The sequence below is a fragment of the Lichenostomus cassidix genome, chromosome 2, assembly GCF_008360975.1.
Source record: "Lichenostomus cassidix isolate B80296 chromosome 2, HeHo_3.0, whole genome shotgun sequence".
Lineage (NCBI taxonomy): Eukaryota > Metazoa > Chordata > Aves > Passeriformes > Meliphagidae > Lichenostomus > Lichenostomus cassidix.
The window spans coordinates 22,040,828-22,183,956 of NC_139482.1; the positions used below are offsets into that span (position 1 = coordinate 22,040,828).

Genomic DNA, 143,129 nt, shown 5'->3' on the forward strand with positions numbered 1-143,129 from the left:
TGTGGTCGTGCTGTGAACAACTCTTCTCTATGTCTATCATCTGTTATAATAATTGTGTTCCCTATAGAGTTGTTGTTTGTTTCAGGCTTCATTTATATACTTATTTAATTTACACCTGTTGAATATGCAATTAGGCAATTATTACTATATTCTAGATGCTGGATTCTTCGTTGGCTGTTATTATACTTTGTCAGTTACACTGTGGAGAGCTGGAAATGCATCTCTTTTGCTGAACATTTATTTGCTTCATCCTCCTAATCTAAAATAAAAGTTACCCCAATTGCAGGAAACTAAGATACAATATGAATATGGCTATGTATTACACAGATACTTTGAAATGTGCTAAACACAGAACATTTTCTGAATAGGGTGAACATAAATTCACATCCAGTATCTGTTTTAAAGGGAAATGTGATCCAATTTTCTGTAGCCACCTATCCGGCTCAGGTGTGTGAGCCTTGGGAACAGTTTCTGTTTCTGAACAGCTGTTTCAGAGAGAGACCTAACACAGGAGAAAATCTCATCTGTAGCTCCTTCTCTAGTGTTTTCTACCAGCTGTCTTCAACAACTCCCACACGTGCTGTGTTATAAACCCAAGGGATGTGACAGCCCTCATTTCCTATCGAAGCAAATTAAGGACCTTAAGAGGCTCTTGAATTCCATTCCAGCATCTGACTTTGCAGCTTGGAAGCACTGGATGTCACAACTCTCATCTCCCTGCATGTGAGTGTATTTATTGAATACTAATGGGAGCTGGCTTGAAACTGAGAGCTGAAGGGAGGTAGGCAACCCATCGAATTGACATTAGAATTACCTCCACCTACCTTTGTGTTTTTAGCAACAGAGTAGCACAAGATGCATCTATCTCAATCCACTTGAATTATGAGGATTTAATTTTAAAAGATAAGATGAAAAACAGCACTTGTTTTGATCTCACAGGAGCACACTTCAATCCAAGGACATTTTCTTCTAAACTGTTTAATGAGTGAACAGAACTTGATGATCTTCTGAACATACCACACAATTCATGTGCTTAAATTAACTTTCACCCTTAATCTTTTCACACACAAAACACCATAAGCAAAGGCAACAGGGATTTCTGACCATGTACAGAAATCAAGTTATTTGTCGCATGGACTAAAAAAGGTTATTTGACACCAGGCAGAATCTTAAAAAATAGAGCTCCATGTGTTTGTTATTCATGTACTTACAAAGGTATTGCCTTGCTCAGTATTCTAAGGATGCTCCATTTATAAAAGTCTCACAGACTGGCAAACCTTGATTTTGTACGAAAGCAGTGCTATTTTGGTACACCCACAGTAAGATCAAAGTGCACTATAGATTATCACTGTCCAGGCTTCATAACTCCTCCTTCTGCCATAACGGAGCATATTTGTGAATCTTCTTTATTGTTTCAATTTAAATTTTCTCAACCAATTTCAATGCAATAATCCTTTATCTTTTAAAAACCCTATAACTTGTTTTCTAGCATTAATTTCATGAACAAAAGTTGAAGGATATAAAATGCAAAAACAATTCTATGCTATTATTGGCTATGATTTTATTGGTCCTACAGGTTCTCTACAATTTTCTTCTTTCTTACAGTCCATACATTCTGCAGACCACTTAGTCCAAGATATTGGAAAATTTTCCCAAATAATGCAAATTTTTCCTGATGTAATGAAACTGTTTTACTCTTTTCTCTGACCAATAAAATTCAAATTTACATATATCTCTGTGAACAGATCATGACACATTCCCTTTATGACCTCTAATTTCGTTCATAGCTCTTAGAAGCAGCCTAGTTTTATTCAACCATAATTAAACTCTCATCCTCTTTTCAGACATCCTTTGGCATCCTACTTATAATTAACTACCTCTTGAGTTATTCTCTTCTCTGACTTTCTTTCCTTAGTACTTCTCCCCTTCTGTTCTCCCTGTTCACCATTTGTTTATGTCTTTCTAATCACTTAGTATCATTAGAAGTATATTCATCATTTATTTTTTGAACCTTTTTCAAGATTCAATTTCATCTATCAGTTTCTATCTGTCACATGAAAATTGAAAGCCTTGTTAAAGGCATCAAGTTTATTATTTTATATAACATATCTTTTATTTATCCACGAATTAAATTAGAAGTTTGACTCCTGTTTAATGAGAAACTTTTAAACATCCTGCCACCAAAGAGCTACAAGGTGTTTGACAGTTTTATGAAGCTGATTTCTAATGGCATTAAGGCTGAGATCTTGAACGCTCCTGCTGTTAACTTCTAAAGGCTACATACCTGAGATGGCCACCACAGAAATCTGTTCAACAACTGTTTTTCTTGCCATGGCAGGCAGATTTCTTTATTTTCCCAGCAGAGTGGGGACCTTTGAACCTGCACAGTCAGACACAGAAACTAGGTAAGACTTGGAAGCCAAATGTAGGAGCACAGCCCAGATTTAGAGCACAGAGATGACTACCACGGTACAACTGAGCTCAGTAAGGTTTGAAACAGTACATGAGTAAATTGCATCTCCAGTCAGGGGAGAAAATACCTTTGATCTATGATCATGTCAAAGACAGGATGTTGCACTGCAGGAGGAAAAATAAAACGAAAAGAATATTTTTAACTGTGGGAAGCAAGAAGTCCAGTGCATCAGAGTTTCCACACTGTGGTCAGTTTTTCCATTGCGCTAATTGTCTGTGAATGTCCCACTATTATTAAATTAACTCCTCAGAGAGAAGCACAGCACACAGGAAAGCTGAATGCCATGGGCCTACTTCTGTTCTAGTAAGGGTCTAGTAATGGGCACTATTACTGTGCCCGTGGGGTTCCACATACCTGAATAAGAGAAGGCCCCATTGGCCATAAAACCAAGGTTTTATTCCAGTTCTGTTCCCAGTAATGTACAGAGACAGCAAAACAACATGCAGCAGGTGGTTGGGGTATGCATAGCTGAAGTATATCCACAAGAGCCATGGTACTGAATCTTGTGTTTTCCATGCAGTATCTGTTACAACACCCATCTCCAAGAACAGATTATATACAATGGAACAAACTCTGCATGTTTCTGGAAAGGTCTGAATTCCTGTTTGTCCAGCAGTCCAATGAGACAAAACCAGTGAGCAATTGTATTCATGGAAGATTGAGAGCATGTGAAAGGGCAAGCAGCAGTTACCATAACACTGTAATTTGGGATACTGGATCATTTCTTGATCTTGAAGCGGGTAAAGAAGCTTAAAAGCAAATACATTGAGAAGAGAAGACCTGAAATGGAAACTGGGAACTAAAGATCTCAGCAGACAGCAGATGGCATGAGAGAGACTGAAAGTTACTAACTGACAAATGAGAAGGAAATGTTTTCATAACAATATTTAATTGAAAGTCTGTTCAAATAGAATACAGAAAGCTCCCAAAGTCATTATCATGATTTCTCTTGCATATCTACAATCTACTAAGTAAATTTTTGCGTATCAGCACTCCAAAAACTAGTATCCAAATAGTAAAGAGAGCCTCAGAATCCTTTCTTTTCTGGTCCCATTTAACTCCTTAAAAAAAAAAAAAAGAAAACACAAAAAAAAATCCCTCACCTCTGAAACCTACAACAATGCAACATCGGTCATAAATTTAATGCAAAAAATAAAGTAGTGAATCCTAAGGCAGGTTAGTGTGACCTTGATTTTAGACAAAATACTGAGAGCAAGGAGCACGGGATCCAAGCTGTATGATCTCCATGGACCACACTGGGATGAAGACCAGATAATCCTCTAGATAAACAATAATGCCAACCATACAGAAATCAAGGTGTTTTAAAGGTCCAAAATGAGAGAGCTCCAATACATATTTACCATATTCCTTTGCTAAAATAAAAAATTGAATGGGAAGAATTCACAAAACCCTCTCCATTTGAAACAGTGGATCTAGAGTGGAGACAACCAGTGGATGGACTCAAAGAGAAAAAAGGAATAGGAATAAAGGAATGTAGCTGACAGAACAATCTGTAGCCAGAGGATAAGATCTTGTAGGAGGAATTTTGCATTAATATTCACTTTATCAACAGAAAGAAAAGGCATTCCTGGATACCCAGCAGGGCGGGACAATGGCAATTGCATAATGTGTATATTTTAAAGGATGTTGTGAAATCTAAGGCAAAGACTGAAGAGGCTGCTTAATAAATCAAAATGGGACTGTTCCATACAGCTGCATAATAGCAAATATAAAACATCTAAATATAGGCAAGAAAAATCAACAACTCAATAGTATTAATGGCCTTGTAACCTTAAAAATTAATACCTGAAGCTAAATAAAAAATGATATAAAAATCCTGCATGAATTTACTAAAGGTAAATCGTGCCCGATCCCTTCTTCAATAAGATAACTGATTTTTAAGACTAAAAAGATATGGACCAACTTGTTTCCAACAAATTTTTCTGTGTTCACCCTATGAGAAATCATCAGTTTAAATGAAGACTGGGACTACAAGAATTGAAGATAGGTAAAAACCTGACTGAAAATAAAATAGTGAGTTGTTGTGAAAAGAACTGTTGCCATTGTAGTGGAGTTTCTCAATCAACAGTCATCATTAATGACCACAACACAGTGACATTTTCTAACTGTAGAATACTATTTAAAATTTTATGTTTGGATGACTGGAAACTTGCACAGGAAAAAATTACGCTCTAGAAAACAATTAGAATTTACATAGGAAAAGGTGGAAAGACCCATAGTCAGGGCATAACAAGTATTTCTGCCACGATCTGGGAGCTCATTGGTAGGGAAATGCTAACAAGGAACAAAAAGAACAAGGGAGTCTTGAACTGTTGGTTAGTTTTATGCATTATTTGCTTTCTGCTGCAATGCCTTCATGGAAAGCACAGAAACGATCCTAGGTTATATCAGATGGAGTCTGCACTCCTGTGGGAATAAGGAAAATTACTGCTGTATTAGCAGATGTCACTGAGAACTTATCTAGCTGGACATCTTTCTTTTTAAAAAATATTAACTTAAACTGGAAGGGTGCTGAGATGATTTGGAGGTTAGAGAAACAAGTACTACAGTGAACACTATAAGGATTTGGCCTGTTTATCTTTGCAAAATGAATGTGAGGAGTGAAAAAGATGGCTCTCTACATTAGAAGGATAAACACCAGAGAAAAGAATAATCAGTGTGGACAAAATGCAACAAATACTCTGGAATAATGAGATAAAGAGTGGTTATGAACACATTTAATTAGGAAATTAGAACAGGTTTTTGCCTACAGAGGAGATGGTTAAATTCAGAATTCAAAACATATCCTTCTAATCAAATTCTGGTTAACAATATAAGGATACAATGACTTGTCTTTGGATTGTTGCTGCCTACTTCATGTAAACTTGAGGAATATACTGCACCCATCTTATCTAAGAGCCACTGAGTCCGCAAATAGGAATTCTATCTCCACAAGGACAACTGATTAAGCTCTTAATATATAACAAGGAAGTATTTACATTTGAGAGAGAATAAGACTTACACACATGGGGTATCAGGAAACTCATATTTTTAAAAATTCTGACACATCAGACTCCTCTAATTCTTCAACTGAGTTAGCACTCACCAGCAAGTGCTCTGCTTTGTTAGCATTTTTTCCTAAAAAAGACTACTCTACTATGACAGGAAAACTACTTGAAAACTTTGTGGGAATAAGATTCAATTCCTATTCAATTAACAGAGCACTTTGTGAATCTGTCACCCAAAAAAATACTTTTAGCATGCTTTGGGTGTTAACCAAACCCTTTTTTTTCTAAGTGTAATGGATAAAGTGTTTGTGGCATATTTCAAATACCATTGTGTTCACGTCCTGCTAGGGTTGTATTTTCATTTAATATTCTTTATGTATTTCCTTCTCTGAGTGTCAAAGGGTTGTCAATGTACCCCCTTATTATTTATTAAATATTTTTAGCTTTCCTCTGTTTTCATCTTTGCTTTTTTAATCAAACCAAACAAATTGCGTCAACTCAAGAAAAGAAGCATTAAACATGAGAACAGATGAAAACATTCTCTCCGTGATTGGATGCCTGTATATTGACCACAGAACACAGTAGCTCCTCTGCACTAATACAGCACACACTAAACCAAAAAAAGCAGGGCAAATAAAGTCAGAGAGGAAAATGCGCAAAGTGAAGAAGAGGCAAAAAGGATACAGAAAAAAATATACGGATTTAACTCCAGCAGTTTGTCTAAGTCTCCAACTACAAAATCCATTTAAGAAATTCAAGGGGACTAAGACTCCTTTGCGAGTGCTGTTCATTCAGTATTCTTTTTCACATCTCACAACCACCAAAAATTTGGTAAACTGCCTGCTCTATGCTATATAGAGACACCATTTATTAAGGTCAACTACGTGTATTAGAATCACAGTGGTATCAGAACTGAACTTTGGAAGATACAGCTTGAACACAAGCCTACCTGATATTTCTTTCCCTACACCTTCAACATCAGTCAGTTGGTTCAACTTCTACTTCTTAAGGCCCTTGAAGTGGCCAAGGCATTAAAAGATTATTTCTGTTAAAATAGAATGAGATATACACGATGGTCAAATAATGCTCTATCTCCTATGTTGCTCCTTTTCATTCTCAGTGAGCAAAGTGTTTCCCCACAATTCTTATTACAACTTATAACTTTATGTGTGTCTCTGTATACTGGTGCATGTGTGCACGTGTGTGTAAAAATAATCCATATATATATATATAATTTTGTAATACATAAAATTAGTTCTGTGTCCATGTAAGTATATTTTTATAATTTTATACTAGTTGTCTGTGTGAACTTTGGTGTGTCAGTGGAAGCTAACACTGCATAGCTGGCAGTCTGTATAAATAGTATCATTTTCAGGAAGAGGATTTGGGTATTTCAGTGACATAAATATTTTGGGACTTCATTCTGATGTGATATATCTAAACATATCGCCTTATTTAAGAACATGCTAGACTTCTTGGCAGCTCAAGATAGGTGGAATCCAGGCCTCAGTTACTAACAGATATTTTTGGAGGTGTATATATACATGTGAGGCAGCCAGACTTTTCTGAACCTTTTCCTTCAAATTTTAGCTTCAAACCTTTTCCATACGGGATGAAGCTTAAACTGATATTGATACACTAATCTGGCCTTTATCTGAGAGGTCTGATGAATACTGCAGATTAATTAAAATTCAAAGTCCAGTATCATAAGTAATGAAACTAGAGCACAATGGCATTACATTTGTGATAGAAAGTGGGCATTGTATGGCCTGGTTTATTGCAAATATGATACCATTACAGCTTTAGAAGCCAAATACTATCAGGGCAAGGGTAAGAAGGTGCTTCTCATTTTTAAGAGTGTACCCAATTTTCTGAAATTACTACACAGGTTGTAATCCCCTTGATCCTTACTTAATCTTGGTAGAAATAATAATTTCCATCTTTCTTTTCTCAAAGAGTCTGAGAGGAAATACCTTCATTTAACCAGTTCTCAGTGCTTGGTGCAACAATGGCATTAATTTTGTGCGCTGGTTTTGCTGGGGTAGAGTTAATTTTCTTCACAGTAGCTAGCATGGAGCTACTTTCAGCACAGCATTTTGGATTTGTGCAGAAAACAGGGTTGCTATTGCAGAGGTACTTCAGTTATTGCTGAGCAGTGCTCAGACCCCTCCTTCCTTGTCTTCCCCCAAATTTATATGCTGAGAATGACACTTTATGGTCTGGGATGTCCATTGGGTCACTGGGGTCAGTTGTCCTGTCTGTGCTCCCTCCCAACTCCTTGTGCACCCCCAGCACACTCAAAGGTGGGGTGGGGAGCAGAAAAGGCCTTGACACTGTGTAAAGCACTGCTCAGTAATAACAAAAACATCTCTGTATTATCAGCACTGTTCTTAGCACAAACCCAAAATAGAACCAGCTACTGTGGAGAAAAATAACTCTACCTCAGCCGAAACCAACATATTCAGTTATTTGCACTTTCTATCATTAATATCCTAGATATTTCAATGTCATTTGCCAAACCTGAAAACTGCATTTCATCTATCCTAGAGCAAACCATTTTCTGCAACATTTGCACACATATTATGTACACAGTTCTCAATACATTCCCATAATTTCAAAGCAAGTCTCCATGGGTTTTAGAACAAGACATCATCTGCAAAATATTTTTTAATTTGTTGCATTCATGATATAACTTAGAGAACGCAACAGAATACAGAAGACTAGCAAAGATTTTTCCTCTTTAGTGGAAAAGATTCTGAAATCTAATTATCTTTTATTTGCCCTAACAAGGGATTAATATACAACAGTTTAATCTCATGCTTAAAAGGAGCACTGAATCCTTTTCCTTGAAGGGTTAGGAAAAAAAATCCCAAGCAACCCTATCTTTTTTTAGTGCCCAGCAGCAATGCTACAAAGCATTCTTTCAAATTCCTACACAGCACAATTACAATTATATTTATGAGTTGTCCATCTCTTGCCAAAATAGAATAAATCTGACCTGATTTATGTGTCTAATTAGAGTAATAAGAGGTTTGGGGGTTTTTTCAGCTGATGAGCCAAGGGCCCTGGCAAGAATCTTTGTGTCATAATGCATCAAATAAATTGAGCAGTAATTTGTGCCATTCACAGGTACCTTCCAAACTTCTGTAACGAAGGTTCTTCAACTTCCTTAATTGTTACAACTGTGTTGTAAATTCTGGTTTTGCTTGCCAGAATTTGTGGAGAGCTGGGAGGTACAATGGCTAATTCTAGCCAGCAGGTTGACTGTACTGGCACCCACTACCCATTGCCATTTTAACCAATATCACTCTCCCTTGATTTAATCTAAACATTTTTGTCTTTAAAAAATGCCACGTTGACAAGACAAGACTCACAAATTCTATGCCTATCTATGCATAAAATAATGCTAGATTTTTGGAATCCATGATGACCTCCACAAATCATATGAAGACTTCACTAAGTTTGTGTTCTGTAGTTGCAAAGAGACTGAATTAAAGGCTTTGGGGGAGGGAGGGGTAGAGTTACAAAACAAAAGTTGAAAGCTACTGTGAAACTGAGCTCTCTGACTTAGGCATGGCTTCAGGCCAAACCCTCAAACAATCTCATTTGAGGATAAGAGGCAGGTTAGCTGCCATAATTTGACTCTGCTCCAATCCCATTGATCCTAAGGCCAAGTAGACCAGATGAAAAAGTCTTGCAGGAATTTGCTTCATTCCACATTCCACACATTTTTTGTTAAGATATCTCCATGGTCTGCTGCCTTTAGGATGGTTGTTCACTGGACTAATTTCTGTATTTAATACACTGCATCCCAACTCCTGTGGCTTACCAGAGAAGCATACGTGTTCCTTAAAGACATTATTTTGTGTGTAGATTGTCCCAAGGAAACTGCTTCATATATATTCTTTTAACATTCAAAGAGATTATAAATCCCCAAATTCTCAGCTTCACCCCAACTTCCCCTATAATACTACATGAGTATGAAAGCTTAAAGAACAATAAAAGCTAGTTTATGAAGACAAAGTTTGCACAATTCATTACAAACCTGTAAACTGGATTGCAAATAGTAAATAAACTTAATAATGCACACTTAAGTTTTAAAAGCAAAATAGTTTCTTCATCGGTGCTCAAGAAACTAAGATCAAGAAATTAATAATCACCAAAAAAACCTCTGGTTGCAGAAGCCAAGGGTGCAGACTTCATCAAGTTACTCCATCTGCTGGCTGATTTCCTCCAATCCTGGATGATTTCTCTTAGCTGTGTATTCTTGTCCCTTTTTAATGCAAATGAAACATTCAAAGCTTGATCAGTGTCCTTTCAAAGCAAATGAAATATTCAGGGTTGCCTTTGATATTCAAAGCACTTCCTGGAATCATGACTCCCTCTTCTCTCTCTCCATTTCCAGTTTAAGAAGACCTTTATATTGCAATTTTAACATATTCTTTTTTCTACAGGAGGCACAAGACAAATGTTTTAACACTTTAGTGACTTTACCAGCCTTTCTATGTTGCACATCATAAAAAGTACAAATTATCTGACAAATTGACTAATCTTGCAATATTTTCTTATTATGTGTTTCTGTTGTTCCAGGGAAAACATTCATGACATGTTAGAAATACGGATGTTCTACTGTATAACAGAGTACTCAGAAATTTTGCATGTTTCCCATCCTTCCTACATTGTAACCTTCTTACTGAATAGTCTTCCCTGGACCCTAAACGGAACTCTTCATAGCAATTCTACTTCTTCATAAGTCAGTGTCTTCCTGTATCTTGTACTCAGCCATGCTCATCCAGGATTCATTTACAGCAGCTTCATGCACCCCCTTTTCAGAATTTGTCTGCAGGTACACAGTTTTCTGCACAGCCTTTTCTCCATCATGCTTTACATATCCTTTTCTGAATATCACCTCTGCCACCCAGACGGGCAGTGAATTTTTTTTGCACTGGGACTATCCTTTATAACATATCAGTATCTCTGTATTTAACCTGATTGCTCTTCTGGTTTATTCATGGTGATGAAAGAGTGTACAAGTAAATAAAAGTACACCTGTAAAGAACCAAATGTGAAGACTGGAAAGTATAATTTTCTATACTAAATTATCACAATCCACTTTATCTGAAGGTTTTGAGCGAGATGTAGCTGTAAGATCCAGGCTTTTGTGGTCCCCAATATGCTTCCTTGGAATTTCAGTTCCTGCAAGTCTTTCAGTTTTGCTACTCTGAAGTAGCAAAATGAAATAGGGAAAAATATTTACAGTCTTGAATCAGGATTAGGCAAAGCGACAACCACAGTTTCCATTCCAGATGTTCCAACTGATCAAGGCAAAAACTGCTAAGTGCAGACACACAAGCAAGCTGCTGGAAGTTATCTGCTTCACTATAAAATAACAGCGTATTAAATTAAATACTCTTGCGCTTGAAACTGTCTGAGTGAATGCCTAGGTTTCTTTGATAGATGAGCTACACAAATTACTTTAGTGTTTACTCATAATAACCCCCAGACTTAACAGCCACCAACCATGGAATGAGGCACCCTGTCTTGCTTGGTCTCAGTTCAGCTAAGCCAGGGAACAGGCCTCTCCTGACCTTCCTATGCTGCTTTTCCAAGAAAATGTGGAAAATGCTCCCCTTACAGGCCATGCTCCCTATGCCTAGGCTAGAGATGAGCCAAGATAAGAGTCACCACATTTTTCTGTGGGTTTCATCAGAGGGCCCAGATTCAAAACACCACAAAGACAAATGATTCAGCACACAGGTAACAGCTTCACAAATATTTTTATCAGTTTATGTCCTGACAAGGTTGACACCAACACTCACAATGGAAGACTGGGTCAATGTTTCTCTACAAAGAGACTTGTGTAACCCAAGCTGCGGATCATGTTACCTCAGGGAGGAAAGAAATGCAGAGCACAGACAGGAAACTGAGTCAATATCCTTCCAGAGCAAATTATAGCTGCCCTCCCATTTTGGAAGCCACAGAGAACAGTGAGACAGAAACATATATATTGCCTTGAAATGAATCCCCTTAGCACATAGCTGGAGAAGCACAATAAAATGTAATTTATGTCTGTTAGCAAAAACTTGAGTTAGCACAGCTCAAAAAGTTCCAGACAGGAACTTCTGGGCGAGAGAGCACTTTTGTTCAGATAAAGCCACTCCTACATTTCTGTGCACTAAAGAAGGGATGGAAGAAACTTATTGTTGGAAAAGAAATATGGGGAAATTAATACAAAAAAGGCACAAGGCAGATCCAGTGATGGCATTTATACAAGAACTTGGTACGTTGCCTTCCACACATCAATAGGAGTAGCACCTATTTCATGGTGATACTTCTTTTATTTACAGTAACAAGACTATTACATTTCAGGCACATATCAACAACTTGCTGAATTCTGACTGTAAGACTCAACATTCTGTGTAGTTCACCAAGCCAAATTGTGCAGAAATAATCTGTCTGTAAGAAAAGGATCTACCAGAGCAAAGACAGCATATCCAGTTCACATAACAATACCTTTCGCTTCTCTTTGCAGCTCCTCTTATGGGCTGCAGTGCATGAAATAATATTTTAAATGGGTTTAGATACAAAAGATATGTTAAATATAAAGCTAATACCATGTGAATTTTATGTTGAAGTCACTATTATAATAATATCTAAGAAAAAGTTCTTGGCAGACTAGTTGAAGGAGAAGATACTGAACTGAATTGAACTGAACTGAAATGCCTTTCCAGTGATTTTATTTTCATTTTGTGTCAGGAAATTTGCACAGTTAATTAAAAGCACCATCAATGAGACAAATTAAAATAATGCCTTTTTTTTTTTTTTTTTTTTTTTTTTGCCACGGAGATGAGTGTATTCTCTGTTTAGTTTGGGTGAAACAAAAACCTCTCTTTAACACATACTGCTTCCCATGCTTGGGAAATGTAAAGGGCACATCCTCTAAATGCTTCATACTTGCATGTGCACAGATATGCCTGTATTTATGTAGTGCCCAAGTTTCTTATACATACATAACTATTTCTGTGTCAAACCAACCAATGCTTTGACTGAAAGGATTCATTTCAGCCTTTTCACATCATCATATTTTCTTTTCTCAAAAGATCAAGTAGATTACATGCGAGTGAGACATTTTCTATTCCTGGAAAGGTCAGTATCTCTGACATTGCGAGGGTTTCATCTTATGAGTATTGGACACTGATACACCTGTCCATCACCAGTCCATCTGTCCATGACTACAGGCAAGGATTCAAGCAGTTCAGCCTAAATATAAGAGTCTTACTGTATCAGTGTGAAGTCACCAGCTAATATAGTCAAGCCAAGCCAGATTAAGTAATTGCAAAGCAGATCATTGGAGATCTTCAGACAGAGCATAGCTATGGAGGATTAACTAAGGAGCTTACATACCTAATACTTAGCCCATTTTCACACCTTCATCTGACATGAAGCAAAGGCATCTCACATCCACCTAGAAGCAAAGTAAAAGAAGCAAAGGGTGAAAAGGAGAGTCAGCATCAGATAAAACAGGTGTGAAAGAATGTAGGCTCAGGTTGTTCTAGTTTGTACAAGGTGGAGTAGCCTAGTTGGCAGTGCTATGTCTAACCTTGCTTGCCTGCTTTCAGGATGTCATAAAGGGTGCTCTTTATACCAACTGCATTTGCTCTCCTGGCAAAAAATGCACTTGTACTTCACTTGGAAAAAATATTTTTGCAGCTAAATAACATGTGAGTGCATCACATAAGATTCCCCAAGCATCACTGTTCAGTTGTCCTGTGTGTACTTCTGCTGTCATTCATGCATACTGTATGGTCCCCAAATGCTGTCTTATCACCAGCACATCAATCATACCAACTCCAGAATAATGTAACTAAACTTCTGAAAGTGAATTATCATGTTCTGCAAAAAGCCCATCTTCAGGTACCAAGGTGTATTGCAGAAATAAAAGCTCTTCAAATCTGCTGCATGATAAAGCACTACAATTCTAGTATAGTTTTCCAATTTCCTTTTAGTTAGAGCCTTTAAGTTACACCTTTCCCTAGTGCAGTCCTTTAATTCAAAATTGATTTTCTCATCAAAAAAGTGGCCTAATTGCATAAGAGGCTCCACAGCTCAACGAACAATTAGTAGTATTCAGCGCGTTTCAGTCTCAAAGCAGCAGATGTCAACAGCCTTGCAGATTTCAGATATACAGATCAATGACACCATCTGAAAACTAGAAAGAGCTTGGTTTATTTTAGTCTAACGACTAGCAACAATTTAGTAGATATTTTGAGCAAAATGCATGTGAAAAGAACACATAACTTCCCACTTAGAAGTTGTGTGTTCTTTTCATTCCAGTCTTTACCTTCATCTCCCCAGGCATAAGAAGCAAAAAGTTTTCAACAGGAAGAAAGGTGAAGCCTACTCTAGGCTCTCAATGTGAAGTCTTATACCCAGGCTATAAGAAGAAACATGAGAAATTTTACAAAAGGGCTTAGTAATTGTTTAAACCAGAATTAAAAATGTTCAAAAAAACAAAATTAGATGCTCCTGTTGGCAAGGAGGGATCCAGCTAAGATAAGCTCTGCAAAAAACATACCTTGCTATCATTAAATATTCATAAGTGATAGCTCTAAATTGTTCTTTCTTTATCCCTCCTATATGCTGCTTTCCTGGTTACAATATTATTGGCTGCTAATTTTATTTTTGTCCTGTGATAATGTATAAAAGTTACTGTGAAACTAATGTGACCACACTGTGAGTTTAATGTGCACCTCTTGCTGTTATTAGATGGGGCTGCAGGGCAGGCCTGCTTGAGTTTACTGCATGGGAATTCCATTATGTAACAAACACAGCTAAAGCCGATAACAGCTTTAGATAAATATCTAATTGAAGATATTTTTCTGTCTGCAGGGGAAAGTAAAAAGCATTCACTACATACCTTGAGAGGGAAATAAACAGTATGAACTAAGGAGGATAACCTGAAAGGAGCTGTGTTTTGTACACAACAGGACAAGCTAAGTCATCAGCCCTCTGTGTAACAAAAGTTGTAGACAAAGATTACAATAGGACAATGATAATAAAAGGAGTTATTATTCAAAGATTTATTCAAATCTACCGTTACCCAGAGATTCTCTATGCCCCACTTTGAAGTTACAACAGACACTGATAAGGGTTGCTACCCCCTGACTGGGCTCCAGCTATTTCATAAAAGCTGCATTTACTTTGCAAATCCCCTGTCCTTTCAAGTTCCCAGTCCGAGGTACAATTTACAGCATAGTCGAGCTCCTTATCAGGGTTAGATCCAGGCATGCCTCTAGTCAGCCCTCAGCACTGCAGCTTTCACAGCAGGAAACCCAAGCACAATGGCCAAATGGATGCTATCAGCCAAGCATAGCAGCAGCCAGTGCTGATTCTTGGCATTACTGATGCTGATATTGTGTGTGTGGCAGTAAGGAAAATTTGTCTTCAGCACAAGTTTTATGTATTCCGAGGAAAGCTGTATCTGAAATAATAACCAAACTCTCAGTTTAAAGTGCAGTAGTACTGTAATATTAATGGGACCTTTTATATTCAGTAACATGCAGGACTTAAGAGAGCCATGCTTTAGATTTTTCATCTTTATGTTTGGAACTAAAACGGGTGCACCTAATGAGTAAGATTAAGAACAATATGTAGTTGACTACACTCTTCCCAAAGAAATTCACTAAAATTCAAGGACCACTGTCTTTTTGACATTTCAGCTTATATATATAAATTGTGTTTGAAGCAGCTCTAAAAATATCACAGTTTCTTTTCTGAAACTGTCTACATGAATTTTCCTGGTTTAATCTATTTTTTTCACTACAAGAAAGTCCTTTCCACTCAAATATGAAAAATTTATCTGTTTTCATCCACATAAATCTCTTTTCAAATGACTGGATTCTTTTATCCACCATCTAAAAGAAGATTTTCAGATTTCAGTGACCTCATCCAAAAGCTTTAAATTTTGGAGTTACTTCAAGTTTATATGGAATAGTAACAATGTAACCAATACTTCTCCATCTTTTTTTTAACTGAAGGATTGCTTAAGATTTCTGACGAAAATCCCCAGAAACTACACCCACTATTTTTTGGCAGCTGGGAAGTAGGTGGTTGTTTTGTTGTTTACAAATCATTATGTTACTTTCATAACTATAAAGGAAAAGAAATACTGTTTGTCACCTGCAGTCTGTCTTCCAGAAGGCAGCAGGTTTCTACACAACTAATTGCAACACACAAGACAGACATTTTAAATATATACTTCTTAAACTCAAGTCAAATTTCAGAATATGACATTTTGTGTCTCATCCAAAGCACAGTATTTTGTCTTTCTTTTTTTGTAGTTCCCAGCACAGAGCTATATTTTCCAATGTTTACCAAAGCCCTCTATAGATGCTTTAAGTAGATTACACTTGCTCTCCTCTAACTACGAGCACCATTTGCTGCAAAGGTGCCGTCAGGAGCATGGTGGCATTTCCTTAATTCCACGAAGGAATCTAAGCTCATTTCAACACTGACTTTCCTCCTGATGGGGAGAACCAACCCCTTTGTCACTTTCCAGCCTCAACTGGACATGCACACAGCACATCCTTCCTCCATCTTAGGGCTCTATACATACAGCAGTGATAACAGCAGTACAGGGGAGAGACTGAAATCAATGCCATTGAGAGGGGCATAGATTCCCTTGGAGCCAAATCTGACTAGAGAGCTCTGCAATTGCAGGAGAGCCACAATAAAAAGTCTCATCTCAGGGGAGCCAAATCAACAGTGATGCAATTTTTTCTATACCACACAGCACAGAGGGAGCACCACATTTGCACACACAGAGCTAATGCATGAGGTTACAGCCATCTCACATGTAAGTCCACCTTCAGGCATTTCCAGCACCCATTCCAGTGGGAAAGCAGCTTACTGACTACAAAGCAGATGTGAGTTTGTCAGTGGCCACCCCAATACTCCCAGGTAGCTACTTAAAACTTTTATATGGCACCTTTACTCTGATTGATTAGCACACACACACACACAAAAAAAAAAAAAAAAAAAAAAAGTATGTAGCTCAAAAGATCTCAAAAGATGCCTCACAGCATGAACTTAACAAAAATAGCAATCTCCATGTGTAGGTCTCTGCAAGTATTTAACTATATGTTTATGATGTCTCTATCGCCTTGATTTAATTTCATCTGTTCAGGGTTCATCAACAGTTTGCAAAGAATTTAATTAGGACAAGTTAACTAAGTATTTGCAATTGCCATCAAAACTGCACAGGCATTCCAAACTGAGCTAATCTAAGAAATCTACAGCTGTGAGTCCTTGGAAGAGCAAGAAATTCAAACAACAGAAGCTCTGTGGCATCTTCATTTAATAAATTCAGAAAATTTATTATTCAGAAAGAGATGTGGTTCAAGTAAACACATTTAATGTATCTCACCTCTGTGGCTTCCCCTGGTTGTCTTGAATTGTATTGAGAAGAAAAAAATTCTTAAATACATATACCAAAAGCTGGGAAGGCAGGAAAAGCATTTTCCCATTCCTGGTGTGAAATTAAAGGATTGCTCTCAGTAAAGTAAGGATTGATTTTCTCATCCTCAATGTCAAGCTAATTTGTTTCTAATTTTAATGGGATTAACCCACACAAATTATCCATTGGCGTTTAAGAATACAGCATCTTAAAACACTGCACCATTTGTAGGTTTATCTTCCAGCTTATTACAGGCTTAAAAAATAGTGAGACCTGATGAACATCATGTGATGCCAAGTAAATCTGGGCTGCATGGCATGAAAATTCCTTTGCAAAGAAATTTATCACACAGTGATGTGGCTTCCCAGAGGACAGGCTGTCAGTTTTTTAAGCTGTCTGGATCATACATTCAGTAGGATACTGGCTAACACCATTATTTAACCTCTTTTCACAAGGAGGACCACTTACAGCTTTGAAAAGGTGTTCACAATGCATTCTAATTTCCGGACAAATAAAAATCAGGCTAAATCTTGAATATTTATTTTTTAATTCACATTTCCCACTATTTTATTTGCTTACTTCTTTATTTATATGCTAAAGACTTAGTAACTTGTTTTAAATTATTTTTTCCCAAGATAAGTTTTTGATGTCTTATAGATCAAGTGATCCATGGATTAAAAGTTGTGAAAAGCAGCCATACAAATAAATGAAGCAATCTTTCATTATCTACATTGGCCCTACTTTCCATAATACATGTGAGTAATGTTCAGGAGAAAATGCATTGGAAAATACACAGAACTTACAAAAGACATTTACAAGAATTCGACCTTGCCAATAGGCTAAACCCAGAAACAAAATCTGAGTATTTCAGCAATGACATTAATATACACGCATGTGTTCTTCAAATTTTATGGTTCTGGGCAAATGAGGAACAATTTGAGAACATAAAAGGAAACTAAGCCCTAGGGTAACTCTACTTGAGGAATAAGATATCCGTTTAATTATTATTTTCTATAGAGCACAACTACATTATTTAGCTACAGTCATAACTAGTAAGTATAATAAAGGATTTAATTTTTAAAGACAAAATCTGTTTCTGGGGCAAAAGAGTGCAATGTCACGTGTTACTTGACTGGATAAACATTTGGCAAGCACAGCAGAGGCAAGGCCATGGATGATGTGCCCCAAAGACACCAGAGAACCAAACAGCCCCAGGGGCTGCAGCCAGCAGCACAGCATGCAGAGATTTCACCACGGGCCAAAGAGGGCAAGTGTTGGCTTCTCCTTTGCTCTCAAACAGAGCCAGGATGGGGAGAGCAAAGGAAAGGCTGTTTAGACATGTAGATTGTGCACTGGGAATGATGGATGGGCAGTGCCTTGGGTGTTTCCATTTCAATCCGAGCCACCCGAGCCCTCTGTCATCTATTCTCTGAGCATTAGACAATGCCAAGGCAAGGCCATTCTTTTCCTGTCTTGCACACAGTGCACACAAGTCAATAGCAGACCTTTATCAAGCAGTAAGTTACTTCAATAAGTCAAACTTCTTTTGGAGTTTTAGGGTACATTAACATGCAGCCTAACTGGCAACCTTTTTAAAAATAATGTTCTTAAAGCTTAGGTGAATTAGATTTTTCTTTTAAACTGTTTTCTAGCCAAATGTAGGATTGTGTTTTTTGCGTGTCTTCACTGCCACCCTGTGGTCAAACTTTTTATTTATGGCTTTTTAAAATTATTTTTATATTTTTACTTTTTAAAAACAATACACAAATAGCAATGTAACAAACAATCAAACCCTCCAAACAAAAAAACAAAGCATATCCAGTATGTTCAAAAGTATATCGAGATCAGAATGTGCAAGATGATACAAATAGAAACTTTTCAGTCTCAACATTTTCAAAGCCTAAACCAAGAAAAAAGAAAAAAAAGAAAAGAAAAAAACAACATAAAGACCAAGGAAAAGGTCAGACAAGAAAAAACCTCAAGTTTATTTTATTCTGAAGTCAGGTACAGAAAGGTTCATTGCTGTTGATTCACAGCCCTCCTGGGGTACTCTGATTGAGCACAAATTTATAAAGTGTCTCTGGATATGCTGAGCTAGTGTCTGCTTGTTTTCTCTCCATAGATCAATATCTCTCACTATATACTTGTTTCTTCTGATATTTAGCTACTCTTTCACCATTATTAGAATTCACATTTGTTAATGTACAGCAGAATCCTATTTCACAATGAAGGCTGCATGGTGTCATAGAAAGGCATACATAACTTTTAATAAATTATTGTTTAAAATATGTTAATGTAAAGTTTAAACTGCAACAGCACTTAAAATGCAACTGGATAAGACTTCACTGTATAAAGATGTATATTAAAGGGTTTATTCATGACCAAAGTAGTTATAATTCCAAAGAAAATGCACAATATTACTTTGTTTATTGATTCCTCAAGCAATCTGTAATAATCTTCAGCATTGTGGAGCCTCAAAAATCATGGAACTGGCTGCAACCTCTCTCCACTTCCTGTAGTCTCAGAAGAGAAAGACAAAGAAAGGCCAAGAGGATGAATGGCTATCACCATCCACCCTATTATTTCCCTGCACTGAATGGTTCTTATGAGACCAGCTCTGACTGGTAATACTCAAAATAATTGTAAGGCTGTTCTAACATGTGCTGTGCAGTGGCAGAGCACCAGACATTCCTAATCCCTAACAGCCTTTCCTCACAGACACCACCCAAGTTATCCACTATTCCTTGGAGATATAACCCAAAATCTGCTTCCAAGTGAAACCATTTTACATTCCAATGAATCACAAAAAAAGTCCATGCAAGAGAGATGAACATTATTTTAACCTGTACCTCCACAAAAGAGAGTCAAATATCTACCATATGGTGAGACCAACCGGCTTTAGGACATAGAGTACACCTGCTCATTTTTTAAGGGCTTAACTCTTCATTCATTAACAAAATGTTAGACAGTCAGGAAGCCACATGGCTACTGTCTGGCTGCCACAATGTGCATGAATTAATTGAAACCATTAAGAACCCAGAACACCCTGAGCACAGATACACCTTGTCTATTCAACTGGGTAAGAATAAGGAACATGAGGGAGAGAGGTGTGTAAACCTGTCAGAAGAGTGTATACAAGTAACAGAAGCATTTGTACTTTGGTGCTTCAGACTTAGCAAAGTCTCAGGCTTACAACTTAGCACATCCCAAGACTGGTAAGTCTCTGCTGTATTATTTATCCTCAGTGACCTCAAAATATTTTCATAGATACCAGGATGAAAATCCTTATGTTATAGAGGGTAAACAGAGACACAAAGCAGTTACCTTTTCCAAAGTCAGCCAATAAGCTGCCGAAAGTGGCCAAGAAGGAATTCATCAGAGTCCTACTCCAGGATGCTTTCCTCCAGTTTGCCTTGCCTCTCCCACCAACCACACAACAACCCCTCTAAAAATGCTCCCTCAGGACACTACCCGCAGGCAGTGTGCTGGCTCAGGGGACAGACATTTGGTTGAGAAAATGGATATTCTGAAATAGCTGGGAAGCATTGCTGTGTTGAGGTTTATACTTCTGCATATTTTGTCCAGATAAAATACGAGCATCACAGAAGATATCATTCTGAAATCTCCCTCCAGCATTAATAATCACTTTCATGCTCTGGGATTTGTCAGGAGTTTTGATGAGCAGTATATGCTGGCTCATGTGTTGGCATCTTCCTTTTCAGCACCCTTGATAACTTGGTGAGTTTCCGTTCATAGTGGATTTATGAAGTAAACATCTCTCGTAGAAACAATCAACGAATGAAAAAAAATAAATAACATCAGTGAAAATATTAATTTGCTTTACTTCCTATGTCACCTTGCTCTCTCTTTCACAATAAGTTTAGGCCTCCCTTATGAAGTATTTAATTACAGAGATTTCATTGCTTAATTCTAAGTGTTTATTACTTCAGGAAGGCTGTTTCATGTCATCCTGTTAGTTTAGGAAATAGATGCTTTCACTGCGTTTTTATTCTTGTTGGACATGACTTAACCCATTTCAGTAATTAAAACAGATTTACTCCTGCTATAAAAACTATAATTGATACAACATTTTAATTCCCATTTGTTGCCGGGAGTGGTAGTTGTATTCATGCTCAGACTTTGCGCCTTGTAACAATTTGACAGCAGTTTAACAAGTTATTGAACACCAACTGAGTTATGGTAACTTTATATGTTCCTGTTCTTAGTGCACAGCAGACATGAGATATTGCAGCAAAACTTAAACTAAAAAATACCCAGGGAGCAAAAAAAAATACCCACCCTTTTATCTCAGGTGCCTCTGTTGAGTGTCAGCAAGGCCCTGTGCATGCTCACCATGGAAATCACAGCTACTTTCTTATCTATGGTTCTGCTTCAGCAGGAAGCAAGCACTGAATCTGACACCCAGCTGCATTTTGGAGCTCTTGGTGTAAGAGCTTCTTACAAAGGACCAGATACAAAGTCTGGTGAAGTCAGTGTCAAAATATCTGCCCTAGACCTCAATGGCCTTTCAGTCAGGCTTTCACCCCTACAAAAACTATATGCTAGCTTAAATCACTAGTGGAAAGCTTGGCTGATGCAAGCTGGAAGTTCTTAGGACTGTATCAGGATATGAGCATGTTCTGGCATTGTAGCTAATTTAGTAATAATACTGGGGGTGAACAAAACAGAACTCCTCAGAGAACCCAAAACAAAGTAAGACCCAACACTGGGTATTTGTTTGTTTCTTCTCAGCCAGAGCCTTTCTTTGTCATCTTCGAGGATTTTGTGCAGTTTTTTCTCAAAATAAAGTCACCCACACCTACGTTTCGTGTTTCTCCCAGATAGAACACTTGAATTGGGACAATGGAAATTACTTCTTCAGTTTATTTTTGGTCCTAAACGAGAAAAAATAAGAAAAGCAAACAAAACAAACAAACCCACACTGATACTGAAGTTTTACTCTTCAGGCCACAGAACATAGCCAAGAATGGAGAGGGGGAGAGTAGAAGCTGTTTTCCAGAAACAGAGTAATTCACATTTTCCAAAGTATGTTCTTCTGAAGAGGTAAGGCTGTCTCAGGGAAACAGCTGGCCATGTGGGGAAAAGTCAACAGCTGGGATAAGGAGAGGGAATATACAGGAAGCTGTTGTTTCTTCCCTTGAGCCAAAATACAATTTACGTGTTTCAGAGAGATAGCTAGATGAATTTGTGGATGAAAGTAGAGGTGGTTGGCATGGCAGTAAGGGGAGAAGCTATTCAATGAGAGAGCTTTGTCATTTCCCATGCCATCAAAACACAAAAGCCTTTCTAGCAGAAAAACGGTTTCATAGCATATCGATTAACTTTGCTCCTGTGTATTACAGTATAAAGCACTGCTATTCAAGGGTAAAAGTAAAACGAAGAGCATTTTTATACAAATTTAAAGGACCACAACCTCCTTCAGTATGGAATATTCTGCTATCCAACACATGAATTAAATTGTCCCATAATTTACTGAGGAATTTCCACAGAGGACATTCCATAGGGTTAAGCCATGTTCTTTTGTGATGCAGAATAAGGAACAATTCCACCAACAATAGCACAACACTAGTGTCAAGCAGACGTGATGCTGAATCAACTCCACAATAGTAGAATTAGACATCACAACCAATCCTTTTCAAATTACTGGTTTAATTTTAAATACAAGCCAGCTTCTTTCTCTGCTGCAATGCAGTCCCATTTATTCCAACTCACATGCACTACTCTACACCAACCAACTTCAGTGTTTCATTCAGTACTTCTGACTACAATATACACACATATAACCACAATATATCTATATCTACAATATAACCACATTTTGGAGTAGGAAGAAAGACTTGTGTGGGGAAAGAGTATTCCTTTTCTTTCATGTAATTCCTAGCCCTTTTCTTAATTACAATTGTAGGTATATACAGCTAGCACTGATACCATATTTAACTCATTTATGAAAATTCTTGCAACATCTGAATTTTCTGTGTGAATTTGAATTTGAGATTAATGTATTACCAAAAGAACTTATTTCATCACCATTTTATTTTGCTCTGCTGATCTGTTAAATGTGTTACACCTCTCTTCTGTTCAAAGGCATTATAGAAAAGACTGACCTGTCATTTTTTTCTAGGGTTACTAACAACTGTGTATGCTTTATACAAATTATCTGTACAAAAAACATACCAAGACAGAATTTGGGTTTTTTCTTCAGCAGTAATAATAGGGCAGAACTCAGTAAGAATGTAACCCAAATTGGACAAAATTATATAATTTATTTTTATGACTTTAACAGCACCATTATTGAAATGTAATGAATCCTTTCAACTATTTTTATACCAGTGACTTTTAGAAAACATAGAAACACATAATTTGAGTTACTTTTAAACAAGATAGCCAGGATAAGTAATGAAAATCAGGATTTTCAATTTCTGTCAACATAAAACAGCACTTGTGAGGCCAAAATTAAGTAACACTCTAGACTATAAAACACAAAGAATACTAAATTACATCTATTCAGAGTACTTTATTCTAACTTTCCCCTCTAAGCTGTGTTTTGGGAATTGATATTAGGATGATTTTTGTTTTGCTGAAAGCTCTACATTTACAAGAAGTAACAGTTGGGAACGATTTAGTCATGAGTCAATCAAAAGGAATATCTTCTCACAGAAAAAGATAAAAGGTTTATACTTTACCACACCAGTTTATTAGAGAACATTCATTAAATACCACTACAGCAGTTGTTTAGGCAAGTTCCTTAAAGACACTAAGGCATCTTTAAGCATACCAGCCTATTTCAGTTTCTTAGGCGTGCAAAGCACCACAAAACCCAAAGGTTGGAGAGCTGCCTTGCAGAATGGAATTCACAAAGCTCCAGACAGTTGTTTTAGGCAAGAGGAAGAAAGTGCGTGTAATCATAGGGGATCTCTTAAGTGAGAGTAAAGGGTAACTAGCAACACTCAACCCCTTGCAGATCACCTGAATATTTAGGAGCCTAGTTCCTGTCTTTGAAGTCTCTATTTTTCTCATTAACTGTTGACTAAGTAAGTCAAGACACTGTTGTCAGCTGATGCAGATTAGGAAGGAAAAAAAAAATCATGTTGTAGTTTATGCCAAAGCCAGGATTGTTGAAGATCCATACTGATAATCAGGGAACCATAATAATAAATCATTTTAAGAAAACTTTGTTTCCTTAGCTTTGCTGCTCTTTATGAATGCTCATTCTGGGTTTCTCAACACTGTTTCATCTTCTAACACTGTTTTTGAAATTAGATATGAGACAAGACATATGCAATTTTTCTCCTAAGTAGTTTAAAGACCTTCTGGCTTGACTCTCATCTCTTTGTGAAGCAGTTGCCAAGCTTAAATTTGTCAGCCTGCAATGATTAAATCCATGTCAGTGTCTGTCTTTGCTTTCACTGCACTCTCCCTGCCTCCATTTTCATTGAGATCTCAAGTAGAATTGTCAGAGACAGAATTTTCAGAGGACCATTAATGGTAAGTCACCTTAGGACAACAACTCCAGTAAAACAATTGTGCCAAAATAAGTAGCAAAATAGCAGAACACCAGACTTCTACTCTAAACTTCAAGTACAGGCAATAACCAGAAACAAAAAGGCCCGAAAGGAGATTTCTGAGTACACTTCCTCTGATATGGGTTTAAAGTTCTCTTCAAGTTCTTGTGTCATCACTCAACCTCTATATTCAAGTTAGTGCACTGTCAAGTCCTGTTCCTGAAACCATCCATAGTAATTAGGGTGGAGTTTGATTTCAGTCTTTTCACAATCGATGCAATCTCAACCACAGCCCACCAGGAATATTTCTTTTAAGTTTAAATGGAATTTCCTGTATTTCAATTTTTACCCATTGCCTCTTGTTCTGCCACTGAGAAATGGCTGTCTCTTCTTTACTCCCTGGTATTTACACATAAATAAAATATCCCCATGCCTTCATTCCTCCAAGCTATGGAGTCCATCGCTGCTTATGTCAGATGTTCCAATCCTTTAATTGACTTTGTCAGCCTTCACTGGACTCATTCAAACATGGAGAGCCCAGACCTGTACACAGCATTCTAGATGTGGACTGACAGATGAGGAGAAGGATAACTTTTTCCCTCAACCCACTGGCAATTCTCTGCATGCTGCTGCTCAGGAGATTGATGGCCTTCTTTGTTCCAGGGGTGCTCATGTTCATTTGGTGTCCCCAAGACCTCCAAGGCCTTTTCTGCCAAGCTTCTTTCTAGCTGGTTAGCCACCATCCTGTTCTGGTGTATGGGTTTATTTCTTCCCAGTGCAGGACTTAGCTGAGCTTCACACTGGCCCATTTATCCAGCCAGCAGAAGCAACCCTGAACGATAGCACAACCATCTGGTACATTTACCACTCTGCCCAGTTTCTGCGTCTCCTGCAAAGCTCATTTCTGACAGGATGGCTGTTTTTCTCTGGAACCTGCAGCATGATAGAGCCTGCTGTTCTTGCTCAGCTTGAGTTCCCTGTCTGTTACAGCCCTGCCTCATTTCCTGCTCCAGTTATTTTTTGAGTCCCTGCTCTGCTTCTAGAGTAGACCAGTGCCCCAGGCAGTGGGAATAAGTCCAAAAAATATCTCATTTTAGATATAATCTCTCGGATTATTTCTGACAATTAACTTCAGCTATCTAGTGTTGGTTTTAGTGTGAAGTTAGTCATATAGAACAGGGCTTCTGGATGACAGGAACATTTTAATTTTGAGCATGGAAAGTATTCTTGAACAGTCAGAATCTTAAACTAGAAATCCAGTATTAAGTTTTGGATAAAAGGTCTTTTCCTTTGTGCATAAGAAAACTGCTCAGATTTAAAAATACTCTTGTTCTAAGAATTTATACTTGATATAAAATATCAATATTAGCACTTAAATTGTTGAAAAATAATTCCAAATCTAGCAAAATATCCAATTTAACAAATTCTAATTAGCACAATTATTTCCATATTGAAGACATATTTGTAATTGTGTTGTCAGTCTTTGCATGTGAGCAACAATTCCCTTACCAGTCAACCAAAATAAATGTATTCATGCAGTAGCTCCACATAAAAAGTATTTTCCCAAAATTGGATGGTAGACAACTCTGCTCTATTTAAATTAATTATGGTATTACTTGATTAAAGTATTTAAGTAATTTCAAAAGTACCAGCAGGTTCTGTTCCACATTTGTTTAGATCGTATCAAATTGGAACAGCTGTGTGACAAACAGGGCTTTTTAAGTACCTCAGTACTTGTAACGCAGTCTTTTAAGAATTTCTCCCACCTGCTCACTTCACAAAGACATCTTAGTAAACAAGAAATTACTTATAAATTCTGACAAAGCCAATTCCTTGTCTTTTTTCAAATCCCTCTTTAAAATTAGGGAGTTGTTGCTATTGGCATGCAGCAGTTATCACCACAGCCTGACATCCAAGCTATCATTCTCTCACCACATTCCTAAATCCGTGTTCAGTTTAGCTTCCTCCCATTGTGCTTGCATCACCTCTCTCCTACTGTTTTGAATGTGAAACCTACATCATGGCCTGCAGAGGTGGCAGTGCCTGTGGTTTGTGTTTGTATCACATCTAACACCAGGGACTGTGGTTTGTAGACAATATGGTGATAGACAAAAAAGCTGTAGGTTTTTGTAGTAGGTGTAGTGCCAAAAAATCCTTAGAAATTGTGAGGATTTCAAAATATGGTATTGGAACAAGATTTTCTGAGAAATTTCTGAGAGAGAAGGCCTGGGAAAGAATATGGTTGTGGGAGGGATCCTACAATATTTTGACAATTTTGTGGTCTCACCACATGCCTTTGTAACTCCTCCTGGGAAGTATAATGACGTTACAATGCCATTCCTAAACCACCATGATGTTTTGCCTGGGGTAGAGTTCATTTTCTTCACAATGGCTGGCATGGGGCTGTGTTTTGGATTTGCACTGCAATCAGCGTTGATAACAGAGAGATGTTTTTGTTATTGCTGAGCGGGGCTTGCACAGAGCCAAAGCCTTTCCTGCTCTTCACACCAACCCACCCGTGAGTGTCTGAGGATGCACAGGAAGGTGAGAGGGGACATAGCCAGGACAGCCCATCCCAATTCACCCAAGCAATATTCCAGACCATGAGACATCGTGCTCAGCATATAAAGCTGGGGGGGAAAGGAGGAAGGGTGGATGTTTGGACTGATGGTGTTCATCTTCCCAAGTCACTGCTACATTTCATGTAGCCCTGTTTTTCTGGAGATGGTTGAGCACCTGCCTGCCCATGGGAAGTGGCTTTGCTTTGCTTGTGAACATAGATGTTTTTCTTACTTATTAAAATACGTTTATCTCAGCCCATGAGTTTTCTTACATCTATCATCCCAATTAACTTCCCCATTCCACTGGGGGGTGAGTGAGAGAGCTGCCTGGAGCTTGCTTGCTGGCTGGGGTTAAACAATGACAACTACAAAATCCATCAAAGAGCCGTAGCTACAAGCAATAAGCCACACTTTTTCACAATATATGTTCCAAAGCATCTTAATTTCAAAGGATTCTTGTATAAATACTGTAAAACATTATCTTTTTAAACAATTAGAGATAATGAATACTCATATATACCACAGCAGAAAATATATAATTGCTGTTTGCTATTGCATTATCAGATTTTGGCAAAAATGTTTCCTGTAAAAAAATCCAAGCATGCCCAATATTCTGTCTTTGTTCAGTAACCCATTTCCTGTGAGTCCATTCCTCCCCCTGTATCCTTTACATTTTAAAGCCTTGAAGTGCTTCAGGGCTTTTGTGGCTTTGTTGTTGTTGTTAATCTGTATGTAAATTACCGTTATTTTTATTATCACTGGTTTCATTATTATAAGTATTTTAAGGCAGCCAGCTCTATACTCCAGTGACATGTGTGTGGTAAAGTCCTGAAATCAACAAAACATCACAGAGAAGTACCACAGCTGCCTCAAGGGATAACAGTACAATTTTAGATGTTATGTAAGCAAAAGTGACAAACACACTGGGAAGGGCAAGCATTACTTTAAGAATATATGATTATACCCAAAGAATATTGCTATGTCTGATTCAATAAATTTTTTTTCTTAAATATAAAACAAATTCTTCTGTGTTGCTTCCAAGAAACAACATGCATTATCAGAAAGGAATGCTGTGAAATGTGTTTGTTCAACAAATTAAGAATGGAAGAGCTTTCTGTATTTGTCCATAAATTATATACTTGAAATCCAGAATGCAATTTTTTACAGGGAATGAAAAAGTAAAAGACTGCTATTCTCCTCTACTTTGAGTTGTTTTTCAACTCATTTCATTGAACTTTAACTGTAGCAGTCATGTGGTCTTTACTTGTACTTTCAACAATGTCTAAAAGTATCACTGTTAAAATAATTATTTGAGTGTCATGTGGCTTTCTTGATTTCTCATAATTCCAGAGAAGTAATACATAATTTTGTTTCTTACACACGTTGGATGAGATTGAAAAGCCCTCTCAAATAATCTTGAGCCTCTCTGATTTTTCTCTGTATTTATTTCCCTCAGCTTTCTGTTACTTGGCACCAATGACTTAAATCCTCCAGAGGAATTCAACTATTTCAAGTAGCTTGAGTGTCACTTCTTTGAATCAGAATTATTGTGAGAAATCCAGGCCAAGTAAGAAATTTGTTTGACTTTAACAATGTTACTCACTAAGAACAGCTGGTCCTTTACTACATATTCATTCAGCAGGGAATATAGCAGTTGTCTACTTATCTGATCTCTTTCTGACATATTCCCTTGGATAAAGGAGCTTATTAAATGGCAGTACGAAAAATATGTTGTCTGATGTCTCTGTTCTCAAATGGCCTTAGTCCACAAGGGACAAGCATTCTCTACCAGCTGCAACTGCAACTCCTACTCACAACATGAACACAGGGCACTTGCCAGCTCCATTCCCAACTCCTGTTTAGGAGTCAACACTGCAGTTTCTTAGGCTGTAATTTTCAAAATCAGGTTAGATTTCATAGCATTTCAAAATGAATTTTCAAATTCTTTCATAATTTTCCAAGTTTATACAAGGTTCTTTGCAGCACATATGCTGTTTCTTTTCACAGACTGCTGAGTTTGGAGAGTCTGAGCAGGGGTCTTCTTGTCATCTCATGTATTTTCATGGACAAAAAACATGAATGCAGTTAAATTTTGTGTTCCTTGTCCCATCAAAAAGGAAGACCCCTGCCAAAACCAGGTCAAGTCCTAAGCTGCATTAGGAAGAACACTGCCAGCTGGTCAAGGGTCCTTCGACTTTCCTCAGCCCCTCTGAGACCCACCTGCATTGCTGGGTTCAGTTCTGGACTCCTCAGTACAAGCAAGACACAGATGTACTGAAATTGGCTCAGTGCAGGTTGTCATGAAGAGGATTAAAGGACTGAAGCATTTTTCCTACAATGAGAGGCTGAGAGAGCCAGAACTCCTCAGCCTGGAGATCAGAAGGCTCATAGGAGCTCTAAACATTGCATATGAATACCTGAGGGAGGAAGAGAATAAAGAAGATGGAGCCACACTCTTCCCAGTGGAGTTTAAAGGAAAGACAAGAAGCAATGGACACAAGGAGGATTTTCAGTGTCTTCTCTGTGAATAACTTTTCCCCTAGTATGCAACGCGAACCTCCAAACTGCCATTTGTGATCCTTGACTGTTTTTGCACTCTCTGGCACTACCAACAAGAGTTGGGCTTCCTCTCCTTTGTACCTTCCCTTCAAGTACTGAGCGTCGCTATTATGTCATCCCTTAGTCTGCTCTTCACCCAACTAAACAAGCTCAGTTCCCCGACATGTCTCCCCAGGGAGCATGTGCTGTAAGCCCTTCACCACCTTTGTAAGGCTCTGGTGAGCCCCTTCAAGTCCCATCCTGGCCATTCAGTCACTATTTAAGCATTTCAACCCAGCTGAACCAAGCCCATTTGCACTTGGTTTAAATTACAGGGAATGGTTTCCACCCTTCCACACCAGTTGCCCCTTTGTAGCATCATTTCTGAGTCACCCAAGGGCATGCTGTAGTCATCTTGCTGACACTAATAGTTACACTTAGCTTACTCAACAAGTACAGAGCAAGACTGTTAGTATGATTATATGTAGGTCTGTGTGTTACTGGAATACTGAACCACTTTTCCAGCCATTTGGCAAGTTGTTCTCAGAACTCCTAGTCTAAAGAGCAGTTGCAGAAGCAGATGAATTGTCCTGACCACAGACTTCTCCATGTACAAACTCTGATGAAACTGTTATCAAGATTAAAGAACTGTCAGGCAATCTTGTCAATGATGCAATATTTTTTATCTCCTGAAAAATGTAATCAAGCATTCCCTCATGTTCTTTGTCAACATCACACACAGACTTTGATCAGAATATAGAAGGAATAAAACACAGACGAGCTAAGACAGTGTCACCAGAGTATTTTTGTTCTCTGGAAAAAACCCTGACACACTTCAGCAACCACAAAAGTATTATTCTTTCTTTCTCAACTCCTACAAGAGATAAAGCATACTGACACTCTTCTAAATCCCTGGAGACAGCCAAACCTGCACAACTTTAAATTCCTGTCAGTGACATCATGCCCATTCTGCAAGTGCCAAGAGAAATTATCTCATTTTGAATCAACTCCTGATTCCTGTGGTGTTTCCTACCTTCAGCCTCAGACTTCTTGCAAAGCACATCTCATAAACACCAGTTCAAAGCTGTGAGCTTGCAGTGGTATCACCTGGGTGTAATGCTCTGCAGCAGAGCCCTGCAGTTGGCTTTCCAGAAACCATTCTAATACAATTGGTACTTTGGGTGACATGGAAGTCATGCCTTAGGGTAACCATGAAAGGAAAGATTTCACTAGCATTTGAATCTATTTCCACTTTGTCAGCACCCACATAAAATGAGCTTTCCATCTTTATTCACAGACAGGCACCTAAAAGTACTCGGGATGCAGACTAGAAAGGGGATTGATTGTCCAGAGATACCTAGAAGCAGAACACCTTACCAGGTACTTATTTAATAGACAGGTTCACGCTGTGGCTGGCTTTTCATCTCATCCTCTGAGAATGCATATGCAGGAGATTAGCTCTTGTGTGTTTTATAGAAAGGCTAAGGATACCTTAAGGTTATTCTATCCTCAAGATAGTATAGTCTATTCCTAAAACAGGATATGCAGATGCTGCGATCTCTCAGCATCTTGAGCTATCTTTAGGTCTGCAAATGTAGTTCCCATAACACTAGCTTACACCAGGACTTCAGAGAAGTGCTCTGCCACGGAGCTCAGTAGGAACATGCTTTTAGCCCTTTGGACTGCAAATTCCCCTTGGCCGGGGCGTAGGAAGGGCCCGGCACACCCCGCCGCAGGCAGCCTCCTCCCCTGCGCTCCCACCGCCAGGCGTCACCCTGCCGATGGGAACGGCGAAAATCCCAAACCCACCGTGCAAAAACAGCGGTAGGGAAGGAAATCAAACGGCACTTGGGCAAAGTGAGAGCATATCCAAATTAGCATCCTTTGCAAAAAAAGTAACAAATGGAAATGGAATGGAAAAATGGAAAAATGGAAAACACGTAGAAAATAGCCTTTATGCAAAGCACAGAAAAACATGCTAATTAAGGTAACTTTTAAAAAAAAAAGAAAAGCTGATGTTTTAACACATTATTCTGTCTTCTATTCCTTCTAAGGAAACCTCCTCTTTTCTTCCAGATGTAGGATTCAGCTAGAGTCTATGTCCATTTAACATCTACTGAAAAGGAGAAAAAAAATCTGTTCCCAATATGCAAAGACATGGAGCTTGGCATCATTTCTGCGAAGACATCCTGAGGAGGATACAATGAGCTCTGCATGAAAACACTTCTGAGATGGACTGGCCATGTGTTCTTCAACGTCAGTAAGTCACTAGATGACTAGATGTCAAAACATTCACTAAAACAGAGATTTCACAAGATAATGATGGTTCACACTATCGTGTGACTACAATATCAGGAGACAGCTGCCTTTTAAAAATCGCCAGCACAGTGGGGGAAAAAAAAAAAAAAAAGTATTTTAGGGTGGAAGAAATTTAAAGTGAGGACCACTCGTATGAGAAATAGGGATTAATATGGCATTTAGTCAGGCTAGGAAAGTGACACGTTTGGAGGAGGCGGCAGGGGAGGACGGATTGAGAGGAGAAGGGTTGCCGGGATCCGAAGGGCCGCGGGTCGGAGTGCCCCGTAACCCCACACTGAGCCCCGGCAGGGGCGGCGGGGCTGCCGGCAGCAGTCCGGCTGGAGGAGGCGAGCGGTGCCGGGGAGAGGGAGCTCACCTCGCCGCCTCCTCCTCCTCCCAGCGGCGGGGCGGCAGCAGGTGAATGCGCCCTTTGTCCGGCCGAGGGCCAGCAGAGCCAGGGCCGGGCGCTCTCTGGGCCGGCCGGTGTCGGAGGGGAGACCCCGAGGCCCAGCAATCCCGCCGCCCTGCGCCGCTCGGGACGGAGCACGGCACTGCTGCTCGCACCCGCGGGGCGGAGGGGAGCGGGATGGGCGCGGAAGGCGGGGCCGGGCGGGGAGGTGGAGGCTGCGGCCGGGCCCCCTGCCTCTCATCTCCTCAGAGTCCGGCGGGCGCTCCGGTGCTGACCCGGGTCTGCCTGCTCCTCCGAGCCGCGCCGCCGAGCGCTGCCCCCCGCGGACGGAGCCGAGCCCGGGCCGCCGCTGCCGCCGCCCCCAGCGGGGGGACTTGCGGCGGGAAGGAAAGGCCGGGCTGCCGGGCCGAGGTGAGTGAGCCCGCGGGGCGGACAGGGGCCGGCCGTGCCCGGGGCCGCCGGGGAGGTGTCCGAGTGTGCTCGCCCGGCCGGGCTGCGGCGGGTTCCGAGTCGGGCCCCGCCCGCCACGCGGCCGGGCCGGGCCGGGAACCGCGGCGGACTCGGGCTCCCTGAGGGAGAGTGCCCCGGGCTCCTTCTGGCCGAGCAGAAACGCCGAGCGACGCTCTCCCGACTCCCTCTCTCCAGCTCCCACCCTCCGGGCTTTCTGTCTGTTTTGCACCGTGCTCAGCAGAATTTTTGAGGAACGGGGAAAGTTTTGAGCTCGCGTGCCGAGCGCTTACAGTGCCGCGCGATGCAGCGGGCGCTTGGAAAGCGAGACACTTAGGCTCAGCGCTTCCATCCTGTCATTTTCCGGTAGTGCCGAGAGAGAGGGAGGTGCAGGCACTACCCCGTGCCTCTTCCATCACCTCCTCGTTGCTATCGTAAACTGTTTATTTTACCCATTTTCTTCTTTCGTGGAGCCAGCCCTGAAACCCGTCATGCAGGAAAACCTCTCATTGACTTGAGATGATGTTTTCTCGGGGTGATGTCTGCACTGTGTGGATCCCTGATGGTTCAGTGTTACAGTGAGCATGCTTTCGGTACAAAATTCAGTGCCGTACTCACAGCGCTGGAAACTTGGCTTTCTGCAGCAGGACGTCCTCCAGCCTCTGACAGCTGCCTCCCAGAGCAGAAAGGGTGTGCACTGAGGATGGGCATTAACATAACTGTTTTCTTTCATAACAGTTGTGAGTTACATGACTAACTCTGTTTCTCACAGGACTTCTAATTTTTCTTCAGATGTGTTCCAGAAAGACAAATACTTTAGATGACTTCTTCCTAGTAATTTATAATGAACCAACTGGTGAATTTTAAGTGCTCTTTATTTAGGGTTTTCAAAGGCTATCACTGTGCTTTGTTACTGGGAAATAATTCTGTGTTAATTTTGTGGTATCAGAAGGTGAGCAGAATATTACGTTAATACACTTGAGTTTCCTTGCATGCAGTCACATGGCTGAAACCCATAGTTCCCTAGATGAACATATGCATTCATTCACACACACTTTTCTTTCTGAATTGTCTTTTGCTGCATAAAACTTTAATGCTGTATTTAACATTTTTTTAAATATTGCATCCCAAAAGAGCCAATAAATCAGCTTTTAGGATCAGCAGCTAGTATTCTAGCTCATGGATTTTTTTTCACATCATGATATAATTTATTACATCCTCGTCAATATGAACCTTCAACTAGAAGCTAATACTGGACTCTTTGTTTTGAAATTTTCTTAATGAAGAGTGATAGCAGCTTGAGAACTGGGTGAGTCAGGCTTTTCCATACAGAGCTTCCCAATCTAAATTATGCTTTTGGACCTCTAAGTCCTCTAAGTGTGGTAGCCAGAAGGTAGGCCTCAAAAACAGTGACTGCCATTCATATTATGACTTCCTTAAAAATAGATGTGGAGTTCACTATATTTGTTACTGGGTTTTTTCCAGCTAAGTTGACCATACTAAGTTCTGTTTGTAAACTATTCTTTGCCATTGTAACAGTTAGAAATTATGTATATTGAAACATGTTGAAGTAAAAATTCTAAAATATGAGGTTTTATGAAGATACGTGTTTCCCCAAAACTTGTGATAAAATCACTGGGACAAGCCCTAGGAATAGGGGGAAAAACCAGAAATGTGCCTTCATCAGTCCATGCATTCTTGTGTGCAGGATATACAAAGGATAACCTTTACCTACACCATTAGCTGGTGTAGGAAAGGGTTAACAGCCTGACCTTCAGACAGAACTCTTATTGACCCTACTCTGCAACACTCATCTGAAAGGTTATGCCCAAAGGGAGAGCTTGCTACCAGGAGGGAAAAATCCAAAGAGGAATACTAAGGAAAAGAATACTTAAAAAAAGAATACTTCAGCTTCAGGTGCCTGGTGGCCTGGCAGAGAGCAAACCCTCACAGCAGACAGGAAAAGACTGTAAGACTCACCCACTGAAGGTACCAGACATAGTAAAAGAAGGAAAATTGTCAAAGTCTGATTGGTCCATAGAATTTCCCAAAGGTTTGTGGACATAAAAGAATCAGTAGTTAGAAAAACAGTTTAATATCTAGTAATCCAGCTGTTCGGTAGGAAAGTACATGGAAGAGTCATGTAGTAATTTTCTTAAAGGTAATCACAGAAAGTCACCCTGTGGTACGGCACTCTGAGCTTCCAGTGGTGTGGTGCCAGTGCCTCTCCTCCTGCTGTGTGATGGACACCTTGGAAGTCCTTGTTGCAGGGTCCTTGCAGTACATGTAGTTATTTTACACTCTTCAAGCTACTCTTTCCTTCTATCATAGGATTTTCATAAACATCTCTTTCTGTTTATCCATTCTCTTCTTTTTTTCTTTTCTGGCATCTGATTCCTTATTGTCCTTAATAGCTTAGAACCATTTCTGCTGGTACTTGTGGTGATGAGTATTGCCAAAATACCTTGGAGCAGCATGAGTGAAGCTCCAGTTTCTTGAGAATCTTGAAGGCTAAAGCCACAGAATGACTGTCAGGTAGACCAATCCTGAACCCTGAAATATGTTAGAAACAACACATTTCCATGGGCTTCTTGCATCAAGAAGTCTTATGAACTTAATATAATCCGTCTTCATAACATTCTACATGTTATTTCTGTAAGCTGTTTCAACCTAATTTGTTGTAATTTGAAAGCTTTCTTCTTGACTTAATTAATTTATTCCACTGTTGACAGGGATATTAGGCTTAAATATTGTTTTTCATCAATGATTTTGTTCTGTTGATTCATGTTGTCTCTTATGCTCTGCTTTACTAAGAAAACCAGCTGAGCTTTTCTGTTCTCAGAGGACAGACTTTCCTTTCCCTATTTGACTGTACTTTCTCCAGCAAATGTGTGGAGGATAGGGACAAAAACAATTTGAGGGAAAATAGGCCTCAAAGTTCCAGTATGGCATTTCAAAACCTGTTTTACATCCTGTGTTTTTTTTGCAGGGAGTTTCCACAATGGAGAAGAGGGAAGGTGGCAACTGTGCCATTGATCAGAATGCAGGTCAGAACATCATGCCGAGAAGAAATACAGGAAACTTTAACTACTTGGTAATGTTTCTGTGAAAAAGCAGCTCATATGTCACGTAGAATATTGCAGTCTTTGATTCCTTTTTTTCCAGAGACAGTGTTACCATCACACTGGCATATCATGAATATTTCTGAAGTGTTGTCACAATATTGACTTGAAGAGATAAAAAGATAAAGAACATCTCATTCAATTTAATCACAGTCCGTGCTAAAAAATACACAAAGTTTGGGGCAGCTAAAAACTACATAAGGGTAGCTGCTAATTGTATCTTACTAGATGAGCAAAAATCCATATAAATAATTTGGGATTTTTACACAGGAATATAAAATTTATCTTTGGAGTAATCTTCATGATAGCAACACTGCACTCAGGAAGTTTTCCACATCACACAAAAAAAGGTCCAGATAAAAATCCTTTCTTGCACATATTATTTGGGCTACATCATTAAGTCTATAGCTGAAATTTGACATTTAAAATCCATAACTGATATTGTAAGCTGAAATGATGCTTCACATAATGTAATCCTTCTTTCCTTGTAGTGTAGTTATCTTTCTGGAATTAAAATCTATTTTAAAGTCACTGCAGATAATGAAGAAAGGAAAATCTATGCTACAAGTGCCTTGCTGAAGTGCTGACTATGCTGTTTGAAATGTTATGTTTCCAAGTTACCTTGTCTTTAATAGTACATGTGTTTTGTGTGTGGTTTCACTGCAGTACATTGTAAAAGTCATGATGGCAAATACTGTCATTACTGACATTTTTAATCTTCTCTTGAACTCATTTTGTATTTCCTTTCTGTCCCTTCCAGAATGTGGATATGCAGGTCGCCAATACATCGGAAGCAGCTGCACTTTTTGATTTACATCAAGCACACCATTTTGGTGAGTTTGAATACTCTTCAGAACAGCACTGCAAGCAGGATCTCTTCCCCAAGTGGCACTTGCCAATGAAGATAGCATCTGTGATCTCATTATTAACATTTATTTACACTTCTGTGAGAGACGTCATATATCCTTTTATAACCAGAAAGGAGAATGTTTTCTATAAAATTCCAATCCTTGTCATAAACAAAGTTTTACCAGTGACTTCAATTACCCTTTTAGCACTAGTGTATTTACCAGGAATATTAGCTGCTGGTTTCCAGCTGTACTTTGGCACCAAGTATAAAAGGTTTCCCCAGTGGCTGGATAGATGGATGTTATCAAGGAAACAATTTGGACTTCTCAGTTTCTTCTTCGCTACATTGCACGCCTGCTATAGCCTGTGCTATCCAATGAGAAGATCTTACAGATACAAGCTGCTCAACTGGGCATTCCAGCAGGTATGATGGGCACACAAACACCAACCCTTCTGTACTCAGGAAATCCTTGTTTTGGTCACTCAAGCAAATCTGGATGGGGGAAAGCCATTTTCATTGCTTTTGTCTGATTTTGAAGTAAATTCCCAGAGAGCACTGTTAAGGGACAGAGCAGGACCTAGTTGCCAAAGCATGTAATAGAGATTCCAGTCATCACAGCTGTGCCAGTGTATATTAAATAAGTCATTTTCTTCACTTGGGATTTTTTTCTCTCTGTAAAATGCACAAAATTGTATCTCACAGGAACATTTAAGTCATTGGCACATTATTAGTTTAGTGTAGATTAATCTTCTCTGCAATGAAATCTATCAACAAAAACTGAGCACTGAACACAACATTTTTAGACATCTTTGCAAAGTGAATCAGCCAGCAGTCAATGAGTGCTGAACTACATGACAGTAATCTGTATTTGCACCAACTAAATTTGTGAATACTGATGGCTCACAATTGGACTGATGCACACTACCTTGTTTAAAGATAGAATTTCAGTGATGCTTCCAAGTCATGAGCAATAGTTGGCTTGCAAAGCTTTCCAACGTCCTTTGTGATTAGAGTTCCTAACGGTCACCTACCACCTTGAGTGCTATAAGTATTGCAGCATGAGGAATATTCTAATATAAGGTATAGACTGCAAATGGATGTTTTTATTACCCCCGAACTCTAATCTAGAGTTTTATTAAAAGCACAATATGATGATGTCAGCAGATGCTTAAGATTTCTGTGAACAGTCAAACTACCTGTTGAAAACTCCAAAATCAGCCATACTGGTAATCTGATTTGAATGGATTACTATAAATTGCCTTGAGATTCCAGTCTTCAAGATGCAGAAATGATCATATTTGGGGCATATTATGCCATGGTGATCACTAGCAGAATCAAAGTGTTGTTGCAAGTAGTTGTAAATAGAAGAAGCTTTGACATCAGTTTATTAAAATCATTAATGTAGCAAGTTGTGTTTTTTCAAAAAACCAGAGCTAAACAACTACCCTGGCAGGATACTTTTATTAAGAATTCCTGCTGAACTACTTCCCTGAAGGAGTGCTTTTAATATATCACCTGTTGTTATAATCTCCCTGATACGGTATTTAGCCATGGGTGGATTTTTTTTCTTGTCAAAACCAAGATTTATCCTGCTGTGAAAGCAGGTTAACAGGCCTCAGAATCACGCTCTCCTGGGTCAATACACTGATGAAGTCTAAATTCTTCTCTCTAAAACCTCACCTTTGCTCTGCAGCTACTAGTGAAGTCTTTGTCATTAGAAGTAAATAGTTACATTCCAACAAACTAAAATACTGTGTTTCTTTGCTTATTTCTTTAATATTATGGTGTAAATAGTGAAATTACATTTCACACAAACAGCCAAGTGGGCCGGTTTGTAATTTTTAATATGGTGTTCTTTTGGCAGGTCAAACAAAAGAAAGAAAATGCCTGGATTGAACATGATGTTTGGAGAATGGAGATTTATGTGTCTCTAGGAATTCTGGGACTTGCATTGCTGGCCCTGTTGGCAATAACATCAATTCCATCTGTCAGTCACTCTTTGACCTGGAGAGAATTCCACTACATTCAGGTGCGCATGAATGTCATTACTGCACATCATTAGTCCCATTTGTAGAACTGTGTGTTACCAGCTAAGACTTTTAGGAGTTAGAAATACCAAACACAGAGGAGTTAGTGAAACCAGTCTGAAAGTTTGTTCTGTACTCCTTGTTAATTGGTTTGTGAGAAATGTTCTTTTCATTCACTCTTTTGTCAGGAGAACAGGCTGTTGTGTTCAGTGTATAAAATGGGAAGAAAGGACAACTTTAAACCACTTCTTTTCCTCCTCGTGACTTTGTGACCAGCAGCAGTTGTCCCTTCAAGACCTTTTTGTAGCTCTGGTGCTGAAGACATTTCAGTTATCTTCTAGGCATCTTATCTTTCTGGAATGCTCTGTGTCCTGCTGAGCTGGGAGTAGGTGGCATTGAACCAGTCAATGCTGTTCCCATGCAACACAGTGTGTTCTGAAAGAGACATCTTGTAACAGATGCATAATCAACTACAGCTAGTCTTGAGTTTGCTCCAGCTGTGCTTGTTTCCTTCACCCAAGCATCTGGTTTGCTCTCTCAATTCTCTTACATCATATGCAATAGTAATCAGGGGTGGTCACACCAGACTTAATCAAGTGTTGGATCAGGCTCTCAACCACCAAAATCTTAAAATTCAGTAATCTATTAAGTACCTGGCATTTGAAAATTTGATTTGTATTTTAAAAGCAGTTCTGTAGTGTATCACCAATTAGTGATTTGATATTCTGTACACTCTATGAAGTCCATCATTTGCAAGAGAAGTTTTCAGGGGTACAGAGAATATGGACAGAACAGGAGGAAGTCTCCAAATGCATGACTGCTTCCAGTATTGAAAGACTATGGTGAAGAAACCCAGAAGAGTAATGCTTCTGTGTTGGACTTGTTTTATGAACAAATAACCTTATTACTCAAAAATCAGGTTCTATACATTCAGCAGTTGGAAAGGCAGTGTTCAACTTGACTGATGAGTACAAGATTGTTACGTGACAAGAAACTCAAAGTTACTAGTACAAGAAACTCAAAATTACTCCTGAATTCTGTGAACAACCTAAGCCAAATTTGTTACTTTAGGTAAAATGAAATACTTGAGTTTCCTGTAGTCATGCAATTGCTTTTGCCATAGTACTGGACTTAACTATAGTTTGTGATTTATTTTAGCTTAAAATTTGCTTTGCAATTAATCTGTTAATCCCTTAATATATCTGCTTTTGGACTCATAATAATTTATCAAAGAATTAAAGTAATTTAGTATACAGATGGCATCTGTAAATTGAGATATTGAGGACTGAGCATATTTCAGGAATAACCCATGCATGATCTCTTCTGTTTTTTAGCTAAGTATCATAGCAATACTTGAAAACATGTGCCTCATCCATTTTCTTTTACAGTGGCATAAAGGGGTACAGTTGGAGTCTTGAATTATAGTTCTTACATTCTAGTTCAAAGCCAATGGTCTCTTTTCTTTGACTTGAGCATGTTGGTCAAGGCCCTTCCAGATTTCCAGATTTCCGTAAGAAAGTACTTTTTTTGCCAAGTTGGGAAAAATAAATAGCTATCTATTTTCTTTCTCTTTTCAGAGCAAGATGGGATATTTAGCCCTGCTGCTATGCACTGTCCATGCACTGGTGTTTGCTTGGAATAAGTGGGTTGATGTTAACCAATTCATCTGGTATATGCCACCTTCATTTATGATTGCAGTTTTTCTTCCCATTGTAGTTCTGCTTTGTAAATGCATACTGCTCCTCCCATGTTTTAGGAAGAGGATAAGAAAGATCAGAAGTGGTTGGGAAGCTAACACACAAGCCAATCAAACCAGCATAACTTCCAGACTGTAAATCAAATATGAACATTTCCTGTCTATGTATGTAAATATGCTCAAGGCTATGAAATTTTCACTAATGAGCTCTGTTTTCACATTTGCTACAGATGTTTCTTTTTACTTTTCATTTTGACTTCAAGAGTATGAGATACTTGATGCAATTTTGATACTTTCTAAGACAGAAGATGAAAACATTTATTTTACAAGTTAATCTATGTAGTGTTTCAGTATTTGATCATTTCTTACTCACTGCCTTTAAAATCCAAGTGTTTCGTTGTCTCAATCCCAATTCTTTTGTAGGCAAAAGCAATCATAAATCATTTCTCCAGATGACCACAAAAAGTAAAAAAATTATTACACCACAGAGCCCAGGAATGCTTTCTGCTTTGCCCAGCCATGTGTGTGCCTTCATTAAATCTCAGAATTATAATGGGACAAAAACTGGATTCCCTCTTAGCACCTGCAGCCTCTGTTCCACTCTGTAGAATGGGGACCTTGGCATATGAGACAGACAGAAACTGTGTATTTGCACCAGGTCTTGAACTTACGCAAGTGCGCAAGCAGAACTACAAGGAACTTTACAAGGTAAATATCTCCTGAGGCTTGGGCTCAGTCTAAAAAAAGAGTTTATAGAGTCAGATCTCCATCTTATCCAGGACTAGGTGTGTCTCTGTTTACTTGAAACGATAAAACATTTCCCATTTTTTATTCCATGGACACGTTCTTTTGTTTCTGATGCTGGAAATTTTCCATGCTTTTGACCTAAGCCTGCAGCCCTTGACACGTGCTAAACTTTATTCACACAAATTATTCCAGTGGGATAACTTCCCATCAGGTAAATGTGTTTTATTGTTTACTCCAGGGCCAGCACAATTGTGTGACTGGAAGAAAAACATTAAAAATAGACATTTGAATCTTGCCATTGATTTGGTGAGATTTTAATGTAAAATGTTTTCCAAATGCGTTTGCTTTTACAGAAATTTTCATAATAATTTAATTATCTCATTAAATCCTACTTTCCCTATGTTGCATAGGTGTGGCCTAATGTTTTAAATGATTAATACATTTGTTAGTATCTGTTTTGAAATATGTTATTCAGTAGTTAATGTTTTCATCAGGAACATTTCTGCCAGTCTGCCTGCTTGGGTTGGCTAGGATGTGGACTGCTGATGCCACCTATTGCTGAAATCATCTGAATGAGAATTGTAATTGCTAATGGCTCTGGTATTAAAACAAACAGGAAAACAACATATGCCTAAAAGAAATATGTAATACATGGTGCTAAAGAATTTGTTGTACCTTTGTGAACTTACACACTGAGCATAAATAACGGACAAGTAGCTATAGGGATATTACATTTTGTATTTTCCTGGTTAGTACCATTCAGTTATTGCAACTTAAAAGTTGGCCCTTTTATTTGCTCGTAATGTAGCACTGTGAAAGTAACTGGGGACATGGTGGTCTGTATAATATGGACTGAAATCTGTGGCATTGTGTATCAAACCAGTAATGCATGGCAGAGGCAAAAACCCTACAATACAGAAAGCTGGACTGCAGTGTTAATCTAAGAAGTTTCTAACAGAGCAGGAAAAGTATGGTTCTCAATGTATTTGCATTTACATTTCTGTGAATGAAATAAATATTTTATAAATCATAAGCTCTTTGCACTTGTTATGGGAGATTGTGCAAGATAGCATAACTTCATTCATTTCAACCAGTTAATATGAGTAGAATTTCTAACATAAATTACAGGGGCAAACCAATTTCAAGATCATCACATACTATCCAAACTGACCTTTTATGCTTATCATTCAGCTGGGGACATTAAGCACACTTCAGACTTTTAAACTCTCTGGTATTATCCAGAGGCAAACCCAGAAGTGTCTCCTACAGTCTACCAAAGCTATTAAAAAAATCACACATGACATCCAAACATTCAAGCATGTCTTCCCCTACTGATTGTTTCAAGTAGCCAGGTTTTCCATGTCAGATTTAGTCATTTCTTTAGAAGCTACCATTGAATACTTACAGACAGATTTTGAGACTTCATATCAAGTCTGTTCCCTGCTTTGAAGTCTTTAGTAAACTGCATCTTAGTAACTCACTTCTCAGTCTGCAGGCTGCCCAGGAAAGTGGTTGACTCACTGTCCTTGGAGGTGTTTAAAAGACATGTAGATGTGGTGCTTAGGGACATGTTTTAGTGGTAGGCTTGGTAGTGTTAGATTTATGGTTGGACTCAAAGATGCAACATAAATAATTCTATGATTCACTTTTAAGGCATTCAGATACAACAGTGAGGGAGGTGGTCCGTGTAACGTCTATAAAAGGCTAAGTAGAAAACACCATTGACAGTATTTAATTTCTGCCTTTGTAGCAGACATGATTTAATTCAATGCTAATTAAGCTAACTTCATAATGTACCTTTTATGTTTCTGTACCTATTTCAAAATTCAGTGTATTAACAGGCCTATATACACTATTATGTTAATTGAATATGTGTGCACATTTTAGGCACTTTTTGTGTAGCACTCATTACTTTTATAAAACTGCATCATTAAATGCTTCAACGTATGCTTTATCTGCCATTGTGTCATCTACATCCAGGGTAAAATGGTAAAAAGGCACAGTAGACTCTAGAAGAGCTGCTGACATGAACAGTCAAGTCAAGGGGAACCATTCTCTCCTTGCTGGTGAAGGAAGGGCCTGGAGCTTCCAAAGGAAAGAAGACAAAGATGGGAAAAGCAAAATGTACACTATCATAGTGTGATGAAACACTTTCCCTGACAAATCCTTTAACTGACTGCCTGTATATTGTAGCATTCAGAGGCGATTTTGTGAGAAGGAAGAGAAGGCTTTCAAGGGAGACGCAAGAGCCCTGGAAATACTGATCAAAGACCAAGAAAATCTCAAGAATATGAAGGGCATTAAGGAAAGGCATGTATGGGCATACTTTTGGGTAAGAATCCATCATTTTAGTGGCAGTGGAGGCTTACAGAGGCTTTAAAATGCCTCCATAAGGCCTGCAGGGTATTTTTTTCAGTTGTTACATGTCTCCAATGTGTTTGAGAGACACAGAATTGAAACTCGAGATATAAATTCTTAAAGGTGCTTGGGGAATTTTATGCTAAGTTCATCTGGAGAGGTCATATCCAGGATACTCTTCCCAAGAAGTGATAGCAAGAATCATTGCTCAGGAAGCTAGAGCTAGGGCTGTGTTGCTATTGTGTAATGCAAATTCCTGTTGACAGCAGCATTTACTGTAAGCAGTCCCTCCCTTTGGCCACTCTTCCCTGTTCTCTCAGTTCTGCAAGTCTTTAAAGATGTGAAGTTCATCAGAGAAGGGCATTGGATCCAGCTGAAAAGTAATGCAGAGAAAAGAACGTTCAGCCAGATCCATCTGTGGGTCTGATTCACCTGACAACCATGCACATACGTCAGTAGGAAGGATGGGAAGAGGAATGGTGTAAACAGGCAGCTTGACTTTAACCAGCCCTAAATGCAAGGTTCCAAGTGCTCCTGAAAGTTAAACCTTGTATTATTTCATCCTATTTCAGTAGCAAGAATATTTTCTTGCTTCACTTGTCATTTTCTTAGTTTTCCATGAATAAGTAGGCAAAAATGTGTTCTAGAAGTGGTCATCAAAACCCATATAAAACTAACTGACATCTACGTGACTGTGGGCTGTGTGGTTTCATTTGAAGAGATGATGATCTCACATCTCCTCTCTCCTCCTACATCCATAGTTTCCAGTACTGTCCCTTGACAACACAGAATGTTAACTATTCCTGAAATTCAAACTACTTTCTTTTAAGCTGATTTTCTTTAAATGGCATTACAGGATTAATTCAAAAGAACAAAACAAAAGACCAGTTTTAGAAAACACACTGAATCCTCCCCTGAAGAACCTCCCCTGCTGTAGCTGCCGTGTCTGGCAATGGCTGGTCATTGCCACTGATATTTTTTTCAGTAGTGCCAGGATTTCTTGATCCCATGAGTATATTCTGTTGCTGATGGCAAAATTATTATTTCTTTTCTTAAAACAAGCCTCATTGAATTCAGTTGCATCAGGGTTCAATGTTTGCATCCTTGTTTGAACTTTTCCGTAGATTGAATTTAACATTTGAATGGGTGTAGTGAGGTTAATTTATTAAGTAGGCAGAATAAGTTTTCAGAGATTTTCAACCAAAAATATGTGAAACCAATCCATGAACCAAACTCTATAAACATAAAAAAGACCACAGCTGCTTTCAATAAAGATGATACAACAGAAGATAGAGTTGTTTTGTGTTTTTTTGTTTATGTATATTTCATCTTCATAGCATGAAAGTGTACTGCTAAGATAAATATGCTATGTCTTTGACTTTGTTTAAAATGTGTAGTCTCTGTGGGACTTGTAGAGTATTACCACTGCTACTCATAGAAGTATTTGATCCTTAAATTTCATCTTTTTGGCCTCACTGTTAAAAAAGAAGTGAGGCAAATGTAGGGTTTTTTGAACTGGATGGTCAAATTTGTAGTTTGTAGTCATGTGCAGTTTATATACATGCTTACATTTTTTTGTTGAATATTCTCTACTGAAAAAGCATTTTCCACATTAATATCTCCATTGCTTGGAATGTTGAGAAGTATCTTACTGCTGGACTTAAAGAAATGGCATGTTGAGAAGTATCTTATTGCTGGACTTAAAGAAATGGCCATATAACCCAACTCTAATTATTTATTTGGGGGTTTTTTTTCAGTCCTGTGACTCATATATAAAACTGAATAGCACTTTTCTCTTGCCTGTACCCATGCATGTACCAGAATAACTTCTAAACAGTGCATCTCATTCATTCAAACATACTCTAGGTATCTAACAGGAAATCCCTTAAAAGAAAATAAACAAGAAGCTGGAATTGGGAAAAAAACAGGCCACTTTCAGAGCTCTTCAAGTATCTCTGCAACTTTTAGTTTAGCAATCTAACAATTGTTTGATGTCACCCATAATTAATATAATTACTATTTTCCCTTGTGCCTTCTAATTTGCAATAGACTTTGTACATTCACAAGGATATGAACAACTTAAATTATTTATTCCCTGATAATTAATGACAGGCAAAAGGGTATTCTGGGACTGTGAAGCTACACAAAGAGGCATCAACATGGAATCAGAAGGAAAAAGACAATTGGAGATCTGTGAAAAAGAGGAAAGGAGGCATTGCAAACACTCAGATTTTCTTATAAGAGGAAAGAGTAAAGGAGCCAAATGGATGCTAAAGGGTAAAAATAAGTAGGTGGAGGATACTGGATGAGATCAATGAACATCATCAAGTTAGTAGGGAACAGAAACCCTTAGTCAGAAAGTCAGAAACCCTTACCCTAGTCTTACTTAGAGATGGGTAAAATGGAGGACAATGGAATGACTGGTGGGAGAGTCTGAAAAAACTGAAGTGAATTCTTGAAATAGAGGGGAAATGGGAGGGTTGGGTATCTACATGGAGCTGGGGAAAGGAATTACTAAATACAAGGAGCCCAGGTGTGTGTAGAGTTTGACCTGCAGAACCTATTAAGCTGCAACCATTTCTCCAACCCTGAAATACCATTTGAGGCATTTCTGGAGAAATCTGTTCAAAATCCACTGATACGGATGAACATCAGCAAGGTTATAAGTGGTTCAATCACATACCATTTCTGAAGCTTGAGGAACAAGTCATAGATATTGCTCCACTTCTCGTAACGATCTATATATAAACTGAGTTATTTTCAAATAACAGCAGACGTTGCTGTTTTATTTCCTGGCAAAGTGTACATCATGTACTAAACGAAGAAAAACTTTTACGTAAGACACAATGAAACCAAACCATTCTTAAATGTTACTTATGCAAAATAAGGAACCAACTGAAACCAGATTTAGATGGTGCATTACACTATATTCAGAAAATTCCTAACACTTTAGAACTTTATCCTTGTGCTGCTATCACTAATCTACTTCAAATATTTAATCATCTCCTTTTAGTTCTTGCAGAGGCAAAATTCCAGATGAAACCAATGGAACTTTAACTTAACTATTCAGAGCAAGATTTGTCCCCTTTTGTCACAGAAATATTTCACGTCTTGACTCTCTTTGATGCAATTACCAATAAATTGTTCACTTTCTCCAGTGTTTAGGATGGACTCTATCCTGTCATGTACCTTCCATCAAGGCAGCCTTGAAGGGAATAGCAATAAAATTTGTTACCATTCTTTATTATCAGCCTGGCCTGAAGCTCTCCATACGACAACACAGCAGCTGAGCCACGCAATCGCACAAAGTTTTAGTCATCCCTGTTTAACATCCTTGCTCAGTTACTCCTCAGCACCTCTGTCCTGGTTACAGAGAAGGGGCAGGGCTTAGCCCCTAGTGGCTAAGCTTACCAAGCTGTTTATTCTGTATCACAAACATCATTGCTGAAAGCTGCTTTCAGCAGGAGAGGCTGGGGCACTGGCACCTGGCTCACTCCAGCAGAGGGGCTGACACCATTAACCCTGCAGACCTGTCCCTCTGCCACCCACCAGACCCCTTCCTGTTTTCTCCGGAGCATGACTGCAGAGCTGCAGTGCTGACTGAACAGCTCTGAGGTGCAGCTGAGCCAGGGGGCCAAGCAGCATGGAGTCAGAACTATGGGAAGCATCCATCATCTTGGGTTTTTACTCCTGGTGGTGAATACCCTCTGTGGGTAAAACGCCTTCTCTTTTGCATACTTTTGCTGTTAAGAACAACTGCTGTTGTTATTGTGCATTTCTTATTCCACTGTTTTGCTCTTTTAGTAAGTTGCTATTTCAATCCATAGGCTCTGCTTTATTCACCCTTACCAGAAGGGGCAGGGAAAAGGGAGTGACATTTAGAATGTAGCTCCCTGTTGGGAACTACGGCACAACCCCCCAGAAAACTCTTCCACACAATGGAGTTCTTACACCTTTCTGACACCAAAGTGCTAAAAAAACAAAGGGAAAGCGGGTGGTGGGGAATGCCAATGCTGAGGAAGAGAAAACAAAGTACACAGGGTAAGTAGAAATGAGATACATTTAGCTACTGGAATGAGGTGAGGGTGAATGAATAAAGCAGGGGGAAACGGTCAGCCTACAGAAAATTTGGGAGATGGAAGGGGGGATATGATTTAGTTATAATTCAATGCCCCCTTCCCTCTGTTTTCACGTTCTTATTCCAACCTTATCCTCCTTTATGCCTTGCTTTCCCCAGCTTTGGCTTCCCTAAACACCCCACAGTAAGCTTTGCACATTCTTACAATCCCCTTAAAATAGCCAATAATAATTTTCAGACAATTCTTTTCCCCTTGCATACCATATCATGTCCCACATCTCTTTAGAAAAACACCTCTTCAGTTCACATTACATTGAGGGGAAACAGTTTCTTCTCTTGATGACCCTGGCAGGTTTCACCCCAGTGGCAATATCTGGTTACTCCCCTTGGATGGTCTTGGCAGCTGGCAATTTGGCTTCATTTTCATTGATCATCTTGCTGGGGTTCCTTCACCTGTTAGTACTCCTCTGACCCCCGCCGGGTCATTTTTGCCACAATTAGCCTTTGATAACTTAACCCAACAATACAGAGAAGCACCTCTCACATGATCAGAGTGTGGAGCAGCTGCATTACAGGCAGAGACTAGAAAGGTGGAAGCTCTTCAAAAGAGAAGGGAGAAGGTGGAAGGGAACTAAATCAAGATTTAAAAAAAAAAAAATAAAAAGACAGTGGCCAAGACAAGCACAGAACTATTTTCACCAGACCTGCCTTACCAGGAATAGAGAGGATTCAATAGAAATAGCAGGAGAACAGCTTACAACTGATTAAGAATGTGCACCTTTGTGCAGTGAAAATTCTGGACTTTGCTGCCACAGAGGGCTGTGGAGGCAAACAGAATCAGCAGGTTCAAAAGGAAGTTAGACAAATCCAGAAACAACACCCCCTAAAGCAACACTAAAGGAGCTTTGCAGGTATGCACCCCATGACATTGCTAGGGTAAATATGGATCTGGTAGAACAGTACAAAATACAGTGGCCAAGCTTGCACACTCTTCTTAAACAGCATTTTGTTTTGCTGCTCTTGAACATGTATTAGTGGGTTAGATAGGCTATTGGTCTGACCAAGTATGGTTTCTTAAGTTCCCTTATATCAAGAGTAAATCGCTCAGATTAATACATTGCTCTAAGTTTCATGGCTGGAAAACAAATATGTTAGGAATGACAATTTAAACTCTAAAGAAAAAGCTATTGCCTTGGTAGTGAAAATCTGCTTAACTCTCAGGCTCTGTAGCAACTTGTTGGCCTCAGTTCATATTTGTAGAATTAATGACATAATTCTTCACAGGACTGAGAACTCAATTAGTATTTCATTGCTCTATATACATACAGATTTTCCTTTTACAGTGCTAAATTGCTATTGGATTACAGTTTCATTTTTGTTTGTCAGGGAATATTTTACACAGCCAGCAGGATCCCATTCAGTGAAACAAAATGTTCAGAATCAATTAACTGAAGACCTAATCTACGACAAGGTACATATAATGAGATTACTAATATTTTACATGTTAAATGACATATTTCTACATTTTCACCACCATGATGATACATACTACACAGTGTAGTAGCTGCACCATTACGGGCTGGGGGCTGACCTGTTGGAAAGCAGCTCTGAGAAGGACGTGGGAGTCCTGGTGGACAGCAAGCTGTCCATGAGCCAGCAGTGCGCTTGTGGCCAAGAAGGCCAATGGTATCCTGGGGTGCATTAGAAGAGCATTGCCAGCAGGTCACAGGAGGTGATCCTGCCTCTCTGCTCAGCCCTGGGGAGGCACATCTGGAGTGCTGTGTCGAGTTCTGGGCTCATCAGTACAAGAGAGAAATGGAGATCCTGGAATGGATCCAACCAATGGCTACAAAGATGACTGGGGGACAGGAGCATTTTTCTCACAAAGGCTGAAGGAGCTGAGTCTGCTCAGCCTCAAGAAGAGACAACTGCAAAGGGACCTCATCACTGTCTGTCAGTATCTGAAGGGAGGGTGTCAAGAGGATGGACCAGGCTCTTCTCAGTGGTGCCAAGCAATAGGACAAGAGGCAACAGGCAGAAGTTGATGCACAGGAAATTGCACCTAAATATGAGGAAGAACTTCTTTACTGTGCAGGTGATCATGGACTGGAACAGATTCTCCAGAGTGTGGAGACTCCCTCATGGAGATATTCAATAACCATCTGAACACAATCCTAAACTATATGTTCTAGGATAATCCTGCTTGAGTAGGGAGGTTGGACCACATGACCCAGTGTGATCCCTTCCAACCTGAAACATTGTGTGATCTTGATTAATTTTCACTTCTCTTCTGCTCTCAAGAAAAACCTGTAGTCTGCAATTTGTGAGGGAAATTTGAAATCAAAGAGCTAAAAAGGTAAACCACACTAATTTTAGGCTGTCAAATGGTGGTCAAGCCACAATCCAGCCTACGCTTTCCTCAGCTACTTTAGTATTCAGGCAAGTATTTTTGTCTTTTGAATAAGTTTTTCAGTTTTGCAATATCCATGCTTCACTAGGAAGGAGGTATGTCTGTTCTTGGTTAAGAAGTCAACTGACTGAAAGCTTTGGTTTGGATGCAATCGTTTGCATTATAAAAAAGTCTATTTTCCCCGATTTTGGGTCCAACAATTATTGCAGGCATAAGAACACACTTTTGGAACCTACTGTCTCACTTTATAGATACCTTTTAAGATGAGCAGCCACAAACCAACAAAAAAATTCTGACCTTCTGTTACTTACACCACAAAGCAAATGTCATTTCAGGGAGAAGTGGAAAGGTCACACATGACTTTGTTCTCCACATGAAACCAAGAACAAAGGTCCTGAAACCTCTCAACTGGGCATCACAATAACTATGGAAAACCACAGTCAGAGAAAGCTAGGAAAGGTTTCCTTCCTTTCTTCAGCTTCTTTCTGGTGAATAAAATTAATGTGATAGATCGTAAAATCAGAAACAATCCTCACTGTTTTTCTACTTGGATTGCCTTAGAAATAGAGGTGTTAATCTAGATATTTTTTTGGTGGGGGGAGAAGAGGGGGTGGAGTAGATCTCTTCTTTATGTGAATCGCCCTTACTTTGTAATTTCTCTCAGGAAGAAGGAGATACCTTGTCTAATAAGAAATATCACGTCACTTCCCATGCCACTACACATGGCCTATTAAGTGTGCTCTGTAAAGGCATTTCTTCTCTTTCCTCTATTCTTTCTCTTTTTTCTCTCTCCTTTTCCTTTCCTTTTTCTTTACTTTCTCTTCTCTTCTCTTCTCTTCTCTTCTCTTCTCTTCTCTTCTCTTCTCTTCTCTTCTCTTCTCTTTTCTCCCCTCTCCTCTCCTCTCCCTCTCCCTCTCCCTCTCCCTCTCCCTCTCCCTCTCCCTCTCCCTCTCCCTCTCCCTCTCCCTCTCCCTCTCCTCCCCTCTTCTCCTTTTTCAAAAGAATATCTAAATGGTTTTAGTTTCTTCAGTTTGTGCTTCTTTCCTTGCTTTTGACTACTGAAATTCAGATCCTGTAGGGTCTGAAAGAATTAGTGATACCTGGACAGTTAGTGAAAATGGGACATCACAAATTGATGAAATTGAGTGAGTGAAGGAAGAGACTTTAGTTGAGGTGTTTACCATTCATTTATGTTCGTTTAATTAGTAGTTAGGTAGTGGTGTTTTTTACTAGTATATTCATTTAAACAAACAACCCCCGCTTTTTTTCAACTAAACAATGACACATCTCTCGGAACCATTTTGTCCTTAAAAGAATGGGTGAGAGGTATAAGTTTTATTTTTAGAGTAATCGCAGGCTGCCATAAGAAAAAGTTAGTTGGTCTGAATGTTCCTGGCCGGGAAACACTGTATTTTTCTGCTAGGTTATAAAATTAGCGATGTTGAGGGTAGTATGCCAAAAAAATATTGTATTTGTTGCCCTGATAGGAAGCAAAATTTTATGTGCTTGTTTTTACTCTCTTGCCACAGGGAAATTCCCAGGGCTTTGCTTTCCCATTGCCAAGAGGAAGAACCAGAATATCTGTTCCATTTGCCATTTGGAAAGTCCTTTGTTATGTTCCATGCCTTAAAGGAAGAAATAATAATACTGCCCTGGACTTCGCTAAAAAAAGAAAAACACCTGCTAAGACTAAAAAATCTCCGATTTTAACAGATTTTTTTAAGATAGTTATTTAACAGGGTATCGGAGAGCTATGCTGACCATAAATCTTAGAACATAATTTGAGAGAACTGTAACTATTCAATTTTATCCTCTCACTAAAGAGACATTTTTCGGTTTTGCTGACAACTTAAGTTTGTAAACAGTATTTATATACCCTTGCTCTCATGCTAATATCCATGCAAAACAGGGCCCTCTGTGCTTTTCCTGCTTGAACAGATCAGTTACACAGCAATGGAAGGGAGGCTGTAGTCGTTTCAGTCCCAATTTCAAATAAGAATTTTCAAACTGCAAAATCCCAAAAAGTTAGAAGGAAAAGATAGGAACACATTAAATCCACTGCACAGCCTTGATTTTCATTTTTTAATGTACTAGACAACAAGTTAGTGGTGTCAGTTAAACAGCCTGGTAAATGACCATGTCTCAAAAGTTCCCTCATTTACCCCTGTGCCAAAGGCTAAAGTCAGGTAGGTTTGCACATAGCAAGAGGAGAAACAACTGGAGAAGAAATGAACAGTGTAAGTGAGAAATGACACTGAATGATGTCCATGGTGTCGTGGGTTAGGAATGAAGGACCAGGGTCAGAGCTGGCATGCCCTACATAATGCAGGCTGGAAGGCAGAACATGTGACACCTTCCCATGAAAACGCAGCTAGAGAGCTCACAGGCCAAACAGCTGCTCAAGGAACAGGCAACAAATCATGGATCGTTAATCATATACCTGCATAAGAAAAAAGTTCCCTCCTTGTTAAAAAAATCAACACAGATCTAATGCATCATCTCCTAAAGGTTAGTCTTCTGTTCAAGACATGATGCTGCAGTAATAATGTAAAAAAATCCTACAGGAAAGCAATGACAAACATTCAGATTTATAACCTTCTTAATTTATTTGAATTAAAGCCTTAATAAGAATTATAAGACTGTGACTGATTTTGTGTGATGCATTATCATTTTGAGGTGCATGACTAAAATTCCCATTTTAATGTAAATACTTTCCTTGTAACAGGAGTCACATAAAGTAGCATATAAAGAGAATCAGCCACAAATACTGCAGGAAAGAACATTCTGCTTTTTTCTTTTGATACATTTCTTGGTCAGACTAAAATTTTTGAGCTCACTATTGTAGCTGTACTGGCTACCAAAAACAAGCCTGGGATAACAACTTTTGATGCAATAGCAATGAAAAGGAGAATGTTAGAAGAAGAAACTGGAGAACTGAAATGCTGGTTCTCACCATAGAAAGCACCAATTCATTTCTGAGTAGTCTGTCAATGGATTCACCTTTTTGTTTTATTCTATGGAGTATCAACTCAGTCCTGAGTGTCCTGAGTGTCCGAGAGCTGAAAATGCAGTTTGGAAAATCAAGCGATGCCATTTCCATGCACCTGTTCACCAAATAAAAAAAAAAAAATTAAAAAAACATGTTTTCAACATCAAGAAAATTACTTATCTAATAATTGGGGAGGGGAGTGAATGGCTTTTGAACTACAACAGAAAAGTGTCACAATCATCTTTAAAAATTCTACAGCATGGTTGTCATGATTATATATTGAAACAAATGAATTAATTACATGGTTCATTTTGCAGAAGTTCTCGGTTAATGCACTATAGAAACAAGTCAGCATGTACACACAAAGGATGAAAACAGTGTTCAGTGTTTCAGTGTCATCATATGGCTTCTTGTCAATCATGTCTGCATTCATCAGTTTTTGCTGCAAAATGAGAGACACATCTTCATGTGGATTGGTCAGTCTGGAATGCATTAAAAACAAAGGATTATTCAGAGTTATACCTTGTTACACATACAGCACAGCTTAATGAAAGATAGAATTTATTAGGTAAATCAGAAGATGTTAAAATCAGAAGCTATGTTTTTTCAGGAAAAAGCTCCATTTGTCTTCAACTGCAAATCTCCATGGCAAACAACATAGAATTCAGATCTTGGGGTTTAGCTTTGCTTTCATGTGGCTGAACCATGTGTTTCTCATTCTGCATAACAGTAATATCAGAGCACAACTACCACTTTCACAAAGTATACTGGGCACTCCCTCAGAAGTGATCTTTCATGAGGAGGGTGAAATTGATCTTTCATGAGGAATTGATCCAGTGATGACACCCAGCACTCCCTCAGAATTGATCTTTCATGAGGAGGGTGGTGAAATGCAGCAATAGGTTGCTCAGAGAGGTGGTGGATGTCCCATCATTGGAAACATCCAGTCAGGCTAGATGGAGCGCTGAACAACCAGACCTAGTGGAAGATGTTCATGCTCATTGCAAGGGTGTTGGACTCTGACCTTTAAGGGTCCCTTCCAACCCTGCCATTCTGTGACATACCATGGTACAGCTCGTTACCCACGGCCCTTCAGCTGGCACTGGCAGCAGCAGCACCCCTCTGCCAGGAGAGGATAAGGAAAGGTGGCTGGTGGTGGGTTCCTGCTGAAGAACAGCCTGAGCCAGGGCAGCTGAGGCAGGGCAGGGCCTGAGCAGTGTGTTCTGCTCTCTGGGCCATGAGCTTGCCTGGAGACCAGCCAGCTGTTCACACTGTGTCAGCAGCAACCCGGGTCCAGCTCTGCCTGTGCCAGGGGTGTCACACAGGCCAGAGGGATTGGGGCTGGAGCAGAGTGACAGTGGCCAAAGCCAACGACACTGCAAGGCCATCAACACCCCTCTCTTTCCCCACACGGACCCCCGGTGCTGTCACAGAATCACAGAAACACAGCATTGTTAAGGTTAGAAGGGAACTCCAGAGATCATCAACCAACCCCATCAAGGCAGGGTAAGCTGGAGCAGGTCCCACAGGAAAGCATCCAGGTGGATTTTTAAGGTCTCCAGAAGGAGACTCTTCCACAACCTCCCTGGGTGGCTGGTTCCAGTACTCTGCCACCCTCAATGTAAAGCAGTTTTTCCTCGTGTTAAGGTGGAACTTCTTGTGTTTTGGTTTATGGCAATTGCTCCTCGTCCTGTTGCTGGGCACCACTGAAAAGAGCCTGGCACCATCCTCTTGCAACCTGCCTTTGAGATATTTATATGCATTGATGAGATTCCCCCTCAGTCCTCTCGTGAGCTGGCCTAGCTCCTGGAGTCTCTCCTCATAAGAGAGATGCTCCAGATCCCTCATCATCTTTGTTGCCTCCCCTGGACCCTCTCCAGTAGCTCGTCTTCCTTGCACTGATGAGCCCAGAATGGACTCCGCACTCCGGATGTGGCACACGAGGGCTGACCGGAGGGGGAAAATCACCTGCCGGCCACACTCTTCCGGATGCACCTCAGGATACCACTGGCCCTCCTGACCGCAGTGACACACGGCCGGCTCGTGGTCAGCCTGTCACCCACCGGGCTCGCACGCCTCCGGAGCCGCGCTGGCGGCGGCGGCACGGCCGCAGAGGGCGGGTCGCAGCGGCAGGAGAGGCACCGCCTCCGCGCCCGCCCGGCACTGCGGGGCCGAGTGCGAGGAGGAGCGGCGGCGGCGCGGTGCTCCTGGCGGGCGGGCGGAGGTGAGCGGCGCCGGGGCGGGACGGACGGGCTCCATCCCCGCCGGGCGCTCCTCGGCGCAGCCCGCGGGCCTCTCCCTGTCGCCCATCGCGGTGGCGGCGGCTGCGCCGCGGTTCCCCCGTCTCCGGGCAGACTCAGGCTCAGGCACCGGCAGCGGTGCGGCCCGGCCTCGGGCAAGCGCGGGGGCGCTCCGGTACCTGGCGGCGCTCGCAGCCCCCGCCCCGCGGCGGGCGGGCCTGCCAGCGCTGCTCCGGCTCTGCCCGGGGGCGGTGGGGCCGCTCCTGTCACGGGCGGTGTTGTCGTTGCAGCTGGAGATGCCGGGCCGGACCAGGGCCCCGCCGAGCTGCTCCGGGCTGGATCCCCGCTCCGCGCTGCCGCCCAGGGCGCACCGGCCCGCGCCCGGCCTCCCGCCAGCGCCGCGCCCCGTAAGTGCCGCCGAGCGGGGCTCGCAGCTCCCGCCGCCCGGCTTGCCTTGGGTCGGGTTCCTCCTGCTGTGGTTGTTCTCCTAGGAGCAGTTCTTCACGTGTGTCACCGTCTGGCTGACATAGCTCTGTGATGTTCTCTTAGCTAATTTGAGAGCATATGTAAAATCTATGCTGCTTTTATTACTTTTTATAACTCTGAAATCAGGTAGTTTGTGAAAGAAGACTGGTTTTGTTGAAATCTGGTGCTGAACAACCCACCTCAGCTGCTTCTTATCATCTGCTTCCCATTTATTTACTAATTGATTGCACAATAACTTGAAGAATCTGTTCAGGGGCTGAAGTTAGGCTAACAAATCTGTTTTCTTTAGTCCTCCTCCTACTCCCTTTTAGCAATATGTGATAGTCTGTCTGTCTTGTACTCTGTTTGGTTCTGAAGATGTCACTTTGATCAGCATTTTAAGCAAAAAGGGCTATTTTATCAAGTGTCTGCTGACTTGAAAAATCTTTATCTTATCTTTAACTTTATCCTTTACTCTTAACTTACCTGTTTCCACTTTGACCTCACCATCTGTCTCCCTGTAAAAAGAATTTCATTAAATACCTATTCACAGTTAACTTTTCTGCTGAGGGCTGAAATAAAGAAGACATTTACTAATTCATCCTACTTTGTATGAGTTATAGCTTGTTCTTTTTCCTTTCAAGTTATTAACCTTGTCTTCTATCTTCTGTCTTTTATTGTATTTATAGAACTTGTTGCTATTTATGTTCTTCACTAGTTACAGTTCACTTTTTAACCATCACTGTTCTGATTTTATCCCTACATGATAGCAGTCTCTTTATCTCTTTATACTGTTCCTTAGCCATACACACAAACACTTTGTTTGTTTGTTTGTGTGTTTTAATTCTTGTGTGATTTTTTTCAGGTCATTAAAGCTCTTCTGTTGCAGTTAAAACTGTCTTATACACACTTTGCTGTGATTGCTATTGTGTATTTAATATAATCCCTTTCAGTAACTGCCAGCTCTCTGCTGCTGTACATCTCCTGGATTACTTGTCTAAGAGTCATGTCAGCCTATTCTCTGAGGGTTTTTTATTAAGACTTTTAGTTTGATTCTGCTACTCACACTGTATTTTCATTAGAACAGGCAGTGAGAAACTTTGGCCAGTGGGTCAAATTCAGCTCACCAGAGCAGTTCATCATGTCTTATCTGCCCACTCTCCTAAGGATCCTTTGGACTAAAACTGAAAGTAGGCTGCAGCATGCTTAAATGGTACTGGTAGCCCATTTCCTTATGGTGGTTCCCTTTCAATCTCAAAGTTTTGCAGCACTTTCTGGTTACGTGGCATAAACTGAAATGGGCCCCTGTAATCACATGGTGAAAGCATACATGTTCTGTCATATCCAGTTATGTCTCTTATGTGATGTAAATACAGCTATTCTCATGTTCCTGGTGCAAACCCATCATGATACAGAAAATACTGATAGTTTGGTCATGTGTTAAATACATTCCAGGTCACATGGCAAGCAAAAAGTCAATGCTTTTTTCAGGGCTTGCATAAAAATTCAAGGATTCACTGCCAGAAGGATTCACTGTTAGAATCTTTTCTTTGAATACTGACTTTGTGGTCACTTTCACATACTGCTTTCAGTCTTCTGAGTCCAGTTTCAGTGAGTTCTTACCTTCTAGTCAAAGCTGAAATGAAAAGTGCCCATTCTTCTAGTAGTTTCCTCTAATTTCCAAAATACAAAGCTAATTTTAATTGTGGGAGGTTGTTCACCACACATACTTTATTCCTAGCCAATGGCTGGGTAACGTCCCCAGCTGATGATTAATTACCCTTATTTCAGCTCTTGGATGGTAACTCAGGAAGAGTTTCTGTGAGGTCTGTTGCTGATTGCTCCCAAGACAGCAATCTTGTGGCTTCTTTTTGCTCCTTCTTAGCCTGCTTTTCCTCATTGTTTCCTTAGTTTTCAGAGTTTATTCGTGATCTACAATTGTATCAGGTTTACCTAGCAAGAATTTGGTAGCAGGAAGGGGAGGAGTGGGTGGTTTCTGTGAGAAGCTGCTAGAATCTTGCCCTGTGTCTAATGGGGCAGTGCCAGCTGGCTCTGGGGTTGGCTCATGGCTGGCCAGGGCTGAGCCCATCAGCAGTGCTGGTAGCACCTCTCAGGTAACATAGGTAAGAAGGGGAGAAAAAAGTAATTGCAGCTGCAGAAAAGAGCATGAGAATATGTGAGAGAAACAATTTATGTAGACACCAAGGCCAGTGAAGAAGGAGCAGGTGCCCGAAGCTCTGGATTAGACATTCCCTTGCAGCCTGTGGTGCAGGCTGTGGTGAGGCAGCTGTCCCCCTGCAGCCCATGAAGTTCATGGTAGAGCAGAGGACCCCCACACCAGTGCAGGTGGATGCCTGAGAGGAGGCTGTGACCCCATGGGAAACCCACACTGGAGCAGGCTCCTGGCATGGATCTGTGGAGAGAGGAGCCCACACTGGAGAAGGTTTCCTGGTAGGATGTGTGACTCCATGGGGACACACACTGCAGCAGCCTACTCCTGAAGGACTGCACTCTCTGGAAGGGACACACACTGGAGGAGTTCTGAAGAACTGTAGCCTGTGGGAAGGACTCACTGGAGAAGTGTGTAGAGGACTCTCCTGTGGGAGGATCCTCATGCTGAAGCAGGGGAAGGACTTCTTTCCCTGAGAGGAAGCACCAGCAGAATTAGCATGTGATGAACTGACCATAACCTCCATTCCCTGTCTCCCTGCACTGCAGAGTGGGATGAGGTGGAGAGTCAGGAATAAAGCTGAGCCCAGGAAGAAGCTTCCTGGGGTGAGGGGAAGGTGGTTTTTTAGTATTTGTTTTACTTCTCATTATCCTGCTCTGATTTTGGTTGGTAATAAAGTCAGTTAATTTCCCCAAGTAGAGTCTGGTTGCCTGTGGCAGTAATCAGTGAGTAATCTCTCCCTGTCTTTATCTCAACTCATGAGCCATTCATGGTATTTTCTCTCCTCAGCCCAGCTGAGGAAGGGAGTGATAGAGCAGCACCTTTTTGGACACCTGGCCTCCAGTCAGGGGCAACCCCCCACAACAGTGCAGAACCACTTATGTCATAACCGTGGTTTCATGTGAAGACTTCCCTCCTGAGAGTTGTTTTGTTGTTTATTAATGTCTTTGTTACAGCTTTGTTGCAGTTCTGTGACCAAGGGCAGTATTTCTTTTATTTTTTCTGGGAGCCTTAGCCTCTGTTCTTCAAAACATCCCTTACTACACTGAATTTAAGTCCTAAAACTATCTTCCCTTTTATTATTGCATGAAATCTGTTGCTTCCTGCCATTAGCTTTTTACAGCAGGCTGTCCGATGTGTTTGTTTCCAGGATTTGTCTTACTTGCCTGGATAGAAAATTCTGTTAAGCATATTTGTGACCCATGGCCTTGAATCCTTTACCCTTGCATCCACAGTTAATCCTTACACATCCATGGCCAGACCTAGCAGTCTGACCTAGAAATGTCATTAGTGATCTCACAACTAGGTCTTGATAAATTTCCCATGTTGTTTTTGCCATTGGATCCATGGGTAGCCAGTTTTCCAGGCTGACAGGTGAGTGTGTCAGATGGATGTTTGTCATGGTGGTAGCCATGATATTTGAAGCTTTGAAATGTTTGCATCCCTTCCTTCATGGCAAGAAGAGGATATCACAATAATAACCTGCATAAGCTTTTAATGGAATTTAGCTTCCATGAACTCACTGTCCTCATGCTGATCACAGGCCAGTGCTCTGCATTCTATTATTTTCCAATTTTCTGTATGTGTTTCTTCTCATTATTCTATTGGCCATTAGTTTTAGGACTATAAAGTTACCTTGTGATCCAGTATTCCAGGCATTTTCCTATAGGAAATAGGAGAAAATGAACAAATGTTATTATGTAACTGTATTATTGACATGCTTGAAGTATTTTTATGTTTCTCATTGCTCCTTCTATTAGTGACACATTGCAAGACAAAATTGATTAGCACATACTATATTAAGGAGAAAATATAATACGAAACTTAGAACCAAAGATTTTGCTTCCAGAGGTGTTAATGGATTCTGAGGTCTCATAAAATTGTATGATGCTGATTTTTCCTTCTGTTTTCTCTTTTCTCTTTTTTTCTTCTCTTCCCTTTTTTTTTTTTTCCCCAAAGAAATCATTGTAGGTTTGGTGTCTTGAAAGTATGGAATCAATCTCTATGATGGGGAGTCCCAAGAACCTCAATGAAACTTTTCTACCAAATGTTGCCAACGGTATCAAGGATGCCAGTAAGGTCACAATAGGCATCATTGGAAGTGGAGACTTTGCTAAGTCCTTGACAATTAGACTTATCAGATGTGGCTACCATGTGGTCATAGGAAGCAGAAACCCTAAACATGCTGCTGACTTCTTTCCCCATGTGGTTGATGTCACTCACCATGAAGATGCAGTAGTTAAAACAAACATCATTTTTGTAGCCATACACAGAGAACATTACACCTCTTTGTGGGACCTCAAACATTTACTTGCTGGTAAAATTCTGATTGATGTCAGCAATAATACAAGAGTAGACCAATATCCAGACTCCAATGCAGAGTATTTGGCCTCACTTTTTCCCGATTCCGTAATTGTCAAAGGATTCAATGTCATTTCAGCATGGTCACTGCAGTTAGGACCAAAGGATGCCAGCAGACAGGTAAATGTTTTTATTTGTACTAATTTAACTTTTTTGTAAGGTGAAAATGACAGGAACTGAATGTAGCAGACAGAACTCATGAGATTTACCCTGCCTGACTTAATATGCCTAAAATGTTGGGCCTTCAGCTTATGTTTTAGTAGCCAATAAAACCTTCGGGGTTCAGTTCATCCCACTATAAGACATACAAAGTAAGTGGTCTAATTTTTCCCTGTGTTGCCTGTTTGTCTTTGAAGATTGCAGAGGAAATGTGGATACTAGCTTAGACAACTGACTTTTAGATCACAACTGACTCAGGAGAAGAGTTGAGTCTTAATATTTCCATAGAAAATATGTTCATGTGTATCCTTATGCTTTATGCAAGGATAAAGATGGTCTTTCCCAATATATTTTAGTTTCAGTATTGGGGTGAACTATTGAAAGAGATGCACAGAAAAAAGAGGTCCTTATCCCAGAGCTTGGGAATCAGCTGTTCTAAAAATGCTTGCATTCAGTGTAGCAGCAAAGTGATTAAAAGAAATTACCTAGCTTTTAGAGTGCCCCAAAATCATAAATATGCAGAAACAGAAGGAGGCACATATGTTTCTAAGTGATAATTCATTTCATCCAGGGCTGCTTGGGAACATGATGTTCAAATTCCTTCCCAGTATGTTCTGCAAATCTATCCTGCATATAGAAAAGGCACCTTTATGTTTTTCATATTTTGCTGAAGTGATATAAGGGATTTAAGCCTGTGCAAGCATCCAGTCCTTCACAGCTTTATGAACTGTGAGAAATAACATAAGAAATAACTGATGTAACATGACTGCTGGAGACTAAATTGAGTTTTCTGGCACTTCAGGTAGATATTAAATGGAAAGTAATTCATATAGAATTAGCATAATTTGGAAAAATAACCTCACCATACTTCAGAATAGCACTACACTATAAGTAACTCACTTCAGTCAAAACAGATCATATTTGCTTCAATGCAGGTGATCGGCAAACAGTGTTGGGCAAACTATAGCCCATTGTAAATTTTCAAGGGACCTTGAAGTACTTTGTGGCAGTACAAAGTACTCTTTCATTGTGTAATAAACTAGTCTTTAGAACAAGTTCTTATTTGGCTGCTAGTTTTTATCTTTTCTGTTAAATATTCAAATCTGAAATCTGTGGAAATCTGGGTTGTGAAATTAAGCTAAATTTGTTACCTATGGAGAGATTACACAGTTCTCTGCTTCACATTCTGTGTATGCTATGGTTGTTTAGCAGTCATCATTCAAGATTCCTGTATTTTTGAGAGATTTAGGATTTTCTGAAATGTTTTTAGCTGTGTCTTCAAGTCAATCCAGTCCTATAGACATTTCAGTATGACAGGATCAGTGTGCAGATTACCAAGACAACCCCCTTATTAAATCCAAGGAAAAGCTAGATTAAAAGATCAAAGAATAACAGAGATTTTGATTAAAATATCAAAATTTTTGTTTTGTTTACTCTGTTGCTAAGTCAGTGTGCATATTTGCACTTTGACTAAGTTTTTATAGGATTGTATTGTCATCTTGGTGATATAAGCTGGGATAAAGTGTACCATTTTAGCAGTCGTGTTGTAGTTTTGATTTGGAGGCCCTTAAGGATTTGGTGAGATTTGTTGCTTTTTTGTTTACCTTTGAGTCTCTTTCTCTGACTACAGACAATTCCCTTGACTTTCCCAACAGGTCTATATATGCAGTAACAATGTTCAGGCTCGCCATCAAGTTATTGAGCTTGCCCGTCAGCTCAGTTTCATTCCTATTGATTTGGGGGCATTGTCATCTTCAAGGGAGATTGAAAACCTGCCTCTGCGACTGTTCACCCTGTGGAAAGGGCCTGTACTGATTGCCATTAGCCTGGCTACATTTTTCTTCATCTATTCCTTTGTCAGAGATGTCATCCATCCATACATGAGAAATCAGCAGAGTGACTTTTACAAGATTCCCATTGAGATCGTGAACAAGACTCTGCCAATTGTTGCTATCACTTTGCTTTCTCTAGTGTATTTATCAGGGCTTATTGCAGCTGCCTATCAGCTTTACTATGGCACTAAGTATCGGCGATTCCCACCTTGGCTGGACAACTGGCTCCAGTGTCGAAAGCAGCTTGGGCTGCTCAGTTTTTTCTTTGCTGCAGTGCATGTGGTGTACAGCCTCTGCTTGCCAATGAGGAGATCGGAGCGGTACTTGTTCCTCAACATGGCTTATCAACAGGTGAGACAATCTTTAGTTCAGTAAGCCACAAAAGCCTTGGCTGTGTGCTTATGGCTCTAGAATACAATAGATGTGTTTTCTTAATCTTTTCTACTGCTTTTGCACACAATGTTATGGGTTATCATACACATAGGTGGTGCCAAATAAGGAGACTGAAAGAAACATCTGCATTTTGCTCACTTTGTGGGTCAATCTGCAGTCAGGTTTGTGTGATAGAGAGAATCAAGGACACGTCTTACTGAAATTGCTGATAACAACATACACAGGGAGAATGTAGGATGGACAGGATAAGATCAACAGCAGGAAACTTTTGAGGTATGTTCCTTTCTATGTAGACTGAATACATGGGGGAAGTATGTATATCATAAGTGCATTTACAAATATGAAAAGTGTGAGGGTAGATATTCTAATCACGCCTACAGATACTTCTGTGTTAAACAAAAAAAAAAAAGAAAAGAAGAAAATGCTGATATTTTGTAACATTTTGGACCAGTGGTAAAAATACTTTATTCTTTTAAAATTCTGTGAACATCATCTATTGCAGGCAATAGAAATTGACTCACAGTTCCCAGGAGCAATTGGTCTTGCATAACTCTGCAACATTGTCTGATAAATCTGTCATCCCCTAGAAGAGGGTCTGATGCTCCTGTCTGCCAGTGAGGCAGCTTAATGTCACCTTTAAAGTGGCAGAAAAGCAGCATTGCCAGAAAAACAGCATTGCCATTCAACACATAAAATCTGTAGAAAAGAGACGTGATAGAACAGAAAGGAAAACCAGATAAGGAAATAAAATGAAATGGAACAAATTAACAGGGAGTGTCACAAACTGTGAAAGGGCTAGCATAAAAAACTGAACTTAGGAGAAAGGAAGGGCAAAACTATAATAGGCAACAAGAAACTGTTCACACTTAGAATTAGTGATACTAAAGGATTCGCTGATAATTTTACTAAGAAATTACCTTTGTTTTAATGATATTGTAAAACTCTTGCTAATATTTCTAGTGAACTTTTTTCAAGACATGTCATATTGCAATAGTTCACTGGAAGTGGAAAAAATAATTGAATTTCTAAGCTTCTTAGTTGTTAAGGTCCTGAGTTTTATTTTTTTCTGGTAAAGCTCTCCAGTGAGAACCATCTTGGATATATCTGATGTCAATATTGAAGGAGAAGCAAGCTTGGACACAGCATGAAGAGCTGAAGGAAAGTCAGGAAATTATGCTAAACTATTTCTAAATGCAACAAAGTAAAAACAAATTGCAGGTTTATCCAATTTATGTCACAGAATTTAAGTTTGCGGAGTTTGAAGAACACAGTTTCTTTTCTACAGTGTATAAGAATGTGCAGAATTACCTCAATTTATAACAGGATTGTTGTAAATAGGATATATTGTTGCGTTGTCTTTTAGCATTTCATCTAAATTTCCATGTTTGACATATTTTTAATCTAGCAAGAGCCAGTACCAGCCGTAAGGAAATAGTTGGTTTTCTCCCAAGACATGAGGAAACCTCTGAAATATTTGACCCCATTTTGTAATTGTCCTGTGACTCTGAACTTTTAGTCGGCAAAATAAGATCTATTGGTATTTTTAATATTCTTTAGAATGAAGTTCTTCCTTTCTGCTCTTTCATCAGGTTCATGCAAATGTTGAAGATTCTTGGAATGAGGAAGAAGTGTGGCGAATTGAAATGTATATCTCCTTTGGAATAATGAGTCTTGGATTGCTTTCTTTACTGGCAGTAACTTCCATCCCTTCAGTAAACAGTGCCTTAAACTGGAGGGAGTTCAGTTTTATTCAGGTGAGTTACTTTTTTAATAAGGGGAGTTTGGTGTTAATAAGAATTTCTTCATTATCATGATCATGATCACAAACAAAAGCTCATTGCCAGGTGACAAGAGCCTATTTTTTTGCTCTGTCTATGGTAATTTAATAATAACAATTACTTAGCAAATATATTACCATGAAGGCACAATAAGCATTTCATAATTGTTAGAACAGGATTTTTCATTTTACACATCTTTATTTTAAATACCCAACATAGGTAAGACCAAATGATCACTAATCTATTCCTTTTCTGTTCTTAGAATTTCGTGCTATATTCAAATCAGATAAATTTGGACAAACTTGCTAAATGCAGTGATACTGATGAGATACTTGTATAGGTAGATGCACACAACTATTAAAATGGAAGACTTAATTTGCCCTGCAGTATTTTTATTGCAAAGCCCTCTGACAGCCATGGTGCCATTGATAAAGTTTTGCTTCACCTCCACTGTGTGGGACTTGACATGACTCTCAACTGCATTATTCCCATTAGCTGAAAATACCCAGTGGTAAAATATGAAGCTTTGCATATTAAAATCACAGGCTTTTCAAGGCCTTGGAACACCATCTGCTGCCTTCCTTCCTCAGATAAATATCTACAACAGGCAAATCTAACCAGTAAAAATACTGAGAAATACGGGCTTTATTAAACAACTCAATGCTTGCTCCTGCACATAATTGGCAGTAGTTTTAGGTAGCAGTCAGGTATAAGAAATTTTACTAGGATTCAGTCTGGTGAAAATTTCCTAAGCGTGCGCCATTTTGGGTTTTGTTATGTTTTGTTTTCTGACTTTGGCTTTTGTACTGTAGCCTTAACTCAACCTTTTCTGATTAACTTTTTTTTTCAGCTTAGCCATTGTAATAATATTGCCCAGTTCTGAGTCCTATTCACTTCAGAACGTGGGCACTGACTTTAAAGTTCAGGGCTTGAGTTGCACTTCATAATTTACAGATGTTTTAAAGAGAGTGTTGACAATCACTTCAATGGCTACAGTTGTTTGAGGTCTTCTGTCTGTAATGTCTTCCCGTCCCTTCTGATTTCCATTACTGGAAAACTGCAGGTAGACCTACAAAACGTTTGCCAAAAAGTTTTTCAAAGTGGGGCTACTCTGACAGAACAGTTTATTCACGATCATGGCTTTGAGCCTTCAGAGGGACTAAATACCCAAATGTATTGTTACAACATCTCTGCCTTCTGGAGTTCTCTGTGTGGGGACAATAGTACTGCTGTTGGGTGATATAAAACATTAGTGCAAAAGGGGAAAATATGTATTCACTTGTGAGTGACATGATGCCTTTATCCAGTAATAACTTCCAGTCACAAACACAGCATTTATCTTATTTTTCCTTACTCATATTTCCAAATTTCAGGCTTGTGTGACTGAGTCAAAACCCACACAATAACCACAATGTATCTACAACTGCATATTTACTGCAGTTATTTCCACTGTAAACTAAGTTTAAATAATTATGAATAATATATTTTATTAATAATATAATTTGAATAATTATGAACTGTAATGACCCATCTGTCAGTTTCTGGAGGAATTTTTTTGGGAATAAGTTGTTTGCTCTGGATGTATGTTACAGTTTATACTACATTACATGCAGAAGATATCTGATATTGGTAATGAACTATCATAGTTTGCAATTTTTAATCTCAAAATTATTGAACTACTAAAGATTTTCTCAAAGTTAATGAATGTTTACTTTGTCATTAATTCTCAGGATGTAAGTTATTCTTCACTTAGTTACTTGTAAAAAAAAATCGTCTTGCTTTCTTCAGCCAGAAAACAGATTTTCCACAATGGCTTACTAAAGTAAAAGGAGTCTGAATTTCTGCATAAGTTTCGCTGTACCCAGTATGCAAGTAGAACAGATAAAACATTGTAATACTGTCTTCGATATTTTTCTTCTACTAAAGTGTAGTGCAATGAAGGAAAATTGAACTTAAATTTCTTAATCTTCTCTAAGTCAGGGGGAGAAACAATGGAACTACTAGCCCATCATCCTAATGCTGCTTTTTTTTTCAGCTGGGAAAAGCGGTATGTTTCTAGCTTTAGTCCTGAATCTCAGATGATTTGCTGCAACAGTTGCTGAACTTGTTTCACATCTGACAGATGAAGAATCAGTTAGTCAGCACACTCAGACAGTTTCTCATCTCAACACTTCCCACTGAAAACAACACACTATTGTTTGCCCATCTTAGTAAATGCAGTTTCATCAAAATTATGGTCTGGCCACTTCTAAAGGGTTTTACCACCAGAACATACTTAGTCTTGAGTCCTGCTAGGAAATTCTGAGTTTATTAACAAACATGTACGGTATAGGCTAGCCTTGTTCCAGTAGTACAGCAGCATCTCCCCAACCTACAGCAGTTCAAACAGACTTCTAACAGAGTCTTCCTAAAGAAAACCCAATTGTCAATGTTTTTTGCATAAAAATCATTGCTGTCTTTGATACCTCAAATTATTTTGGAGGTGCCCCCATACTACCAAGCCTGGTTTCAAACACAGGTGTCAGCAGCCCCAAAAATTCCGGCCTGCTTCATAAAGAAAAAAGGGCTTTGAGAGGACAAGCAGTGCGGGTTGCACTCCTTTGCTCAAAGTATGAATATAAACAAAGTGAGATGTGATAAGGTTTAATAGTGCAAATGGAACTTACTGTGTCAGTCCTAGAAGGAGCTAAAAGACCAGCAGGTAACTGGAATTGCTACAGTACAAGGCTGACCACTATACAAAACAAAGGTCTGAATATTTCATCATGATTTTGAAAGAAACCCTCATGACACCAACGTAGAGGAACCACAGAATGAGACAGGGATAAAGAGTTTTCTCAGTAGGAGATCCTAAATGATTGAAGCTTAGTATGATACTTTGCAGTTGCAGTCACCTTAACGTGACCCAGAGTTGAAGTTCACTGAGAAAAGCAGTAGGTAAGAAAGCTGGATGTGATAAACTAATGCATGAGTTTTTTTAAATGCCACTTCAGTACTCTTCTTTTTCTTATCTAAATATATTTGGACAAGGAGCAAAGGAAAACATGGGCAAGAAATACAAAAGAATTCATGTTTTGTCAGAGCAGGCAGAATAAACAGCCTAAACCAACACCCTGCAAACAGAAAAAAAGGCATTTTTTGAAACCAGTCCTTGAGTGTTCACGTAAAATTCAAGGAAATGGAGAATGTTGCCTGTAAGCTGTGCAGCACTGGGTACTTCAGTCTTGTGCAGGAAGTTAAACTTTAAATATATAATGTAAACATAAATGACTGCTGCTTTTGTTTTCCAGTCTAAGACATCAAGTCTAAAACCCATCACTTAAAAGTGGCAACGGACAGAGCAGACTGGTTTTGAAAGCTAAGCTTCATGTTTTTTAGCAAAAAACAACATAAACCTGACATTTGTGTAGGAGGAAGCTGACCTTTTTGGAGATATTCCTTTTCTCTGCTAGCACAATCCTAAAGTTTTTTGGAGACAGAGTTACTGAAATACTTCTCGTGCATACACTTTGAGGAAAAGCTGTCCCGCCTTGGTTCTCCCACAAAATAGGATACTTTTTCCCCAGAGTGAAGAAGACTGAGGCCTGAAAATTTAGCAAGATTATGGGTAAGATTCCAGTCAGTTACTACAGACAGTTTATAAGTTTAGCAATATCCTATTAGTGGGAGAATCTGAAGTATATCTTGCGCAAATGTAGAATTTAGAAGACAGCTTTTGTGTATATGAATTGCTTGGAACTACTCGACCATTGTGAACGTAGAAATTCCTGACTCAGATTTTCCCCACAGTTCATTTTTGTCTCTATATATGTACATCTTGCTGGTAATATTTTAGGGGATTTTCTTCTTCATCTTTCCTGCTCTTCTAACTTTTGTTGGTTCCTTTCTCAAACAATGCCAGTTTGTCCAGTTTATCAATAGTCTTAGCTGGGAATTTCCCATATTTCCAATTTCCCTAAAAGCTGACTTTGATCAGGAAGGAAAAGAAACAAAACAGGGAGGACTTAGAGAAAAGCTAAAAGATTGGGGAGTCCATAGGAAATGTGCTAATCTATTACTCAGCTTTCAGGAAACACAGTATTGCAGAAGATAAGGAAGCAAAGCAACCAAAGATATTTCTCTCCTTTTCCCAGCAGCTGTCCCAAAGCCCAGACAGAGAGTTCTCAAGATTTACAACTGATATTGCTGCTCACTGTTCAATATGAATTTACCAGGGAAGAAATTGTATTGCTTCTTGCTGCTTTCAGAAGTCCTCTGCTCTTAAAGGAATTAGCTTCTGGTGCCTGGTAGTGGTAATTAAGGGCCCAGTTTTAGGACATAGCATTGGTAGCTAACAGAAGCTCATATAGGAATGTCTTTGTTAGTTTTTTAGATCTGTGATTGAAGTTGTCCACTATGCAGGACAAAAAAACTCTCCACAGGGCAAAAAAAAAAAGAACCTAATAAAGGTACATCGTATGTTTTTCTTGTCCTTGTGTTAGTTTAAAATGTACTGATTTACTTCTTACCTTCCATTTTGACCATTAGATAGAGAGACACATATAGATGTCTCAAAACTATAGACTGCAAATGGAATTTAAATAAGCACTAAAATAAAAACAATTGGAAATGATTGTATATTTTCCTTCCATTTCTTTTTTCAAGAATTGTTAAAGTTCTGATCAGTAATCCTGATGAAGAAATGAGGGATATGATTCACTTGTGCCCTATTCCCTGCTGGCAGTGATATAACAATGAATTCAGGACAGTCATACCAACAAAAGTCTGCAATAACATATTAAAACATCAGGTTTAATAGTATTGTTTGTTGTCCAAACTTCTTACCAGAAGTTCCGTTCAGATACTGCATATGCCATTTTCATATCCTCAAGTGTTTCTCTAAATGTTTTGTTTACTATGGGATATTTTGGGAGCAAATCGGTTTTTTTTGAAAAAAAGTATGCAGCATATCTAAAGCTTAACAACATGGCCCTGAAACCATTGGCAAAAAAGATACATAAATATTGGCAAGTCAAAAAGCTTGATACCAATCCTGAGAAATCAACAAAAGTATTTTCCTTTAATACCATTATACCTGTGAATCCTTGCAAATAGTATTAGCTCAGACATTCTTCTTCCCCTAGAAACTGCTTTAACTTGAAATAGTAGGAATTAATTCTTTCACTACCTATTAACTCTTAGGCTGCATTTTTCTTTGCTTGTCTGTTTACTGGAATTAAACCATACTTGGGTAGCCAGTTACCTTTCTTAATACTCATTCTCTGTTGCAATGATTTTCTAAAAACGTTTCCCAGCCAAATTAGTCATTTCATCAGTTTTGGCCAAGAAAGAGTTTTTCTTCATTTGATCACCACCAGAAGTCAAAGCATAGCAGTCTTCTTTTATCATGGTTAGGGAAAGTTAAGGTTAATGCATTGTCAAGTCTGCAAAGTATTATGCTTACAGGGTCCTTAAAAAGGCAGATGCACAGAACTGGTGAGTGACTCCTATTATCACCACCTTCTGTGGCAAGCTCTAGATTATGTGCTGAGAGGTCAGCCCTCTGCAGGCTGCTGTGGGAACTTTCTCTTTCACCTTTTATCCAGCACTGCCTGTTTATGGTAAACTGCACCACTGCTTTGTGCTATTGTGCCCAAGCCTTGCAGTTCAGATACTCCCATTCCCAGTCAGCAACTGATGGAGAAGGTAAGGATTGGTTTATGCTAACATCAGACAAGTGGATGTAGGCCTTTGTGAGGAAGAAGTAAGCTGCACATCTCAGAGCAATAAAAATATGCAAGTTTAGGCCAAATCTCTTCCAGCAGAATTGCATTGTTCTATAATAAGGAATCTTGGAAGTGATCTATCCTCATAGTTAAGAAATAGGAAACTTAATTTCCAATCACAAGGGATGTTGTTCCAGTAACTACACTTGAATTGTTCCTCATTGGCGTACATATCCTGAAGTTGACTTCCATTACTTAGAATTTGGGCAGACGTGATTTCAGCTTTGGCTAAGGCCTGTATATGTTAGCAGAGATGCTATGCTCAGTGCTCATGAACTTAAAATCACATATTGCTAATTAATTGTAGTGAGTAAGTAAGAGATTTTAACTTGATATCTAATTGAAATGTTAAAATAATGCAAATAATGTATTAGAGCTGTCAGGTGATGGACCAAGTACTATTATATCTTTTTTTTTCCTGTTTTCTCTTTCTTCAAAGTCCACACTTGGATACATTGCTCTGCTTATAAGTACTTTCCACGTACTGATTTACGGATGGAAGAGAGCTTTTGAAGAAGAATATTACAGATTTTATACACCACCAAATTTTGTTCTTGCGCTTGTTCTGCCTTCCATTGTAATTCTAGGTAAGATCATCTTACTTTTGCCATGTGTAAGTAGAAAACTGAGGAGAATTCGAAGAGGATGGGAGAAAAGCCATGTTATTGAAGAAGTAACTGGGTCTGTTCCACATCTTTCCCCAGAAAGGATAACTGTAATGTGATGATATTTGTTAACACTGTTGTACATGTTTGGGCTTGGGTTTTTTTGTCATAAACTTGCGTTTTTAGGAGTTTAGTTAAGCAGGAGTCTTTTGTAAAGTCTCTTGCTTGGCATATAGTAGAAGCTGTTAACCAAACTATAAGAAGTTTATAACTAGAAGACTACTACTTCTGATAATTACAAAAATATTTTTGTTTTGGATTAAAGATGGCAGATGATTGTGAAATAAAACATTGTTAATGTTCTTTTGCACAGTTATATCACAACAGTATTTTATTATAGCCAGGCCTTTCAGACATTTCTTTGTCTTGGAGCATATGTGTCAGAGTAGTGTTTATTAATACCATGTTTTCTGGGCAGTATTTCTTCTATTAAAACCACATTTCTGGGTTAATGAGTTCAGAATATAAAGTAAACTATTTAGAAAATAACCAGGATTTGAAACAAATTACTTTGTAACAATTACAGAATCATAGAATCACAGAATGGTTTCAGTTGGAAGAACCTTAAAGATCAATAAATTCCAACTCTCCCTGTCATGGGCCTTGACAACTTTCACTAGACCAAATTGCTCAAAGCCCCATCCAACCTGGCCTTGACCACTTCCAGGGATGGAGTGTCCACAGCTTCTCTCGGCAACTTGTGCCAGTGCCTCACCACCATCACAGTAAAGAATTCCTTCCTAATACCTAGTCTAAAGCCACTCTCATTCAGTTTATAGCCATTCCATTTATAGCCATTCCCCCTTGTCCTGTCACTACATGCCATTGCCCTCTATAGCTCTCTTATAGGTTCCCTTCAGGGACTGGAAAGCTGCAATTAGGTCACCCCCAAGCCATCTCTTCCAGGCTGCACAAACCAAATTCTCTCAGCCTTTCCTCACAGGAGAGTTGCTCCAGCCCTTTAAACATCTTAGTGGCCCTGCTCTGGACTTGCTCCACCAGGTCCATGACCCTCCTGTGCAGGGACCCCAGAGCTGGATGCAGTGTTCCAGCTGGGATCTCACAGAGCAGAGCAGAGGGGCAGAATCCCCTCCCTGCCACTGCTGCCCACACTGCTTTGGATGCAGCCCAGGACACATTTGGCTCTCTGGGCTGTGAGTGCACATGGCTGGGTCATGTCCAGCCTCTCACCCACCAGCATCCCAAAGTCCACCTGGGCAGGGCTGCTCTCAATCCCTTCATCCCCCAGCCTGTATTGGTACTGGGGGTTGTCCTGACCCAGGTGCAGCATCAGCACTTGGTCAAGTGTATTGCACATGTACAGTAATATTTATTTGTGTGTGGTTTTACACTATTCCATTATTTGAATATGCAAACCCAGTTTCAATTATGGTGTGATCATACATCTTGTAAGCAAAGGGTATTGAACTAATATCATTTTTTTTTCCCCAAAGGACATAGGATTTTAGACCTTTGGCATCTCTTTATTTCCATACATCATATAATGAAGATTCAAAACAGTGCTATACATTTATAAAAAGATATGTGTGCAAACTAGTTTCTGATTTTCAATTTATTTTAAAATATGAGGAAATACTTCAAAACAAAAAGAAAAGCTGGTAAGTCAGCAACAATAGAAATATATTTTCACTGTGAAACTTCCAGTATGTTGGAAGCATCACAATACTCATGTTCTGTATGTGTCTATACTGGAGTTTCAGTTATTATATGTGAATTATCCAGAATGTGTCTTAAATTCTTAGTATCTTTTTGTGAAAATCCAAACTTCTATTTTTATATAAAGGTCTAACTTTTACAACAAGTATCTCTGGGATATGCCTGAAGTTTTGAAAAACCAAATTACTATTCTTATACTTAAAAACTAATTTATCTCTAAACCTTGACATTTGCATTTCCTGTTGGATTCTAAATAATGTTCACAATTATTTATTAATATTGCTATGTTAGTAGTAATTACTCTAATAGAATAGCCAAACTCAACTCCTACCTTCAGGCTACTACTGCTTAATTAGCAAAACTTTTATTTCAGTAAACCAGAGTGTGTATTTGGTCCTAATTTTTTTTACTTGTATGAAAGTATATTTTTCTTACCTATATTTGCGCTCTTTAAAATCTCTGATTTTCTTAGCTGAACCTTCTCTTACTGTTTTTTACTTTGGAAGAATCTGTCATAGTATCGTATGTCAGAAATACACAGAATTAAGCTTGAATTTATCCTTAAACATCACTGGTCCTGTAAATCTCATTATCTCTGCTTGTAATGAAACCAACAGCTTCACAGAAAAAGAAGATTCTAGAATTAAACTCTGCCCGCAGTTACACCAACCTAAGCCTAAAGAGTTCATGTTAGTTGTTCTTAATTTCATTTCAAATTCAAAATATCTACAATAATTTAATTTTTATTTTAGTATCCAAATACCTCAAATTTACACATCAAGCATGTGTATATTCTGGGTTTGTTACAAATTGAGAGGCAGTTGAACTTTCTTTCATTTTAAGCATGTTCAAATCTAGACATGAAAAATAAAATACTTGCATGGGTTTTTTTTTCAGAATTAAAGCATTTTTATATGTCTCTAAACATGTTTTGTATTGAATGAGAGGTCAATGGATTATTTTTGAAAATGGAGGTTCGTGAAAACATTTTTTGAAAAAAGCAACTATGTCATGTGCATCAACATAAATTTGATAATTTTTTTTAGTTCACAAATACAAGTAGTTGGAAAGCTCAGATTTATTCTCCTTTTTAAGCTGTGGGTATGGAATCAATTGGAAGGAAAAGAATTCATTTTATTTCACCATTTTTGGAAAAGTAAATTATAATAACAGCTATAATTGGTCAGGCTAATGTCCTTGAGACTTGTCTCTCATAGCTGACACATAGCAGATGCTTCCAAAAAGAAAGCAGGTGTCCAGTGATTTTTTTCCTAGCATAACCTCTCAGCTTCTTGGAAATCAATAATTTTGGAGTTATTTAAGACAGGTGCTGCCTCTGGACTACTGTATTTTCATAGCTACATCTTCCAAAAATTTATCAAACGTTTTAGAAATTTGAAACTTTCCCATTTTTTTACAGAAAAATAAAGAAAAAGGAAAAAGAAGTTCAGTAAATCTATCAAATAAATAAAAAATATTTGTATTCTTTCTTTTTTCCAAAACCAAATCACTTTGTTTCGGGGTACTTATTCTATTATTCTTCCCCCAATATGCAGCTATTTCAGTGCCACTGTGGTGATAATCAAGTGAAATACTGTTTTATCAGATATTCTAGACATGAAGTGAAAACCCTGTCCTTGCTGGAGACAGACAGGAACATAAACTAGTACAAATGAGATTTTCACGTAAAAATTAAGAACAAGTAACAATTACAACTTCTAACTTAACTTCATCTGTAATTACACTCCACTACCAAAAAGTGTATATTTCTTAAAAGGCTCGCAGAATTGAATGTCCAGGACTGTTCCCTATTCCATTATTGCAGAGTGAAACCACAAAAGTTGAAGCATTGTGCTTCATTCCTTTTAATAAAATTAATGTAAAAAAATCTTAGAACACACAAAATCTTGGAGAATTTTAACAGGATAAATACCATGCTATGCTCTACCCCAGTCCTATGCATGAAACCTAATTAAAATGTCTAGAATGGGCTGCTATAACTCAGAGCAAAATTTTATACCTCTGAATAGATTTAGGCAGAAAATGTTACTGTTGACAATTTGACCACATTTCAAAATTAAATATCTTGCTATTATTTTATAATAATTTTGCACTTCTGTAGAATATGTAATTAACATTCATGTTCCCTACAGTTATCTAATTATTTTGATGCCATGGAGATAATGTTGCAGAACTATGATATTGTACTAATTTAAAATTACTGTCAAAGTTCATAGCTATTGTACTGTAATGCATCCACTGACAGTATATACAGAAATGTATTGGCCCTCTTTCCTATGCAAAAAATTACTTCATTAAATTTATTCAAGAATGATCAAGCTGCTGAATTATAAACTGCCAAAGGTGTCTGGAGAGAATAGTGATAATTAATTCCTTTTTTCAAACTGTGTGTAGAAAATAAAAAATTAGTTTTAATTTTATACATTACTTGAAAAGTTGAAATATTGAAGTATTAATACATATATAATATTTTTAGATCAACTATATGAAGACATTTTGTGAAATAATTGTGCTACAGAAATGACATATGGTTTCCTATTAGGACATGTATTTATTTCTAACTGGAATAGGATGTTGACTTGTGATTTAATATTTTGTGGTGTTCTTTAAGGACCAATTCATTCTAACAAGACACTATTAAGTCTGAAGGTAAAACGACACTGATGCATTTAGCAAACTTTATATCCAGCATATGTTTTAGTCCCACAGGGGATCTTTAATCATGTGACCAAACACATTGATTTCTATAGGACTCACCATAGGACTTCCCATTGGAAAAATACCTGAGGCTAATTGTTTAGTTTTGATTGCCTAAATATAAACAAATAAATTCATTTTGACATCTTAGTTACTTAGGAGGATAAATACATATTTTGAGGAATAGCCTGCTATAAAAATATTTTTGTGTAGCTTTACATAAATTGCGTAACTGCCTAATGAAAATAGGTAATGAAATAAGCTTACTTTCTCTTACATATTGTACAGTAAAAAAAATAGTGCTTAATATGTGATACAGATTGTACACATATTATAAAACGGAAACCTCTGTATTTAGCAATGGGTTGTTTGTTTTCGATGGATATTAGGGTATTCTTTCTTAACATTGTCTAAAATAGAGTTCTATTACAGGTTCCACATGTCTTTAATTTTATCTTACAATTCTAATAACTGTGGCAACTATGTACAAGTTAATTAAGTACACATGTTCTTGAATTATTTATAGTTCCTGAGTTATTTAGACATTAATTATTCTGTAATTGTTTTGCAAGTTCTTTAGCTTGTGGCAATGGTTACTGTGAATTGGTGCGGCATTTAGTTTTTTGTTCCAACATTGTGAATTATATTATGTGCCAACATGAGAAAGTACATTCATATTTTTATTTGGCATTAATTGCCTATAAAATAGTATGTCTCCGTGTCTGTATGGTATTAGCTGCCCAGCTAGCACTAAAGGAAATTGTTAATTAATATAAGGCAATGAGTTCCCAAGTGGCTATAAATTTCACAGGTATGAATATAGTTAGGAAACAGCTTTCCTCTGAAAGTTGGATATATCAGGTGCATAAAAATTAGTTAGACTTTTTCAGTATAATATTTTCATGTGTGCAGTGGTAATGGATGCATATGCATAGATCCTTGCAGACAGTGCATCTCCTAATACATAAGGTTTTGATTTCTTGGCTGTTCACCCTGTAGTATTTTCTATCAATATAATGAGTAATGTTGCAGAACTGATACTGTATCACCCTATGATACTGCTTGAATTAATTAGAATACAGCCTTTAAAATAAGTGACACATTTACCTGACTTGAACAATGATCTCTATCATTATATACTGTTTTTCATGCCTTGCTGGCAGTGTCTTACAGTGAGCATAATATGTCTCCCATGTGTAATATTCTCTTTGTAGTTGTGTTTGTCGGACTGTGTGTGCTGTCTCTCTGAACAGAGCTATTATAAATTATTAGTAATGCTCTTATCTATTTTTCCATAGACTGTGTTTTGCACAAAAATCAATAAAAATCAATGTAATTTATTTTGCTTTTTCTTCTGTGCTTATGCAGAATAAATTTTAGTTTGTGTTTCTTTCTAATACGTGGGTGCTCTGATCAACATTTTCTCTGAGAGATGAAACTTGAATATGGGCTTATAAAAATATTCTAAGGGCAACTTATTTCTTTTTCAATGTGTGGAGAACAGATTTTTCACACAGACATCCTGGATAGCTATATCCCTTATCCTACTCTAAGATACTCTCCATGCTTTCAGAACACAGGAGTGAACACTACAGTACAGTCAACATATATTCAGTCCACTTTTCATTCAGCAAAAAGTTTGGCCATGATGAGACTGCTAGGCACTGCTAGTAAGTTTGCCAGGTGACTGGTTGTGTGTATGAAAAAGCATTACTCCTTGAATGAAACAAACAGGTGAAGCACTTTGCAGTCCTTCATGTGGAAATACGGAACTTTTTTCGTAAGAAGCTTATGCCAGCATAAGAGGAAAGAGGAAAACAATACATGAGAGGTATAATCCTGCTTAACTGTAGGTCAGCAGCATAAACTGTTCTGAGTTCAGAGAAGTAAAGATGCATGGGTCAGTGGAGCTGGCAGCATTTGCATTGCTTTCACATTAGATTACATAGCCTTCCCAGACTCCCAGACGGAATATAGGTATTTCTAAAATTCATTTAATATCTGTTTGTGCCATGCCTAACATAACAGTAACATTTTGGACCTTGAAGTCTGTCTTTTCTTGGCTTTTATTTTTTTAATCTCCCCATTTCTGCTTGTTCTACTGAATGTTGTTACCATGCCAGCAGCTGGGTACTGGTGTAAGCAGACCTACACCTTGGACCAGCCTTACCTTGTACTGTACAAGAGCGTAAGTTCTGTGTCCCGTGATTAACTGCGTTTCCTTACAATAATAAAGATCGGTGTGAAAGTTCCCCTCAATTCCATACCACCCAGTCACCTGAACACTGTAATTTAATAGTACAGGCAGGTAAATCCAGATGTTGGAAGCTCTGTTGACTTTACAGGTTTAACGTTAACTCTAAACTCTACTGCCAGCCACTTCACAGGTCCTTTACTTTTTGTTTCTGTGAATATCAAACACAGGAGGTCTGTCAGGACAGACAAAAGAAAAAAAAACCCAAAAAAAAAAAAGAATGAAAAGGAAGTCAAGGAGTCAATAGACTAAAGAAGACTCTGATTTCCGTACATTAAAGACCTCAATGTCATATTTGATAAAGAGTGCAGTCTGGACAGAGTCTACAGGTTCGGTACAGCCAAGGAAAGGACATCATTTGACTAGAGCTGAAGAGCCTCATTGCAGCACATGAAAGATATATACTGAATAATGTCCTTCAAAAGCTTGCAACCTGATTTGTAAAACAGCCAATAGAGTGGTAGAGAAAATAATTCACTCAACAAAGTCAGCAGGAGATTAATGGCACACCTAGATATGTAACCTTGATCTTCTAACACGCAGATGTGTCCTACACACAGAATCCTGTGGTTTTATGAAATTTAAGTTTTACCTCAAGAATAGAGTTTGTTGAACTGTCTTCACACCAAAATAGTTTGTCCTCAGTCAAAACAGAAATCCTCTTTACATTGTCTATCTTTTTAACATATAGCTTAGCATTTGTAAAACTTAAAATTTGATATTCTCATAAGTAAAGCCTTGGTGTCTCAAATATTTTTATTACCAATGGAAGAGGTAGATGTGATAAAAATACAATATAAGCCTCTTTGGGGCAGAAAACTTTTGAGTAAATATTTTCACATTTGCATGCTTTTGAGGATGGGCATTTGCCATTTGCCAAGGGCAGCAGAATCCCTGTAGCTGAATTTGCACAATGTAGCTTTCATCCTAAATTTTCAAAGCTTCATTTTGAAGAAGGTGCACAGTGAGTAAATTCAGCTTTGCAACATGATCTTTGGAACAGTGAGCCAACAAATGGCATGTGACCTAAGCTTATAATTTACAGACTAAGTTGCCCAATTTAAGTATATTCTCTATACATTTGTCATTCGAAACACAGAGCAACAAAACTTGAGACCATTTAAGCTAAAATAAAAATAAATGTTAGCAGGTTTTTTTTTATATAGGCTTTAAAACTGTGAATATGTGTAACTTCAGTTCCTATCTGGCACCAAGAGAAAAACTATATAATCCAGTTGTTCAGCTAAATGCCTGCAGACATATAAGCATTGTCAGCACAATTAATTTCAGATGCTTAATAGAAAATCTTATTCCATCCCATGTAAGCCCAAATAGAAAACAGAATGTTCACAGAAACAAATACTTAAGTAGAACATGGAAGGGCCAGCAAAGTGGTTAATAAAGAATTGTGTGTACATGGATGGATGAAAAGTGTCAAATACTGAAAGTGTCAGCTCCAACACTGGCAACTGACGGGTCCCATCAGGCGAGGGCACTGTATAATGTCCCACAGGCCCTACCTTTGTATGACCTGTGCTCCTGTGATCACAACTCAACATGTTATGGATGTCAAAGGGCACATAGCATTTTCTAAATTAAGAGTCCCATACTATGCTAGACTATATTTTTGCCATCATTTTGGAGTTGCATACAGGATGAATTTCTACTAAATACAGTGTGCATGGGTATTTGTGTGTATACACAAATATACAATATTGTGTATTTTCCCTTTGATGAAAAGAGAATTCTATAGCATATGTGAGTATTAAACATGATATGCACCTTATTTCTGCAGAAGGCAGGTATGAAATGGGAGGGGTGTAGCATATAAACTGGGGAAAAATGAAAATAAGAACTGTATTGGTTATAGTTGGAGGCATAATGGTGTCTTCATTGATTGTTATCAATCACTTCTTTTCATATTAAAGATGTCTGGAGGTTTACTCAGCTATCTTACCATTCAGTAAATCTATTCACATATTCAAATTTTTGTTTGGAATCACTGTAGTTAATTATTTGCTAATGAAAACAGGTTGGCACTGACAGTGCCTGCACTCGAAGACTTAGGATATGTGCACATCCATCGTGAGAGGTGTGCATCTTGTCCAGAGTGTATCCAGATCCTAGGCAGGGCAGCTGAAGTGAGCAGTCCTGTAGAGTACTTGGGAGCACACCAAGAGCTGTGTTGTCCTTGAATCTCAGCTGTCAACTGAGCGTCGAGCAGCTGCTCGCTGTTTGCACGTAGAACATATCCACATCCCTTACGCTTCTGTCCCTGCCTTTATTGCTTTTCTCTATTGGTCTATGCAGAGAAAAGGTTCTTCTCGCCCTCCTCCCCGCTGCGAGGCTACCACAGGCAGCGCTTTCCTCTCTGGGGTTTGTCATGGTGGTCTCTCCTGGAGGGTTTTTTCATTATTAATTGTTACGGATCGACCAGATTCTTCCCTTCCAGCTCCCCAGCCTGTGGGAGCCGCCGAGCGTCTGCACCGCACGGGGTGGGGAAATGCTTTTCTCGCCGAGGTCGCGTCCACAGCTAAAGCCTGCGGAGTGACTTTTCTGGCAGGCTGGAGGAAGGCGTCAAACGCGGGGGAGGCGGCAGAGCTGTGGCAGCGGAACGAGGCCGCAGGGACCGGGCCCCGGTGCCGGGAGGAGGTGCCGCGCTGCTGCCACGGCAACGGCCGGGCCGCGCTGCCGCCGCGGCGGAGACACCATGGCCGCGCTGGCTGCCGCCGAGCCCTATCGCCCACGGGCGGCTTCCCACTCCTCGGCCTCCAGCTCCTCTCGAAGCCACGGCCAGCGGCGCAGGAGCGGCCCGAACGCCGCCCAGGTGAGCTCTCCCTCGGGCAGGGGCACCCCTGCCCTGCCCTGCCCTGCCCTGCCCTGCCCTGCCCTGCCCTGCCCTGCCCTGCCCAGCCTTGCCCTGGGAACAAGCCCCGGTTTCTGCTCTGCACACAGCCTGGGTTTACCCGTCCATCGGTAAATTCATTTGGTATAACGTAGCCGCTTCACAATTTAAGCACCTTAAAAGCAAAATCTCAAAATTTAAAGTGAAAAGGTTAAAAGTGTGGCTTTTTCAGGATGCACCACTGAGATCAATGGATTTGGATCTCGTCATCAAACTGCTCGAAAGTTCTGGCTCATTCAGTAACCCTGATACCTCAGTAAGTAACCCTGATACCTCAGTAAGTAACCCTGATATCTCATTCAGTAGCCCTGAGAGCTCAGTAAGTAACCCTGATATCTCATTCAGTAGCCCTGACAGCTCAGTAAGTAACCCTGATACCTCGCTATCTCAGTTACACGGGGAGTAATGGGGCTTAAACAAATGCTTTATACAGTTACTTTAGCACCCACCCTGGGTAAACTCGGATGGGTTTATTATATCCAGCACAGGTGGCTGGAGCTACAGAGCTCAAAGCTGAGTATTTCTTCTGGTATTTGAATGCTTCTGCAGATGATCATTGTAATTAGAAAATTGTGTCAGTTCTGGTTTTATATTAAAAAATACGTAGAGAAAGAGAAGATCGCACAACTATGTACATGCAAAAACTAGCCATGCAGAATTTCTAGCCTTTTTGAGAATTTTAGAGTACTGAAACCTACAGTTGGGAAACAGATATTCATACAAATTTATTGAAAGTATGTAATGAATTTATGGAATTGCCCAAGTTAATTGCTAGGAGTTCTCCAGGGAGGTGAAGAAAATTTGCTTTACAATGAATCCCAGAGAATGTGAGAGAAAGAGTTCATACATTTGAACAGGAGTTTTTAAAAGCCTCTTCAGTTACAAGAAAACTGACTTCATACTTAGAAATGAGGATTTATCATGGAGTTAATCCTGCTGCAAAGCACTTTCAGAGTTTCATTGTGTCTTGTAAATTTTTTAATCTGGTTTCCACTTTCATTTAAACTTAAAAGGGGATAAGCATAATCATTTAATGTTCTGAGGCAAACTGCAATTAACTGCTTTTCATTCTTTTACTTAAGAAAGATTTGGAAAAAGAGCAGCTGAAAACTCTCAAGAAGGTAGTCAAGCATTTTGAATATGGGCTTGTATCCTTTTTGCCATCATAGGATTCTGAAGTCATGGTGTTTTATGTATGGTAATACTCTGGCTTTTCAGCAAAATATTTGATGCTGTACTGTTCTTCCACGTGGTGAACAGGGATGATCCATGTACATTCTCATCACTGGCCTCATTGTGTGCACACAGCCAAGGTTGCTAGGTTGGCAAGATTCTTGGATAATAAATTAATTTGTCACAAAATTCAATAGAGGGTTCTCACCTATACAGTGGCTCAAAGTATCCAATATGTAACTGGTGTGCTTTCAACTCAGAATAGAAAAGCACAATAGTTGCCACTACTTAAGAAACAGCAGATAAAATAGCAATGACTTCCAGTAAGGAGGCAATTTAAAGAAAAATGAAGTCAGACTAATTTATCAGTAACTTTTTCATATTTACAGTACAAACTGAAAGGCTTCTAATAATGAGAAGTACTAGGGAGGGTGTGGGCATGTGGAAAAAATGTGAATAATTTCATACAGTTCAGGTAATTGCACAGTGATTTAAGGTATCACATTACTTCACAACTGAGTTGTGTACTTAAAGGCAGTTTTTGTGAGTCAGTGGATTGCTGGTACTTTTCAGTCTCAGTTATCTCTTCAGTTTTGATTTGTGCCTCTACCCTAAATTACATAATCTCGGTATGTATTTGGGTCCAGATTTTCAAACTTCAGTTAGGCACTTGGGGCTAGAGTAGAAAACAATTTAATTACCATAGGACTGTCTCAGAATTTAGATCTGACATTGTGATATACAACCTGTTCATCCTACATTTTTAGAAATTTAGTGCTGAACTTCCAGTGAGTTCAGCTGAGAACACACCTAAATCGGGTTTGCAAAATTTGTACTTCTGTAAAAGTAAGGCTGCTTCGAAAAGCCTAAGTAATGACTCACATGCTTCTTTTAAACTCCTAACTTTGGAAGCATTGGTCTTGTTTTTTCTTGGTTGTGTCTTTGAAATGTGATGAATACAGTTTTCAGCTATTTCTTCTGATTCGTAGTGGTACAATCTGATTTCCTTAATTTTTCATTAAAAGCCCCTTGAGGATGTAGCACAAATTAACAAAATTCTTAACCTGTGTGCAGAAAAAGTGAATGAACAAGAAGCTTTCATTGAGCCTTTATGTGAACTTATTAAATTATTTGGGTAAGTACCTCAGCCCCTCTTTTCAAGATTGAGACACTGCTTATTAATGGATTTATATATTTTCTAAGGCAACTGACATATCTGTACAGCATCTATCTACAAAGCACCTGTGTCTGCAAGGTATCCATTGTATCATCCATGCTTTTCATTAACTGTCTTTTACTTATGTCCAATTTCTGTTGACATGAAGGAGAGACCCACTTTAGCAGTTCAGTATCTGTGCAGTTACGTATTACACAATTCAAAACTGTTGTACTTGGCCCCAGTTTGCTTGGAAGCAAGGTTCCCCAAGGTGTCTTAATGCCTAGGTCATGCTGGGACTGCTGGCCTCAAAAGATTCAGCAGCTAAGTAGTACTGAGGTACGTTTTGCTGTTTCAAGTGAGCTCTTAAGCGAGTTTAAAAACATAGGGTGACACAAAGGCACTTTAATACCTGAAGGCAAGCTTTACAAAATTACAAACCATATTACAGAAGAGAATGAACCTCAACAGGATTTAGGATTTATATTTATTTTAAAAATGTATTGCATGACCTTTTGGTAATCTTTGTTGTCATACTGTAAGTAATCTGTCAAATAAAATTGAGGTGTTATCCACAGTTGTCAGTAGTTTCCTCCTCAATAATTCAGAAAAGTTACACATGGTTTGCTTGTAAGTACAGTTACTCCTACAGTTACTTCGTTTCAATGGAAGAGAATAAGGAAGAAAAAAACCCAAACCACCAGATAAAAAATTAGTGGCATAATAAAACAGATATTCAAATACATTTTTACATAGCTTCCTGTCAACTGTTAGGTTTAATAAACGCAGAACTTCTCAGCTGAATCTTTTAGTTCCCTAAGCATGCTCAGTTGTACTGCTTTTCTTTGCTGCCACACAGTGGGGAATGAGGAGGTACATCCTGGAGTTCAATTTTCCTTGGTGTTTGGTAGAAGCATGACAAAACTGAGAATGAGAGTATGAAGCTGATAAAATGTAGCTGTGGGACTTTTCATCTGTTAGAGCAGTTCAGCACTAATTGTGGTTTCTGCAATGAATATATTTTGGAAAATTGCACCCTTGGGTTTTGCTTTAATTTGTGTACTATGGAAATTCCACCACAATTCACTACTACTTCATATAACAGAGAAGGCTTTAACCAGAAGCAGGGGCTGTTTTTTTTTTTTAATCCAGTTTCAGATACATTAATTTCTTCAGTAAAATATTCCACTCTTTCATTACTGCTGTCTTTTTCCCACTTCTATTTCAATGTCTTGTTTCTCCCTCCCCTGCCTCCCCCAACATTTCTTCCATTATTTGCTCTCTCCCTTCTTTTTCTCTGGCAGTGTTTACAGAGGTAAACCTACTGAAAAGCTGCTTCTACAGTACGTGCTGCAGAGACCTTAGCATAATACTGTAATGTTTACTGTTAGATAGTTTTTAGCACTTACGTATTTATGTCGTACCTGAGTATTTTGAGTATGTTATTGAGTATTTCTAAGTGTCCTGTTTTTAAAAATAAATGTGTTGTTGGGCTATTTGGGGTCAGTTTATTGGTTTTGCATTTATCCATTTTAACATGTCTTGCCCAGAAATATGATCCATTTTTTTCCACCTCTGCACGTGTCCGTACATAGCCTAGCCCTGCAATGGCCTGATAGTGTATAAGTTGAAAGATTTAGTAGTCCACGTTTAAATGGCATTTGTTTATTCAGCATGTCTTATTGCATCATATCAATTATGAAAATATTATCTATGAACATGTACCACTAATTGCCAACATGTAATTGCAGGTTGTGGAGCTGGAGCTTTCAGCGTAGAATCGGCACGGCAAAGAATGCATTCATCCTAGTAAAAGTGTCCTTATCTGCAAAAATGATCAAGAAAGAAGAGAAAAGCTACTGTACTTTTCTGGTGACTTGATTAAAGCATAGTTGTAATATTGTTAAATTTCACTTTTGCAGGTTACCTTTTCAAAAAAAGAAATCATCTGATGAACTAAACTATTCCGGAGAAGTTTCACAATCCATTGCACAACTGGGTGAGTGTAACCTGATATGCCACAATAAAATTATTATTATGCCACAATAAAATCAACTGTATTATTAGCACAATTTTAATTTCTTGTTTTTCCTAAGTAAATTTAGGTATTTTTTTTCAATTATTTATTCAGTCCTCTCTGCTTTTTAGTATTAGAAACAATTTTTACTTTGCTCTGCAGCTAACCTGCAGTATAGCTACCAGAATTATCTATCTGTCAGTGTCAAAAGCTACGTGAGAAAACTTTACCAGTACAGATGAAGAACTAAACCTGTATATAGCCTGTTTCATTTCATTTTGGTCTGAGAAATGGGTATATTGCTATAAACAGTGAAACCTGGGATACCTGGAATGTTCCTGCTTGTTTGCAACCAAGTGGAAGACACGGGTGATAAACAGTGATAACTCCTGACTCCCAGGTCAGACCTTCAAAACCCAAAAGCCTGAGAACTATCACCTACAAAGGTGAAGTACAAGACAGTTTAATGCCATGTCTTACTAAGAGTAGTAGTTTCTGGCTTCAGCTTCTTGTGGCATCTGAGCCATGAGCTTCTGTCCTTCAGAAATCTCTTTTCAGAGTACTGTTGAGAAAAAGGTGTCAAAGTCATGTCTTAATGTCACTGGACCTCTTAATACTAAAATATCTCTTTATGACCTTTTTACGTCTTTTTGCATGTCACATTTGTGATTTCCAAAGAAAATACTGTAAGTATTTTCTTTGTAAGTCAAAGGATTCAGAATAGAGCAGGAGTGATAATACAGCTCAATTAATAGTAAGACATAAATGGTGGAAAGGTAGCACAATCAGCCTGTCACACATGAAAGAAATGTCCTTGAAATGGGTAAAAAAATACTTTTAGGAGTCTTTATTTTCACAGATCTGAGTAGGCAGCAGAATGACCACCTGATTGCAGATGGTTCCACATTCTCTTTAGAGTTACAAGTCCAAAAAGATATTAAAATGTGAAAGATGGTTTGTATTATTCATATTAGGCATTGGTAGCTCTAGATTAAATTCTCTTTCACTTGTGAAAAAGATCACTTTCTATGCTCCCTTTATTTCATAACACATCTGCTTAGAGGAAAAGTTTCTGACACGGTAATGATGACAACAGCTTAGTGTAGTAGCTTTCCTCAGAATTCCACAACTTCTGGAATAACATCCATTGTCTTACAAGAATCTGTAGCCATAAAGCAGAGAAGGTAACTTTTTAATTAAGTTTAAGCTACTTCTGTGAGACCCCTTTGTCCTCTCCAGTGTGAGAGTCTCTGTCCCTTGAATATTTTATAATGAAACTTTGCATGAAATTACAGATTTGTAGGGTCTGTGACCAAAGAAAATGACATGACTAAGTGCTATAAAAAAAGGAATACTGTGTTAAGAATACTTTCTAAAAAATTTGTAAAGTCTGCAAATTTCATTTCTTTCTCTTTCTGGCAGGTTACTTGATGAGAGTGCCAAGCTCTCAAGTTAAAGTACAAATCTGTAAGTGTGTTATTAGCTTTTATAATATGGAGCCACCAGGAAAACTCCTTCCAGGTACAGCACAGTATTTTTATTTTTTTAATAAACCCAGCAACTTTGAAATGCCTCTTTTAATTAGCTATTGATTAACTTTTCTTTATAACTATAGTTATTGTATTTCATATATTAAATACATAGCATTGGTAAATGTGCAATTAACATGTTTATATAAAGGTGCACACTCTACTCTGAAATAAGCTCATCAGTGTACAAAGAATTAATTACTACAGTTATGGAATTAGCATTAAATAGCATCCAGAAAATGTGAAGTGATACAAGATCTCTGCAATGTGGATAATGGAGGGAGAAGAAATGTAGTTAGGATCAGAATTACAAGAAGGGAAATGCAGTTTTCGGCTTTTTATATGTAGTCTGGAGGGAAGCAGCTCTGGTTTCACTTGTGTTGTGAGGGGTAGATCTGAGCACATCTAAATTTGGTTTAGTTCATATTATATGGACACATTTGAGTATAGGTTTGAATAAGTTGTGTGACTTGTCTCTGCAGAAAGAGGCTGTGCATGAACTCAGGCATGATCAGAAGCTACTATTATATAATGCCCTTGGCTCCTATGATGGTGCCAGAGGCAGTCACAGATCCCCTCCCAGAGGGGCACAGCATCACATGCTCTGAGACAGCACTGGATTTATAGGCAGCCAAACCTCAGGTGAACATTGCCACAGTGTGGCTCGAGAGTGCAGGTCAAGGAACATGCTTGATGTCAGTGTGCTCCACTGCTGTTTTCCTGCAGTGTGGCACTAGTTCTGTGCCCTCTCATAAGCTTTGATTTATTTTAGGAGGCCCAAAGAAGCTACAGCTCTACAGCCCTTTCAAAATTCTAGAAATATGAAAGCATTCAAATATGTTTTTACCTTACAAACAAGACTCAAATCCTGCAAGCAGCTATGTATGTGTTTAGTTCTGTATCTGTAAATAATTCCATCAGGATAAGTGAATGTTATCTAGCAATTTTATTTTTTTTCTTCAGATTTAGAAAAAAAGATATGTTATCTTGAAATGAAGAATGTGTTTCAGTCTTATTTTTTTAAGTCAAGTATTTAATCTCTAAGCATATATGGAAATCTTGCCAGAGTTTCACCCTGCAGTTCTCTTATCTATAAAGTCATATCAGCTTGGAGCCTATCAGAGTTTATGCTTAGTTAAAACTCATTTCACCGTGTGCATTATCTGTATTTATCAATCTTGTACTTCATGACATTTGACACATATACACACACACATATATATTTAAGCTGCTTAAACTTTGTTTTCATGAGTTATCATATATAAATATAAATTTATTTTCTCAATGCTTCCCCTTCCCCATAATTCAGTAATGAAATACAGGTTTGCATAGACAGTAAAATCAGGGACACATTAGAAAGTCAAGCTCATAAATCCAAGTTTGGATTTGCCTATTTTAAGTAATATGATGATAGAAGGCATTAATTCTCTAGTGAATTAGGCTACAGAAGAGAATTAGGTTGTGCACCAATAACTTAATGCATGACTGAAGGCAGTTTTTCACCTCTACAACCCTGCTTTTGCTTTCATTGTCTAAATTCTAAGAAGCAATTAATTTGTTTATATAGCATTTAAGTCTGCTTGAGGATGAGTCTGTTGGATATGTTTTAGGCACTATTTGGATATCAGAAAAGCAGCTCCTGTGTATTGGATTGTATTTCTTAACTGCTTGAAATACGATACTTGATTCTCAATTCTTTCTTGAGAATGGATGAACATTTCATGAAGTAATGAAAATTCTGAGTAGTTACTGCATTCTAACTACTGCATTGTAACTAAAGCTATTGTGTGTGCAGGTTACCAGCCAGCAAGTGCAAACTATAAAATCGAGATGGCTGAACTAGGAGGATTAGCAGAAACTCTCTCTTTGTCACTAGCATTAGTTGAAAATCAGCTTACTGAGAAGTTGTGGGTACTTAAAGCTCTCCAGCGTCTTTCCGTCTCTGGTTAGTACCAACTGTTCTTTCAACAATCTCATTGCCATTGATCTTAGATCATTTGCTCTGTCAACATGCCTAAAACAATTGCTGACCTAGAGAGAATTAATTACTCAGATTTTCATTATTTCAGGAATAAATTGTGGACTAATGATAAAGGCCCAAGCAGCCAGCAGGCTCTGTTTGTATTTAAATGGTGCTGATCCCTCAGGAGAGCTGGTGTTCCATTCTTCAGATATCCTATGGAACCTGCTAGAAAGCACCTCAAAAGAAGAAGCTGTTAATCAGCTCAGGAGCTTGGAATGTGTATGGTAAGTACAGGGAGCATTTTATGAATTAATGTTGTAATTTTGGAGACATCTAAAGCATTCTGTTTTGTGGCATTTTGTTTGGAATTAACTGAGAGAAATGCAAATGGGTCTCTAATTACAACCTCATTAAGTTTTCAGTATTAATAGTTGTTGCTCTTATAGGGCAAGAACAAGTCTGCTGCATAGTGCAGGAGGAATAGCCCTATCTATTGCTTTGTACCATAAGAAAGTTATTTGCAGCATTTTCAAGCTCCCATGTTAGGCTCAACAGGCTGGTATTCCTTCACTGTTGAAGTGTTTATGTTATAAAATTAGAAGGAATTTCTGTGCCATGATATACAAGGTTTATTACTAAATCCTCTGCTGGACTAAATAACAGGTTTTTCCTTAGTGAGTTAGACTGCTTTTACTGTTTAAGATTAGACTATTTATTCTCAGTAATCACTCAGCAATGTTCAGTTCCATGTTTGAGTAAATACTGTGTCTTTCTATTAATTAATGATGACACAAACAGTGGAAGGTTCAATTTTTAGTACATGCATCTTGCATATATGAATAAATTGGATGTCTAGTGGTACCCAAAAGAATCCATTTCATAATAAAGTTTTAAGTTATTTCTGTTGCAGTTAAACCCTAAGGCTTTGAAAAGTATGATGCTGAATGAGGATTCATACATGTAGAGGTGTCTAACATTAGAATACCAAATGAAGAGGTAAAATACATTTAATTTTCTTTTAAGTGCTTTGCAAGAAGCATTTGTAGACCTTCTCATGCATGGCTTCCGGCACTGCGATCGTCAGCTCCGGAATGACCTCTTGGTGATTGCCACATTGCTGGCTGGAAACCCTGCAGCAGCTATGATTGTAAGTATATTGAGAGTTGTATTCCAGAGCCTAATAACTTCTCCTTTGCTATTACAGGCTCGGTATTCTTCCCTATTAGCGTTATAATTTTTTTCTACTGTGTCTCCAGCACTTTTTATTTTTCTTGGATTTGCTGAGCAAGAAAACATTTTTCTTTCTGCAATTGTCTGTACCTCAAAGAGACTTAAAATCTGTAGGTTATTAGCCCAGAATACTAGCATCAACCTTATTCAATACTTTGGAAATTGCATTAACATTATTTATGTGCAAAAGAGTATGTTAACTCTTGTATTCTTGTACAGATTCTTCAACGTGCCATTCTCTTTTAATGAGTATCGCACTAAATCTCATTTGTTGTCTGAAGATGTAGACTGTATTCAGTGTGTGCCTCATAACTGGGAAAAAGAAGGGTTGTTGAAAAATCAGCTCAGGAGCTCTAAGTAAGATTCTGAGAAAATAATTACTCAGATCCAGTTAATAAGAGGCACATAAATTCTTTTAAAGGCTAGGTCACATAATGTACTACCATAACTTGCCTACAATGTAGATGACTCATTCTTTTGTTATATTCCAGAATTTTTATGAGAAACCTGTAGAGAAATTAATTTTTTATAGATGTTAATATTCCTTTACTCTCTTGTTTTACAGTTCAGATTTAGAATTTCAAATGAAGTTGTGACATACATGCTGAGTAATTAAGCAATCAAATCCCTGGGGATCTATTGGTTGTTCAGGAATTCTTTCTGCTTGAATAGAAGTTTTCCAATTGGCTGTATTACTAAACAGATGTTATCGTCTGTAATGAAGGTTACAGACTTTTCATTCAAGTTTTTCATTTGACACTAACTAGTATGAAATGTCTGTTATACAATTGCAGCAGCATATTTGATGTCTAAAACATTCAAATTGTTTATCTGGCTGTGGAAACAGGACATTTTTTTCTGTAAGATAAGTAAACAGAATATGTATTTTTAATTCCTTATACTAAAAGGAAGAAAAATTTTTTCTATGCAAAGAAAATATTAAAACAATTTAATTTAGGTTCTGTACTCTCAGCCTGTCTAGAGATTTTACAAGGTATAAATATCAGGTACAAAAAACATTAACATTGCCATTTACTCCTGCCTTATAGATAATACTAGAGAAATTTGCTACAGAATGTACCCTTTTTTTTAATATACTATCCAAGCAACTTCAGAAAAATCAGTCTTGTATGTTATATAGTTCAGAAATCAGCACAAGAATCTGAGCCTTTGAAAAGGAAGACAGTTTTCACATCACAAGCAAACTGTAAAATATATGAAATATAAAGCTCATAATGATATTAATTATTAACTCTGTTTTAGAACAAAATTGTCTGTTTGCTAATTGCTTACCTCAGAAACAAAACTCTTTTGCCTCCAGTGTGCTGCACAGACACCTCCAGGTCTTGGTCCTATCCATAGCTTTATTAGACATTATTGTTTTCTGTTAGCTCTCTAGGAGCTATGATTTACTGGATTTTATTTTCTGAGCTTTTAATATGTGATATTGGTAAATGCTTCTTGCCCATACAAGCAGTGGTTTAGTTTATGTTTAACTGAACCGTATGTTTAGTTGTACATACACTGAAGTGTGTTGGTGTGCTGGTATGCTCAACAGAAGCCACAAAATCGTGTGTAGTGATGACCTTGATGTAAAATATGAACAAATGCATTTAAAAAAACACAACTCTAAGAGTACTGAGAATACATTTTTCTTGTGTTAGATTATAGCAGTGATTACATGTGTTTGGGACTTCCCCATAGAAGTTCAGACTTGTATTGAATGAAACAGGGGTTTAACTAATTGTACCCTTAGGACTGCAGTTAGTTATTTTTGTATAATGTCCAAATGGCTGATTTCTTCTTTGATAAAATTCTATTTATTCTGCCATGGGATACATTAAAATCTGTGTTCTGAAGAAAAAAGCAAAACCAAAATTAAATCATGGGTCTTAATTACAATGCAATTTATTTTAATTAATGTATGTTTTTGAATGCCTATTAGGAAAGTGGATTTGCAGAGCTCTTAATAGTACTTGCAACGTTTGATGAAGGTAAGAGATTCCATACTGCATAATTACACTATTTTTGCTTTTAATGATGATTTTTTGTAACTTATCAACAATTTCCTTCATAGTTAAACTTCAAAATCCCTTGGTAAAAGGCTTTAAACTTACCTACTCTTCTGAGGACTTTGAGATGAAGAAGTTACTACTTCATGTACTGGGAGTCTTATCTAAAGATCCATCTGCTGCACAGGTAAGTTAGAACAGAACAGACACTAAGTAAAAAAAAAAAAAAAAGACAGAGGAATCATGAGAATTAGTTATCTGTCCATCTGGCATGGTCAAGTACACTGAAATTATCTGCTCTCCAAATCAAGAATTCATGCATAGCTTCAGCCCAAGTCCTGCTGTTGGAAAGCAGCATACAATTTCTATTTTAGAAAGTTACAAACTTAGACCATGCTACGAAAATTGCTGACAAGTGACTGCAGAGCATTAGTGAAATACACTTGAAGAACAGAATAAAGTTTAACAAACCACAGTCTGTGGGAAAGATACAAAATATAAAGAGAGTTTGCCTGTACTTGTACTGTTCATGACATAGTTTCTTAATAAAAAAATAATTTTGTTAGTGTAGGATAGATAAAGTTGACTCATGGCTTTAGATTTTTCTTACTGGCTTGTGAAACCTGTAAACTGTCTCTCTTTTTCTTTGTCTGGACTCTGCAGCTCCTCAGTGAAAATCATGTGATGCCAGCTTTGCTTTATTATGTAAAACCAAATCAAAAGCCTGGATTTCCTGGCTGGTCTGCTGCCCAGTATGAAGAATTGCAGCTTCATGCAATTGCAGTTTTAGCTTCAGTGGCTCCTGTGTTAGTAGATAAATACTTGTCCTACCAAGGGAATACTCTTCTCCTTGTGTTCCTGGAATGGTGTACAGGCCAAGGTCAGTAGGTGATCATGGGTTTCACATACAAGTAACCTCAAAACAGTTCAACTGAACTTGCATTCTTTGACAGGAAAGCAAAATGTAAAACTCATGATGTTGGAATGATTTTCAACAGGTCACTTAGGAAACAAATGTTTCCAAAACACGACCTTTTTTTTTTCTTTCCCTACTGAAGGAGAAGCTATTTCCCCTTTCCCTATGTACTGCTGTACTGATATTCCTTCATGTATGTGGGCAGACAAACACCTCTACTGCTTGTGTTTTAAGCAAGCCAGGCCCTTTCATTGTGGCAGGAAGTCCAACCAGTAATTCGTGCCATGAGGCAGGACATGTTAACTCAGAGCTGTACACAATAAGACAAGGTTCTAGACCAAAGCTGGCTTGTGGGCATCAGATAAGAGTGTGGGCTAAGGATAAAGATAACTAAGAGCACTCAGTTTTATTGACCGAATTTCTGAGGATAGATATTTTTCTTTAAAAAATTGTTATGTCTTCCTAGGAAGAAATTTTTATTTGGGTTGAATAGAGATCAAAAGGTTGATATTAAATGTCATGCTAAAGAACATATTGTGAGTTTTGAAAACTGCTCATGAACCTAGTGAGGTTAAAAAATGTATAATAATTTTAAATGTTCACGAAAATCATACCTTTCTTGTGCATTTAAAAAGTGTAGTCCTACATAGGCTTAATACTAGATGGTTTTAAACAAGAATTTCTAACTTCGAGGGGATTTTAGTGTTGTTGTTGTTGTGTTTTGAGGTTTTTTTTGCTTTTATTTTTTCTGAGCACATTATTATTCTGAACATACGCTGTCTGCCAAAACCAGTATTCTTTGTGATTGCTCCACAGAGCCTTTCTTTGGTCAAGGTAACAGTTTCCATGGAACAGGTGCTCGTGGCAACAAACTTGCACAAATGCGCTATGGCCTCCGAGCGCTGAGATGTGTTGTGTCCCTCAGCAACGATGCTGTGAACATTAATTTGTGTGACCAGGGAGGAATTAGCCAGCTACTGGGTAAAGTACAATTTGTACTGCTGTTCTTTAATTAGTACATTTCTGTTGACGCTAAGAACGTTCATGTGTTTTTTGTGTGCTGTGCTTTTAGCGTGTTATTCCTTTGACTGCTGGAAAATTAAAAAACCCTCTACCATTTAATCCAAGATGTAACTGATTTGATTTTAATTTTTTTTTTTACATTTCAACACACATTAAATGAGTCAAGCAAAACAGACAGCTTTAAAAGTCTAGATGTTTAATTTCAGAGTGAAAGCTGCCCCTTCTCCCTTTATGTAACTGCATTTAGTACATTTTGTTTTCATTGCCGTAGTCCCCAGAAACTCCAGCCCATGAGTATTTTTCCACCTAAGTCTGTTAGTGTTGTTTTCCACAACTCCTCTTTTGAGTGGAATAAAACTAATAACACGGTACCATTATATGAGCAAGGTACCATTATATGAAGAATAAAAGCAGAATAAAACTGCTTAACCACTGCTCCTGCAATTTTGGAGCATTTTCTTGTTCAGTAACCTATTGTTAAATTTGGGTTTAAGTTTCAAAACAAACTGGTTTAAGTTCTTTTCTTTCAATAACAAAGTTTTCAGTACTCTGAAGGAAACAAAACAGGAAAGATCCTTTGGAATTCAAGGAGTATGTTCTAATAAAAAGCCTAGAAATTAAGTATTTTATAGCCTCAGTTGAACTCCAGTGAAAACTCTGTGGAAACCTACAGCTTTTAGTGAAAGCAAAATTAACACTATGCCTTACATATCACAATCAAGTAACTTCCTACTCTTAGGGGAGTTTTGCATGTGAATGTCCTCTTTCACATACTGGTTCCAAAGCTGATTTTCTCAGCAATGGAGGTATTTCAAGTCTTTACCACATTTCCACTGCCAGTACAAATGTTTGTGAAGCTGCAAAGTTGAGTGAGGCAGTAAGTTGGTTGTCTTTTTTTGCTAAGAGTTCCTTAATTCAGATCAGTTCCCTGAATTCTTTGCACTGGCACAATACAAGGGGCAGCACAGAGTCTGAGCAAGGGAGAAGTCAGTGCAAACTGCTGTCACTAGCTCTGTCACCGAGAGTAAAGGCTATGAAACTGCAGCGTCAGACTGTTGCACTTCTGGAAGCTATTGTAAAAACACAGGAGATAAAACTGAACTTGCTTAAAAAATCCCTTCATGTAAATTTGAGTTTTTTAAATAGCAGCAGCTGTAATAGAATTTTGACTTGTGTATAGGGGCATTCATAAATATATATAATATATCAATTTACAGACGTCTTGAAGTATGCAGCAAACAAATCTAAAGAGAAAGAGGATGCCATTATACTGGAAATCCAAGCTGATATATTATTTATTTTGTCTGTTCTCTGTGAAAATGATTTCCACAGAAAGGTATGTATCTTTCTACCTTATACTGTGCAGAAAATGTCAAAACATGTCATGTTTTCATTTAGGGGACACTGCTTTTTTCTGTTTCAATTCAAAAGCAGATGTCACCTATGGTTCAAGAACCACAACTCATGGTTCTTGGCACAGCTAGAATGCAAATCTAGAAACTCAGAAATCCACTGGCAAGTGTTGAACCTATTTAATGATTAATTTACATTATTTTGAAATTGTTATATGAAAGTGTGTTAAGAAAGAAATTAGCACTTTGGAAAAACTGAAGATTTTTTTCTTACGTATAAAGAGTATATTCTCCCCTAATGAGTGGGCATACTTTTATATTTATATAAATATATAAAAATACATATAATAGACATTTATATTTATTACAATATAAATAATTTATATTTCCCAGTTTTCATTGTATTTTCTTACATATAGCTATGTAGTAAATACTGCCTAAGAAACATTGCTTTAATTAACATTTCAACAGGAACTCTTCAGCAGTCAAGGAATTGGTTTACTTACCTCATTCTTTAGGATGGATCCAAAGAAGTTATGTAGTGGATTAGGCCACAGTTGTCTCCTCTTCAGTGCACTCGACTGCTTGAGGTTAGTGAACTATTTTAGAAGCAATAACTTGGAAAAATGTCGTATTGTGGTTTTTGGGTCTGCAATGCTATGACCTTTCTCTGCACATATAGGCCTTTCTTCTGTTTATAATGTATAAAAATTCTTCATAAAATTTGACTAATTTAAAATGATGCAAAAGAAGAGACAATAACTGAATGTAAGATTTTCTAAATATTTATTCAGTATGACAACCTCACTCCCCACAAAGAGTGACCTCCTGACATGCAGAGTTACTCAAGACTTTCTAAGAGAGGCAGATGGTTAGAGTGTGTAAATAACTCGAAAGAAGTAAACAGAAGGCAAGAAGAGACCAATATTAGCAAAAAACTGTAAACATAAGAACTGTTGGTAAACTGGCTATATTGGGCTAGAAATATTTTAAAGATTGCCAATACATAGGAAGAAAATAAAAAGTTTATTTGTTTTAAGGCAGAGGTTGATAAATACATTGCAAACCAAATGTGTTTGCTGGGGAGAAAATACTGATATAGGAGATCTCTTCAGTTTCGCTGTTAATAACTATAGCTGAGGAAATAAGGAAGCAACAGCAACATGAATGCTGGCTTTATGATGATTTTAATCTGGAAAAGCAAACTGTTGCCAAAATAAAGTCTTGCTTGACTCACCCCCTTGATTTTACTGGCAGAAATATTCATACAGCCCTACAATAAACCAGATTAGGGACATGATCTGGTTAAATTTTAAGCTCTTTTACTGAGTTAGTTTCAATTAAAATTCATTGAGAGCCTGCCAAATTTCTTGGGCTGCTTCAAGGAAGGTGTGCCACCTGCAGGAGAAAGAGCAGCCAAACAGGTATATTAGTAATAAGTGTAAATGGAAAGACACATGAAACATGATTTTTCTACTCCCTGAAGGTATGAAGCATATTGCATACCAAATGTGACACAATTCAGCAAAATAAATGAGGTGGTTGTAGAATGTTCTGAAGCATAAAAGTGTTTCTACACAAGGAAAATTATTTTTGTTTAAGGTCCTGTGTCATTGGATGTGGCATTGCAGAGGACTCCTTTATTGAGAAACACGGCATTTTTCTCCTTCTGGATTTGCTGGAAGTAGGTATTTTTATTACTGGTTTTGTAGAATGAAAGTGTAGTAAAACAGCGTGGAAAATTGCATTATTTTTGTTGCAGTATCTCCGAAGATTGTCATACCAAAAAACCCCACCAAAAAACAAAACAAAAAAACCAAACCAAAAAACAAAACAGAACAAGAAACAAAACCAAAAACAAACCAAAAAACCCACCAAAAAACCCCAACCAAAACAAAAAAAAACCCAGCATATTTAACCTTGAGACAGACCCAGATATCTGCTCAGAAATTATTGTATAGTTTCCCTGTATCTTTTTTTTTTTTAAAATACATATTTTGCGGGGGGGGGTTAATTTAACGAAATTATACTGGTTTTGAAAAGAAAACAAACTATGCTCTTAGTTTGGATGACATCTCTGTTTAGAAAAGCACTTCAGTTCTTCATATTGAAGTTAGTAAGAGCAGGGTTAGCATACACTTGATGGCTTTAAAAGTTTTTGTGTTTAAAAATATTACATTACTTTGTTCACATATCTTGTGTGTATAACTACTTCTGTGCATCTTGGACATAGAGCTGGCACAGACATTTCATGTCTTACAAAATAAAAATGCGCCTTCCTTGGTTCATTCACTCCTCATTCTTACTGGTTGTACTGTCAGCCCCTGATGTCCTTGCAGTGCAAGGCTGCAGACCCTTAGAATAACAGAATCCTAGAATGGCCTGGGTTGGAAGGGATTAAAGATCATTTAGTTCCAGCTCCTCTGGCCATGGACTGGGACACCTTCCACTACACCAGGTGGCTCGGAGCTCCATCCAGCCTTCACGGTTGGGATATCCACAGCTTCTTTAGGCAAGCTGTTCCAGTGCCTCACCAGCCTCAAAGTAAGGATTTTCTTCCTAATACCTAACCTAAACCTACCCTCTTTCAGTTTGAAGACCTTGCCTCCTCTCAGCTGCTGCTAAAAGATCTGGCCACAGAACAGAAGATATGCTGTGTGGTACTGCTCAGTGTTGCCTTCAGAGTCTGTTCCTTACAGCAATAAACCCTGCTAGCAGTGTGTTCTCCAGCATGTCATCCTGGAGGCATGTACACAAAACCTACTGTGTGTAATTCTACACACAGGAATGTGTGTCTTGTATGATCCTACAGTCATGCTTCTCATGTTCCTTGATTTCTGGAATTTTGCATAGCAGGATTCCTCAAACCAAGGATTTACAAGTTTATGCAAGAGTTTTGGGCAAATACTAGTGATGAAAAGCTTGCAAGTTACTAGATTACATGTTACACAATTTCTCTGAAGGCAGACATCACTGTGTTTTGAACAATTTAAAATTTTCTGTACTTTTCCCTTGACCAAGTTAAAGGAGAAGAGGCTGAGCCGTGTAATTCTTGGAATCTTGGTTGAAGTTTGTGGCAACCCTAAAACCACTTTGCACATCAGTACCTGGCGAGGGAAGAGAGATCTAACAGCAGCTAACCTTCTAATACAGTTATGGAGAGAGGAGGAGTTGGATTTGGGAGTCAGACGTGATCAATATGGAAGGATTGTTGGTAAGGTTTATGATACATGTGAAACTGTGAGCAGTTCAGTAAAATAATGACATTATTTGCTTTTGTAGTCTGAATCCTGATGAAAGTAAAGAACAGCATTTATACCTCTGCACTGTAATTCTTACCAAACCTAAAGTACCTTCCTTTTAATTTATTTTCTATTTCATTTTATTTATTAATTTATTTTCATTTCGTTCTGGCCACTACATCAGCTGCGAATGAACCAAGTATAGAACAGCACCATGACCAGCTTTTCTACTGCTGCACAGTTAAACTATTTAATTGCTTCCAAAAAGCGCATTGTGTTTTGTTATATGTTGTAAAAAGAAGTGAGTGTTTTCACGAATTTTCAGTCATGCCAGTTAAAATTTCCCGGCCCAAAATATGTTCAAATTCCAAGCCAAATTATCAAAATATTTACATGGTGTCCACAAAGTAAGATGGATTTCCTCTTAAGTTTGGGAACATACTACTTCTTCATTATTCTACTCTGGTTTTGTGTTTTTAAATTATTAGACATTAAGAGACCTCTTGCTACCAGCTTCCAGAAAGAGCAAAAGACCGTTCCCCTGCCTGCCAACTGTCCCAGCTTTGCCATCATGGAAATTTCAGAGAGCATACGGGCAAAAATTTATTCATTATTTTGTAAGATAGGTAAGACAAATGAATTGCCTTGTCAGTGTCATATTTGTCTTTAAATTGAACTTGTTTGCTGGTGATCAATAAAGTCACTACAAAAAAAACTAAAGTCAAAGGAAACATCGTGATGCATTGTTAATACTCTGTAATTAATAGAAGCGTGCTTGTAATGTTTTTTAAGTCCCTCTTGATTGGGATTTCAAGACTTCCCCATTACTTTGCTGCCCCTACCACTAGGAAGAGTTTTCTTAGGTCTAAACCTAAACATTTTTTTAAATTCTCTCTAATTTGTTTTCCCACACACAATATCTCTTTCACATATTTTAAAACTTCTGCATTTATTTCCATAGATTTAGAAAGACATTACTCACTGATGGCATTTTCTAACATAACCTCTAAGTATTCTTTTTTTCTTTTCTGTATTCTTTCCAATTGATTCAATTTCTTTTTGGGCTGTAGTGTCCTGAAACTGAACACAATGTTCCAACAGAAGCCTCACAGCCAAACAGACTCTACTCATCTTGTAATTAAACATTCAGACATTAATGTAACAATTGCTGTATTCCTAGTGGTGTGATATTGCTTGCTCATTCAGCTTAGAATCTTGTACAGTCATCTACCATCCTGGATTTGTACAGATGGCTATTCCTACATTTAGATTTTTTTTTTATTTGTCCTTACTGAATTAAATTGTGTTTTTAGATAATTTTTCAGAGTGGCAAGGTTAATTTGCATTTTAATCTTTTCTTTCAAAGTGTGGCAGTCCCTCCTAATTCTTTGTTGTTTGCACATTGAATATGAATACTCATTATACCCTTGTCTTAAAATATAGACTGAAGTCAAGATAAGTGATAAATTATCCCACATCCATGACCTTTTTTCTTCTGTCTATAGACAAAAATTGGATCTTAGTTTTCACTAATTCATGTTGGATATTCATTTTTTTCACTGTTAACATTTAGCTGCATAAACATTATTTGTCTAATTATTTGTTTCAGGGGTTTTTTTTAGGCTTATTTTTGTTTTCATGTCCATCCTCTGCAGGTTCAAAGACAATCAGTAATTGTTCTGAAATTGCTTCAGCCAGTTCTCTGGTTTACCTAGAGAATGAACTGGTTTGAAAACATCCTTAGTGTCTAATAATCTATAGCCACTTGCTCCTCTGTTTTAACCCAGGTTCTTACTAATTTTAGTAGTGTTAATTATATTAAATGTTGGATCACAGCTAAATTCTTCACTAAAACAAAAAGGCACAAGATTTTCTTCCAGCTTTCTCCTATATTCACAGATATCTTCCATGTTAGTTATATACATTACACTGTCTCCTATGAAGTACTGAAATGATACAAAAGTAGATAGTAACATATGGAAATATTTTTGTAGTCTTTTCTCAGCAACTTCCTCTTACTATTAAGCTCCATAACAGCCTGTAACACGATGATCTAGAAAAGCAGTGGGAAATGGTCTTTATTCATGGTATTTCTTAGCTTCAAAACATTATGCAATTCTACTCTAGACAGATGCTTCTTTCTCGCTTACCACACAGATGATATAATGAAGTCTAGAAAGAGATTTTATGGACCATATTTAGATTTTTTTTTATTAAGTGCAATTATCATTCAGCAAAACACATGAATGATAGTCTCAGCAACTTCAGATACTTCTCTACCTTATTCTTTTACACATATTGGAAACACTTTTAAAAGATGAAGTCATTATGCTCAAGGCATTATGCTGAAGACAAAAGTCTACAAGATGGAGGACGCCCTCATAACAAAGCACTAATGTAATTTTCCTGTTGGCTACTTCAAAGTTAAAGCAAACTGTTTACATACTGAACTGCTCCTCTAGAAACTCTGATCTGTAGACTCAACTGTTTGTCTGTTTAAACAGAAATCAAGCCCTTACCACCGAAGTGTAACATCCTGGCCTACCAAGTGATTGGAAGGCTGATGGAGCCATTTATAAGTAAAGATTTTAGTATAGAGAGAATGTATTATGGAGAAACAGGGGCATTTTATCAGCAAAAACCTGCTCAGGATCAAGAGTGACTGACTGGTGTATGTGTGATGAAGATTTTGCATGTGATTATATGACAAATAAGATGTGGGTTTTTTTAATATTTTAAGATAAATTCATCAAACTGATGTGATTAATATTCTTTTAGGTTTTGAGAATTTACCTGGCTTACCTGCTAAGGATTTTGTTACACTTGCTATTATACAACGTTATCTTGACTTTAAAGTGAGTATAGTTTAAGCAAATATTAGTACCGTAACTGCATTCCCAAAAATAGCAGGTATATCTCAGGACACAACAAACAAATAATCCTGCAAAAGCTGTCTGTCCCCTATGTCACAAGTCACCTGTAATTTCACATAGTGAAAGCCAGTATTCACCAGCCAAAGAAACAATCCCACCTTCAACATTCAACCAATCCCTGCATTCTTGCTTCATGCTGCTACAAATGTTTGTGAACACACATAAAATAAAACTAGAAACTGATGCTAATTAAAATAACTTAGGAAAAAATAGTTTTGACTATTTGCCAGATCAAGACAGGAATGTGCCAGGAGTAAGAAACTGGGAAAGGATGGGAGAGTAGGACTGTGTCTTTGGCGCAGTAAGGTCAGTTTAGGGGGACACTATTAAAAACTTCATTAAAAACACATTCTGATAAAGGTTTTTGTGTACTTTCCTATCTTTGTCCCCACGTGCAACATCCATCCATCCATCCATCCATCCATTCATCCATTCTACATAAAGTTAAGAATGGTGTGCCTATAGGAAACTAGAGCAGGATAATAAGCTTTGTGAGAGCTCTCCTGCTCAAAAGATGCTTTAGTTTATGATAATTTTATGCTTGGGAACAAAGTCTGTGAGAGCTTGAAGTGTTCAGGAAGTAGCAAGACTTAGTTTTTGGTTGATAATTCCAGCTTCTGTTGATAGCTCATGTTGCAGTTTGCTCTAATAATGTCTGCAATTTGAGATTTTAAGAAGTCAGCAGTAGGACTCAACACTTCACTCTTGTGATTTGGTATCTTGGAGCTATCGCTATTTCTTCTAAATTTCTGTAGTTATCAGCATTCTTGTTACTCCTCTTTGGAATAAAGTTTGGCCTTGGGAAGGTGTAGGGAGGCTTATCATGAATGAATTTGGTATAGTATTATTGCAGTCTAACCTTGCATAAAAATTCTGAGAAGTCAGACAACAATAAGGAGAGAGACAGTTGGTCTATTTTATTTTAAATAATTGGAACTGAAAAATGACATAAATATCAAATAGTGTGGTGTATTTTTCACACACAGATTGGAGAGGCTTGGAGTGAAGTATGTGCAGAAATAAAACAAGAATTCAAGCCTATTGCATCAGATGAGAAAGCCTTGGAAATTATTTCAAAGATATCAGAAGATACTGCAAAAAGTGTTGTTGCTCTGCAGAATGAAGTGCTTGAAAGTCAACGCCACCACGACATCCAAGAAGAGGAAAAAACAAACAAAGACGTAAGACAAGGAGTACTTAAATAAGGAAAGCCCACCTAACCTTTTCTGTCCATTTTTGTTCAGATTTTCTTATTATGTTATGTTGAGAATCCTGTACATGTGCACTGCTTGAGAACGTTTTACTCTGTCTCAGCAGCAAAATTTTAACTTCAAATTAGGTTAACGTCAGTTCTCCCAGCTTGTATGATTTCCACAGTATTTAGAGAGCAACATGGAAAAATGAAGCAGCATCACTGGTGATGCATCAGCAGTGGGGTAATGAGAAATGATCATTATGTTTTATAGAGTTGCACCCATGTTCATCTGCAGCAGATAACAATACAAAGTACCTATTACAACTACACCTACTTCTTAAAATGAAATATAAGTCTCTATTGTATGATCCTTTGCTGAATATTTGCAGAGCTTTATTGCTTCAGAAAGCAGGCCTTTGTGCTTCCCAGAATGCTGAGAATGAGAAGGTATAGACATTTTCCAGCTTTGGCTATAAGGCAAACATTTGGTGGTTTTGCTCATCTATTGTCTCACCCTCTCCTGCTCTCTGAGAAATATGATCATTTGGTCCAGCAGTCTGAAATCTCATGCTAGTGTTTTTGAGGGATTATCATGCATTATGATGACTGCACTTTTGTCACCTGAACTGATTCTGTCTTTTATTCAGCATTGGAGAGTAAGAATGTAGAGGAAGTATTCCTGAAAGAGCTGGGCCTCTTCCAACATATGTCTCCAACATATGTGTTGAGAAAGAGGAAAATTAGTTAGCGCAAAGTAAGCCTCTCTTAGTTTTTCAAGTGCAAGTACTTAACCACAACATTATCATCCAGTCTCACGTGAGAGGGATGAGCTAAGGTCACCAAAGGTGTGTAGGTGAACATTCTTTTCAAACAGCACAAGCAATGAAATCAGAAGAGATCATGAGAATAGGATTGTGTTGCATCCTGTAAATCTCATTTATATTTACAGTTCCAAACTATCCATATACAGACAGAATCGATAAATAAATCTTGGAAAAATTTAATGACTCGGACATCAGACTATGAGGCACTAAAGGTAAGAAATCTGATGGAGAAAAGAATTTACATTCACAATGTAGTTATAATAATTGTGAAGTTCCAAACACATTTCTTAAAGAATTATGGGGATATTCAAGCAGAAGTGTTAGTATATTTTATATTCACAGAGACATAGAAGAAGTAACCATAAGATGTATTGGAAAATGCAATCTTTGATTCTTCTGACTACAATCCCAAACTGGAGCTCAGCATTGTCACTTGCAATTTAGGAGTGGGTTTATAGATGCATATTTCTTCAGAAACTGTTGAAACAACAAGTCTGTTCATTCTTACTTTATTTTTTCTAATACTTCGTTCTCTTTTTTTAGTACTGTAAACATCTTTCAAAATGTAACATATTTTATGATGAAAGGAGTTTTTCCTAGCAATATTTGTGCTTTCCCAAAAGAACATAAAAATATTAGGGTCCTGGTTTGGCAGCCAGACTAATTTTGAAAATTAATGAAATCAAACTTGAAAGAAAAACTTTGGCAGCTAAATTTAATTTTTCTTCATTTCCCAAAGGAGTTGCAAAGCAGAACAACTTTCTTTCTTTGCAAGCACCTCCCTGGCCTGTGGAAAGATCTATGCTAGAATTAGAAATTAAAAAGGGCCAGAAAAAGGACTTGAAGAACTATAGACTCATTAGTTTTACCTGAGTCCCTGGGAAGCAGTTTTAGGCACACGAGAAGGAGAATGGTAATGGCTGTCACAGATTTACCATGGACAGATCATGCCTTACCAACATAGTTGCCTTTTGTGATAAAATTTTTTTTTGTGGAGAAAGAAGATGGTGGATGCCTATTCCCTTGGCTCTAGCAACATTTTCAGCATGGTTTTGTGTAGCATTCTTGTAGTTAAAATGGGGATATATGGACTAGATTGCATACAAGTGGACTACAAGATGTATGGAGGAGAATTGGCTGGACTGATGGGCTCTAAAGGACAGTGGTCAGTGATTAAAGTTTAACTAGCAGTCAGTTTTGAGTGATATCCCTCAGAGTTAATTACAGGGTTGATAATGTAGGGTTGATGCAATATTTTCATTAGTGAGTTGGCTATTGGATCAGTATCCATCCTCATCAAGTTCGAGGTGTGAATGCCTCATCCCTGGAATTGTTAAGGGCCAGTTTGGATGGGGCTCTGAGCCACCTGGTCTGGTGAAAGATGTCCCTGCCCATGGCATGGGAGTTGGAACAAGATAAACTTCAAGGTCCCTTCTAACCCAGACCACTCTGTGATTCTGTAATTCTGTGACACTGAGCTGGAGGAAGCAGTCCATATGCTGGGAGAAGTTGCTGTTCAGAACAGAAGAGAGGTTGCTGTTCAGAAGCTGGATGGATGGGCTGACCAAAAGCTCATGAAGTTCAGGAAAAGAAAACATTAAGTCCTTCACCTGGGATGTATGGAGATGTGTGTAGTGATGGTGTGCCTGGAGGGGTGGCTGTGTGCTGTGCATGGGGTGAAAGCTGATGGTGAGGCAGCAGTATGCTCCTGGGGCCATGAAGGCTCGCAGCACCCATGGCTGCATTGCACAGAATCCAGTCAGCATGTCACAGCAAACAGGCCTTCTCTTCCCAGCCCTGCAATGCCACTCCATTTGTTCCGTTTGCAGGTCTTCAGTACAAGAAAGGGTCACAAACCAGAGGGAGAGTACTTAGAATTAAAGGCAAATAGAATTATAACCTCATTTATTTTGTCTGTTTGTATATTTTCAAACTAGTGCAAATTACACAATTAATGCAGATTAAAACAATTTTACCTTTCTTTGACTATCTTCAGAAAGCAAAATTCCTTCAGAAAACATCAATACAGGCTTCCAGGTCTAAAGCAAAGATTGGAAATGAACCATACCATTCTACTGATATTCCACACCTCCAGACAACAGTAAGTAATCCTTAATGACACTCTTTTATTTTCATTAATAGGTAAGTGGTTTGGGGTTTATTCTGGCTGTATATGTGCTGCTGCTTACATTTTCTTTAATAATGTTCATGTTGACAAGCTTCAAGGACATAAGAAAGAATCTGTATCTTCTGCAAATCACCACTTCCCATTCTGACATATCCTTAGACAAGCAGTTGGCCAGAATGAGATTCAGATCTGCAAATTGCTCTGAAAAAGTTTGGGCAAGATGGTCCCTATGCTATGTGACACGTACCTCTTGTGAGACAGCCACTCATGAAAAACTTGCTGAGGTCAAGACCTCCCCCTTTGATTGTTGGGTACATCTGTGCAATCTCTGATACATCCATAGAGACCTGAAATTTTTTTAATGCAACAATCTTCTTCCCTCCTTTCTGCCAAACACCCTCAGCAGGGAGAGATGAAGATTAAGCTAGGATGGTTGTTGCAAACCAGTCAAGTAATCAAACATCTGAGCCACATGCACTCAAAGGGTTGCGTTTTCTTTTTAGTAGGTCACAATTAGAAGACAGAGCTATCACTAAAGGATATTTGTTCCAAGGCCTGACCCTATTCAGTATAAAGAGTAGTAATGATTCTGGAAAGGGTATGTCTATTTCAGTCTGGGAGTTTTTCCTGGAGCAGTAGTTCTATGCCATTGCATTCTGAGGGAAAGAGGGGCTGTTCCTTTTTTTTTTCTTTGAAGTAATCATTAATAATGTATAGTGAAATTCTGAGGTCAAAAACTGTGGCTGACATTCTATACAAATCCAAATAACATTGTACAGCAAATATCTATTGGAATAAAAACTTGATTTTCTTTTTTTTTTTTAATTCATAAGATCAGACATGAAGGCAGAAATGCAGAGCACATAAAAGTACCCACTGAAAAACACCCTCTCCTTTCTTTTGTATTGATGAGAACAAATTGTGAATTTAGCATAAAGGATAGTTTTAATGGCCCTTGGAAACCTCAGCAGGCATCTCCACTAACTGAATAATATTTTCAAAAAGCAGTTCCATGATTTAACACTCATATCATTTTAAATGCTAGCATGAAAATCAAGCAGTGTATTTATTTTGTATTTCAGATCGCACCTGGTTGCTCAGTAGCTGTGGAAAGTACCCCTTGTCAGTACACTGATGGGACAATGGCTGTTAAAAACCATGCTCTCAGAAAGTCCTTAGTTTGTAATGGAGCCTTGAAAAACAAAAGAGATAAAACATTGGACTCAGTCAATAAAAAGTCGATATCTGTAGAATAGATGCTGTTGCAAATATTGCTATATTAATACATAGTTACCTATATGTAGATAAAAGATAAAATCAATTTGTAATGCTTTGCTAAGTTGTTTAGAACATCTTAAAATTACATTTTCGCTTAATATAATATGGAGATGTTTTATTAATAAAGTTCCTTGTACAGTATGGTATGAAGGTAAGTTAGTCTAATAACTTTGTTAATATCCACCATCAGTAGGTCCACTATTTTCATTTCCATCTTTTGCTGACACATTCTATACATTGCAGTTTAAGTCTCTCGTTGGGCAGGGTCATAAATCTTGACATGAATACATGCAATTCTTTATTTTCCTTGATACCATACCCATATGGTTTTTGTCCAAGTCCATTTGGTTTCTTAAATTGCCACTTTTAGCATCAGGACTTCTGACATCTCAGTTTTCATCTAAACACACACTGAGAAACTTGTTGGTGCCAAGAGTTTCTACCAGCCTGTTGGAGAGACATGCTGGAATGCTCTGCTCCATTTGGGTTGCCCGCAGCTCTTTAACTGATTTTACTAATCTAATTAATTGTTGGGCTATTGGTCATATTGTCTCCAAAATGAACTCATCTTCTTCCACCATAGCACCTCTAGAATACCAACACAAACTGGTGAGCAGCATACCTTTTTGTAGATTACTCCATTTCTGAGCTATTTTTTTTCTTAATTAGGGCAATGTCAGAATTTGCTATGTTACAATGGAGCAAGATTGCCTGAGGCTCTTAATTTTCAAACCAGTTGCTATCCGGTGCTCTGGTATGAATTTCCGTGACATTGCAAGCTTTTATGCTGTGACATACAAACTGGCATTTAGTCTGTCATTTTTGCCTGTAAACAACATCTTGAGAAAAGGACAAACTTTAGCTTTTGTAACTGCCAGATTGAAAAAAGGAAATCAATTTGAGCTAAACGTATTCCAACTCCCTTTTTCACTTCATGAGAAAGGGATGGGATAGGTGTGTGTATATGCATGTCATAAAAATATGTTTGTCCCTCTAACAAGACATAGCAGTGGCGGCATTAAAAATAAAGGCAAATAATTTTGTTTCAAATTTGACTACTTAAATTCTATAAAAAGAAGAACCCAAATAAAATAATTAAATAAAATAAAACATGCTTATGAAAAATGGTATCTGAAGTTTAGAAAAATCTCTACATGTGTGTTTTCCAAAGATCAGAACGATTTTCTTATGGGCAGGTCTGTTAAACCCTTGTTGGTGAAGAAAGTCATCACATTGTAAAGTATGAAGGTCATATAGTATGTAAAGTAAGAAGGTCATATAGTATGTAAAGTAAGAAGGTCATATAGTACTTAAAGCTAGAGAAATTAAATTGAGCTATGCTAATTTAACTTTTTATGCTGTCCCTTTGCTGACTGATAATTTTTAACTATAATTTAGTTTCGTTATGACATTTTCCCAAAATCTTCTGTATAAAGTTTGTTTTATTGAAGTAGCCTCTATGTGTACTTCTTGCCCGCCTTCAAGAAAGGTTAACTACGATATATAAAGATTCTCATACTGAAGTTCTCTCTGTCAAGTAAAGGATTGCTCAGTTGTGTATATGTATATTTCTATGACAGCTCTGCAGCAGCCTTGCTGCTTTATTGCTGGAGAATATATGGTCTGTTGTCTTTTCACAATTAAAACCAAATATTTTACTAGGAGACCAAAGACTGTGACATTTAGAGGGTTTTTTTACATGCTTGCACATATGTGAATGTGTGGGTGACTCATTACTACTGGCAGAAAGGCAAAGGCTTATTAAAAAAAAAAAGGAAAGGACTTACATAAGTCCTTCTAACTTCTGAGCAAAGGCTACAGCAATACACTGTACCCAAAGTATGGATAAAGAACTTTTAACTGAAAATCAATTTTGCTTATGCAAAAGCTTTAAATAAGGCACAAAGTAAGCCCCACGGCATTTCTCCCCCATCTGTATTGTTTCTGCTACAGACAGCCTGACTGCAAATAAGCAACGGCAAATGCTCTTGTTAATTGAGCATTATGTTAATTAATAATGACTGGAGAATGAAGGGGACGGAATTTCGCCAAATACTGACATTTATAGTTCATAAATCAATACTAACACAAGGCTTACAGCAGCACAAAGACCATTAGATTTTGTCAGCCAGCCATGGACCATAGTCTCTGGCTGTTGCAGGGGGAAACATACACCACACAAGAAACTGGGCTTGCTGTCCCTGCTGTTACCCAGGAATGGAAAGAGAGAGGGTGCTGGTGGAAAACATCCCATTCACTGTTAGTCCCTCATGTTGACATCCCAGGAGTAGTCTGTGGCTTTCCACTGCTCACATAGATGCCCACCATAGTATGTCCAGCTGGAATTTGTTTTGCTGCTGCTGCTGCTTATGGTGCTGTGTCCCTGTGGTTCACAATCACCTGCCTCTTTGGCAGACACTGCAGGGTGACCATAGCAATTGATTGTTCAAACATTCTGGAGCCAGTTGTGGTAGATGCTAAGCACTTTTGTGTCATACAGAAAACTAATTAAAACAAAGACTGTCTGAAGGAGGATGAAGCTTTTAAAACTGCATAGCATACCTTGCTCTGGCATTCAATTAAAAGACCGCTAATAGAGGAAACAAATGTTAGTATACTATGACACTTCTGTAAGTGATCAGTGTAGGTGAACAAGGGGAATTTGTTTATGTGATTTATGACAGTTAAAACATTTGTTGCAAATGCAGTGCAGTACACAGCTTTATAAACGGTATTTCTGGGACAGGTTTGATGATGGCTCTCAAACTGCTGCTGATCATAATGTATCAATTCCTGAAATTGCTGTGTTTGGGTGGATAATAACTCCATCTGCTCAAAAAGAGTGTTTAAAATATTATTTCTTTCAGGAACTTAAAGGGATGTTCATAGGTCAGAAAAATCTCTTGCTACTTTTTAACCCTCTCCAGAATACAGCAGGAGACATATTTTAGGAGATGCATTTATTGTGTTTACCTAAATGAATATTTACGAGTTTATGAAACTTGTTGGATATTTTACAAACTGTGTATGAGCTAGGCATCATGTGGGATGTATTTCTTGTTACTTATAAATGTTTATATGCTGTTACAGCATAAATACTCTTTCCTAAAATAATTAAAACCACCTGGAATCTCATGAAAGGCTAGTACATAACAGGGACTGAACAAGCTGCATTGCCCAAGGAGTAAAGCAGAGAACAGTCAGCATTTCTCAGGCTTTTTCATGCTCAGAAGAATTGGATTAAGTAGGTATTTAATCTCCTTGAATTTTATCTATGCTCAATGGTTTATACTGAGAGCAGTAGTGGAGTCCCTCTTTTGAAGTACTTGTGCATGAATCCCATCTCAACTGTGATGTTGCCTGCAACGACAGGGATGGACTGCATCACCTTATTTGCAGTCTTGTGTAAAGCACTGTTCTTAATGTCATGTAGTAGTGGTTTTTCAAATAACATGTTAATAGACAGGAAAATTACTGCTATTCAGACCTTACTGCTTAGAAAAATATTTTAATTAATCCATAGCTTAAACTAAGCAATGATAAGGTACAAAGTTGAGACTGCACAGGACATCACAATGACTATAATCCTTCTCTTTAGCTTAATGTTGCACCTTTTTTTTTTGCAGTTGTTAAAGTTAGTAGTATGTGCAAGACAACTTATAAAACACATTTGTTTACATTTTCTCTGTTGCATAATGTATAAAAATATATTGAGTTTCCATCAAAATTAACTTTTAAAAAGAGAATTATTGGAAAAGACAAGACTCTACAAAAGGAGGACTTTAAAGCATGTAGACTTTAAAGCTTACATGGGAGAGCAAAGGTGTTGACTCAAAACACAAAAGCATTCACACATGCAGTCAGGAAAAGGCAAGCTTGGTAGACTGCAAGACACGAAAGCAAAAGTGACAGTGTGGGAGTTCATGTACTTATGCGTTTAGGAGTGATTAAGTACTTTATACAAAAAAGGAAAGGAAAGGAAAGGAAAGGAAAGGAAAGGAAAGGAAAGGAAAGGAAAGGAAAGGAAAGGAAAGGAAAGGAAAGGAAAGGAAAGGAAAGGAAAGGAAAGGAAAGGAAAGGAAAGGAAAGGAAAGGAAAGGAAAGGAAAGGAAAGGAAAGGAAAGGAAAGGAAAGGAAAGGAAAGGAAAGGAAAGGAAAGGAAAGGAAAGGGGAAAAGGAAAGGATGGGAAAGGGGAAGGGAAAGAAAAAGATTAAACCATGCCAAAGGATTTGTCCAAGCATCTACAATATGTGTTGTGATTTTGTGCTCCTTCGTTTTGATGTTGCCTTATGTAAGTATCTTCATTTTCTCCCCTTTTGGCCTAAAATTGATTGGTGAAAGCAGATCCTGCAAGATTATAAAAGAAAAGTAGTTATTGACCACGAAATATGTTAGAAAGGCTATGATTAAATAATCTTCATGTTCATTCTGAAAACCTAAATCATCTGACTGGGTACAACAGAAAAAAGTCTGTTGCTGAGAAGGATGGGGAACAACAGATCTAGGACTGATTAGCAAGGTGTAAAGTCACCTACATGATCTCAGTTCAGACTCATCCCAGATCATGATGACCAGAATCTGTCACTGTTTAGTGATTCACAGTGACCGTGAGGTCACATTATATGTCAGTAGTTTTGGTAGGAAGAGTAGGGCTCAAACTGTCAGGGATTTGAGCTTCCCTTCTACAGAGCAATGATTCCCCAAAGCTGAGACTGAAGTCCTAATACCAGGAAACTTTTAGTATTGTAATTCTTTTATTAATGTACTGTCATTTATTTGCACACAGTGATAAACTGAGAATGCAGCACACATTTCCACACACTCCCACATACATACCCAGCATTTTTAACACTTTGTTAAATGTAGAAATGTAGTACCCTAACAACTAGTGACTTGTGTATTGTGAAAGTAGCTACCATTGAAAGATGCAAACACTTTTGACAAGCGGAGACAGAAAATTGGAAATTAGTATATTGAGTTGTCTAACCTATCAAGGATGAGGATAGAGCATTAGTTCAGTTTAATGTTAGTACCAAATGCTATAGTTACCTTCTAAAGTTCTATGTGAGTACGTGGAAGAATATTCAGGAGATGTTAATTGTCTTCTGCCCATTCCATGGGATCTTGAGAGCACACAGTCTATATACATATCCCAGAAGTTCTGGGCTAAATCATTGAAGAGTTCATTGTGCTTGGGCTTAGGGGATTCCTTTAGGAACATCATGAAGTCCCAGAGAGCAATGACTGTATCTGCTACCTTGAGTTTCTTCATTTCCACCAGCCCATGGGATGATACCTCCCAGCACTGATGGTCAATCTCACGCAGTCTTGGAGGAGTTTCTTTTTGATACTCTAGATTGGCATAAACCAAATTCAGTATCAATACACAGCCCAGCTGAAGATACAATCTTCGTTTCCATGCAAATTCCATACTTCAAGAAGATACCTGAAAAAAAGTGTATAAAATCACAGTGATTCTGACATTATGTAGTTCATTGTCACATAACGTTCATGGGCACCCCAAGAGATGATTTATATATTTATTCAGAAAAATACCTTTTTTTCAAACCATGGAATAAATACCAGTCAGTGAACTCTAATGCTGGAAGCTAGGTTTGTACCTAGAAATCGTTAATGCCATTTACAACATGAAAACCTGAAGCAGAAAGTTTGAAATAACCATAGCCTATGCCAGAACTGCTCCTTGAGAACAAGACCTCTTCCCTTAAACTCCTGTGCTTGGATTGTCAGTAAAATCAGGTTAATAGTAGATGCTTAAAGAGTCTTAGTGGTATGCTATTTTAAATTACTGCAAACAAGTAACAGTTACAAACATTCAGTCTTTCATGGAAAGTCTGACTCAGAAAGATGGTAATGAAGGAGTAGTTAACCAGACCAAACAAAGGCAAATTCCTTTCTGGCTTATATTAGAAAATTAAGTGAGGTTTTTTGGCATTATTTGGCATTATTTTGGCATTATTATTTCTAGTATACATGCAAAACACAGAAACTATCTGGAGAACAGATGGAAAGAGCAATAACACAGGAGGCATACTGAGGACTTCAAATGCTTCATATTCTTTACTTTACATTAATTCCTCCTGGGGAAAATGCAGTCTTCCTATGATGTGTATTCCATATCCTTGAAATAAGTTGAGACAGAACAGCACTAAAACACCTACAATTTTTTTTTCTCAGTCCTTCCTATCAAGATAAAGTGCAGTGGGACAGGAGAATAAACATAAAGAGGAAATCAATCAAACAAATAAACAAAAAAGCACAGGAAGAAGCCTGAAGAAAAAGAAGATGCTCAAAACTCTCAGATGGTGCCCCTTACTTTTGTATCCTAAATCAATTCCTAAATCAAGTTGGTGCCATGCTTATTCCCACAGTTTCCAAGTCAGAGTGTAAAATATAGTTACAAAATGATGTGAGGCTTTATACAGGAAAAAGGCAACATTTTGGGAAACTGCAAATTTTACTGGGAATTTAGGCCAGAATTGCAAGTGTGCTCTCCCACCCAGAATATCTCTGGGTACTGTCAACATGAAAAGTTGGACTGTTATGTCTTCAAAGTTCTAACATGCTGGCATTCTTTCTGCAACTCCTAGTGATGAGAGAATAATCCATAGATAATACAACATTTATGTGAAGTGTCCGTAAGAATAGAGTTGAGGTGGCACCATGGAGTTCACAGTCATACCAAATGGGGTCAGAAACCAGGACAGCTTGAAATAGGCCTTTTTGCTATGGTCTCAGGGTCCTGTGATGATTTTTGGTTTGAATGTGTAATCACACTGCTGCAGCCACCTGAGGTCCCTTGTCATGTATTACTTTACTTCAGCTTCAGAACCCAAGGAATTCAGAGAGACAGATACCCTCCAGCCTAGCTCCTTCCTAAAACCCTCGGCCAGCTACATTTCAGCAGGCAGCAGGATTACCTGCCTCAGCATCCCGAGAGCTTATCAATATCAATTGAAGTTTCTCTGTCATAGGTTCTTAGAAAACTGGCTCCAGCAAACAAGTAGGGATGGAAATGCTTCTCACTCTCACTTCACTAGGCACCAGCATTCAGAGGAAGGACACACTGGCAATTTACTAAAAAGTAGGAAAACGGCAGCCAGGAAAACACTAACATTTTGAGTGGTTCTGATTTCATGTTTTAATCCAGCTAAAAACTGAAATGCTAAAGGTCCCTTTGAACACCACAAACAGGAGCAGAGACTGCAATAAACCTCACAGAGACTTTGAACTAGTAACACCTACTATTCAGTACAAGAGAGATGAATTTCACAAAGGCAGTAACTAAAGAGCCACAGCAGAAGTTGTACTTACAGTGTTTCTGCAAGGAGATGGAAAACAGTAGCCTTGAAAAACAGAAGTCAGCCACTTGGAGAAAAAGAAAGAAATTCATGAGAGGGCTGCAAGTGCCTGGCAGCTGCTGGATGCTCCGAGGATGCTGAGGTTACAGTGCACTCTGCACTGGCAAAGCAGCAGCAGCAGCAGCTGAGCTCAGGTCGGTGGAAGGTGGAGGGAGCTGTGGCTGTGGCTGTGGCAGCCCCACCTCTTTCTGCAGCAGCACCCTGTCAGCCCAGGCTGGGCTGGGGCCTCACCTGGAGAGACTGCCTGCCTCCGGGGGTGGGGGTGGCTCGGGTGAGGGGACAGGAGAGGCTGTCACGGGGAGGAAACCACAATGGACAGCAAATCTTTCTCCTAATCAGGAACATGAGCACTCTCATTTAATAAACTCCCATTTCATAAACCCAGGTTTCCATTCATGTTCCTGTTTGCCCACCAGAACATGCAGGGACAGTGTTCAAAGTAATGAAAAAGAACAAATATGTAGTAAAATTGGGTCTGTTAGGGTTTCACAACATGCTTTGGTGGAGCTCAACGTGAACGGTTAGTTCTTTCAAGTGGAAATGTTGTAATTTCTGTCTAAAAACCAATATATACACCACTTAAGCACAAAAACAATCTGCTCTGAAATGACAATGTTCACAATAATCAGGTATCTTCTGAAAGCCTTTCCAGCTGAGCTATGTCAACACTGTTTCAAAATCTTGCTTCAAAAAGTAAGCTGTGTTTGAACCTACACAACTAAATAGAAGAAAATATCTGGAAGACTGGAATAGAGTTAGGTTATTTCTGAACTTGAATCTTTGAAAGGAGCTAAAGCTCTATTACATGTAATTAGTCCTTGAAATTCTAAGGCAGTGTGCATAACAAAGGGATTAAAGCATTAGGAAGGCTTTACAGGGAACCTACCTTTAAGAGAGCTCCTTCATATCACTTATAAAAATAGCATTCAGTAAGTTTCCAAGTTAAGAAAATTTTTGTTTGCTTTATGTACTATCAAATTTATTAGTGTTGTCAATCTCAGTGAAACTGCCAAAATTTCCAAGGCATTGAAAGGCATGTAAAGAGGTCTGTAGTAACACAGCTTGGCCATGGCATCAATCCCTTGTCATTTCATTTCCCCTTGGAACACCTAGGTGTAGTAGCACACGATACTGGTGCAAACACACTGATTTCATCCTACTCCAACAACCAGTGAAGGCAACCTTGGATCATATTTCTTAATTCTACAGAATTATTTTTATCGCTCTCCTCTTGCTTTTCCTTTTTCTAGTTAAATCCACATTTTTAATCTTAAAACAAGGTATTTGCAGAATAGAAATCAAAATGCTAAGGAATAGATTTTTATTGGGAAAATCCTTTCAAATAAAAATACCTCTTTTTAAAATGCCACCTCGTCAACAATGTTCTCTTAGGAATCTATATGAAAATTCATTGGTAAAATCTTAAAAAATCACCACCCTAAATGAAAAAGGTTCTGAAGGCTGACTTTCATATTTTGTTTTCCTTTCTGATGTTAAGCACTTTGTCAGTCATGCACTGAGGGATCACCATCTATGAGAGAATGCCATCTGGAACAAGGATGAACCCATGACTTTAAATTGGCAGAAATCAAAATTATTGGCAAATAATAATCCTGGGGAATGTTACATGAGGTTTGTAGGATGGAAGCTTCATAAAGATAGACACTGAGTCATGGTTATTAAGTAAGAGAGTTATTAAAATTTCTATTTCAGAACAAGAAAGGTCAAGGAAAGTCAAGAAAAATTGATCTGTGACCACCTTTGTAAAATCTAACATAGCTGAAAGCTACATGTAAGCTTGGGCTGAAGGGGAAAGTCCTTAAAGCAGAGGACCACGTACTTTGGAAAGATTTCGGTTTTGAGCTAGTGACTAAATATAAATGGGATTTAGAGAAAAATGTGTTGTGTTCTTAATTCTGCGGGGCTTCAGAAAGAATTCCAAAGCTGCAGCATATGCCACATATAAACCCAAAGACTCCTGCACCACTGCTTGACACAAGAGTTTTATGAGATGTCTCACATGGCTCATAGTAAAAGTGTCTATTTCTGCGATTTTTAATTTTTTAGTTGATATCTGACTCTGGAAAAAATAAAATGTTTCCTTCAAAATTCTTCCAACATTGCTAGCCTTTTTTATAGCATGTGTTTTAAACAGTTGAACTTCAGCTTACTCCTTCTATTATTGCAGCTGAGGTGCCTCCATCTAGTGGGACTTTATTGTACTGAAGAGTGCATCCTTGGTATTGGTTAAATTTCTTTATCTTTTCCCATAAAACTCAATATTTCAAAAACCACAAATACATCAATATTTTACAACATTTGGACCTTGGGTACGTTGGTGTTGTTACTTCTTTCAATTAAAAAGACCTTTATGCCAACTTACTGGATGTGTGCACATTCAGAAAGGCAAGGAAAGAAAAATTCACTTTTGTTTTTTAATTATTTCAACTCTACTTAAAAAAAAAAAGCTATGTTGCTAAAATATTTCAGCTTAATTTCTACATATTTCTATTGAAGTTAGCTCTTTTCTAGACTGAGAAAAACAGCACATATAGCACAAATTTAAAAAAACTGCTGGTGGAAGTTTTAGAATTTCTGGGGGAAGAGATTTTATGGCTTCTTCTTGTTACAGTTGATGACAGTACACTACTTAGTAATTTATATCATGAGAAAAAAGAAACAGAGTGGTAAACCTGTGATTTGAGGTAGCTGTACCCTAACGATTTTCAAGCAATCATATACAAATACGTGAAGTACACAGTAAGAATGAAAGAGCAGGAATCGAAGCATTACTTATAATGAAATTCAGAATATGCATTGACTATATATAAATCAGTTTAGGGACCTTTAAAATGCTATCAGCCTTTTGTGACTGAATTATAGATATCTCTGTGACATAAGCACACTTGTACGTAAACAGGATTGATTCACTGAGGATAAAGAATTGAGTCACCAGCTGCATCACTGCTTAGCAGCTTCTGAAGTAATGGAATGACAGAGTGATGTTCTGCCATCACACTTGACAGTGAAGTGCTCACAGCCCTGTTACTGAAGATCAAGTACCACACACCCAATACAAACCAGGGGAGAAAGGTGATAGAATCAGTTCTGCCTGGGCAAACAGAATCTCTTCAGTGGACCAGATATATTTTTGAAGTAAGGTATTTGTACAATGAAACATCTAAATATCCTCATGTTAAATTATTCTGTTTCAGTAATTCTTAGTATTATATATGTGTGATGAGCCACTTAATGTTATAAAGGTTCCAGAAAATGCAGAATGCCACCTTTCAAATTAAATGTGTCTTAAGTCGCTGCTGGCATGAGCTTGTTAGCTTGAACTTGCTTTTTGTTGTAACAAATCTAGTGTTATGTCAATAAATGTAACACCTTCAGCTTATAGAGGAGATGAGCTCTTCTTTATTTCTGTTTTTTGAGATCAGTTTGTGGATTGATTACATGAGCTGATTAATACTGGTTAGTAGCTCTGCTGGTATCTCAGGCCAGTCTACACCACACTCCAATAACCTCCTGCTGTGTGCTCAGGAAGTTCAGCACACTGAGTTTAAGGCTCTGCTCAGTGGACTGGCTTGAGACCCAGCTGCCCTCAACAGCTGTTATGACTAAACTTGTAAGGACTAAATTCAAACAGGGTGTACCACAAAAGCAGAACGAGGCACAAAAACAGGGTCTAATTTGAAACATACTTGTATGGTATCCAAGAAGAACTGTGACTCGATCCTTGAAGAACCATCTGCAAGTTACCTGTGCTTTCATTTCACTTAAAAGTTCTTTTGTTTATCTCCTTTCTAAAATTTATTTCTACAGAACGACCACATCATATGCTTCACTGAAGTCACAGTAACACAATCTAACTTTCACATTTGTAAGGACTTCTGAACCTTGCCTACTATTCAGAGGAAAGTGACAAATCCTTCCCACATTATGAATCATAAATCTGGACAAAATGTTCTGCTGTTTGTACTATGAATTGGCATGGTTACACAGAACAGGAAAATTTTCCTGAATGACATGGCCTAATTCCCTGCCACCACAAAAGCTCTGCTGTACAATCACCTCATACATTTATCAAGTGCCATATTAAAAACACAAATATTTTTGCTCCCACTAATTCCATGGAAAAGCAGTTTTATAATTCAATTGCAGTAATGACTAGAAACATTGCTCTAATTTCCTGATATATTTATTACTCAATAGTACACATCTGTTTGTTCTTGTGTCTTTGCCCCTCAAATTAAATGGTTTTCATCCTTCATGTTTATTTTCCTGACATATTTATAGACAGCACTTGTGTCTCCTCTCTGGTTTAGTTTCATTGCAGTAAACAAGCTGAGCCATCCTAAGATCTGTTCTTGTGAAAGGTTCTCAAGCTCTCTGGTAATTCACCTAACTTTCCTCTAGCCCTCTTTTAGTTCAACCTAAGCTCAGCTATAGAACAATGATTAGATGTTTTCACAGTACCCCAAATGAGATTTTACCTGGGCCTTAAACAATGACATTATTACCTTCCTATTTTAACTGAAATCCATCTCTTGAGATACTTCCTTGTGGTTTAATCCCAGCCAGCAACTAGGCACAATGCAGCCACTCCCTCACTCCCTCACAAAGAGGAGGGGAGAAAAACTGAAAGTGTAAAAGTGAGAAAGCTTATGGGTTGAGATAAAGACAGGTTAATAGGGAACACAAAAGCCCTGCAGCAAATGAAGCAAAACAAGAAATTAATTCACAGCTTCTCACGGGCAGGCTGGCATCCAGCCAACTCCAGAAAAGCAGGGCTCAGTCACACCTAACAGTGACTCAGGAAGACAAACACCATAACTTCAAGCTGTCCTCCCTTCCTTCTTTCCCTGGCTTTTATTACTGATCACGATACCACACAGTATGGTACATCCCTTTGGTCAGTTGGGGTCAGCTGTCCTGGCTGTGTCCCCTCCCAGCTTCCCACAAACTCACAGCTCACTGACTAGTGGGGTGGGGTGAGAAGAAGAAAAGGCCTTGGCCCTGTGCAAGAAGCACTGCTCAGCAATAACTAAAAAATTCCCTACATTATCAACACTATTTCCAGGACAAATCCAAAACACAGCCCCATTCTAGCCACTGTGAAGAAAATTATCTCAGCCAAAAGCAGCACATTTCTATACTTGAGGTGATTCCTATGTATATCTCATTTCCAGATTTCATGAGTTTGCTCTTCCTGATTTTATCAGGACTACTACAAAAAATACCAAATAAGACCATCCTAAAACAAACCCTTTAAGCCTGGCATCTTTCTTTTCAACCTTATTTGTAACTATCTCACTTTACAATTTCTCTCCTAATCCCCAAATTCTCATTCATTCCCAGATAATACCATATCAAATGCTTTTGGGAATTAATACAGCAAATTTGAGCTTTTCCAAAGCTTTGCAGTGAGCTTGAGACCAGGTTTCAGGGTCTGCGGTTGGCCAGGTCACTCTCCTTCTTTTCAAAGATTAGCAATTGCAGTCCAAGTTCAGCTCACCTAACTTCAAAGACTGAATAAAGAGAGATGAGGATCGCAGGGAGCTGTTCATGCTGTGATTTGACCTCTGGAGACACCAATCACCCCTCAGTATAGAGGGAGTCTCAGCCTACAAACCCTCAGTTAAACGCCTCAAGGACAAGGCCAGAACCACATTTGCTATTTTCCAGTCATCTTATAACATTCCTAACTTATCTGTTTAAAACACTTCCCCCTAAATTTCACATATTACCTGTTTCAGGACTGCATATGTGGTGCCCATGATCTGAAAGCACAACATGGGAGTTTTGAATTTTTTGCTGTGGTAATAACTTCTGTTCTGCCATTCACATGAACTTAAATGTTCTGCTGGGTCATTTAGAATGTATAAGGCATACTAGTGTTTCCTTTTTAAAAAAAAATATTCCATTATGTAACAGAAAATGCATTGTTAAAGTTATTTTTATTATTAAATTACTGTAAATGGTAATGACTCTGCTTGGGCAGCTAACACATGAAATCGAGAATGTAACACATTGTGGAAAAGCTGTAACAAGGAACAGAAAAATATTTACTCTGATGAGGATTAGTGCTTTAAAAAACCCACAAAAACCTAAAAACATGCTCATATTGTCTAAGAAATATTTATCTACAAAATAGAGACTTCTGAAAGAACTTGGGTATGATTTTTCTCCTCTGCTTTGCTCTTGTGAGACCCACCTGGAACACTGTGTAGAGTTCTAGTGCCCCAACACAAGAAGGGCATCTAATTGTTGAAGCAAGCCCAGAGGAGGCCATGAAGTTGCTGAGAGGACTGGAGCACCTCTCCTATGAAGACAAGCCAAGAAAATTTGGGCTGTTTGGCCTTGAGAAGAGAAGACTGTGTGGAGATCTCATAGTAACCTTCCAGTATGTGGAGAGGACCTACAGGGAGGCTGGAGAGGGACTTAGCAGCAGCTGTAGTGATGTACAAGGGGGAATAGATTCAAACCAAAAGAGGGGATATTTAGGTCAGATATACAGAAAATATTCTTTACTGTGAGGGTGGTGATGCACTGGCACAGGTTGCCCAGGGAAGTTGTGGATGCCCCATCCCTGGAAGTGTTCAAGGCTAGGTGGCCAGGGCTTTGGAGCAACCTGGTCTAGTGGAAGGAGGGGGATTGGAACTAGATGATCTTCAACGTCCCTTCCAATCCAAACCATTCTATAACTCTATGATTTTCTCACCAATTTTAATCTTCTGACCTTACTGATGCCACGATTTACAAAATAATTTCTTACTCATGACCATTTAAAAAACGCAAAGCACCATAAGCCTTATTAATGCCATGTATTTTCAACACATACTTATCCTGATAGTTAGCATCATTTAAAGATCAGGTCTTAATTTCTTGAGGGAGAGCACACCAGCAGTATGACCAACCGCTTTTAAAGGTTCCAGTGCATGGGCACAGCTAACAGCAGACGCTGTCCCGAGCTGGCACACAGCTCCCAAGGAGAGCACGCTGCTGGAGATCGCTAGTGTTGACCAAACCTGGCAGCTCCTGCAGCTGCAGCTGTGCTCTCCCCTCAAGTGCTCCTGCTGTTGCTTATTTAGGGACTCTCTAAACATGGACAGAGCCAGCTTTATAAAGAAGACAGAGTTTATTCTGCACAAGGTGCAAGTGGAAGGTTTACACAAATCAAGCTCAAAACTTTACACTATATAAACGTTTCAGCGAACAAAGATATCACAGTTCCTTGACTCTAAGTTACCTATCTATTAACTAGTATCCTACCTCCTGTTGCTTAAATTATTATTATTTCCTTTCCTACACTAATTAGTCCACATGCTGTTTGTCTTCTCTTGAGCTGGTCGTCCATGATTTGGCGGTCGCAACCTCTCACTGCTGGATTCTAAAGGCCGTGCACTGGCACCAATCCCGTGTAAAGGGCACGGAGCCCTGTAGCACCAGCCAGGGCACAAGAGACACAGCAAGGGACCACAGTTAGCCAGGTGACACAGGAGCCCACGCCTCAACAGGAGGAGCCCAGACTGCGCGATAAAAGCCCAGGCGGTCCTTTGCCCGGGGTCCCTCCTCTGAGAGGGACATGTTTCACGGGTAAGGCCGGACCCCGTTTCACAGCCCCCTCCTCATCCTCTGTAACTCTCCGGGCGATTTGTTAACTCCCTGTGACTCTGCAGGCCTCAGCATCGCTGCTGCCCTTCGGCCCGAGGCGCTGGCAGGGCTGGGACAGCATGCCCTGCTGCGCCCTGCCAGGGCTAGAAGGAGCGGCGGCGGGAGGCCGCGGGCGGGGCGGGCCGGGCCGCGCCTGCGCATCCCCAGGGCCGCACGGGGCGCTTCTCTGCTCCGTACGGAGCCTGCCCGCCCTCCTGCCCCCGGTCCTGCACGCAGCCACCGGGCTCTGGGCCTGGCCTTGGGCCCGGGCGGCGGCGGCTCCGCCATGGTGCGGTGCGGCGCGGCGGTGCTGCGGAAGGTCAGTGCGGCCGGCCCGGGGAGCGCTGGGGACGGTGCCGCAGGCGGGCTCGGGCGGCGGGGAGGGCTGACGGGGAGCCGCGGTGCCGCTCCCGGGGCCTCTCCGGGAGTTCCCGTGTGCCGGGCGGCGCAGGCTCGTCCCGTCCCGTCCCGTCCCGTCCCACCCGCAGTGCCCGGCAGGGTTGGTGGCGGTGCCCCACGCGGGTCTCCGGCCGGCCCGGCCTGCTGCCCGAGGCGCTGCGCGCCGTGAGGTGTCGCTGCCGGGGAGCGCATGCCAAACAGATTAAAAACTATTGCAGGTTTGCGCTCTGCTTTCTCAAGTTTCAGTTATTGCCACCAAAGATCTAGCCAAGCGGTTTGACACACGTTTCTATGAAGCGAAATATAAACGGAGCATAATTAAGTGATGTTGAAACTGTTGTTTTATTAGTACAGCAACTTCATAGACGATTTGCGGGTGTATGTGAGAGGAGGAACTGGTGGAATGGGTTACCCCAGCCTGGGAGGGGAAGGAGGAAGAGGTGGGGATGTCTGGTTCGTCGCCCGAGAAAGGACTACTTTAAAGAGCATTAGGGAGAAATATCCCCACAAGCGATTTGTAGCTGGAACAGGAGCCAACAGCAGGTAAGAATGTGTTTAATGAAAGTTGTTATTTACAGCTCTTCCAGAAAGCAAATTATCAGCATCAGTTACTAAGCTTGGTTTAATTCCTCCCAGTGTTCGAGCTCTGAAAGGTGAAAAAGGAAAAGATTGTGAAGTTCACGTGCCTATGGGAATTTCAGTTCTTGATGATGATGGCAAGCAGATTGGTAAGAACATTTGCTTTATTTTAAGGTATCTAGTATTTGTCACATTTACTGATAACATCCAGTGAATTTCTGATACTAGGATGTTTTAAGGTTACATTTTGCAAAATATTTGTGTATTTTTCTCTGTTTGGACAAAGAGTTGACAAACTAATACACTGTAGAAATTGTTGGAAGAGTGGGTACCTCTTCCAGAAATTAGCGGTGGTTGGTTTGTATCACTACATACAAGTCCTTTGCTGTAGGAAACAAGTGTTAAAGGCTGGAAACCACACTGATCCTCCACAGAACCATTCATGATCTCACGTAAATTATGTCTCTGTAAACCCAAGTAAATATCCCTATATCTTTAGTGAATTATAAATGCTTGAAAGACAAAGATCCTTGCTGAATGTCAACATTTCAGGTTACTTAAAATATGTATCTGGTTTTTATTCACCAGGAAGATCTCTTTCAATACAGTGCTCTTGGAATAGCTCTCAATGGTTCCTTTGCAGTTTCTCAGAGTTTTTCTTTTCAGACTGTTCAGAATTAAGACTAAATTCACAAATTGTCCTGGCTTGGATGTTTAACTAAATTGGATGTATTGGACGATTTGTTGATAATGTAGACATATTAGTGGCTAAAGCTATCCAAAAGTTGCGTATTTTTTGGTGTTTGAATTAATCTGACCCTAAGGGAGATACCATAGCCTGCATCTTAATGGAGAAATATGGAACACCTGTACGATTTGCTGTAGCCACATCTCTATCAATGCAAATTTTGTCTTGGATTCTTGAATTCAAATGTTGGAGCTTCAGAACCTCCATCTTGGCCATACTTTGCCTGTCTGCACTTTTCTTGAGGCAACTGACTGTATGACAGAGAAGAATACTGGGGTGTGATGTCTTTCATTTGTTTCCAAACAAGGAAAATCACCATGACCTTGAGGGCACAGTTCTTGCAAGGAAGCATACAGAAAATTGTCTCATAAATTGATGCATTTAAATGGAAAATCACAACTGAACTACTGCCGGGGATAGTGTTCTTTCACTACCAAATTTATTTTCAGGAGAGCTTAATGCAGCAGGAGAGAGATTCTTAGCAGCTCGTGGAGGTCTCGGAGGCTCTTTGGCTACAAACTTTCTGCCTTCCAAAGGTCAGAGGCGAATGGTTCATCTTGATTTGAAACTTATAGCAGATGTTGGCTTAGTTGGGTGAGTACTATCATTTGAAAACTGATATTAGAAAGCAAAGTAAATTTCAAATGCCATTTCAAAGGAAGCAAAGTAAATTTCAAATGCAATTTCAAAGCAATTTGACAGTTGAAGGATGAATGTTATTGTACATTTGCATTGTCACTTAAATTATTTGCAGTTTGAAAAAAGCAGATTGAGCTTAAAGTTATTAAAACTAATTTTATCATTTTGAAGTAATAATTTTATCATTTGATCAGTGAAGGGCTCCATGAATCAGGATAATACATAATTAGTAATGTAATTGTATTTAGCAGTTGCAGTGATTGCCACAATATTTATGAAGTAAGTACGAGGTGCAAAACAGTGCCAAGGACATTCCATATTGCATGTTTAACTTCATGGCACTGGCACAAGTGGATCCTTTCAGTAGCAGTTCTAAAGAGAGTTCCAAAGACTGTGTTGCCTGCTCTCCCAAAAAACCAGCTTGCAACATTGGAAGGAAGTAATTACAAACTAGAACAGTAGGACTTGCATTTCAATGTTGCTGCCTTGTAACAATGCAGATAAATGTATTTTTATTTGGAGAAAGCTTTCAACAACCTACACTTGTACAACTGTTGTTCTATTCAGCATCTGCTAACACAGATCAGCTCTGTGGGCCTTATTAATAAAAAACATAGGAAACAAGGATTGATGATGAGTTTACAGTGGAAATAGTCTAGTTGGTATATACCACTAAGGAATGGAGACCGCATGGTTTTCTAGCTATAGTTTTCTTTTTCTTCTTATTAGAAATAATTTTGTCAATATAAAACTTACCTAAAGTTACATAATTTTCAATTGGTCTTCAGTAACTACATGACACAATTTTTTCCCTGTTTTGGTCAGTGTGAAAGTACAGGAGCTTTATGACACTGATGCTTCTTTAATCTTGTACTTTAGTAGATAGTTTGCCTTCAAAATGGATACAAAAAATCATTATCAGAGGAGCATATAATTTTCTTCCTGAGAGTATGAATCAGCCTCCAATAGTTTGTGGTTGTACTTTGATCTCTTTGTGTTGGACATTTTTACCTTTTTTGTGAGTGGTTTGCTATTAGATCAGGTAAAAAAAATTAGACTTGAGAAAGGCCTGTCAGCTTTGAGTACAGGTTGTGATGTGTTAGTCTAGGCTGCAATTTAAACTTCAAAGAACATATTGTACCTCAGTGGAGACAAAGTGCTTGCTTGAGGATATGACCAGAGTAACCTTCTGGAATGTCTTTAAGGCTCCTTTCAACATCAGAGTGTATTAAAACTACACTCGATAGTTTCCCATTACATCAAGGATCATTAGGTTTTTTTCTTTTTTTTAAGAAAGATCTGTGTACAGCCCCTTTATAAAGGCCTATAATGTAGAACCGGCCTTGTTAACAGGCCGTGGTTCTGCATGTATTCAAGTGGAGAATATTTGGTTTTCACCTGCCTTTGTATCTTGTGACTGTGTTCAGTTGCCTGTAGGCAGAGTTTTCTTTGATAATGCTGTGATGAATATTTGTGAATTTGACTGGAACACAAGTCTTGTGTGGTCTTTGTGGATGGAGCATGTGCTAAGTGTAAGAACTGTAGTCTATCCTTGGACGTCAGCATTAACTTCAAGTTTTACATGAATCAAGGCTACTGTGACTTCTAAAGCTCAGGTTAGTCTTTAAAACAAGTGCATGTTACAATTTCAGTCTTAACTTAGGTTTCCATTTCAATGGCCAGATGTATTCAGTGAAGAAGTTTTTGTAAAAGCTGTATCCCCTAAGGAACACTTTTGTTATAGTATGCAGATATAACTAGCCCTTGTGAAGCAAAAACATTACAACAGTCAGGTGTGCACAGACCAGCTCCTAAGGCTTCCCTCATGTTCTTTTAGGTTTACTTGGTAACAAAACAGGTTAGTACTAATTTCAGGATCCCTCATACAGCTTTGTTGCCCTAAAAAACCACAAAAACTGTGCATGTATGTCTCTGTATACAGAAAGTCTCTCTCAAAGTTTGCATTTGCTTTGCTGTGTTAACTAAACTGTAGCATAGGTATCACTGGTACTTAAACTGTAGACTCATAAACCACGATGTGTATGCCAAAAGACTGTAAATCCAAGATGTATTTGCATGACAGTTTTTTTAGAATGCACGCATAATTTACAAACTTAGCTATAGCACATGCCTGGGTAGTAATGCTGTATTTCTGTCTGAGTGACTTTGAAAGATTTCCCTTAAATCTATTACTCATGTGTTTACATAACTCTCCTGCCTGCATCCTTTGGAAGTATTGTTGGATTTAGAAAAATTATTCAGATTTGGTGTCAAAAAGTAAATCATAATGACCTGGGGTTTGTTGGTTTTGTAAAAAAACAAAAATTAGTCTGGGTAGATGAGTGCAAAAATGAGTGGATAGCATTGAATTTGAAGAATACATTTGGAAATATGCAGGTGAAATATACAGATTAAGTATAATCATATTGGTGTTTATTCAGTGTATAAATTCTGACTTTCCTTCTAGGTTTCCAAATGCGGGAAAATCGTCCTTGTTAAGCAAGATTTCTCATGCCAAACCTGAGATTGCAAATTATGCATGTAAGTTCATACTCTTATTTTTAGAGCAATAATATTTCCTGAGAGCAAGAAGTCTTTTCACTGACTTGCTTATAATAAAGATTTGTAATAAAGAATAGGCTGTTTAATTATAAGAAATACTTCAGGGAGATACTTACTGTTTCAGTGTCCAGTTCCTTTACCCACCTCCATTTTTTTATGTATACACCCCCACAGTGCTTCAAACTGCTAATACAGGGTCTGTCTAACATTTATTTTCATCTCAGCCCATTTTACTGCAACTGAGACTCTCTGTGGCATATTATATCCTCAGTCGACTGAATACGTGCTGTCAAATTCCTCATATCTTGTATGCTTTGGAATTTTCTGCCTCTTGCAACAGAGAACATTTGGGGTTTTTAATCTGTCCACTGAAAAATTGAAATTTTTTGCTATTTTTCTGTCAGTATGTTAGGATTAGTTGTCTGATCTTCTTTAATTAATAAGGAAGAGTGCAAGTACTGATAATTCCTACTGACCTTTTTGCATCATTCCCAATTCTCTACAGCCTTCCGTCAGTTGGAAGAGTCCTATCTGACTTTACCCTTCATTGTTTTTCACTGTTTGGAAGATAATCCATAGTCTAAGTAATAATTTTTCTGTCTGAGACTTCTCTACCATCACTGTTCCCTTTTTGGGATGACTGGAGCAGAACTGCAGGAAGAGACAAGACTTGGTGAACCACTGGATTTTTCGTGGTCTAATTTTCTTCTATCTTATTTTATTGGTTTTTTTATTCCTTTTCTTTGTTTTATTTTATTCTTTTGCTACTGCACATTTGTTTAATTTAAATATACTGAGAAAGTCCTACAGTATTTAAATGTTTTGTAACGTTAACTTTTTTTTAAAGTATTAAAAAAAAGTGTTTTCTTCCTGTCCCCTTGCCACAGTCACAACACTACAGCCTGAGCTAGGAAAGATCATGTATGCGGATTATAAGCAGGTTGGTATGAAAGTTCACTCTGGCTGTTGAAGTTATATAGAGTGACTATTTATGTCACTTAACAGAATTTCAGTAAGAGAATGAAAACTTGTAGGTATTTTCATATGTTTATCTAAAATGTGTACATGCTAAATCCAATTACATGGATTTAACAGGAGCTGTGAGAAAACTAATAATAATAAGAGAGTTTCATAGCCAAATACAGTAATATGATGTAGAGCTAATTTCAAGTCACTAATAAATGGCTTCTCATTTTCCCTTACCTCCCTTCTGTGCTTCAAATCCTGCCTTAAAATCTTAGAGGTATGAAATTGTTTACAGAATTAAGATTGCTGTGTACTCTTGTAAGTTTAGGAGTTGGAACAAAATCACTGTTTCAGAGGCCATCCATTATTTTTATTTAAAAGAAGCAGATTTTGTGCAAGTTGCCTATATAGAGAGCTCTGGACAAAGTGAGTAATTTTCAGAATAGATTGCAATTAGTGGCAGATTTGTCCAGTAGATGAAGATCTACATTAGTGAATGGCAGGGAATTTTGTGATATAACTCTGTTACCATAACTTGTTATGGCTTTCAAGGTTGGCTGCTCTAACTTTTTTTTGTTTGTTTGTTTGCTTGGTTTTTTTGGTTTTTTTTAGTTTTGTGTTTTTGTTGGGTTGCTTTGGTTTGGGTTTTGGGGTGTAGGATTTTTTTGATTGGTGGATTGTTTTTTTTAATTAAAAACTAAACTAGTATGATGGGATAGTGATGACCTGAACAGCCAGGATAGTGCACTACCTCAGAGGTGTGGCACCTGGGTCCAGCTCTTTTTGTGGTAGGCTGTAGTTCTGGAAGACTGGTGAAGCTATGGCTCTACCACCTTAATTTTTGGGAACTCTGTTCCACCCAGCTTCCTCAGATAAAAGTTGTCAGATAATTTTGTGGTGCTGGAATCTTTTCTACCATATCCGCTGAGGGAGAAAACAATGCTAAATGAGACTCTTACTAACAGATTTTGGACCTCCACTTCACTTAAAGTTGCAGCAAACATTTTCATTCCTCAAGCTTGAATCTTCTTTGATGTGCTTTTACTTTGTTTTTGAAGTGTATGATACATGCAGCACTGGTCTCATCACTTTCAAGATAAAAGGCAAGTGCATAGAAGGGTTTCAGATGAGTTAACCACAAAAACATAACCCTCAGATATGAAAAGACAAAAAGCTATTGGTTTGCTTTCAGAAACAGTAATGCCAGGGAGATTCAGTAGCTGATGCTAGAAACCTTCATTTAACAAAATTCAGCAAAACTTTATTAAAAGAAGTAAGTCTAGGTTGTCTGGTTCCCTACAGAGATGCATTATGTCCAAGGGATTTTTTTTTTCTTTTTATTCATTTTATCTGCTTGTTTAGGGTAGCTTATCCTAGAAGGCTGTGCTGCAAATAAACAGAATTTTTCATAGCCCTTTCAAAAAACTTTCTGCCATGAATGAGGACCTCTTGCTCTTACTGGTGTATCTTTGTGCAGCAAGAGATCTGAGATTTTTCTTGCACTCCTGGCTTTCTTTTCTGAAGCCCGTTTCTTGTCATAGCCAGTGATCCTTATTGTTGGCGATTTCTACCGTTTATAGTTTTTATATCACAATGTTGGGTGCTATATAGGAAATATATGGACAAAATATCTCTTTTCTAAAGTCGAGGGAACTAGTGGTTGTGGTTGTGATCACAGGGAGCATCTTTGAGTAAGAGGAAGTAATCTATATTGCAGCTGCTGAAACCAAAACAATGTAAGCCAACATAATTAAGAGCAATAATTGAGGTGTCTTTCCTGTATCACTCAAAGGACAATGACTCATTTTTTCCTACAGAATATTGATATTTTTAAAGAGATATGTAGCAATTTGCTTATTTTATCTTAGTACATTGTAAAAAAGAAAATATGTGGTAGTTACCTGATACTGTCTGTCATTACTACGTGGAAAAGGTAGAAAAGTAGAGGATCTGAATATGAATTGGGTTTCAGGTCTCAGTACCAGATCATGAAAACTACCAGAAACACATTTTCTGTCAGAGTATGTGAGCCCCTTCTGCAATAAAATTTTATGGTATGCTGGCTTCAGGCATCGTTCAATTGCATCCAGTTGCTATCTAAATGGGCATTAGATAGATTTGAAGACCTTACCTTTGCTCTTCTTTACTTCTCTGTCTTAGCTTTCTGTGACTAACTGAGTAGCTACTTTGGAGATTTCATTGTTACTCTGCTCTTTTCTGGTCAGCCTCAGCTCTCTTTTACAGCTGTGTACAGCCCTCTCAACCAGCAGAGAAAATAACAAAGTCCCTGTCCATTGTGACAGCCTTTGCTGGGCTCTGGCTGGAGGTTGATTGACTAATCAAAGTTTCATTTGAGCTGAAGAGCAGAAGTCAAATTCTTGTATCTTCTTGTGCTCAGGGGAGCAATGTTAAGTGGGTTTGTTTGGGATAATGATACTCTGTAGCCACAAGGAGCAGACTTTATTTTCTTTTCCAGCGACAGTTTGAATTCTATACAAATGTGATAGCCTAAGCTGATTGCCTTTCAGAGTCTGTTTTGTTCTCAGTTAATAGCTAAATTTTGCAAGACCTCTGCTGAGGTGTTATTACCCTCTGTTCTGTACTTTGCAGACAGCTATAAATAAATAGGCAGGGGAACATGAGGAGCACCAGGTCTGTGTAATAGCAGCATTTTGTTTAATCTGCTTCTAATGATAGATTGTAAATGTATTGAAACAGCCAGTGCATATAGTTTTGTCTGTGTTTTGTTTCTGTTTCTCTTTTGTTTCTGTAAAATTATAATCACTGTTGATAGTTTAAAGTCCATGGGTTTGCTTACTGGAAGTAGTTTGTTTGAAACTTTTGTTTTCCTAGATTTCAGTAGCTGATCTCCCAGGACTGATTGAAGGTGCACATGCGAACAAAGGGATGGGCCACAAATTTCTCAAACATGTGGAAAGAACCAAACAGCTTCTGTTAGTTGTAAGTTAAATAAAATTTACAGTTTATTGAAATCAAAGGCAGTGCAATAATTGCAATGTAATTGGAATTTAAAAAATAATTTTTAATTTGCATGATTTATGATAAATACAGCTGTAATTCTGTTTACAGAATGGAACACTCAAATGACTGATGGTAAATTAAATTCTTAAATAGAATTTATTATAGAAAATTTCAACTTAATTTAGAACAGTGATGTGTTCCAAGCATAACTAAAACGTGAAAGTGTGGAGTGATTTATTTTATCCTTTTTTTTTTTAATGTAAGATCTCCTTAAGAAGTTTAAATAGCAGATCTTTGAGAAATACTATATCAGAACTAGCCAGTTTGTGCCTCCAGTGTCTGTGATGTTTCTTTGGTGTGTAGTTACCTTCTGTTACTTGCCCAGGAGTGAACACAAGGACATGGATATTCCAGGGCACAGTAGTTGATGGGAGAGTACCTTGATACTGTAACATAATGTTATACCACAAAGCTTGGTTTTGTGTAATTTTTTTCAGGTTGATATTTCTGGATTTCAGTTGTCTATTAAGACTCATTTCAGAACAGCCTTTGAAACTATATTGCTTCTAACAAAGGTAAGTTCTAATTTTCATATTTGACAGTTGTGGTTACGTTTTGAACCAAGAAAATGGCTCTGTTTTGATCAAGAAACATTCAAATGTTAGTGTGTCTTCTGTATTTATAATATAAGGCCAGTTAACATAGAGGATTCTCCAAAATGATGGAGTCTTTATTTTTACCTGTCCAGGTGAAACCACTCTAGTTTATGTTGGGCACCACAAAATTAATCATATCATTGATTAATCTATGCAGCATATGGGATATTTCTTACAGTCAAGTAAAGGTAAAAAGACGCATCATTTTCAGTTCCCCACTCCAGTAGCATTTTAAGAAGCAGAAATACATGAGTATAGTTAAATCCCTACCTTGATGCCCTTACTGCAGTAGCCTAACAGAGGTGAGACATCAGGCCCCAGCCTTGCAGACATTCACTCTTTCTGTATCTTAACTGTGCTTCTCATTAAAATAATATATGTTATGTCATTTCAAATTTATCTCTGTGTGGCTTAAGTTGATGAATCTTCTAAATTTCAGGTATTGCTGTTTATTTTTAATATATTCATGGCTGTGATTTCCTGATATTAAAATGCTTAAGAATTAGAACACTCTCCAAATTATTTTCTATAATATAGAAAGAATATAGAATTATTTTCTATATTTATTATGTTTTATAGGTTGGAAGTTTTTCTGAAATTGATTTTGTGTTCATGGATATCAGAATAAACAAAAATCAAAGCTGTCATTCTTTTTGTAAGAGGCTGTTTCTGAATGAGATAGTCTGTTTACCTAAAATCTGTCTTTGAGCAAAAAATGGCTTATTGAACATTATTTTCTTCTGTCAGACTGCTTTAATGTATCAGCTTTGAGCACCTAGATCAATCTCACAGTGGCCTAAGCAGAAAAGGCTATTTAGGCAATAAACAAGTGAGAGAGGAGATGTAAAATTGAAGTAGCACTTTTTGAACTACAAGTGCTTATTAAGGGAAATGTACTTTTCTTTTAAGGAACTGGAGCTGTACAAAGAGGAACTTCTAACAAAGCCTGCACTTCTTGCCATTAATAAAATGGATTTGCCTTGTGCAAAGGATAACTTGGATGAACTTATGACACAACTACAGAATCCTCAGGGTAAATGAAATTCCAGCAATAACTTTTGTCAGAAGTAGTAGGATTTCATTGGGATAACTGCACTGGCAGGGAGTTGTTTGAAACTGAAGTCAGCTGTTAAATTTATTATTTAAACATAGGTTTAAAATCACTTCCTGCATTTAGAACTCTGTTTATGTACATTAGTAATGGCTTCACTGTTGGGAAAGGTTTGTAATAAAATGGAAATATCCCAGATGATCTTTCACAGCTATGGTATGGGAGAGTAAGTTTCCAGTCATGGTCTCTCAAATAAGAATAACCTGCAGAGAAGGTCTCCTTACAGACACTGACATATATACAATTTGTCATGTGACTTTGGCCTAAACACATGAAACTTCTGGACAGATTTATGTAGCTTTCCTTCAATTTTGCAATTGCATTGGGGTGAATTGCTTTCTATTTCCTGGAGTGTGTAGAAACCAGAAAGGCTTAAGACCATATTCTCCCATGTTCTGCAACGTGGGGTTTCTTTGTACTCATTGGAAGTGTATAGAATCTTCTTGTGGCAGCATTAAGAATGGTATCACTGCTGTGTTAGTGCTTGTCTTCTGAGATTTTAGCTATATTTAAAAAGACTAATTAAGCCAATGTATATATTAATTGCAGTTGTGTTTATAACTGTAATTTATTAATGGGATTTTATGGGCTTTGTAGTGATGCAGTATTTGGAGATTGTACTAACTCTTTCAATGTAATTTTTCAGACTTCTTACACTTACTAGAGGAAGAAATGATTCCGGCAAATACTCTTGAATTCAGAGATGTAATTCCAGTATCTACATATACTGGAGAAGGAATTGAGGAACTCAAAAGGTGTATAAGAAAATCCATAGATGAGCAAGCAGAGCAGGTGAATGAAGAATATCGGAAAAAGAAACTCCTACTTTTACAAACTTCCAAAGAACAAATGAATAGAAGCTAGCATTCCTGGATGGATCCAACATTTTAATATTTTTACTATGCACATGAAGCCTTTGTAGTGCAGACCTTCCATGTAATTGCTCCCTCCTCCATCATTGCCTGGTTCCTTGCTTCCCTCCATTTGTTTAGGCACTTGGGTGGGCACAGTGGGGAAAAGGGCAAGTTTTTCTGGCTATGAAACTCAACAGAGTAAAGACCAAAGTATGTGCAACTCAAAGCACTCCTTAATAACTGATTATCCATGGAATATTTTTTGCCAAGTGAGAGGAATGGAGGGAATATAACTTGCACAAAGGAGCAGGTTCAATGACTCTACATCTGCCATGGGCATCAGAAGAACCAAGGGAAGTTTCTTATGGAGGAATTTTCAAGGGTCTGGGGCTTCTAAGGTGAACCAGTTCTGCTACTGTGACTGGCACTGGATTGTAGCATTTTTGTTGCTTTTAAGGATTTAGAGGAAAACACATAAATGGCTGCAAGGAAGTGACTTGTAGGAGCACAAAAAGCAAGACTGATTTGTAAGATTGGAAGGTTTTTTGACACCTGCTGGTGCCTACTGTAGTCATCTTAGTTGTATAAATCCTGAGTCCAAATTCCCATGCTTAATTTGTGATACCCTCCTTTAATGGAGTCGTTGGGTTTGTTACGTTTTGTTGAAGAAAATGACTGCTTCTCAACCGAGGTGTACATTATTTAGTGGAATTATTTAGGGAATATTTAGTGTTACAGATTTTGTATTGCAAGAAGGCACACTTACATTTTACTTTAAAAAAAATTAGAAGTCCTTTATTGTCAGGGTGTTTTCTACTTTAAAGCTATTAAATTGATTGTAAAGCAAAATAAGACTGAATACATCAACGGCTTCTTAGTTTGGTCTGATTTTGTTTTTTAATGTATGTACCATACCCTGCTTCTTTAAATTTTGTTAAAGCAGTTCACTGAGAAGTATGGTTTCTCATAATGCATTTCTTTTATCATTGGTATTGGTCCTTACTGTGATTTTCCTCTACTTTTACTGTGTTTGGGGCAAATATGTTTTCACTAAAGCTGGGTGTAGGCTGTCAATAATTTTTGATTTTCCATCTTACAGAATTCCCAGTGAGGTTGGGAAAGACCCATGAGATTGAGTCCAACCGATGATCGAATGCCACCTTGTGAACTAGACCATGGCATTCAGTGCCACGTCCACTTTTTCCTTAAATACCTCTACCCTCCATCTGCCTAGGCAGCCTGTTATCCTTTCTGTGAAGAAAGTCTGCATGATGTTCAATCTGAATCTGCCCTGGCAGAGACTGAGGCAATGTCCTCTCATCCTCTGGCTGGTTGGTTGCCTTGGAGAAGAGACCTGCTCCCACCTGGCTACAGCCTCTTTGCAGGGAGCTGTAGAGTGATAACATCACCCCTGAGCCTCCTTTTCTCCAGGCTATTTCTTAGCTGAAAGTAACTTTTTTTCTCCAGACTTTGTGAGCCCCGGTGTTAACCTCACACATAAAGGGAGGAGTGGGGATGTGTTTGGACTTAGAGCCAGCGTGGCTGACTGGAGGTGGCCGCTGTGGGCCGGAGCTGCCTGCCATAGTCAGGTTCCTCTGACCTGCGGTCAGCTGGTTTACTGGAGGAACGCGTTTCGGCGCAAAGGCCTTTCCGGCCAGGGCGGGGGAGCTCTCTGCTCTGCTGCCGCAAGCCGTGAGCGCGGAGCGAGCGGGCGCGGCAGGCCGCCGGTGCTGCGGAGCGCGGGGCAGGACCGCAGTGCGCCGGCGCCGCCGCCCGTCCCACAAGGCGCCGCGCGGCCGCGGCCTCCCCTCAACGCGGCGGGAGCGGCGGCTCCGCGGCTATGGCCCTCGGTGCGGCACCAAGGTGAGCGCCGCGGCGGGCTGGGCACGGCACGGGCACGGCACGGCACGGCGCTCCGCCCGCCGCCGGCAGGCTGATCCCGGTCCCCGCGGCACTCGGCGGTTCCTGTGCTCCCCTGCGGGTGCGGGTCGCAGTGCGGCAGCCCCGAGCGCTCCGGGCGGGGGTCGGCGGTGCTCCGGGGGGACGCTGCGGGTTCTCTCCGTGCTTCAGCTGCTCTCTCCAGTTCCGTCGGTAACATAATTACCCGTGCTCCGAGTTCTTCTTGCAAGTCCTAATCTCTTAGCTAGGATCGTTAATGCTAAGCAGGTACACCTAGGTTTAATTTTAAAAGGAATTTTGTGGAACGTGGAACTGCATGATTGATAACCGGCATTTAAAAAAAAAAATAAAAAAATTGGTGGCACTGGTTCTGAAACAGTCCCTTGAAACGAGATCTTTGGGCCCGCACTTTCTGGTAGCCAGCTAACCAAAACTCATAATAAATTTTAAACTAATTATGCTGTTGTGGATAGGTAGACAATTCGTTTATTTATAAATTGTGTTCATAAATTATACTATTTATAAATTGTGTTGATAAATTATACTGTGACCTCTCTCCTACAGGGCTTTACAAAACAGTGATGGTTCCCAGACCGTAGTCTTCTCAAGGCCATGCAAGGGAACAGAGCTGGTTTTGCTCATTTCTGAATTATGCCTATAGTAAATGCCCTTTTTGTCTTTGTTTCATTTTTTTAATCTTGTGGGCCATTAATGATTTTCCAGTTTTTAACTAACTTCAGCCAACATCTGTTGTTACAGCAATATGGATCTTTAGAACAGGAGGTAAAATGTGTCCCTGAAGTGCCATTAGGACTGGTAACTTCTGTGCATCAGATCTAAGAGCCTTGCACAGTACAGCTGTAAAAACCCTGGGATGGAAGAAGCTGAAGCCGAGAATCTAACGCAGGCAGGGTTCTGTCTGGCCAACGTGTGCTTTCTTCCCTTGGACAACTAGTTCAGAAGTGGCTGAGGTCCCTAGCTGTTCAACACCATCAGGGATAGACAATAAAATCAGACGGACTAAAGAGAGGAAGAGAAAACCAAAATAAATTCCATATCTGCAGAAACGGAGGGCTTTCTGCGTTGGATATTGCAGAATATTCCATAGCTACTCTGTATCTGTTTATGACAACACAGGTTTCATCATTTAATGGGAGGGACTCTTGGGCTGGGCACAGCTCCCTTTGACAGCATTGTTTGCCTGTACTAATTTCCTATGTAATTATGTTGTTGTGGTTGTTCATGGGTGTGAACCTGCAGAGGGATGTCTGTGTGTTTATCTTGGCTTCAGCTGAAAAGTGCACAGAAAGCTTGAAAATTAGTCAATGATGTTAGTGAACAAAAGCTCCTGCTCCAAGCTGTGCATCTGCATTTCTGTCTTACATGGAATAACATTCATATGAATGAGTTTCCAAATCTGAAGCTCTCTTTCTCAGTAAGTGAAAAATCAGTGTTCATGACTGTGTTGTGAGGTCTCTTTCTTGCCTAGATAGTTTGATAGAAGAACTTCTGTAATGTTGTTGTAGGTGCTGGAGCCTATTCATATATTAATTTTATAATATTCCAGGGTTTGATATGGGTAGTTTAGAATAAACTCTGTCTTTCTACATGTTAGCCCAACAAACTCCCCTTTAGGTTGTAGCTTTTAACAGTCACATACTGATATACTTGGAGGTCTGATGCTGTCCAGTAGTAAAGTGATTCACCTATTATGACCTGCAGAGTTGGTCTTGGGACTTAGATGTGAGTGTAGAAAATCCACAAGAGGATCTTTTCCTCTGGAAAAGCTGGACGGCCATTGAAAAGACATTACCAGTATTTCCTGTCTTTCTTCCATTTCCTTGAAACCTTCATGTAGAAGGCAGGAAGGAGTAGAGAACCACAAGTATATAAACAATTTAAAGCTTGTGTTTTGTTTTCTGACATTAAATAATCATTGCACCCTTTCCTACTGCTGTTTAAGTGCAGCCTTGAACCTAACATCTGAAATAATCATTCTGTATGACTTCTTGTGGATTTTTTGCTAGAAACATAAAATTCAGGATGCAAACTCTGTGTCTTGGAACAACCATAAGATAGGCAATTTTTTACACCTTCCTTATTTATTGAGATTAATAGATAGAGAACAAGCTCTGGAGAGAAGGAAATTAAGAAAGAAAAAAACAGAGTAGTTTGAGTTTTGTTTTTGAAATAAGAGGAAATTGTAGAAGGTGATGAAGTTGGCCTAATGCAAACATATCTGATACTCCTAATTCCTGAATTGCAGTGTAAATGATGTTGCTGAAATTGCATGAAACAACTGTGTTGTTGACTCATTCTTTGTTCTTTTTCTTAGATCCAGTAACACCTTTTTTCGTACTTATAGAAGTTGCTAAGGTTTCTCTTGATTTGGGGACACTGCTGGTAAGTACACTGGAGCCATCTTAATTAACACACCACCTGTTATGTTACTGTCTTCATCAGCGTTCTGAAGCTGTAATTACAGTCATACAGCCAGCAGTATTTGCAGGATGGGATAGGTCTCCCCTGATGGAAGAGATCGTGGATAACTTGCCTATTTGCAGTAATCTACTACTGCAAATGAATTTTCAGAAACAGCAGGTTTCTGAAAATGGTCAGTCCAGTTTATTCCGGCTGGTTCTCCTCTTGGAGTATGCCCTGTCTGCATGGAAGTTTTATCCAGGTAAAGGCAAGCTCTTTATGGAAGGGCAAAAGCATCAAGCTTGAGGAGAACAAAATTTGATACTATAATAGATTTACCCCTCAAGTTCATTTGTTATAGTTCCATTTTCTTGCTAGTTGATTGTGTTGACCTTACTGAAGCTAGGGTTAAGCACACTGTTAAAACAATCATGATGGAAATAATTCTCTGGTCTCCCTACCGGGGGCGGGGGGGATAGGGGGTATCCTGTAAATGACCCACCATCTGAAAATTTTACTGCCATGAAGAGAGTAGCTTACCCACACTCAGCTATCCTTAGCAACAATATAATGCTATCTGTTTGACAAATAAGGTAGTTTTTAGCATAAATGTGGTTGTCGTTATTTCTTTTCGGCAGTGCTTCTTTAGAAGGCTGTGATCAGCACTTAAATAGTGTCCACATTCCACTGCTATTCTTCAGGGTTAGATGGTGTAAAATAATTGTCTAATGGTTTCTTAGGAAACAAATGGGACTTCATTTATCTGCCTATAAATCAATAGGATGCTGGCTCGCTATATGGCTTGATAATGCTTTTAGTGTGTTTCCAGTATACATGGGAATTCCTTATCTAAAAACTGGAGCTCCCTGGTCATGCAGTGTTTCCAGGTATAGAAGGAGAGTGAGGTATCAGATCCAGTTGCCTTTTTGTTTGCAACCATGTCTGTAACTTTTCTGTGATACAGATATTCAGTTACTTGTATACGCATTAAATAGAATTTCTGGTCATTATGGAATTGCTTTATGACTTTGGACATCTATACACATTGCAGTATAATGATTTGAAAGAAATTTCAGGAGGTGTTTATAACTGAATGGCATTCAGTGAGAGCTTGCAAAGTATTTGTTCATTTTTAGGTACTATGGTTCTTAGTGTCCAGCTTCACATACATTCTGGGGTGAATGCTCAGTGCCTGTTATGTATTAGGCTTCTTTAAAATATCTTGTGCATGCAGAGAAGGGATAACTTGAACTGAATTTTTTTTCCTTTTTTTTCCTTTTTTTTCCTTTTTTTTCCTTTTTTTTCCTTTTTTTTCCTTTTTTTTCTTTTTTTTTCTTTTTTTTTCTTTTTTTTTCTTTTTTTTTCTTTTTTTCTTTTTTTTCTTTTTTTTCTTTTTTTTTTCTTTTTTTTTCTTTTTTCTTTTTTTTCTTTTTTCTTTTCTTTTTTTTCTTTTTTTTTCTTTTTTTTCTTTTTTTCTTTTTTTTTTTTTTTTTCTTTTTTTTTCTTTTTTTTTCTTTTTTTTTTTAATTTTTGTTTTTTTAAAGACCTATGATTGAGACTGTTTCTCAGGATGTCTGCAGGAAAGAGTCTATAGTAGGTGTGCAGACAGTGGTTATAGGGAAAAGGAAGCAGTATTCTTTAACACTTGCTCTGAAGTGGAAAATGTGAAAGCTGAAAAGCCATCTGCTCTCTGTAATTGTGTGCTTGGACAGTTGATTCTGAAAGGCAGAAGTAGTGTACCAGAACTGCTAGTTGCTGTTGAAAAATTCATAGTAAATTAGTCAGCAGTGCCTCCGCCACTATCTCGCAGCTCCCGTCAACAGTTTGGCCTATATAAAATGTGTATGACTGCCTACATATGCATTCCTTGCCAGTCTAATGATGTAGATTTGAAACTACTCCCATTTACTCACACAGCAGCATGGTAGGACTGAGCATGCACTCTGATATTGTATCTGGGCTAAAGACAGGGAGCTGCCGGTTGAGGACAGGTGAGCTTGAATCACACTCACTCAGTGACTCACTTTCTTCACCTCGACTGTGTAACAAAGTCCATGCAGTGACACAAGGAGAAAGGCTGTGTAGACTCACACATTCAAGTGCACTTCTTTTTCATCTTGAACACAGTGACTTCAGCAGTCTGTCTGCTGAGAAGTCATAACAGTCTGTGAAATAATCTGACATTTCATTAAAGCGTGCATGTGGTAGTTTTACCACTGTCTTACGTGTGTCAGACAAAGAAGGTGCCAGAGGGTTAGTGCCTACAAGCTGTCATGTAAGTTTGTTAACCTGGCACAAATCAACTGTATTTAGTCCTGTGTCCATGATTTTCTTTTATATTTTACTTCTTTATTGCAGGAAACAACTTCTGTGGGCAAATATGGGCTGCCGGGATGTTCATGCAGCGACCGTACTGGCCTTCCTCAGTGGAACAGCCTCAGTAGCTGGACTCCTTGCTGCAGTTCTGCTTCCAAACTGGAGGCAAATGAGACTCTACACATACAACAAGAATGAGAGGAATGTGACAGTTTACACCGGACTCTGGATTAAGTGCGCGCGCTTTGATGGGAGCAGAGACTGTGTGATCTATGACCCACAGTGGTATACAGCTGTCGATCAGCTGGATTTGCGTGTTCTTCAGTTTGCCCTTCCTCTGAGTATGTTTACTGCTGTCTCAGCTCTGTTCCTCTGCATGATTGGCATGTGTAACACAGCCTTTGTATCGAGCGTGCCAAACGTCAAACTGGCCAAGTGCTTGGTAAACAGTGCGGGCTGCCATCTCGTGGCCGGCCTCTTGTTCCTGCTTGCCTGTGCCATTTGTCTCACTCCGTCCATCTGGGTCATCTTTTATAACAATTATCTGAACAGAAAATATGAGCCCGTCTTTAGCTTTGACATCTCTGTATTTATTGCCATTGCCAGTGCTGGTGGTCTGTTCTTCACTTCCATCCTGCTGTTCCTGTGGTACTGTGCATGCAAAAGTCTCCCTTCTCCTTTCTGGCAGCCCCTGTATTCCCATGCCCCCAGCATGCACAGCTATGCCTCTCAGCCTTACTCCACACGTTCTCGCCTCTCTGCCGTAGAAATTGACATTCCTGTTGTGACACATTCATCTTAAGGAGACAAAGTCTTGGAAGCCAAGTTCTTGTGCTCATTCAAGCCATGAAAATTGCAGGCTTGATTCTCTGTGCTGCCCTTCACAGAGCATAATCCTTTGTAAGGTCAAGTTTCCCAAGGCACAAAGCCATGGAGGCCCGAGTTCAGCAAGTCTGTTGCTGTTCTGGTCTGTTTATTACTTCCTGACCACCTTTTTTCTTTTTTTTAATTTTTGACTCTGAGCTCATTACAGTCAAAATTGCTGCTAATGCTGGAACAGTACACTAACTGTATACTAACAGTATGCATCCATCCTTTTGCTTACTGACGTCAAAGCAGATTTGAACCTCTTTGAAATTTGATAAGCTATTCCTGGATTCTGATCCCACTGTAAGACCCATGCACCCATGCATTGTCCAGATGCAGGCATTGTTCCATCTGTCCAGATGCAGATGGAACTGGGTTTAAGGAATTCACTGAGTTTCTTGTTCATCCAGACACACATATGTGATGTCTGAAAAGGGTGTTTGGTAGACTAATTCAGTTCTGTGCACTGTTCTTTGTTTTCCACTGTATACACAGATACCTTCTTAGGAACTTCTGTAACAGAACTAGTGCCAAATTACCCTTTATTTTCAAAACAGCTATCAGAAGGAATAAAAGTGATTTAACTAAGAACGTTTTTCTCTGCTGTAATAGCATTTTGTGAATTACTGGAGGCTAGAAATTTTTTGTGAATTTTATTTCTAGTCTGTTTTTTACTAAGTTAGCAAATACACTAGATCTATTTTGTGATTAAAACAAAAAACACTAGTATTTTAAAATTCTGGTTAGAACCTTGAATGTTTTATTTGAAGGACTTCTTAAAAATGGATTTTCAAGTGGGATATAAAGTGTTCTGTTCTGGAGAGAAATGTCACTTCAAAAAGGATCAGGAAAATCATAAAGAATTCTGACTACTATGAAGGATTCTTTTGAAACACTGCATACAAGCTGGACCAACATCTCTCTAAAAAGGGAATTATAACCCTGGGGAGAGATTTTTTTAATCTAGATATTTTTTTTTAAGTGTATATACAAGAAACAATGAAATTGTATGTTTTTCAGAGTTGATCTTTATGGTTGATGGACTTTTCATGCTGTAGCTTATTACTGATTAAGACTTTTCAGACTTGTTCTTCAATACCTTTCAAATTCAGCTATTTTAAAATCCAGTTATTTCCCCTGCTACCACCTCATAAATGCAGAAAGTTTCCTATTCCTATTTTCCGTAAGATGAGATTTTTAGTAACATGTGAGCTTTACCTACAAGGATGAGGAGAGATTGTAAATTCCCAACCTGGGATTTCTTTAAATTATTTTTTGCCTTCTAAAATGCAGAGTGGCAGATGAGCCCTAAGGATCAAAGCTCTTCAATATGGGCTTTGAAATTACTTGAAATTTGGTGACAGTGAGTTGAAGAGTGCTATAATTAAGGCAAGTATTTGATTCTCTCAGGTTTTGGTAAATTGAGATCTTATGTTTAAGGTCTCATCCCAGTAAGGAAAGTTGTTTTGATTGGTGGCATTCTGGAGCTTAGTGGATATTTGCATTTCATTAATCCCAGAATAAATTTGTTTTTCTAAAAAAATAAAATACAGTTCTTCAATTCCAGTTCAAAAAATTTATCCAAGGTCCTGAAAACCATTTAGTTTCCTCCTCTAGGTGTTAGAAATAGAAACAAGTACTGTGTTGGGCAAATCTTGTTCTGTTAAAATCTGTGAAATAACACTATGTAAAGAAGAATTGTGTTTTAGCTGGTAGATCTTGGACTTCAGAGGACTGAAGTGTCGCTGTTGAGCAGCTAGCAGAGTAAAGAAGGCACCAGTTCTCAGTGGCAAGAAGGAATGACCTTTATTGTTTTGATTTCATCATATATATAGAGTTTTCAAAAGTCACCCAGATTGGTCAGTCAGAAGCCTTCCCCCAGGCCTGATTGGCCAGGCCTGCACTGTCCAAGCTCTGGGACACTGTTCCAACAACATCCAAACTTTATCTTTATTTATAAAACACAAGAAGAATTCTCATGGGAAAGGCCTGTGCCAGCCACACTGAAGGAAGAAGGTGATCTCTGTCATAAATTCTCAGCATAGTCAGTGACAGGCCTTTAAGATAGAGTGCTTGATTAAACAGCAGTCTTAAGGAGACTTACTGTAGGCCCTAAAGAATATGTAAGGAGATATGCCTCCAAAGGCTTAAACATGAGTTTAATATTCTTAGATTTACATGGTATGAGAGTATGAAGTATGTTTTTTAATCAAATCATGACTTGCATGGGATTAGAACATGTTTAATGACATGCAAGCCCATTTTTTTTTCTTCAAAACTGAACTTTGCTTTACTGTTACTCTGGTTGTCCAATGCTGTTGCTGGTTTAGCTGCCCATATCCTTAGATGCTTCATAAGGTCAAAGCAAAGAGGCCACTGGTTTGTAATTTCACATAATCTTGCTTCGCACCACTTCAGTGTCTTTTCTTCTCTGTGCCTTGCTTCAATTATGAGTTGGCCAGTAAATGTTACAGTCAGTGATACGCTCTTTGAGCCTGAATTTGCAAAGCATTTTAATCATTTTTGAGAGATGATGAATATGTCTCTTGGTGACTTAAAAAGGAGCTGAATTTTCAGCATCTCCAGAACAAGAATGACAGCCTGGCAAACTGTTGCTTTGTACAAAAATACAAGTTTAGCCAGTGTTGTTTTCTGTGCACTTTAATAGCAGATGTCTCTGACAGCTCTTTTGTATTCTGACTTTGATTTTTATGCACAGAACTTTCAATTAGTATTTGCTGCTGCC

The 143,129-nt window shown here is 38.6% G+C and overlaps 6 protein-coding genes and 1 long non-coding RNA gene across 20 annotated transcripts in view; 5 read left to right on the plus strand and 2 right to left on the minus strand.

The window, feature by feature from the left end:
* LOC146440949 (uncharacterized) overlaps nt 1–3,385 on the minus strand; it is a 7,374-nt gene extending 3,989 nt beyond the window's left edge. The window contains exons 1-3 of the long non-coding RNA XR_014849731.1: nt 2,828–3,385; nt 2,285–2,380; nt 825–974 (exon numbers count right to left, since the gene is read on the minus strand). This is a non-coding gene — a long non-coding RNA (uncharacterized LOC146440949). The remainder of the gene's footprint in view (nt 1–824; nt 975–2,284; nt 2,381–2,827) is intronic.
* A 28,292-nt stretch (nt 3,386–31,677) lies between these two features.
* Nucleotides 31,678–43,101, plus strand: STEAP1 (STEAP family member 1). Of its 7 annotated transcripts, XM_085050667.1 has the most exons (6): nt 32,186–32,676; nt 35,702–35,806; nt 36,595–36,667; nt 36,890–37,107; nt 38,549–38,713; nt 40,289–43,101. In XM_085050667.1, exons 1-6 carry the CDS (start codon nt 32,278–32,280, stop codon nt 40,544–40,546), a joined length of 1,218 nt encoding a protein of 405 aa, XP_084906793.1. In that variant the 5' UTR covers nt 32,186–32,277; the 3' UTR covers nt 40,547–43,101. The 7 variants fall into 7 exon arrangements, with proteins under 7 accessions (XP_084906795.1, XP_084906797.1, XP_084906792.1 ...); XM_085050669.1 differs by lacking the exon at nt 32,186–32,676 and adding an exon at nt 31,678–31,818 and having other exon boundaries at nt 36,595–37,107; XM_085050671.1 differs by lacking the exon at nt 32,186–32,676 and adding an exon at nt 31,679–31,818 and having other exon boundaries at nt 35,702–35,759; nt 36,595–37,107.
* Nucleotides 43,102–54,793: 11,692 nt separating this feature from the next.
* On the plus strand, nt 54,794–76,609 carry STEAP2 (STEAP2 metalloreductase). Of its 3 annotated transcripts, none has more exons than XM_085050678.1 (6): nt 54,794–55,213; nt 55,520–55,636; nt 59,824–60,345; nt 62,040–62,567; nt 64,199–64,363; nt 70,740–76,609. In XM_085050678.1, the coding sequence occupies exons 3-6, from the start codon at nt 59,854–59,856 to the stop codon at nt 70,767–70,769; spliced, it is 1,215 nt and encodes a 404-aa protein (XP_084906804.1). In that variant the 5' UTR covers nt 54,794–55,213; nt 55,520–55,636; nt 59,824–59,853; the 3' UTR covers nt 70,770–76,609. The 3 variants fall into 3 exon arrangements, with proteins under 3 accessions (XP_084906804.1, XP_084906803.1, XP_084906802.1); XM_085050676.1 differs by having other exon boundaries at nt 54,806–55,213; nt 70,592–76,609; XM_085050677.1 differs by lacking the exon at nt 55,520–55,636 and having other exon boundaries at nt 54,805–55,213; nt 70,592–76,609.
* Nucleotides 76,610–79,487: 2,878 nt separating this feature from the next.
* On the plus strand, nt 79,488–107,788 carry CFAP69 (cilia and flagella associated protein 69). 2 transcript variants are annotated; one of them, XM_085050673.1, is made up of 23 exons: nt 79,495–80,293; nt 80,544–80,627; nt 81,454–81,519; nt 82,570–82,679; nt 84,623–84,699; nt 86,140–86,238; nt 88,042–88,191; nt 88,316–88,493; nt 89,233–89,356; nt 91,385–91,433; nt 91,517–91,638; nt 92,115–92,331; nt 93,184–93,348; nt 94,608–94,726; nt 95,214–95,332; nt 96,345–96,426; nt 97,764–97,956; nt 98,473–98,610; nt 100,763–100,839; nt 101,904–102,098; nt 103,062–103,148; nt 104,933–105,037; nt 106,147–107,788. In XM_085050673.1, the coding sequence occupies exons 1-23, from the start codon at nt 80,177–80,179 to the stop codon at nt 106,318–106,320; spliced, it is 2,847 nt and encodes a 948-aa protein (XP_084906799.1). In that variant the 5' UTR covers nt 79,495–80,176; the 3' UTR covers nt 106,321–107,788. The 2 variants fall into 2 exon arrangements, with proteins under 2 accessions (XP_084906801.1, XP_084906799.1); XM_085050675.1 differs by lacking the exons at nt 95,214–95,332; nt 96,345–96,426 and having other exon boundaries at nt 79,488–80,293.
* Nucleotides 107,789–110,459: 2,671 nt separating this feature from the next.
* Nucleotides 110,460–114,120, minus strand: FAM237B (family with sequence similarity 237 member B). 2 transcript variants are annotated; one of them, XM_085050679.1, is made up of 3 exons: nt 113,679–114,120; nt 111,393–111,789; nt 110,460–110,690 (listed from the first exon to the last, which is right to left on the minus strand). In XM_085050679.1, exons 2-3 carry the CDS (start codon nt 111,772–111,774, stop codon nt 110,665–110,667), a joined length of 408 nt encoding a protein of 135 aa, XP_084906805.1. In that variant the 5' UTR covers nt 111,775–111,789; nt 113,679–114,120; the 3' UTR covers nt 110,460–110,664. The 2 variants fall into 2 exon arrangements, with proteins under 2 accessions (XP_084906805.1, XP_084906806.1); XM_085050680.1 differs by lacking the exon at nt 113,679–114,120 and having other exon boundaries at nt 111,393–111,818.
* A 7,070-nt stretch (nt 114,121–121,190) lies between these two features.
* GTPBP10 (GTP binding protein 10) lies at nt 121,191–132,981 on the plus strand. Of its 2 annotated transcripts, none has more exons than XM_085050682.1 (10): nt 121,191–121,327; nt 122,133–122,326; nt 122,420–122,511; nt 123,560–123,704; nt 126,217–126,290; nt 127,199–127,251; nt 130,131–130,238; nt 130,757–130,834; nt 131,825–131,948; nt 132,673–132,981. In XM_085050682.1, exons 2-10 carry the CDS (start codon nt 122,187–122,189, stop codon nt 132,888–132,890), a joined length of 1,032 nt encoding a protein of 343 aa, XP_084906808.1. In that variant the 5' UTR covers nt 121,191–121,327; nt 122,133–122,186; the 3' UTR covers nt 132,891–132,981. The 2 variants fall into 2 exon arrangements, with proteins under 2 accessions (XP_084906808.1, XP_084906807.1); XM_085050681.1 differs by lacking the exon at nt 121,191–121,327 and adding an exon at nt 121,580–121,703.
* A 1,622-nt stretch (nt 132,982–134,603) lies between these two features.
* The window catches only part of CLDN12 (claudin 12), a 9,195-nt gene continuing 669 nt past the window's right edge, over nt 134,604–143,129 (plus strand). Inside the window, exons 1-4 of one of the 3 annotated variants that reach the window (XM_085050684.1) lie at nt 134,604–134,743; nt 137,115–137,182; nt 139,559–142,130; nt 142,400–143,129. The exon at nt 142,400–143,129 is cut by the window's right edge and continues 669 nt beyond it. In XM_085050684.1, the coding sequence (XP_084906810.1) occupies nt 139,581–140,318 (738 nt within the window). In that variant the 5' untranslated portion in view covers nt 134,604–134,743; nt 137,115–137,182; nt 139,559–139,580 and the 3' untranslated portion in view covers nt 140,319–142,130; nt 142,400–143,129. Of the gene's footprint in view, nt 134,744–135,026; nt 135,047–137,114; nt 137,183–138,716; nt 138,798–139,558; nt 142,131–142,399 lie in introns of those variants that run through there. The other 2 variants (XM_085050685.1, XM_085050686.1) reach the window with 2 other exon arrangements.

Bases quoted from the DNA above. Each gene is read 5' to 3' on its own strand.
- FAM237B (XM_085050679.1), bottom strand. From the start codon at position 111,774: ATGGAATTTGCATGGAAACGAAGATTGTATCTTCAGCTGGGCTGTGTA. The intron at 110,691-111,392 runs GTAACTATAGCA...ATAATCTTGCAG, and splicing joins CTCACATAGAACTTTAGAAG to GATCTGCTTTCACCAATCAA.
- STEAP2 (XM_085050677.1), top strand. From the start codon at position 59,854: ATGGAATCAATCTCTATGATGGGGAGTCCCAAGAACCTCAATGAAACT. The intron at 62,568-64,198 runs GTGAGACAATCT...CTCTTTCATCAG, and splicing joins TCAACATGGCTTATCAACAG to GTTCATGCAAATGTTGAAGA. The intron at 64,364-70,591 runs GTGAGTTACTTT...CTTTCTTCAAAG, and splicing joins GGGAGTTCAGTTTTATTCAG to TCCACACTTGGATACATTGC.
- GTPBP10 (XM_085050681.1), top strand. From the start codon at position 121,671: ATGGTGCGGTGCGGCGCGGCGGTGCTGCGGAAG. The intron at 122,327-122,419 runs GTAAGAATGTGT...AATTCCTCCCAG, and splicing joins GGAACAGGAGCCAACAGCAG to TGTTCGAGCTCTGAAAGGTG. The intron at 122,512-123,559 runs GTAAGAACATTT...ATTTATTTTCAG, and splicing joins TGATGATGGCAAGCAGATTG to GAGAGCTTAATGCAGCAGGA.
- STEAP1 (XM_085050666.1), top strand. From the start codon at position 32,278: ATGCGCCCTTTGTCCGGCCGAGGGCCAGCAGAGCCAGGGCCGGGCGCT. The intron at 32,677-35,701 runs GTGAGTGAGCCC...TTTTTTTTGCAG, and splicing joins GGCCGGGCTGCCGGGCCGAG to GGAGTTTCCACAATGGAGAA. The intron at 38,714-40,288 runs GTGCGCATGAAT...TTCTCTTTTCAG, and splicing joins GAGAATTCCACTACATTCAG to AGCAAGATGGGATATTTAGC.
- CFAP69 (XM_085050673.1), top strand. From the start codon at position 80,177: ATGGCCGCGCTGGCTGCCGCCGAGCCCTATCGCCCACGGGCGGCTTCC. The intron at 91,639-92,114 runs GTAAGTTAGAAC...TGGACTCTGCAG, and splicing joins AAGATCCATCTGCTGCACAG to CTCCTCAGTGAAAATCATGT. The intron at 94,727-95,213 runs GTATGTATCTTT...ACATTTCAACAG, and splicing joins AAAATGATTTCCACAGAAAG to GAACTCTTCAGCAGTCAAGG.